Raw genomic sequence first — 115693 nt, forward strand, 5'->3', positions numbered from 1 at the left:
TGGAAAAGGAAAGGAAACTAAGCCAATCATGTGAGATCGATATTAGAAAAATATAATAATTGAAGAAGCGAACGAAGGAAAATAATTAATAGCACAATTTTTTTTTGAAGTAATCCGCTTAATTGATGGAGAATAAGAGATGCTTAAATGGAAAATAAATAGAAGGCATGCATGATGGAAAATCATGTAAGTTTAAAAAATATTTAAACATTTATAAAATAATGAAGTTTCCACTTTTTTCCACGGAACCTTAGTTCATTTGTATCATTTATGCTAATATGTGCACCTAACTACATAGTTTGTGTTGTGGACCGCACCTTTAAAAGATTGTGCTATTGCACGCACCTTTATAATAGTCAGTGTTATTGCAGCCAATTTTTCCTAGATCTAATCGATGCTATAATTGGCAACTCAACCTGTAGTTTTATTAGCTTTTCAATATATCACAAATTCTTATACGTAAGCTGGTGGTGATCAGCGGTCACCTTTGGTTCTTGACTCAAGTTGGTGGAGACATTTCTGGGCTTCGCCTTTACTTCCGAAGTGGAAAATGTTTGCTTGGAAGATTATCCATAATGCGTTGCCTTCTGCTTTGTTACTTGCTCGGAAGGGTTTTCCTGTGGAATCCAAATGTGGATTATGTCATCAGGAGGTGGAGACTCTTTCTCATCTTTTCCGAGATTGTCCTTTTACTTGGAGTTTATGGGAGGGCCAACCTTGTGGATCGACCTTGAATATATCCCAAGATCAGTCCTTTGAAGAGTGGTTTCCCGAGGTTCTTTCTAAGTTTATTCATGATAATAAGGACTGGTTGATGCTAGATCGTTTTTTTAGTTTGTTATGGGCCCTACTCGAAACTCCTTAAGATTTTGATCTACGGTTTATTCTCCTGAATCGATTTTAGAGCTAGCTTCTAGTTGGGTGGATAGGTGTTCCGAGGCTAGGTCGTTTAGATATGATATTACTCTTGAGTTTCCTCCTGGATTTTCTGGTACTATGTCTTCTGCAGTTCTTCGAGGGAATGCTTCGGATGCTTGTACTGTCAGTCTTACGTTTGATGGGGCCTGGAGTTCTGATAGTCATAATGCGGGTACTGGATGGGTATTTTTGGATCTGGTTTCTGATGGTCATCTTGGGGGTGGGGCACAGGCTTGTAGCTCTAATTCTGCGTTCCAATCGGAACTGATGGCTTGTCTCTTTGCTTTACGCCATGCTAGGCAGCGTGGGTATTCTTCTTTACAGATTCTTACCGACTGTTCTTTGGTGGTGGATCTGCAGCGTTCTCAGGTTCCCAAGGATATTTCTGTGCGTTGGATTCAACAGGAGCTTCTGGAACTTATTGGGGCTTTGGTCGTGTGTCATGTTCAGAAGGTTCCAAGGTCTACGGTTGCTCAAGCTCACTGTTTAGCAGGGATGGCGCGTCGGCGTGATTTACTTTGTTTCCGTTTTTAGGTTGTTTGTTTTAAGTTCTTTTGTAAAAAATATAAAAAAAAAAAAAGGTTATCGTGTGGACATCCATTTTAGAGGTTATTTCTTAATATTATGAGGGTTAATTCGTCAATATTATATGGTTACTCGGTCAGTTTTATAAGAGTTATTCAGTCAGTATTATAGCCTCATAAGGGTTATTTGTTCAATATTATAGAAATTACTTTGTTATTTTATAAGTGGGCACAGAACATACAAGATGGACTTTCGATAAATATGTTTGATTCCCCTTTTCTATTTTAGATGTTCATTCAAAAACAACTTTTATAGATTCTTTCCTATCTTCTTGTACAATCAAACCCAGCCCTTTCGCTATCATTTGTGTTTTTGTACTCGAAGAATCCAGAAGAATACTTAACTACCTTGTTTAAAATTAAAATTAAAATGAAAATACGTAATAGAAAGAAAGTACTCAAGGCCGGTTGGAAATACAGTTAGAATTTTGATATTACTCAAAATAGCAGATTGCAAATTCATTTCCACGTAGCATGGGCCCAGGCCACAAGTAGCTATCGGGGGCCCAATTACCCGAAACGTATTTAAACAAGCTAGGACGATGGCTTCTTTCAAAGTCGGTTGTCCTGTTGTTAAGGTTACACGTATGCATGACAAGAACAAGTTAATTTCACTTTAGGATGTCAATTTTTCCTAATTTTATAATTTAATTAACACCAAGTTTAATTTCCTAAGTGATGATATCTACTACGTATTTCCTATATATGAAATTTTATTAAACATGATTGTGTTTTTATAAAAGAGTAGGCATCTAATCTAACTTCCTTTTTAGGGGGTTTACACATGGATAGAAATGCTCAAGATCTTGTAACCAAACAAAAATTACATTATACTCCCTCCGTCCCCGAAAGAACGACCCATTTGGCCTAATTTTAGTCCCAAAAAGAATGACCCATTAGCATTAAAATATCCACCAATTTGCAACAATATTTGTGCAAAATTAGCTTCCCCATATAAAATTTTATTTTTCCATATACTTTTATTACTATCTCTCTCTACTTTTTTGTAAACCCTATGTAAATTTATCTTTCCAATATACTTTTACTTTTTTTTATTTAACTTTATTAATACCCGCGAAATCAACCCAAAAGGGTCGTTCTTTCGGGGACGGAGGGAGTACTACGTAGTAATAATCGTAAGGAAAAAAGTGCCATGTTTCTAAATTCTTGCAATAATCCGATTTAACCAATGTACAAATTTAACCACAAATCTATGTGATTGTGATAAACATAGCCCTAAAAACTAAAAAAGGAAATAATGAGGATAGAATACATTAATTACACTAATATGCGCGTGATTTTGTGATGAATTTCCAACATTTTAAGAAGTATATTTAATGCTTATACATAACCCTAAGGCCAGGGCTACATATATCGTTACCCATTTAATATTTTTTTTGTTTGAAATAATTTAAATACATATTAAGATAAATCCAACATTTTATTACATAATAATGTTTAAATTTGCAAAAGATAATGATAAAGTGAATGTGAGTTTTAAGAAACGTAGGGAATAAATGAAACCTTTTACATCCTAATATCTCAAATCAAATGTGGAAAACATTTTAATTCACGATTTATTTGTAATTTACTTAATTTACAGTTCAAACCATCCTTCCACGGAATATAAAATTGCTCACAACCACGACTTATACCATTAAGAAAGCACACGATTACTAGACTTGTTACTCCATACATATTGGTGTATAGAATACAATCATGCATACTTAGAATTCCAGCCATGTACAAGCTTCATGAGTTGATCATATCCAACCAGTAATTGATATATATATAATATTAAAACATGATGTATGGAGTATGACATGTTCGTTAAAATATAGCTGTAAAGGTCGTAACTGTTAGTTGTGGTGGTAATTAGTTGTTAGCTATGTAGATAGCTGTTAGCTATCTACATTTAGGTATGGGTGTTCGGTCACGGTAAAGTAGTGGTTGGCCTATGGCTAGATATTACACATAAGAATCAATATTTTTCCCTAAAACTATACATTAAAATTTCAACAGATTTCTCTAATTTCAAAAGCTACTATTTTTAACCGTTGATAAAAGCTACCTCCACCACTAATAGCTATCCCAATCACTGCATTACCAAATTAACACTTATATTTTTTTTGTTAAATAGTCGTTTAACTTGGTCAAACCTCTAAAAACTACTTAAAAACTATCGTTGAACACCCCCCTAAGTATATTAATTACGGAGGCATCATAATTCATACTAACTAGCTAGTTATAAAATCATTGATAAGGCGCATCTATTATAGCTTCGGGTGTTATATACGAAGTATTCCGTCAACAATCATATATTTGGTTAACATTTACTCCGAAACTTTCATCAAGGCCATGACACACACCCATACTATATCAAGCGATCAGATACAAACCTTCTGTCGCCCTGTCGGTGTATTGTATGTCAAAGTTGCACATTCGTTTCAACGGAAAATTTGTGATTGTATGTCAAAGCTACCTCCGAATGTATGATAAAATTTGTGATTACAACGGAAAATTGTATGATAAAAAAGATCCATAATATGCTCTTCAAAGAAAATATAAGGTCTCTAATTGTTCCTCGGAGCAGGAAACACCAATGTCTCTTTCTATGTCTACATAAAATAAGACGATAAGTAGCATATATAGGCCAAGATTACTGGCATATAAGTTTTTCGGTTCAACTGTTAGGTATTCATTGGGTCCCAAACAAGGCAATACCTAAGGAAATTACTGGCAAATGGAAAACATTGTGTTACAATTATCTCACTACATATATGTAGTAATAATAATTGAATTGAAGCTCCACATGTAACTAAAAACTTATGCATGTATGATTTGACCTAAAGCTTATATTGTTTCCAACAAATCACATGGTTGTCATGACTAGACCTGGTTATTGGGCGGGTCGGGTCAGGGTCGGTGCGGGTCGGTTGCGGGTCAGGGTCAAAGAGGGTCACATTTTATAGGGTCAATATAGGGTTGGGCCAATGCGGGTCACGGGTCGATAATGGGCGGGCCTATAAAATATCAATTAAAATAAATATTGGACAAAGCCATTATTAAATACATATGAATACAAATTAATCTATATAATTATTTTTACATTATGTATTTTCTTTGTCAACTAAATTGGAAAAACATGTTGGCCCTATATTGACCCTACCCAATTAGGGCCCTGTCCATTAATAGCCCTGTCCATTAAAAGCCCTGGCCTATAAGCTTGGCCCTGACCCTATTATCATTGGGCTACCCTGTCCAATAACCACCTCTAGTCATGACTGATGACACAAATATACTTCATCCGTTATATGATAGTTGGTAGTTCGGTATGGTATATGGGAAAAAAAACATCCAAATTAAGATTATCATGTATATTATATAGAAAATATATAGATAAAATAATAATACGGAGTATATATATACGATGAAAATAGATAATAAAGTATGGATAAGTAACATATAAAATAAAACTTCTAAATTAAGAAAATTGTGCGTGTCTTCTTGCATCATGGAATCCACAACACCTCCACGTAGAAAAATTACTAGTTTTCGATAAATATTTGCATTTTTTACAATAAGAGGAATAATTGAGTGTTGCTATAAAACGATGCTAAATTTGTGGTAGTAATGCTTCTACTAAAAGTTGGCTTAGCTTGTCAAACTTCTTGGCCTATCATTTCATAATTAATTTGATACCAAAGTTACGGTGTATCTAACTTGACTAGGGTTGATTGCCAATGAAAACTACTCTATTTAACTTCATCTATCATCATCACCGCCAATCCAACTTTTGGTTTTAATACATTTTTTTTCTTTAGAAAAACGTGTTAGCAAATTTTTAGTAATTACTGAGGTTTGATAGTTTTGAATTATAAAAGCATTTTTACACTTTATTAAGAGATGAGGATTTACGATTTGCAATAACATAGGTAATGCATCGTGTGTTCTTATACACACTTCCTCAGTTTTTATTTACTTGCAACACACTATTTCTACGCATATTTTAGGGGATATACTTGGAATACGGACAAACAAATAAACAAAATTTACCACTAATAAGAAGAAAGTTATAAGTTGCAGTGTTTTAAATTTTACAACTTAATTCACCCGTTTACGTAGTCTAATCACCTCCTTAAATAACGTGTTAAAAGAGTGTGTTACAAGTATTAATTACATAGAAAGTATTTATTAATCAAATTTATATATTGACAAAAAGTAACTCATTAATTCCTTATATGGAAGCATTAATCTGAATTTATAAGTCCAATTTGCCGACCCAAATTGCCAAGGTCAAGTGCATTGGTCCTCATACTTTGGTATGGTAAACAGGTGGATCAAATGGCCCATTTTGACCAGATACTTGAATAAACTAAAATGACGGCCCAATATGATCTTCAATAAACTTGTACAGAAAGGTAAAGCATAAGTTACAATCGACAGACAAATACTCCATAAGTCCATATATAGTTATATACCAAGCTAAATACTAAGCTTAAACAAAGCTTAGTGTATGTAGTTGGTAGATGATTCACTTTGTAACTTTGAGATCATCACAAGGTTGAAACCTCCCCACTGCGGTACTTGTGGATAGGGCTGAGCAAAACTACCCGAAAAACCCGAAAACCCGTTCCGTTACCGTTCCGAAAATTAGGGTACCCGATCCGATAACCATAACGGTTCGGGTACCCGTTCCGATAATTTGTTATCGGGTATGGTTTTTGGGTATCATTTTAAAATTAACGGTTACCCGTTCTGTTCTGATAAGCAATTATTTTGTTTTTTTCCTACTTAAATCTATCTTTTCAATATTTAAACTCTTACGTTACTTCATAATCACTATATAATATCAATAATTAGTAATGTTATTAATAATTTGGTCAAGATCATGTGGTATTGTTGTTAATTAGTGTTAAAAAATATCATAATAACTAATTTTTTAAGTTTAATTATCACTATTGGATACTTTATTGGGTACCCGATAACCGTTCCGAAAATCCGGGTACCCAAAGTCCGGCTACCCGAACTTATCGGTTCGGGTTATGAATATCACTTTTAGTGATATTGGTTATTGGGTACCTGAACCGTTAGTACTAATGATACGGGTACCCGTCCCATAATGCTCACCCCTACTTGTGGGTGAGGATTTAAAACAGATGTATACTAAGAATATGTTTTCCTTACATGATGTGAAGTGAGGACTTTTAAATTTGTCAAAATGTGCAATTTTCAAATAAAAATTAGATAAAGTATATATTTTTGGTCTAATGTAATAAGTTTGCTATTAAAATGTTTTTTCTTTTCTTTCTTTTTTTTTTTTTTTTTATTTTTATTTATTTATTTATTTATTTTTTTTATAACAAATAAAGTGAACAAGTTGAATCCATACCTTATAAAAAGTATAAAACTACTCTTATGAATATTGTGATGCCAAATTTATCCCTAAAAAAGTGTATTTACATATGTACAAGTTTTATTAGTGAAAAGTATTTGGACAATTTTTCAAAAAAAAAAAATTGCTTTGGACAATTAAACCCCTAAACATAGTTGTTACATATCAAAAACTAAATTCATGATTTAAGGTCAAATCAAAATAACTTCCGAATATGGCTAGATATGACGCGTGCATCGTGCGCCTTAGCTGCCCTAGTTAATAGAAGTATAGAGCATCGTTGGAACTTGGAAATAATGAATTGTCTTTCAACAATTAAAGATAAAGGTGTTTTAGCGTAAATTTGCTGAATAAACTCTAATCATTATTACACTTATGTAATAAGACAAAACATTAATAAATATTATTAAATTTGTCTTAATGTATTATGTGTGTGTTCCGAATATTCAATTTTGATTAATATACATTTAATATTGCAAATATATCATCTTATTAGTATTAAGGAATAATACGAAAACGAAAATAAGAAATTTAGGTCTAATTCAATTTTTTAATCTTTCAAGCCAGTTTAAATTTGTTTGATTAAAATAGTTTCTAAAATAAAGTTAGGAGAATAAGACCCTATTCACTTCACCTAATTTTTGCTAAACTGAAATTATGTTTAATGAATTAAATTATTTTTACTGAAATTATTTTTACTAAATTGAAATTATTTTTATTGAACCAAAATTATTTTTGCTAAATTAAACTTATTTTTACTTAATTGAAATTATTTTTACTAAATCTTATTTTTGTAAAGTGAAATGAACCAGGCCTAAGCACAAGTGATTTTTTTTATAACCTCTACGGCTCTACCCAAATCCCAAAAAAATAAAAATCATTAGGTGAACTACACAATTCTAGATTACTTCATTTTTCAGACTCACAATTAAGGTATTCCATCAAATCACTACAGATGTTGGATCAAAATAAGGTACTTTGAAGTCAAACTGTCTTCATAAAATGATGAAAACATGTAAATACATATTCATCAATAGATAAGAGCTCTAATTTGTTAAGAATCTGATAATAGAGACCTTTTTTATTTTTTTTGACAGAAGAAAGGTTGTGTGGTTATGATATTGGAACTCTAAAGAAACACACATAAACACACACCACTCATTTCAAGCAAACACAACAAACATCCAAATTCATACTCACCATTATCCACCAAACATGACTTTAATTCCAATTTGCTTTGATGCCCACTTTCTCTCTCATCTCACAATCACCTTCAGATTCCATGGCTAAGAGCTTAACTGTATAGTATTGTTCATTTCTTCTAGATTCTCATTTCTTCTCATCCACTTCTTCCAACCATTTTCATTCCACTCGCGCTATCTCTCTCTTCGGGTTGATCAGCCATGACTTCCTCCTGCCTCTTATCTTCAACCCGAAACACGGCTGCTGCTACTGCTTCCTACCTTCCTAAGCATCACTATAATTACTTAAACAAAGACAATAGAGACTGTCTTCTTTTTAAGCTTCAATTACCACCACTCAAATCAGGTTCTCATCCTATATTGAGGTTAAGGACTTCAAGATTTAACTACCCTCTTGCTTCTCTGTCTTCCTTTGCTGATGCAGGGGACCAAGAACATGAAGAAGTTATTGGCAATCATCAACAGATTAAGGCTGATGATGAAGAGGCGGCGAAAACGGATGAGTTATCTGGAATGGCCAAGGCTTTTCACATATCATCCAGAACAGCAATTGCTATATCAGTATGCATTGCTTGTGCTGCTCTGATTTTCCCCTTGTTTATGCAGTCCCTTGGTCAAGGGATGCCGCTTAAGACTAAGGTGCTTTCATATGTTACCTTGCTTTTTGGGTTCTACATGGCCTGGAACATTGGCGCGAATGATGTTGCCAATGCAATGGGGACATCTGTTGGCTCAGGTGCTCTGACGATACGACAGGCTGTTGTAACTGCTGCTATTTTGGAGTTTTCCGGGGCGCTCTTGATGGGTACTCATGTTACAAGCACAATGCAGAAGGGGATTCTTGTTGCTAATGTGTTTCAGGGGAAGGACTCCTTGCTTTTTGCAGGACTTCTTTCTTGCCTTGCAGCTGCTGGAACTTGGTTACAGGTAAATTTCCGAGGTTCCTGCTCTGGTTTATCAGTATAGTTTATCATATAATAGGGCATATATGAATTCCAAATAGAAGCAAATAACAAGAATATAATTATGATTTTCTGCTCGAATTTGTAAAACATAGAAAAGGTACAAATCACAATACACAGGAATGAAGTATTGTATTAATGTGTCTTTAATTTCTGGTGAAATTCTGAATGTGGCCTCTTCTTTAAAGGTCTCAAGGTAAAAAATGCAAATTATTTGAACAAAACTAGCAAAAAGATAGAACCTGAAGAATGCATAGAACTTCAAATAATCAAATTTCAATTCCTGAGCTGTGCAAACTGTATTTTCATAAAGCTCTTTAAATTATAATAAGAATCAATCTGTAATATACAAGCTGAGAAACTGTTAAAAATTTAGATCACACGGAATAAATCAGACAGGACATGGCAAAGAGAGTAAACATGTTAGTGCCTCTACAGCCGACAAGCCTTGCACAGTTGTGCTTAAGGTTACCATAAACCATAGGATGCAACATGCAATCATCGTTTCCCCTTTCACTCAATTTGCAGGAATTAGCAATGTTTTGAACATAACCACTAGAACACAAAAGTAAGAAATGAACATCAGACTAACAGAATGCAGACATGCAGCATATGTGCTCAGCATTGACAATTTATATTGTGCTCCACAGGTGGCCTCCTATTATGGCTGGCCAGTTTCAACAACTCATTGCATAGTAGGATCCATGGTTGGGTTTGGACTTGTCTATGGAGGAGCTAATGCCGTCTTCTGGAGCTCACTGGCAAAGGTTGCTTCGTCATGGATTTTTTCACCCGTACTAGGTGCAGCCATGTCATTTCTCGTGTACAAATGTATCCGCAGAGTATGTATATGTTTCATGAAACTTCAGCTGATGATTTCTAGTCATAGGTTCCACTTAATTCATGATTATCTTCTTGGGAATTTTGCCTATAGCTTATGAGATCAATTTTTTTTTTTTTTTTTTTATATATATAAAAAAAATAGTCATAAAATTGTCACTTAATTTAGAAACTTCAATTGATACAGAATTCAGAAGATCTAACTGGCATACCTTTTCTAGTTCGTTTACAGTGCTGAGAATCCAGGACAGGCTGCTGCTGCATCTGCACCAATAGCAGTTTTCATGGGTGTAACTGGAATATCATTTGTAGCCTTCCCTCTAAGCAAGACCCTTCCCCTGGCTATAGTCCAGGCATTGGCTTGTGGAGCTGTTGGAGCAGTTATTGTTTATCGAGTGATCAACATACAGTTAGGCCATCTACTTGCCAAATCCAACTCATCAACGGAAACCCAACACAAAGATGACCATCATCCTGATCATCACGAACAGAAGAACATTGGGCTGCTTTCTGATATTGCCGGCCCTAAAGGAACCCAACTGGAGATAGTGTATGGTGTGTTTGGATATATGCAGGTCCTTTCAGCGTGCTTCATGTCATTTGCTCATGGTGGAAACGATGTCTCTAATGCTATTGGTCCCTTAGCAGCAGCTTTATCTCTGCTGCAAGGAGGGGCTGCTGCAGGAGCTGCGATTCATATCCCAACAGATGTTCTTGCATGGGGAGGGTTTGGGATTGTAGCAGGTCTTACAATGTGGGGATACAGAGTGATATCAACCATTGGAAAGAAGATCACTGAACTTACACCAACAAGAGGGTTTGCCGCAGAGTTTGCAGCTGCATCGGTGGTTCTCTTTGCATCAAAGCTAGGGTTACCTATATCAGCAACTCATACGTTAGTGGGTGCTGTAATGGGAGTAGGGTTTGCCCGAGGGCTAAATAGTGTCAGAGCAGAGACAGTAAGGGAGATTGTCACTTCTTGGGCAGTAACAATTCCTGTTGGCGGAATGCTAGCAGTTTTATACACAGCAATCTTGACCAAGGGTTTATCGTTTGTATTATGAACATGATTCAACTATAACTTAGAACATTGTTACATCAGATTAAAATTGAGAGAATTTTGATTTTGTATGTGAGAACAGAATGTTTCTCCGACCGGTTATTTCTTATTGGAGATCGGAAGTACATTACTTCAGCATTTCTTATATTTATGACCACAATTTCTTATATATATGCTCATCATATATGAGATGTAAAATTACAATAGTTCTAAATCTTCACCCCTGTAATTCTATAGAAAGAGAATGTAAAATGGTATGGGTTTGTTGAGAAGACAAAATTACACATTTATCTAGAGTAATACTGTCAGGGTCAGAACACTGAAACTGTAAGAAAGTTTGGGCAGGCATAAGGGTAAAGGCCAGCAATTATTGTGACATTTTCAGTCATAATGGTAAAGAAATTGCTATTTTCTTATTTTAACCAAGGTTTTGTTGATATAAATTAAAATCAAGGAAACTATATATGTAAACTAGATGGGAAGTTAAAAACAATGTTATCCACAAATCTAGCCTGAAGTTTCTAAGCGAATTAAGGGTCTTTGTCTTAGCACCAAGTACTGGATTCAGACTAAGTTTCCTAAGATCAGAAGTTATGAACTGGCTTCAATCAAGTCTTCAGACATGAAACCGTGACAATGGACACATGAACGGGTTTACACAGTAACTATGATGTATGTAAATCTTATATGTGTCGTATTTGCAGGGAACAACATAGATGATACTGTTTGAATATAAGACATAAGCTTATCACAGAGTTCTGCCAACTTAAAGCATATGTGCAAAGCCAATAATCTTATTTACACACATTGACTGCACAAGAATACGCACTTTAGATTTGTGAACAGGCATTGATTTCAAAGGTAGTAGAGGGATGACGTACCATAAAATCTTGGATGATCAATAGATGTCCCTCGAGTCAGACAGCCTAGGAAGCACCCTCTAGTCAGAGACATGAAAAAAGAATCATCTTCCTTTCCTTATTCTCCACACCGATCAAAATCTTACATTAAAACAAGATTCTTAATCAGAAACAAAAATTGTCTCGGAAAGAACCCCTTTTGATAGTATTTTCCTGGAAGAAGCTCCTGATAGGTTTTAGATCATGCAGACATCCAACATCTTAACTCCGCCAGTGGGTTTTCCCGCTGTCAGTCCCAAGCCTGGATAAAGGAGGAGGGTTTCGGTAGGCCAGTGACAGCCAGTGTAAAACTTAGTCACGTCCCATGACATTGTAGCAGACCCCACTAATGGGATTAAGGCTTTGATTGATTGATTGAGACATCCAACATCTTACTTCTTTTTTTTTTTTTATTTTTTTTTTTTTTTCATTTCCAGAGATGTATTATACTAGTCCCAGAAACTAAAGCAGCTCTTCAGCATGTCTGCAAAAAAGAGCAAAGCATCTTTTAGTAAATATGGTCAGCATGCATGGAATCAAGCAACTGCACTAACGTATCTCTTTTATATTTGTTTTTGGAGTGAGATTCTACTGACCTTGTGTTCTTTCTGCTAAAGCAAGGTCACACCAAGATCCAGTTTGGGAACAAACAGAACTGTATACTGTTTATTAGCTGTTCAGCTTATTTGATATCAAAGGTAAAGAGGTTTGAATTCCTACAGCTATTTTAGCACCTTCCTTCTTTGCCAGCTATGCAAACACATCCTTGAGCTAATGTCATAGTCCCATAGACCTGAATGTACCTGACGTTCTAGCTTCTTTGTCCTACCACTAATCCAATTATTATGGAGAATGTAGCATCCCTTTTCTACACAAGCTGCTCGAACATTTCTTTCCTCCCACAAGCCCTGGTAAGCACCATTAGGGAAGAGATTCCTGTCCAGAAATTGAACAGTAAGATTTGTTGTGGGTTCCCAGCATCTATCATCTCCAACACGATTTACGCCATCTAGACCACATAGAGTGTCATAAAAACTTGGCTGCTCGGATAGGTCTGAAGTCATAGCGTGCATCACCACTTTCTCCATGGCAGCAATGGTAGGATCATCAGACCGAACAAAATAGAATCCAGAGTTCAGGCGTCTTGGTAAGTTAATAGGCACTAGAAGATGAAATGAGATCAGAATAAGATTGAGTTGTTGACATATATCATGTCAGACATGCATTTTGCAAGAATTTGTTAAGTCTTATTTTCTACAAGTATTATTTGTTCGACACAGATAATGGGGGTATTTGATAAAAAGTATATTGGGCCAAATTCAATCCTGATTAGTCACTTAACTATAAGGTGGTGTTCAGTAAGTAGATTCAAGTGAATCTACACTTTCCCAATAAGCGAATAACAGGAGCATATTGAAGAGGGTATCTGATTTAAAATTTTAAATACCCATAAGTATTTTTTGGCACCCCTTAGAATATTATATATTTACCTTATGCTACAATGTTAAGCAAATTGTAACCATATCATTATGTGTCATACTACACAAGTATATATCCAAAAGGCAAATACTACAGAATATATGATCTACAGTCTACTAGTAATATTTGGTATCTATTATTAAATCTAATCCGCTATCTGCTAATGTAAATGGTTCTTGCTTTTTTGAAGAGAGCTTTTTCAGCACTTGTATACAGCTGTGTACACCAAAAGTTAGATATACAAAAAAATTTATCATGCATTGGGACTAAAAGATTACCTGATACATTGTATTCATCAGATTGTGCAACAAATACAGCAGGACCAAAAGTCTGTAGCAATGGAATTGGATTTTTGAACCAGTAAACATCAACATCACTTAAAATTACATTGTATCCCAGCTTCAAAATCTGCAAAACTAATCTGGATTTTGTCTTGGTGACCTTCTGGAAGCACTTAGTCCCAAAGTGACAGTCATTGAAACTGATATTTCTTGGTGCTAATGAGTCCCTGAAAACAGGGATGCCCTGTCAAAAGGAAATGACAAAATCATTTTAAGACAATAGGAAAGCACCATAATATGGGACTCTTAGGTTTTTAATGTAGAACTAAGGAACACAAACACTAAAGCTGAGTGTCAAAAGGGGAATATCTGTTACCTGTTGGATAGAGAACTCGTATGTTTCATCATCAAGAGCGCAGACAAGAAGATTATTAATCATTAGATGCCTTAATCTGCAAACCCAATTCATTAACATGTCCTTGTAGCTGTATCCAGCAACAGCAAGCACCACACTCTTGTTTTCATCAGCTAAATTAGGCAGGAGCATTTCTAAGCCATATGGAAGATGTAGAGGTACAGGATCACTCATCTTGCTCTCAACAGAGCAATTCATAATCCTAGCAAAGATGCTAAATCCAGTAAGACAAGCAATTAGTTTCTTTTGCATCCTAGACTGCTCGACTTGCCCCTTCCACAAGCTATTTGAGCCTTGATGTTTAGGTGAATAAACAATATTCTGGTCTTTGTTGGTAAACATAAATTTTCCATCACACTTTACAAGCTTTGCAAAATCAGAGAAATTAGCTTGATTAGAAGATAACAGGCCATACAGTTCCGCTAGTTGAAGATTACCGTTGTACTCCCAGTTTGTCTTTGTATGATCAGCAAAAGTGGACGCTCTATTAGATTGAATAGGTTCATGATCATCATCTGAATTCTGCACATGAAAATTCGAGATAGTCCAACTTGCATCAAACACAAACCTATAGTTGGAATGATATATTTCATTGACGAACCAATGATTATGTACTCCTTTCCCATATAAGAAGGGAGGGAGAACACCCATATGTAAAGGCAGATCCTTGTTATTCCAAGCCATAAGCATCCTCCCTCCGCAATAATCCCATTGCCATGTCTGAGCAAGAACCTCCTGCAACTGATGGAATAGAGCAAAATTTCAATCAAGTTATCTAATTGGCTCATCCACATTGAATTTGTACAAGGTTCTTTGATACCTTCTGCAATGAAATGGGTATACCATCCTCTCTTAGCCATTGCCTTCCAACATTATCCAAAGAGAACGGGAAGAAATAACTTCTTTTTGAAGAGGCGATAAGGAACCAATCATGATCAAGCTCATAAACATGATTTACTGTGGAAAGGAAGTCTTGAAGGAGAATGGTTTCAGGATGAATAAGAACAGAAATATCTGAAGAGGATGCCTCAGCTCTAGCAACCATGGAGTGGAAGAATGGAACATTTAGGAATCTACACAAGAGAACACACAACAAAAACTTTTCAGCCTCACAGATTCTTGCAACTTTTTTGAGCTTGTTTATGTTTAAGCTGCATTAGCATGGCCAAAGTTGTTTCTCAAATTATACAAGTCTCACTGGAGATTAATATTAAACCATCAAAATATCGTTTTGAACTCTAGCAGGAAACAAGAACTACATTCACACAGCCTATAAAATAAAGAATAATAGAAAATAAAAACCTACAAGAATACTGCTTATAAAACAAAGCATCACCGTCTGAAAAACGGCCTAAGATTTTGATACTCAAAACAATCAAAACAAGAAAGATCAATAGGAAATCATGAAAAAGAAAAGGGCATCAAGTAGCAGCATGAAGTACCAACATTTATGATTTGTTCACACAATAGTGTCATCTAAGCCATTCTACACACATCCCAAAAGGCCAAAACAACTAAGCCTAGGGAAAAGTTACAAATTATGAGAAGGATTCTAGCTATGTAACATTGTAACTCCTGAGTACAGCAATTCAACCCATTACAATTTACAAGACCAAGTATGAAAAAAATTGTGACATGATCACATAAATATCTCATGCTTCAAAGAATTCAATCACAAATTATAAGGTTTGACAAAGTAAAAAAACAAGAATCATGGGCACTTACGAAAAATCGATGTCGGATTCGACATAAACCCGAGAGCCAAAGGCAGAAGCAAAGGATTGAATAGATGGGTCATTTCCAAATAAAACAACATTGATGTTAGGAGATAATCCTAGCCATGATCGGACAGCAAGACTCTGCCTTTTTCCAACAGAACCATTAAAAGGGCTTGGAGCACTAAAAAGGGTTATACTGGGATCAGTCTTATCAACTGAATTTCTTGGGTACAAAAAACTGGATTTTCTGAATTCAACTTTGACAGTAGGTAAGAACTGAGTTGCATAAAATGAGCAGCAAATTAATGTAAACCCAGATAACCAAATTGACCATACCCCCAATTTCAGTGCCTACAAATGCAACCAAATACCCAGAATCAAAATAATATATTACTGCAGAAATTATATTTAAAAATACAGAATATGTAAATTCATTATCATTCCTAGGTACTTATTATGCTAAAAAAGCTTAATTTTTTACCTTGTTGAAGCTTAAAGATGGGAAGAAGAGCGAGAAATTCATAGTGGAGATGATTGAAGAAAGCATTGATGATTTGAAAAGGGGAAGTTTTGATTAATAGTTAGAAAATAATTAACGGAAAAGAAGGGAAGTGGAGAAGTAACAAACACGTAAATGGTGGACATGAGAAACACCCCACCACCAACAACGGCGACATTGAAAAATGGGAAGCTAAATTCCATGTGAGCGGAGAAAGAGTTTGAATCACTTCTTCATTGCGGAACTTTGTTGCTCAAGAAGTTGGCCAAAGTCCATCAACTTCATAACAATGTTGACCATTTGTCATAAAAAAATTCTACACGATGACCTCGTTTTTTTTTTTTTTTTTTTTTTTTTTTTTTTTTTTTTTTTGGTATTTGATGGATTTATATTTTTGGGAAATTCTCAATGATACTCATCAGTTTTATTTTTTTCCTCAATGGTAAACACTAAAATATTAAATTATCTTTGGTAACCATTAATTTGTAAAACTAATTGGTAACATTAGTCAAGCATTTAAAGAAATATTAACCATGGTTAATGTTTTAAAAGGGAGGGAAATAAGAAATGTCTAAAATACCCCTATGTTTAAAAAAAAAACCACTCACTTCTTCTCCCCTCCCCAACCTAGCCCAGCCCCTGCCTACCCACAACCCCGACGCCGCCGCCAACCCAACAGTCATCATCATCACGTCATCATCATTAACAGAACACCCACAATCATTCATCATTTTCACCATTTACAGCAGCCCTAGATTTCGATGAAGATTGTACCGAGCCGGTTCAACAAATGTGACGGCCTGAAATCGGTGTTAAATCTTCGGAGAGTGTGGTCTTGCTTCTGTATGTTCGTCGGAGGCTTTGCCGCAAGTAACTTGAATCCGGAGCCATTGTTGGTTGGGGATTATAGTTGGGGTTTTTCGAGGGTTGGGGTTGCGCTCTAAGGGTTTAGAGTTTCGTGAGGGGATTATAGTTGGGAGGGGGCTGGTGGTTCGTGAGGCGCCGGCGCCGGAGAGTCTGGGCGCGACCGGCGCCGGGGGAAAGGATATCGAGGCTGGGCGTGGGTGGTGTTTGGTGGCGGTTTGTTGGCTATGGTGGCTGGGGAAACAGGAAAGTGTGTTTGGTTTTTTTTTTAATATTTGTAAAAATAATTTAATTTTTAAAAAAATATTAGAAAATCTTATTTTCAAGGATATATTAGTCATTACTCCTTTAGTTAACTATGGTTAGCCTTATAATTGTAGATTAATCTCAATAATGTCACCACTTAATTAATAACACAAATAGCTGATTACCAAAGATAATTTGATTTTTTGGTGTTTACTATTGAGAAAAATAAAAAGGTCAAGAGTACCATTGAGAATTTCCCTATATTTTTTCTAAAATGGGTTATAACAATTTTTTTGTGTTCATAATTTTTTATTTTTATTTTTTTTAGGAAATTTTAGATTTTAACACCTCACAAAAACGCAAAAATTGATTTTAACACCCCCATAAAAAAAATGGATTTTAACACCAGATAAATTTCTACAAATTTGGTATTACCACCACTTAACTGATTCTGTTTAGGAATCCATTAAGTGGGTCCATAAGCCACGTGTCGTGTTATTATTGGCCAAAAAAGGAAAAAAAAAAAGAAAAACCTAAAACTACCCACCCAGCCACCACCACAGCACCACCCCCGCGCCACCGCCGCCTTCCCCCCAACTCACCAAAGCCCTCCCCGAAACCAACACCCGTGTCGCACCACCACCCCCAACCCACCTGAACCCTCCCCTTCCCTTTCCCGCAACCGTATCGCCCCCAAAAACCACCAAACCCAAAACCCTTGTTCCCCAAAACGGCCACAAATGGCCGAAATTGGCCGGTTTTGGGGATTAGTGGCCTTAACCGGCCGATTTCGGCCTTTAAAGGCCGGATTCGTGGCCGTTTAGGGGGGACAAGGGTTTTGGGTTTGGTGGTTTTGGGGGCGTTACGGCTGCGGGAAAGGGAGGGGGAGGGTTCAGGTGGGTTGGGGGTAGTGGTGCGACACGGGTGGTGGTTTCGGGGAGGGCTGTGGTGAGTTGGGGGGAAGGCGGGGGTGGTGCTGTGGTGGTGGCTGGGTAGTTTTAGGTTTTTATTTATTATTTTTTTTTTTAAATTTCTCTTTTTTTGAAACAAATAAAATGTTGACACGTGTTACTGTGGGCCACACTTAACGGAATTTTTGAATGGAAACCGTTAAGTGGTGGTAATACCAATTTTTTGGAAATTTATCTGGTGTTAAAATCCATTTTTTTATGGGGGTGTTAAAATCAATTTTCGCGTTTTTGTGAGGTGTTAAAATCTAAAATAACCTTTTTTTTTTTTTTTTTTTTTTTTTTTTTTTTTTTTTACAAAAAGAGAAAGGATTTCATTGATAAAATATAGGTAAACGACACTTACAAAAATTCTAGAAAATCTAATATTCCAACACAAGTACAAATTACTTTCGAACTAGTTATAAACAAATTCTAGAAAATCTAAAATTCCAACCCAAGTACAAATCACTTTCAAACTAATTACATCGCAAATTCGATCAACGATCGCCTTAATTAAAAAATTCATCGAAAGCAATACAATCTATGAATTATCACGAATTCGGCTTGCGATCCACGGATGTATAGTTGTTTGGGTGATAAACTTGGCCTTATAGATATTTCCGGAGATTATGAAATCCTAAATCTTCAATCTTTGACAGACGAACAAACTAAGAAATTGAGCCTAATAGGATAAACATCATCATAAATATAAAATCCATTTATCAAAAGCAATTAAAAAGTTTTTTGGGGCTTACCATCGATAAAAACACCAGTGGAATCCCACACAAAAATTTACAATTGAGACCAAATGAAAAGAGATGAAAGAGAAAGAGAGAAAAGGAGAAAGTGAAGGAAAACCTTCAAAAAAGCAGAAAAAAATATAATAATGGAGGTTAGAAAAACCTCCTAAGGGAGAAACCTTGGAGGGAAAAAAAACCTTCCCAAGGAAAAAACCTAGTTGGAACATTAATCATTATTCCATAATTCTTAATTCTGAACTACAAATATAAATTAGATTTGCACATTTTTCGAAATACAACTTTGACCATCAGTATCTATAATTAGAGGTTATTAGTAAAAATTATGAAAAAAAAAATTAATTTATAAATTTAGACTTTATGACAAATCAAATTACATACTACCTCCATTTCATATTATTTGCAACGATTTGACATAAAGTAGAGAGAAAAAATGTATAATTGTTACAAATAATATGAAATGGAGGTAGTATTATATGATCATATTTATATACTGTATATTGGTAAGAAAAATTAAGTCAATAATGACATATGAATAGTGGAAACTCTCAACTCTAGGTTATAAAAAAACGGGGGGAGTATTATGTTATAAATATCACAAATTTCCACATGTAGCTAGTCACACAGTGTGGTTGGGGTTACTCGATCGATCGATCAGGGTTTATGTGGCCGGGATAACTTAGTCAGTCATGGATTACTCAATTGGTCACGGGTTACTCAGTCAGTGTATTAGTGTGTGTCATCTTGCCACACGATATGGCTGACCACACTAAAAAGCATTGTACAACAAGTAGTAATTTGTATTCTAGTTCGTAGTCAAAATTAAAGGAAAACCATATAATGAATAGGCGTGTCAATGGGGCAGGTCAAGTAGTACGGTCTCGATTTGGCCGATGGTGGGATGGAGATGAGGATAAAAACCATACATGTCATGGATGATGGGAAGAGGTGAATTTTAGGTTTGTACTCGTTATACAATGCTTTTTTCTTTAATTTGAACTAACACTGATAACCAATTTCAGACTTTAATCCGAATAATAAAAAAGAAAGATAGAAAAATCCGAAGGAAACACAAAACAATTAATTTTAACATGTGTGCATAGAGCCATAGTGTTAGGCCATATGTATAGCTATTGGGCCATTGTTATGTTACGAGCCCTAATCTCTCTAGGTTGTATATATACTTGTGCATATGCTAATACAAACTACACTACTCTATTCGCTCTAAACTCTCTATTATTGACATGGTATCAGAGCTAAAATCAATCTAAGCCCTAAAAACCCTAATTCTCTAATTCTCTACTTGGTTGATCGTAAAGGGTGAAGAAGGAAAACTTGATTCATCTTCCCCCTTTTACCTTGGCGCCGGTGACCAACCGAGAAACCTAATCACACATGTGGTTTTGAAGGTCGACAACTACCTCGCTTGGTCTCGAGAAATTACCCTCTCCTTGAAATCTCGCAGGAAGTACAGATTTATCGATGGAACTATCTCTAAGCTGCTAGAGAAAAAGAAGTTACTTGACTGGGATACTGTGAACTCCATGTTAGTTTCATGGATTTTGCGTTCTATTGACCCAAAGCTAGCATCGTCCATTCCCTATTTCAAGGAGGCGAAGAAACTCTGGGATTATTTGGAGAAGAGGTTTTGCGAGGCTAGTGGACCTCGTCTCCAGCAATTATCACTAATTGCAAGCAATCTAAAACTATGTCTGTCGAGGAGTACTATACTACTTTGATGGGGTATTTCGATGATCTTCTCCGTCTCAAACCCCCTCATGGTTGTGAATGTGGCAATTGTTCGTGTAACGTGGATGAGAAGTATGAAGTTGATATGGAAGAGGAGAAATTGCATCAATTTTTGATCGGAATTGATGATGATAAATGTTCTGTTGTGCGCACTTACCTCCTGTCTCAACAACCTCCTCCAACCCTTGATCGTTCTTATCAAGCTTTCCTTCAGGAGGAACATTCCCGTAGCATTGCTCAAGGGAATTCGCATATGGAGAAAGCTAAGGCCCATGTCTTTGCTCTCTCCTCTGATCGGCGTTCTTTTCAATCCACTCCCCGGGTTGATAAATCAAAATTGTTTTGCTCTCATTGTAAGCGATCGGGACATGATAATTCTGGTTGCTTCATGCTCCACAGATACCCTGATTGGTGGCTGGAAAAATACGGAAAAAAGGGGGGGCGCAACCTCTGTCAGCAGCCTACGGGCCATGGCAACAGGCCACCTACTACGGTTGCTGCCCCTGCCCTTGCTTCTCTTGTTGTTGCTGCTGACTCCACCAAACCACGAGCTCGGGAAAATATTGTTGGCAGTCCGCTTGGGGCTTCTTCCAGGCCCTCCCAAGATACTCTTGCCGCTTTATCAGACCTCCAACCCAAACATGTTCGTATGCTTTTTAATATGGTTAATAGTCACCAACAAGATAAGATGACTGGTGAGCCTATTTCTTTGCCTTGGATAGTCGATACCGGCGCTTCTCATCATGTTACCGGGAATGACTCTTGTTTGATGAATGTGCAATATATTTCTCCTTGTCCCGTCGGCCTCCCGGATGGTGCTCACGCTATGGCTACTAAGGAGGGCCGAGTGTGTTTAGCAGATGGCATTATACTTGAGAATGTTTAATTTTATTTGTTCCCAAATTACATTGAAATTTAATATCGGCGTCTAAAATGATTGATGACTCTAAATGTTTTGTCCAATTCACTGACTCTTTATATGCTATACTGGACCAACATTCGGGGAGCCTGATTGGAGCCGGTGAACGGATAGATGGACTATACTACTTCCGGCGAATTCCTAAAGCATGTGCGGTGACCAATCCAGAATTCTCTACCTTTGAGTTGTGGCATCGTCGTATGGGGCATCCGTCGGACAACATTGTCAAGTTAGTGCCTGCTATTAGTGGTAATTCTAGTAGTAAATCATTGAATAAAGCTTGTACTGTTTGCCCACAAGCTAAACAATCACGGGAAAGTTTTCCTATTAGTGATAGAGCTAGTCGCATTTTTTAAATGATACATTGTGACCTGTGGGGGTCTTATAAGATGCCTTCTACTTATGGTGCTCACTATTTTTTTACTATTGTTACTGACTATTTGAGAGGTGTATGGGTTTATTTATTGTATGACAAAACTGAAGTTTATTCTTCCTTTTGCTCTTTCTTTGCTATGATAAAATGTCAATTTGATGTCACTGTCAAATGTGTGCGGAGTGATAATGGAACGGAATTTAAACCCATGCTCGCTTACTTTGATGAACATGACATTCTCTTTCAAACTTCTTGTGTCGGTACACCACAACAAAATGGGAGGGTTGAGAGTAAACACCAACATATTTTAAATGTTCGTCGTGCTTTGATGTTTCAAGGAAATTTTCCGATATCTTTTTGGGGAGAGTGTGTTCTTGGGGCGGTTTATTTAATTAACCGCACTCCATCCCATTTGTTAGCCAATAAAACCCCATATGAACTTCTTTTTGGCAAAGCCCCTTCTTTTGATGAATTACAGGTGTTTAGGTGTCTTTGTTTTGCTCATAACCAACAAGCTAAGGGTGACAAATTTGCTCCTAGGAGTCGTAAGTGTGTTTTTGTGGGATACCCTCATGGCAAGAAGGGTTGGAAGGTCTATGACTTAGAGACGGGTGATATCTTTGTCTCACATGATGTTAAGTTTCATGAAGATGAATTCCCATTTATGCATAGTAAAGAACCGAATGATCCTCTTGTTAGTGCCGAAATGGTTGGGGGGGGGGGGTTGATGTTGATTTTTTAGATGATCTTGAGAAAGTGCTCAAAATTGGCAAAGTCTCTACTGTGCACGGTTCTAATGACAGCAACCCGCAGCCCCCTTCACTATCTGCTACTGCTGCTGTACCTGCATCTGCTGCTAGCTTTGGGACAGTAGCTGCCTCAGGGTTGGATGTTGCTGGCAGCATGGTCCGCGGCTCGCTTGCGGCTGCCAGCACAGACCGCAGCCACCCTGCGGCTTCTTCTGCCTTTGCCACTGAAGGCAGTCCGCAAGGTAGCACAATGGCTGCCATAGACTCTCCTCCTCATGCCTTAGGTCATGGCCAACGTCCTAAGCATCCACCGAATTGGCACAAAGATTAGGTCGCACATGCTATCTCTAGTCCATCTATCTCCTCCCGTTCATCGTCTACTCCATGCTCCTCAGGTACTCCCTATCCTTTAGCACATTTTGTGAATTGAGATAAATTTTCTTTGCGACACCGTATTTTTATTGCAGCTGTGGATACTGTGGTAGAGCCACGTTGTAATACCCCATATTTTTATTGTATTTTATAAATTATTTACTTATTTATAAAGTATATTTTGGGGTCACCTTGTTTTAGTTATGGGATTTAAATAAATTGAGTTTTTAATTTGATTAATACTCACTCTACCAAATTACAATTATATATATATATAACAAGCCCAATCATTCTTTTATTTATTTGGGCCAATTGTTTCTCCCTCCTATCATCTTTTATGAAGCCCAAATATCTTAAATCTACCCTACTCTATATATATCTACTAGATCCCCAAAATTCCCCACACAAAAAGTCAAATAGTCAAAATGGACTATTTTTCCTTTTCTTTTCTTTTCTTTTCTTTTCTTTTCCTTTTCTTTTCTTTTCTTTTCCTTTTCTTTTCTTTTTTTTCTTCTTTTTTTCTTTTCTTTCCCCTTTCCTCCTTCCCGTGAGAACAGAGCAGCCACGCACCCCGTGCTACTGTCGCCGTCGGAAACGGCCAGCCAGCCGTCGGCCACCTGCCGGCGACCCCAGCAGCCACGCCTTTCCCCTCTCCTCTTTTCCTTCTTTTCTTTTTCTTTTTATTCTTTATTTTCCTTTAATTCCCTCTTTGTCTTCACGTAGGAACACCGCTGCCACCACCTCGCTGCTGCCGCGGCTCCACCGCAGCTGTCCGCCGGCGCCGCTGCCACCTCCGGCCAGCAGCAGGCCGCCAGCCACCACCCCTTTTTGGCTTGGTTCCTCTCTTCCTCTTCCTTTTCTTATTTTTATTTATTAGTTTAGTTTTGATTTTATTAGTTTCAAAATGGTTAATTTAGTATCAAATCCTGTTTTAATTGATTTAAAGATATAATTTCAGATTATTATTATAAGTATTATTTTCAGATTTGGATATAATTAAAGTAAGGGTTTCTAATTTATTAAAGATGTAATTTTTAGGGTTCTTATACTATTTGATTTGGGGCTTTTGTTTATCTATTGATTTTATTGATTAATTGGGCATAATAGTATGTTTTAACCAAGTTTTTAAGGGAGTTTTGATGAAATATGTTGCTGGAATTTTATTTAAAGTAGTAGATTTGCGATTTTATAAAAGGGTTTAATTACCCAATAAAGAAGAGTTTAATTAGGGGTTTTTAAATAAATTTTCAGATTATTTTAAGTAGTCTAAAGTGAGTTTAAGTTGCTGGAAATTGTGTATACAAGGGTAATTAATTTAGTATTATTGTCCCTTTATGTAGGAGACTTGATTCGGGAATTGTTGTAGTGTTTTCGGCCACTTTAAGGGCTTTATTGAGGTACGTTCACGTACTTAGCATAGTTATGTTGATGAAGTAGCATGCTAAATGTGTTTGATTAATTAAAAATAGTATCATGCTAGGTTTGGAATGGAAATTTATAGTTTGGAATATTATTTATGAACCACATGTTTATTTATGGCTTGATAGAGAGCATGTTTAATCAAACTAATTGTTTAATTATGTTTGGAATATTGAAAAGGAATTTTATTATGGTTCATATAATTTTTATTGATGCTTTAAGCATGAGGAAGGAGCTATATAAGTGTCTATGTACACGAGGAATAAATTGTATGTTGGTGCCTTTGTGCACTTAAGGTGTTTTTAACACCGAGGGATAGGATTTTTGGCGCTTTATGCGTTTAAGGTGTCTTTGACACTGAGGTAGAATTAAAAAGGGCTCAACATTAAATATTATGTGGTCACTAAATATTCAAGAATAATTAAATTGGTATATTTGTTGATTGAATAATTATTGATGATTGAATAGTTATGCTTTGAGAGTCATCACCAAGTCTAATAATATGTAAATAACGTAAAGTGAAAGAGATTAAGACCAAAACTCTTGGAACGTATATACCTTGAGTATGAACATATGGGGGGAGTTATGTGACTTTATATTTGATCATAACTTCTAACGGAGTACAGGACGCTGTATATTCCTTTTTATTATTATTATGCGCTGGAATTCCGCCACCTATGTGTGGCACAGGTTTGTCGCTGGCACGGTTAGCTCCCATGCCAGTTAACCTCAAATTTATTTGGGGGAGGTTAATAGGTGGAAACCCATTCGATGCGTAATCAATGCAAAATGAATTAGTTAGTGTCTAGTCATTGTGTCTTGTTGATTGGTGGGTATGCTTGTGAACATGTGCAATGAGGTAAGTGTGTGTTGATAGGTGAAAGCATGTTAATATGTTTAATTACGCTTATGTACTCAGCCTTGCTGATTGTGTGTGTTTGTGTGTTTTGGCCTTGTCTTTACTTTGGCCCTACGACGACCCATTTTCTAATGGCGAGTAGTGGGGACAAGTAGGGAGGAGGTTTTCAGGTGATGAAGCATATTCATGATGGGCATGAGTGAAGAGAGAATCATGCTTAGTTTCCATAGGACTATGATGTGATTTATTGCTTTATTGATTATATTATTATTGTGCTTGTGAGACTAATGCAGAGGTTTTCACGTTTCACTTGGTTTTGTTAAGGGCCTATAATGGTTCCAAGTTGTAGGTTGTTTTTGTTTGACTTTACTTTCGTTTGGTTTGGTTTGGTTTGGATGGTTTTAAAGATAGTCTTCCGCTGTGTATCTTTGATAATTGCCTGAGCCGTTTTCACGGTGGCGGTAATATCTTAGATATTCCTATTTAGATTTTTAAACAGGGCAAAACAGGTATTTTAAAAGAAAGGAATTTCTAGGGTGTTACACACGTAATTTCAAAGAGACTATGAAAGATGAAGGGTGGAGAGAGGCGATGCAAAAAGAAATTTCTGCTTTAGAAAATAATCACACTTGGGTAATGGAGAAATTACCTCCGGGCAAGAAGGCTCTTGGGTGCGATGGGTTTACAAGGTCAAGCTCAATTCTGATGGCTCTATTGAGAGGTTAAAAGCTCGTCTCGTTATTTTTGGTAACCATCAGGTCGAGGGTATTGATTATAACGAGACGTTTGCTCCCGTTGCTAAAATGTTTATTGTTCGTGCTTTTCTTGCTGTCGCTGCTGCGAAAAATTGGGAATTGCACCAAATGGATGTTCACAACGCCTTTCTCCATGGTGATCTTGATGAGGAGGTTTATATACACCCCCGCCTAATTTTCTTGGTTCTAAGCCGGGTTTGGTGTGCCGTCTTCGAAAATCTTTGTATGGTCTCCGAAAAGCACCCCGTTGTTGGTTCTCTAAGTTGGCCTCTTCTCTGAAAAGGTACGGTTTCATACAATCGTACTCTGATTACTCTCTTTTTACTCTGCAATTTGGGGCTATTCAACTTAGTGTTCTGGTGTATGTTGATGATTTAATAGTATCTGGTAATGATTCTGCTGCAATTACATCATTCAAATCATACCAGAGATTAGTATTGAGGTTGCAATTTGGGTGTGTTGATTTCAGAGATCTGGTAATGATTCTGTTGCAATTTGGGTGTGTTGAAATACTTTCTTGGTATTGAGGTTGCACGTAGTCCGGAGGGCATATTTTTATGTCAACGGAAATATACTCTTGATATTATTGTGGAATTATGGTTTGCTAGGGGCACGTCCTGCAGGTACTCCTATTGAGCGGAATCATATTCTAGCTAAATCAGAGTCTCCTCTTATTTCTGATCTTGAAATGTATCACCGTCTTGTGGGTCGTTTGATCTATTTATCTTTCACGAGACCTGATTTGGCTTATGCGGTTCATATCTTGTCTCAATTTATGCAACAACCACGTCAGGATCATTGGGAGGCCGCTCTTCGTATGGTGCGTTACTTGAAAGGATGTCTGGGTCAAGGGAATCCTTTTAAGCTCTGATTGTGATCTACATATTACAGGTTGGTGTGACTCGGATTGGGCTAGTTGTCCTTTGACAAGACGATCTATTTCTGGTTGGTTGGTGTTTCTTGGTGCTTCTCCTATATCTTGGAAGACTAAGAAGCTAGATACTGTAGCTAAGTCTTTTGCAGAGGCCGAATTTCGTTTCAATGTCTAAAACCACTGATGAGTTGAAGTGGTTGAAGGCTCTACTTCAGAGTTTGGGAGTCTCTCATCCCCGCGCAATGAGTTTGTTTTGTGATAGTCAATCTACATTGTATATTGCGCGGAATCCGGTCTTTCATGAGCGTACTAAACACATTGAGGTTGATTGTTATTATGTCCGCGATACGATTCAAGATGGTATTATTAGTCCGTCGTATGTGAAAACGACGGATTAACTTGCGGATATTTTCACTAAGACATTGAACAAACAACAATTTCTTGTATTTACTTGGCAAGTTGGGCATTTGTATAGCTATTGGGCCATTGTTATGTTACGAGTCCTAATCTCTCTAGGTTGTATATATACTTGTGCATATGCTAATACAAACTACACTACTCTATTCTCTCTAAACTCTCTATTATTGACACATAGACAGATTAGACACTCATTAGAAAAATTAACAATTTTTGTTGAGCTAACAAGTGTGCAAATAAAATTAAAAAAAAAAAAAAAAAAAAAAAAAAAAAAAAAAAAAAAAAAAACAAGTGTGCAAATAAGATTCAAGACTTAGTCCTATGTGCAAATTAACCCCCTTACTATTAGCTGTTTCAAATTTAACCCGTAATATCTTTTGTAATATGTGCAAACAACACAGATGTAGTATATGACATTTTTCAGCCACATCTATCCTAAAAATTTTAATTTAATCATAATACAATTATATTTTTTCAATTTTATCGAAATACAACCATATTTTACCACTACATAGTACAACCTTTACACATTTAAATATGAAGAATTTATAAACAAAACATCGAAGTATATAAAACATGTAAAACGTCATTATTTATTTTAACTTTTTTTTTTTTGGTGATTAGAGAGCCACAAAGGCGGGGTGAGAATCGATCTCAGGATTTTCTGAAACCGGGAGGGAAGCTCTAACCACTTGAGCTATCCCTCACTACGGAGTAAACAAAACATCATTGAATACAAAACACTTTTATGACATAAGATAAATCCAAAAAAAACAAGATCAGTCTAAGATTTACTCTGATTTTGTGTAAGATCAGTGACACAAGTGGTTGTTTTCCGGTAGAATTTGTGCATTAAGATTAGCTAAATTTTACTAGTAATTAAATTGCTTAATTTTCAAAATAGTGGGTTTAATTTGCTGCAATTAATAGTAAGAGGGCAGAGGGCTAATTTGTACATAGTACTCAGGTATTGGGGCTCATTTGCCACATATTCCTAAATGTTACTTACAACCCTTTGAAAAACAGATTAATACAGGGAGAGGTAAGAATTCCCTTACGTAGTTTAGTAAGCGACTCGCAAAACTCTTAATTCTAACACTTAGCTAGATTTGGTGAATATTAGTTGGCCACGCAACACCCTTAATTCAAACACTAAGCTAGGTTTGGTGTATTTTAGTTGGCCTTAGGTGTAATAGGACTTTTATGTAAAGGCAAACAAAACAACTCATGCAACACATGAGCTTTAACAGTTCATTTGAGCTTCTGAGCAGAGTAGATCTCAACAAAGCAAATCAGGTGTTAAAAGAGCAATTATTAATACTCAACAGAGCAAAGCAGGGCTGAATAAATTTCAGCAGAGTAGACCACAGTAGCTCAAAAGAACAAGCACTAAGAGTATTTATGGTCAAAGTCACATGTTACCAGAAGTATACATCGAACTGTTGGATTTTTAGAATTTTAGGAAGACAAGTGAGATGAATTATTACTCAAGTGTAACCGTGTAAGTCATATACTCCACAGCACATTGCTTTAGATTGATAAATTAACATGTAGAAAACTATATTGAGTGTGGGGAAACATGATACAACCTTATATCAGTTTTACAAAATTTGTAGGTACAATGAAGAGACAAGAACGCCTAAAATCACACAAGGAATACACACCAAAAGGCAGAAAAACCCTCTGAATATCTACTTTAGCAACCCAAGAACGCATCCTGAACTTCACTGCTTCGCACATATCTTTCAGCAGTAACCTTGAACTCGAGTATTCAAGGGTCTGCAAGCACCATCATACAATGAGTTTATCCTCACATCCTACATGAAGGGGCTTTAAACTCATTGGAATCTGCCAAAGCTCAAAACTTTTGACGAAAGAAGCACTTCATCCATCTCTGATAACATCATTCAGCGCCGTGTACATTTGATCATCTCCGACGACGGACCGGTGATCTTGATCTTGACTTTGACCTTGACCTAGATCTTGACCTTCTCCCCCTGCGTAGAAATTATAAAATTATGACAATTTGTGCAGCTTTATAATAATTGGCAGACTTCACCTTCACCTACACTAATCAGTGTTAGTAATACACAGTTTTCTCCTATTACATACGTATTATACTGCTGTCACCCCAAAATAAATACAATATAATGATAACTATAAAGCTGATCTTTTACAGTTGTTCCCCTTTCTTCTGGTTTCTGCTTTTTATTCGGTTTTGCAACAGATAACTATAAAGGACTAAAGAAGTTTAAACATCACACCAAAGCATACCTGCTATCGTCAAGAGAAGGGTAAGGAGAATGCCTGCGCTGTGAATGCTTGCTATGAGGAGACCGTGAAACTTGTCTAAAAATGAAAACATCCATTATACAGATCCCAAGAGCAATGACTTTATATATAAGACATGACGCTAAGCCTTAATCACTACAGGACTAATAAAGAACAAGCACCCTTGAAATGAACATTGGCTTATCGACAGGAAACTGAACCGTCTACACTCTACAGGTAAAAGGAGAAGGGTGTTTACTGTATATGTCACTTGGAAGACTCTAAAAGCATGAAGTTAAGTGCCATACTAAATAAACATAAGACAAGCCAAGACGTTACTTTCCAATGCACCCTGGATAGCGTGCAAAGGCTACATAATCACTTTCATATAGCATTATGTCCTAACCCCAGCAAACATACATGAGAGAGAAGATTATAGGAGAGACCCATAAGAAAATCTAATCCCAAATGAAAAGCAAAAATTGCAAGTACAAGCCAAAGCTACTGGTCAAGCAAAACATATCAATGCGACAATACTAGTTGACATTTAATAAATTGAATATTAAAAGAATATGGTGGTTAGCAATGTTAAAATAAAAACTGTAGTCATGATGTAACATTAGCAACAGTAGCAGCAACCACAGGAGTACAGTACAACCTACAACCACAGGTAGTGAGGTAGATAGGGTAAAAAAAAAAGGTACACAAACGTACAAATAACAATATAAGTCCTGATAAGTAAACAAAAATATACAGGCACAAGGTATCAGTGAGAGGAAAGTGGCCAACCACTTTAGGAATTTCAAAATAAAAATTGAAATTTATGTTATACTTGTGAGTTTTATCATGATTACAGCAATATCTTGCAGAAACACTGTAGCCAGATACAGAGTACTAATCAATTAATTGACATACATATCAGTATATCACAACATTTTACACACTTTCATTTTTGCTATTAGCCAAGAAAAAGCATTTGAAGAACAAAGATTCAACAAAAACTACAATGCAACACAATGCTAAACTTAAGGCAGTTTAGCAAGAGTTACATTAGTCGTCAATGCACTAGGATTTTATTTTGATTTATCAAGCTTAAATTGAGCCAACTAAGATAGCATAAAAAATGAACAACACCAACCGCACAAGCTTGTGCAAAATCTAATAAGCATACATCACATTTTTGTATTAAACCAAATCTCTTGTATGTAACAGACATGTGGACAGTATATGACAAAGCATATTAGACAAACTCCAATTATCTATTTCTACAACCACATAGCAACCCAGGTATAGACAGTTACACAAGAGTTCGAATCAAAGTTGCACTTCAGCTACAATAGTTAAACAGGAAACTGTATCAAAATTGTATCCAGAAATAATTCCCTTTCAGATGCCAAGCAAATCTTGAATTATGCTAAAAAGAGGAAAACCAAGAAAAGAAAATGGCAGTTCCATGGTAAGATTGTTGTGAGGTACTGTATAACAGAGGTGACTTATTTAAGGAAAAATAGTACACTTAAGTTTCTAATTCATCTTGGGTACTACATATGGGATTCATCATTCAAGAGGAGGGACAAAAGTTGCTGCTTAAGTTCTCAGATCCATCAAGATACATAAGCTCTATCAAATACAAATCGGTTATCAAATTAAATCAGCAGAAAATACTTCAGAGAAAAAGCAGCCAATAATTCCAAGAAAATTACCACATCCAAATGCACTCTCCTTTATATAGGAAATCAGTAACCCAAGGAAAATCTTATACACGTTCAACATTCAAAATGATAATAAATATAAAAAGATACACTTAGGGATATGTAAGACGTAGAAACCATTTGGTACATACCTTCGCTTAGACCTGACAGGAGAAGGAGACAAATTACGCCTTTTTGAATGAACCTTCCTGTAATATAAAACAAAATAATGTTATAAAATACCAATGAGCATTGGCAAGTACCAGAGACACAGGAGGGGGATAATAGAAGGGTACTTAATCAACCTTTTAGAGTCGTTAGAGGCATCATCATCAGAACCATCTGAAGCTACTGCGCTTTCCTCATTTTTCCTACCTCTACCAACTGATGAGGAACGCCTTCGTTTGTGCCTACTTGCATCACTTGAGGACTTGTGTCTTGATTTATCACCTTTATCATCCTTTGTTCTCTCTTTTTTCTTGTCAGCGTCATCTTTACCGCTTCTCTTTCTGTCTCTCTCCCTTTCTTTTTTGCCATCCTTGTCTTCATGGTGAGGAGACCTTCTAGAATCTGATTCCCTTATTTTCTCCGTGTGTTTATCATCTTTCTCTTTCGACCTCTCTCTTGAAATATTACAATCCTCTGTTTTATCCTTCTTTTGACGCTTTGGATCTCGTCTACCACGAGTCTCCTCCTTCCCAGCTTCCCTTTCCTTACCAACCTCTTTCTCCTTATAACTTTCTTTTCCAGATGAGCTCCTCTTACTTTCATGTCTATCACGTCTTTTGGCATCTCTTTCCTGGGTATCATCTTTGGCTGAATTTCTCACATATTCTTTCTCAGTGAGAACATCTGGCCCACTTAAAGTTGCTTTGCGACCACTATCTATTAAATTAGCAGATTCAGACTTAACTATAGATTGTTCATCAGCAACAACACCATCACCTTTCCTACCCACAGACACGGAACTTCTAGAAGAGGATTGCTGAACCTCTTTATTCAACTTAGAAGCAGGAGAATCATGGTTGCCATTACTACGGTCACCTTCAGAAGCAGCCACATGTTTTCTGTAGTCTTCAAGTTCTGGCTGTCGGTGACCATTCTCTCCAGCTACTTTGTCAGACTTGGACATGCTTGAAGTCTGGTATTCGTCTTCATCATCAGAGGAATAATTTGCCAGGCCTAAAACATTCCCATCCCCAGGAGTACCAGAACTAGAGTCTCCACTAACAAGTCCCTCGGATGCTTTTGCTTTTACAGGAATAAGGACCTTAGCAGAAGCCTTAAGAGCTGGAACAGTTGGACGTGGTGGTGATGTTTTGAGAATTGGAACATGGTTCTCAGGTCTAGCCAAAGCTGTTAGAAACAGCACCAAATCAAAGGGCCAAGATGTCAGGTAAATATCATAATAGATGGGAAAAAAAACACATGTGCATGCAAGCATCATAACAATTACCATCAGCAGCAAGATCATCTTCACTAAGTACTTTTGTGGCAATTTCATCAAAAAGCTCATCAGTTACCTATGTGCACAATGAAAAAGTCAATAAACCCAGAAACATGAAAATGAAGACAACTTTCAACTCCCATAGCAACCTTCAAGAGAACTTCAGTCAAAACACGTTTTATTTCCTGGTTGATGGCAGCAGTTTTCTGTACTTCTTCATAGTCCTAAGAGAAAGAAATCATTTTAAAATCAATAACATCAGGTCAAGACTAGTTAACATGATGCTGAACACTTTTAACCTGCTTAAAACAAACACAGGATATACCTCATCCTCCTCTTCAGCTGACTTAGCTGAATCCATGCTTTTACTGTCTGCCTGATCACCCTTCGCTGTCGACTTATCAATAATTTCATCTTCGTTTGATTGACTTTCCTCTTTAAAGGGCTCTGGTGCCGAACTTGTAATTGTTGCTTTATTCTTAATTATTTCCTCTCTTAGCCAGTTAGGCACTGCAGCCTAACAAGAACAAAAAAAGAGAAAATATGACTATAAAATTTCTCAAACAAATAACAAAATTGACCCTTGTCAGAACAAAAGAAAATGCCTTTTTAGGACGATCAGAACTCAACGAAGCCCCATACGCATCAATGGGAAAAGCTGCAGTAGAATGAAGAGAACCTCCTGCACCCAAACCAACAGGTGAAGTAATGGATGGAACCGTTGGCTGAAAGCTTGGGCCTCGTCCAAACATAGGTGCAGGATGTCCAGGAAGTGGAGGTATACCTATAGACGGATCATGCTGCAATAATTTTAAAAAATAAGCTTATATTTAAGCAGATACTTAAAAGAATACATATAAAAATGTCATAAGCTTATATCTAAGCAGATATTTAAAAGTATACATATAAAAATGTCAAATCAAAGACCTGTGATGCTGACGGAAATGCAGGTGTAATAGGTGGATAGGATACGCCTGGTGTAACAGGAGCAGACCAGGCATGCAAAGAAGGCACAGCAGTAAAAGAATCTGTTCCTCTTACAGGACCTGATGAATCAGGATAGCCGGATTGCATCTTTGAATCACTTTCATGATTGTATCTTGGAGCAAAGCTAAGAGGTTGATCCATTGGATCCATTGCATGATTTCCATACACAAACCGAGTATGATCCATCGGTACTGACCTACCATCAGCAGGAAGCAATGGATGTCCATGTTGCTGTCCCTGAGAGCCATCTTCCTTACCTGCCACATGTTTTGTAATCAACCAGCAGACAATATGACTTCAAATTCACACTAATATGCACTCATACTCTGCTTAAACCATCTTTTATGAGATGGGATAGAGATTTTACATTATAGCCAGAAATTTAGATATTGTTTTAAACTTGTAATGCATCTTTTAAACTACAGGCATAGCTTATTCTAGGTCATACCACTCTAAACACTAAAAAGGTTAAAACACCTCAATAGTCGCATCAGTAATACAGGCAAGCATCTGACAGTTGTATGCATTATGAAATAGCTAAAATAAGACCTGCAGGAGTATGTAAGTGTAAGTGTAACTGTATCCTACATAACTGAATAAATTTGGAAAGCTTATAAACAATCAGAAGAATGAACTACACTGAATAATATATTTTTAACAAAAAAAAAAGTTAAAAGGCAGCGTTGCATTGTTCTGTAATCCCAGAGAAGTGGCATTGCATCATTAATATACGAAGAACGCCAAAACATCAAGACATAATTTAAAGGTGGTCTTCTTGAACAATGTGATTCATAAACTCTGCACAAAGACCTTCAATTCATAAAATGGTTCTTAAATGTCCTCTTCTGAGCCATTAGCTAAAAATCCAACATGTGGTTAAAGCAGTAGTAGCTAGGATTTGAGTAGCCAGTCTTGTCATAGCTTTAGGCATAATCGTTCATGTGAGCTACTTCACATGAAAACACAAAACTCCAAGTTAATAATTACCTGGAACAGAAGAATAACTAGAAGGTACCTCCTGCTGATGAACAAAAGAACTTGTTGATCCTTGATGGCGAGGAAATGCAGCACTCATATCTCCACCAAGAGCTCCATCTTTAGTAGCGTATGAGAGATGCACATCTGGGGCATATGAACTGAAGGATGCAGGCTCCTGCTGATGAACCGTCGGTGGTCTATTTATAGGTGCAGCTGATCCTTGATAATTCTGATAGCCAGATGAGGGATAGGAAGCTTGCTGAGCATCTTGATAATGAGATTCAACAGGTTGGGCATACTGGTTTGCATAGTGTGATGGCTCTTCTTGCCGTACCACTGACGTGAACTGTGCCTGTTGAGGCTGACTTTCCATTGCAGACCTGGCAGATGCCCAAGCCCTTGCCTTGGCTTCCCAGTCTTCTTCATTTGCATGGGCTGTTTCATAGAAATAAGATCATTAAAGAGATGTCACCTAAAGCTTATTTTGTCTGAACTTATTTACACAATAGAAAACTTTATATGTGAGAGTGTCATAACTTGATTTTCACTGTTGCTTATTGCTGAACTTATCTGGAATTATTTAATTTAAACTTATCTGAAATCATCAAAACTTATATTGTCTTCATAAGTCAGAAGAAGTTGGACAGAACGAGACCAACATACAAATAAACACTGCTAAAAAAGGTAAGAGCTGATATTAAGTTCATGAAAAGAAAAAAAAAGGAAAACATTAGAGCCTAGAGGTTGAAGGTATAGTATGTCTATCTACAATCCTAAACATGAATCCTGATAAGATAAAGTTCCCAATGAAAAGACAATGAATATGGCCAATATAAATGCAATAGTGCAATACAATTAAGAATTGGACTATAGAAAAACATAAACAACTAATTATGCCCCTTTAGTAGTAGCCAAATTCACATAAGCATATTGCTGAAGGCATTGCAGAAGAAACATCTGACCATGCAGTAACTATCATAACCAAAGGAGACCAAAACTCAAGTAAAAAAAAAAAAAAAAGTAATTAGGCATCAGTAACAAGATCGTTTACCTGGATATTCCCAACCTGCATGATGGTTCCAATTTGCATTTGTCCAATCCTGTAAATGTATGAAAATAAAAAATAAAAAAAAAAAACAATTAACAACTACTGGCAGTAAAAGAGTTATAATCATCACTCCAAGTCTAAATGAAACAGCTACATCTTCCAGTGAGAGTAAAACATGTTGGCCAGATGAAGAGGTATGCAAAACATCACTCTGTCCAATGCATAGCTGAGGTGTCATCAGGCCAAATTATCAATATAGCACTAAGTTACCTTCTCGATTTTTCCTTGCTTCCAGACTAAAAAAAGCAAGAGGCTAACAGGTGCTCATGGTATAGAACCACTAAACTGATAGTCTTGTAAATAAATTCAAACCAGTTCATTATTATTACATGTCTACATGATACGGCTAAATCTTAGGTGAAAGTAAAACATATTGACCGGATGAAGAAGCATGCAAAACATTACTCTTTCCATTGCATAACTGAGGTGTCATCAGGCCAAATTATCAATATAGCACCAAGTTACCTTCTCGCTTTTTCCTTGCTTCTAGACTTAAAGAAGCAAGGGGCTAACAGGTGCGCGTGGTTCACCCTACAGTTTAACACCCTAAAATTTGACTCAATCACCATGTCCAACTATGGTAACAAGAAATCAAGCAAAATGTCCCTTACAAAAACTTAACATCTCGATAATATATGCAGCTACAATCGTCAATTCATTGAGCTTAATAACTCCAACCGCTTTTAACAAAAACTTCCATGCCGGTAAGACATGGAAAAAACTTATCTCTAATCACTATCATCATATATTTCAGAGCTAAAATAAAAAATTACAGGATATCATATATTCTTCACAAGTCCTCGAACAAAGGCAACAACATTCTAGATTCAAAAATGTCGATTTATAACATTAACCCACAAAAACCATAGTAGTATACTAGTATACATAAACAATCAACCATAAAAGGAAGATAATTTAACAAAATGTCTATTAGAAATCCACACAGTTCAATAAAATTACAATATTCTCATATTCCTAAAAACGATTCCAATCAAAACAAAACAGCTTAGCTTAAACAATTCCAAGAAACCCTTAACAAAAAGAAAACCTACACTAAAATCAACTACACCCTAATTTAAATCAACCCCAAAAAACCCTAAAAATCAAAAACCCTAGAAAAAGAAAAACATACCTGATGCTGGTAAGGAGGAGGAAGAGGGGGTGCTTGAGAAGGACGAGGGGGAGGCGGCGGCGGAGGAGGGTAAGCTTGCGCAGGAAAAGGCTGGTGAGAGTGCCCGGAATACGGCGGCGGCGGAGGTGGTGGGCCCCACTGATTCTGCTGCTGCGGCGGCGGAGGAGGGGAAGGAGAGTGAGAAGGGTGGTATTGAAATTGGCCGGAATACCAGGAGTTTGCGGGCGGAGGAGGAGGCGGTGCTTGATTGTGGTGAGGAAAATGGGGATCCGCCGCCATTGACGGCGGCGCTTGAGGTTGTGGCGGCGGTGGAGGAGGTGGTCTCATGTAATGGTGGTGCGGATGTTGGTAGGACTCCATTTTTATTTTCTCTCTCCTCTATTCTTTCGTTTCTCTCTGATATATGAATATGATGCAATTCTATTTGATTTGGGGGAAGAAGTGTCGCGCTTTTTTGAGGAGAGGAAGATTATTTTTTTCTCAAATTATTTTTTTGGCTTTTGGTCTGTTGCTTTATATTTCCGTCGCTTTCTAGTGATGACGCAACATAAGGGATTTAAACCGAGTTTTGGATATCACCACCCTAATTTTAACGAGGGAGCCCCAGTTTATTACCATGATAAATGAAATTTGTTGATATAATGACAATTCATTAAATATTTTGCTTTGTTTTCCGTGAAATGACTTAAAAAAATATATTTCTACTCAGTTGGTAGGTGGCATTTATGGACCACAATTAACGCCAAGTTAACGAGGGCGTTAACTCTAGAAGACCAAGTATACATCGTCTTTCAAACTCTCCTTATTTTCTCTCTCCTCTGTCATTGAAGTCAATGATGAAGCTTCCACCGCCATTGATCGATCTCTTGATTGGACGACTTCTTCTTCAACTATTTGATTTCCGACAATATTTAAGCTAATTAATCTTGTTACAAATTCAGCTAAAAAAACAAATGAATCTGGAACAATAAAATTGAATTTGTCAGATAATATAAACTCCTTAATCAGAGTGATTTCCATTGATCAATATTTATAGGGTTACAATGAGAAACCTAATCATATTAGGTAACTATAAGATATGTACAGATATCAAAGATAATCTTATACAAAATATATCCTAAACCTAAGATGAGAATATTCTATGGATATTCTCTATCATACCCCCGCAGTCAGAGCAGGAGAAAATCGGATGCTCAGACTGGATCTGAATCACGCATCGAGCGGTAAGGATAGTATGGTAACCCATGATCAAAAGAGAAGTAGTAGACATGTGCCGGTATTGACGATGAGAAGCAACAGCCACGACCTACATAGAGTAGAGATAAGCACTGCTAGGCCGGAGGAGAAGGAGAAGGAGAAGAGCCGCACACAGACTTGGGCTAAGTTGCAGATCCAGAGAAGAAGAAGCTAAGGGATCAAACCATCATCGGGGAGAAGACACTACACTACTACGTGAAATCACAATTGAATAAAAACAAATAAAATAGCGCAAGATAAGATTAAATTCCACCGCTTGAAAATAATCCAAAAGAGAAACCCAGGTAGCAAGAATCAATACTCCACAAAGATTCCAAGTGCTGCAATAATAAGAGGAGCCAACTTGATAGCAAAAGAGATGTGCAAAAGTAGTTGACCTTATTTTGATATACGACCACCAAAACAAAATATATGTGATTATGTGTAGAAAAACCAATGGAACAATGTAAGAATCATTGTTGGTCATGAGGAGGTGGAAATAGAGTGCGACACATGGAGAAGGTTGGCAGATTTGGTTACTGCCAGTAGTGGGAGGCGGTAGTGTATGCGATTGCCACCAATGATGGAGGCGGCTTTCGCGGTTGCTACTATCGGTGGGAGGCGCAAGGTTACATAAAGATTCTAAAAAAAAACTTTGAGAAAAGGAAAAAAAAAATCTATATGTGTGTGTTTGCGGAAGCATAAAAAATTTGTGTATATCCCGCCGGTGGGTTTAATTTTCCAACCCACCGGCAAGGTGAGAATTTTTATATATGATCCCAAGATCTCACCTAAGCTGTGATACCATGTCAGATAATATAAACTCCTCGATTAGAGTGATTTCCATTGATCAATATTTATAGGGTTACAATGAGAAACCTAATCATATTAGGTAACTATAAGATATGTACAGATATCAAAGATAATCTTATACAAAATATATCCTAAACCTAAGATGAGAATATTCTATGGATATTCTCTATCAGAATTGAATTCAGATTGGTAGTTTTTTCATTATTTTTTGTCCTTTGCTTCTTCCTACTCCATCTTCTTCATCCTTCATTCCTCCACCTTCTTCTTGCTTTCTTGTTCGTGAACACCATGTCACCACCACAATTTTGGCGAAAACGAAAACCCCAGTTGAAAAAGGTGAAAAGAGGAAAGGGTTACATCCTCCTACCCAAATTTAGTGAATTTTAATTGCCCAACTTCAATGGTGAGTGCTCCGATCTTAATTTTGTGATAGAGGAGAGCAATGTTCAGCTTTAAATTTACAAGAGAGAGAATTTTTTTTCTTTCTGAAAGAACAGAAGAGAGAAAACTAAAGAAGGAAAGAGAAAATGTTCAGAATAACCAGAAGAGAGAGAAAATGTTCAATTACGTGTTCACGTCGTCAAATTCAAGTTTACAGAAAATGTCATTTTTGCCTTGAAATTTTCAGATGAAAGTACATCAAAACCCCTTGATAAACAAAACTTGTTTCTCATTCTGATAAACTTGAATTTGCTCAATTTTTACTCGTTCCAGTTAAGGTGGTCGATATATACTTTGTCTATCCATTATTTTGAATCAGCAGGAATTCAAATTAGTTAAATCAATTTGACTAGCTAAAATCAATGCAAACCAAATGGGTTTGGTACTTTGGTTCAAGTATGATTTGAATAGTTTAACCACTAGGTTAAGCTTTAGTTTATTAAACCCTTTTATTTTACCCACAATTGAGCTAGGTTGAAGTGTTGAACCATGGGCTAATGGTAATGGTCATAGTTCATCAAATTGCAAAATCATTCTGTCTATTCTGATATGGTAAGTTATTAGACCACAAATTATGAGTTAATCTTAAAGTTCTGATAAATTTGATAAAAGTTAAATTCCATATTCAATATCCAACACATAATGTTACAAGGAGAATTCAAAGGCACAAGCAGGTGCAAATGCTCTAATTGAAGTAATATTGTATAATGTACACTTGCAAGTTAGTCAAATTCCAGATTGAACTAACTAGTTTTTATATATAGGATTATTAGTACACGAGGATATAAGAATTGGAAGGAAAAACAATATATGTCGCAGCTACATCAAAAAATTGAGCTGCGCCTTTTAAGCCATGTTGACAATTATGGTCGCCGCCATCATCAACCCACCAAAGCACCAATGCACAATTTCTTCATTGGATCTGTTACATGAAAATATTGACTTTTGCCAAATTCACTGATCAGCAGCAGAACAGTTTGCTTCAACCTCTCGTGGGTTGTGACTGCAGTAGAAGACTACTGTTAAGAAAGGTAAAACAGTGCACCAATGTGTTCTGTACTTCATAGCAAGTAACTTTCATGGAATTGCTCAATGCTTCAAGCGACAGCATCTGCTTGTTTACGGGTTAATCTTGCATACAAGCCATCCTTTAGAAGAAGCTCCTTGTGACAACCCACCTACACAGATAAAAGTCGTAAATACAGCCACAGAAGAATAAAATTGATATCACTTTTGGACACCAAAAAGATAATTTTTTCCACATAAAAGTTCACCTACAGCTACAGTTTCCTATAGGTCAATCTGCATTTGCAATTAAAGATTTTCATCTCATCAACTTTCTACCATTACTTGGTGGGAAATTTGGAACATTGTGCCAAATAAGACATATTATACATTAGAAAGCTTCAAATCAGAGGCTTGAGAATCAAGATCATCAATCATTTATGACATGACCTACCTCGACAATATGACCACCACTCATCACTACTATCTTGTCAGCAGCTTGTATTGTGGAAAGCCTGCATAAATGGAGCATCATATTCAACACAGTGAGAAGCCATGAAACTGTGTGCGATCACTTTTCATTAAAGGCTTATAGGTGAAAGACAGACCTATGTGCAATTACTATGACTGTTCTCTTCGATCGCGAGTCATTTTTTACTGCACGAAGAACGCCCTGCATACAAAATGATATATTAATAGCCATGTCAAAATACCCTCCTTTCATATTCTTTTTCCCTTTTTTTTTTTTAAGTAAGCAGAGTATAATCAGCCTACGAGGTCTAGGGAATGAAAGTCTTATAGAGGACTGAAGCGAATTGAAAAAGAAAAAGAAAGATTGAGGAGACAAAGAGGAAATCTAATATAGCTACTCAGAGCCTACCAAGGATTTATCAATTTTTTTTGTTTCAAGGAACTCATGATAAATCCCACGGTTGAGTTACACACAAACCTTGATATTGTGTTCGCTTTCTGCATCCAAGGCACTAGTAGCTTCATCGAGAATCAAAATGGCTGGATCTCTAACGATAGCTCGAGCAATAGCAATCCGTTGTTTTTGTCCACCGCTGAGCAGATCATCATCAACAATGGTATTATAACCATTGGGCAAGGATGAGATAAAGTCATGAGCAAAAGCTTGCTTAGCAGCCCACTCAACATCTTCTTGTGTGACCTCTCTGGGACACCCGTATCTAATGTTTGAGCTTATGTCCATTCGGAAAAGCCGAGGTTCCTGTTCAAAGAATGTGTGAGCATGGTGAATTTTGAAAACTATATCTCTATTACCACACAGGCAGGTTACTGGTTGCCTGGCTGATCCATCAAGCTTTAACTCAAAAGTGCAAGACAAAAACCTGGCCCACATATCCCATCCTTGCTCTCAACCATTGAGCGTCTAACTTCTTAAGAGGAAAGCCATCAATTAATATCTGCAGAAAAGGAAAAGACAAGAGAAAAAGATATTCTTTTGAGAGAGTGTAAAACTTTGGTATGAGAGAGAGGAAGCATACGGAATCTAAGATACACATACCTCACCACCAGTTGGCTCATAAAGACGTAGAAGCAGATTCACAATTGTGCTTTTACCACTGCCACTAAGACCAACCTGACAAAATAACTTGATTTAAAATGGGTCCTTAATGTCATTATGCAGCCAGGAAATCAAAGCTTTGTTAGTAGTCCCTTTCAAATGCTGATGAGCTATTGGTTCATTGTTCAAGTGTTTGCACAAGCCCCTGGCTCCTCCACTCCTAATGTCAGGTTATCAGGACTATGTTGGGTGGGGGAGTGGGGACAAACTGCCTACTAGGGCCCAACTATGTCCAGGGAAATTGAAAACTTCTGTGTTCAAGCCTGGAAAACATGAAAAGCAAGACTACAAGTCTGTGATTGATTGGACTAAGTGGAAGAACCAATGGGTGGCAGGGACCCTAGCCCCTCCAGAATGGGCTCCACGCTCGACGCTCCAGTAGTTTTTCTCCCCCCTAGAAGGGATTATTGGTAATAGCTTATAAATTTTAACGTCACAAGCAGATCATTGATTATGTGGTTTTTACTTTCCCCTTTTTACTCCAAAAAAGGTAGTTGTATTTAGAAAGGAAAAAAAATAACAACAACAACAACAACAACAATAACAAAGAATTTAAACACGTTGTTAACACCAAAGTACCAAAAAAATATTAATAAGAAAAATGAAAAAGAAGAATTGAGTAGTCCCTTACTATAGCAATAACTTCATTCGGGTGCATGGACACATTTATGCCTTCTACTACATGTACCTGTTTAAACTTAGCATGTTAGTCACATAGAATAGTGCAAGCAGCTAAATAAGAGCTGGAAACATTCAGGTTGCAATTGACAAGTCATTACAAGGAGCTAAACTATGGAATTTTGTAATCTATATTACAGTTCTGAGATACTTGAAACCTACTTTTCTGATCTTTAAACTAGATTATTTTGTATTATACCAAATGGTTCAAGCAATTTAGTGATAGAGAATATAATTTGGAAGAGATGGCAACAAAAAAGAAGAATAGACCACAGCTAATTTCTCAAAATATGAAAGACAATTTACCCAAAAACAGCATCTACAAATTTTCACAAGTCATCTAAGCTACAATAGAGAGATCCTGCATATTTGCTTATTTCCATGATCTCAAGACTCACAACTCTCAAAGTTCCACACATTATCCAAGCAACACCAGCATATAATAGCATATGCACAGTGTTAGACAATTCAGGACACTACCAGTGTTAGTGATTATGTGCTAACCGAGCAGTAGAATCTCTGAAGATTGAACATACCTCAGGCCTTGTCGGATAGGAAAAGGATACATCCACAAAATCAATATGCCCAGTCAGTTTTTGCAGTTTCAATCCTGCATCATGTTTCCAAAAATAGAAATAGTAAATAACTACTAATAATAAGTGATCACATATTTACATATAAGAGCAGAAAGGGTTTAAGCATAGAAGAAACACGAGTTGCATGCTTTATTTTCTTATGAAAAGTGAGATGGATAGCCAAGCAACTAATACATGTCAAGCAAAAAGGATCACAAAATCCACAATAGTGAATGTTGATATGAGAGGTCCGGATTTAGAATGCGTAAAGCCATTATATCATAAGAGCACAATTATTTAAGTGGTCTCAGTTTTAAAGTGCAACCAAGGATTCAATGGGGCAAGGAGAGCATGTCAGGACCAAGTTCAGAAAGCAAAATATTGAATGTATCGATCTGAGAGTCCAGAATCCAGATACTTAAGATCCTGGTAAATCTTGTGCTCCTTTATTCTATACATATCTAATTTTCTGACCAAGAAAAACCTTAAATATGATAAACTACCTTCCGAGACGAACTGTTCACTAGGCACAAGATCCATCAGCTGAAATACTTTTTCACTTGCTCCCACAGACTGCATTAATGATGATACATTATCCCCTATCCACCAAGTGGAATAGATTAGCCATTCACTATATAAAAGAAACTTAGTTAGTTGTTCAGCTGATAGACGACCGGCCAGAATAGACATTCCCCCAACCAGCACAGCGATGACCTAAAAAGTGAAAAGATATATGTCAGTTTTCACAATACTAAGAATTAAGGCTTATAATGTTAAGAAAAAAGATAATCTGACACTGTTGTGAGCCATTACCACAAACAGCAGTTTTTACTCAAAGGACATGACTTCAAGTTTTTACTCCAAGGGCATGGCTTCAAGACTAGGGCTACGTTCTGTTCAACTTGATTAAGTAAATATTTTCTTTTTATCCGAAATGATCAGATTAGATCAAACCAGATCATTTTAATTGTGTTTGTTCAGCACAAAAATTAATTCCGTGGTCAAAAAATATAAGAAAATCATTTTTGGAAAGTACACATAAATACATCCCATTAACTAACATTTAATTAGGATTTATATACATATAGTGGATGATCAACTAGGTCAAAGTCTTGAGGGGTGGTACCCAAGACCTGGGATCAAATCCCGTCTACATCATTTGCCCTTTTGGCTCTCTCTACACCCAAAAAAAAATGTACATATAAACTCGAAGCTTGGTCAAATCAGGAAATCACATCAGATCAAGTAAGGTTAACTGCACATAGCCTTGAAGTAGAATTGTGGTATGAGAGCAAAATGTGATAGACACCAATAGACAAAAGCAACCAGCAAAGTGTACCAGAATTTTTAAATCAACTCAGCCCAAAGTTAAGAACAAGCATTCAAACAATAAATAGCCAAAAGGTATGCACTATGCAGTGTTATCCAATGTTACAATCTGAGATCAGCATCTTGTTAGACAATGCTTGTGTTTTCCCTTCATTATTTTATCCAATCATATCAATAATCAGAAAAGTAATGCTGCGCAGCTAGGTCCAAAATGGTTTTTGTTGTATACAAAATGCCAACGATTTTCCAAATCACACAAACATAAAAGTGGTCAAGCATAAGTTGAATAGTTTCTACATAAAAAATAAATAAAAAATAAAAATTGTGCCAAACCTGCGTTGAGTGATAAAGAGTATTGAAGCTGACATTCCAAAGTCCATATGCAGCACTTTGTCGTAAGCTGATACCTGCTAATCTTTCCAGCCACACCTCATACCTATCCACAATTAAATGTAGCTCATTTGTTTAGCACACACACAGCCTGGTTTAATTTTTTATACAAGAATACCCACCTTCCTAATTCTCGCTCTTCTGTGCCATAAACTCTAACAGTTCGCATCAAAGAAAGTGTCTCTTGAGCGACCTATGTCCCAAAAAAACTGTGTAAGAAGATGTTAACAGGAAAAAAACAAGAAGAATTATGACCATTAGTCGCATTACATCGTTGGCAGAGGCAGTGTACTCCTGGGTCAGCTTTGCTGCCTTCTTCTGATACCTGTAAGACAGATTTCAGATCCTTTCTCACAAAAAAGTGACAAAGCTGTTTAAATCTGAATGAAAACATGCATAACCCAAGTCCAAATCATGGCCCACTAATCATGATTAACATACCACCTCTTCTGAGTCACTTAGGTTGGTAGGTGTGATATTAAAATTAAATTTCCAATCACATGGTGAGGAATATAAGAGGAGAGGGGTGTGTTGAGACTCAAATTTTTTAGTGGTCACAAAAGACCATGAAAGGACAAGTCAGATCCTCATTCCAACAAATAAATGAATAGATCAGCATAAGGTCATCTGTCAGACTAGAAATGCACTCCAGAAATATGTTGAAGTTTTTTATCTCAGGATCTCTAGACTCTCTAGTCTCTACTTCTCTGGTGAAATTTAAATTTAGGTAAGCAAGGAAAGTATCCTAAAAGGGAATATTTTCAAGAGAAATCAATTCTCTTTTCTTTTCACTATGTATTCTCTAGAAGCAAGATTCAACATTTGATTTCGACCAGCACGAAATTGTTCAGAGCATAATTTTGGAATGCTATATTATCCATGGATCACACATAATAAAATTTAAGTGAATAGATTACAGTTTTTCGGTCAGTATAAAAGAGCAAAGGAATTCTATGTTCCAAGTTTATGAAGCAAGCATGGCATGAAAACTTACTGGCCATATACAATCATAATTGACGAAAGAGTGATGCATATTGCTAACGTGCACAAACCAAGCGGCCAGGATAAAATTAGCAGATAGATCAAGGCACCAGTGCCCTGAGATAGCAAACAAAGAGTGAACATTAATAAAGATCTTAAAATAAGCATACAAAAAATAAATAATAAAAAAAAAAATAAAAAAAAAACGAAAACATTCCTGAAAAGCATAAGGCAAAGGAAAACCTGCAGAATATTGCGTGATATCAAATTAAGATCATTTCCAATCACACGAGACACCTGCTGACAATCTGCCCCAAGCCTGCTAGTGAGATCACCGACTGTTGAAGCATCAAAAAAGGATATGTCCTACAGAGAGAATGACTCATATCAAAACATGAAAATGTCTATACCCCAAGGAGGGTCTTGGAACCAATATGAAGGCTCAGAACCTGAAGCATGAGAGAGGAATACAACGTTTCTCTCATTCTCTTGACCTGCATATGAGCAAGAACTATGATCAAGATGGGCAATACAAGATGCCAAACAATAATTAAAAGGCAGAAGGTTTTATGAATTTGAGCTGGTCCCTTTCCCTAAGTAAATGCTTGTTTGTAAAGGAAGAAACAAAATTTCAATATAGTTTGATTTGCAGATATTTGCTCTGGTTGCCCACAGTCAGCTGAAACCAGGAGTTCATAAATTTTGAAAGGATACAGCCAACGGATATTTACAAATCAGAACAAGAGAAGAAGAAAAGTATGTACAAAAAACCTCCACTCACTAGAATCATATTTGCAACGCTGAAACAGCCTCCTCTTATGCCACTGTAGCTCAAATAAACATGTTACAAGTCAGTTGCTCTATCACGTAATTGTACATATATTTTATACTAAAATTATTAACACAAACAGCAGTTTGTACATCAACAAATTATGCTTTCAAATTCACACTATCTCAGTATTCAAATTTCCCAAGACTTAATCCCTGAAAATTCACGTGGTTTTATGAGAACAGTGTAATATAACCCACAAAAATTTTCACCCAACAACATCAATAGTAGATAATAAATACATTTATACATGACAAAGTTAAACAACTTTCTCACTAAACATTTAACATGGACTTTCTTATGACTTGTTCTAATTAATCCCCATCAGATAGAACATCTTTTGTATACTTGATAGTTTCGCTAAACATGTCAACAGTTCAATGAAAAGTTGTACTGTGAATAAATCACACTAAATTGAGCCACTGAGTAATCTCTAATTCTCTAGCATTCCTAGCTCTTGTCAACCTAATATAAGGAATAATACTTGGTAAAAAGCAGGCCAGTCAAGGATTTCATAAGGTAGATAACAAGTATAATAACTTGGCACATTGACTGACAAGATTCAGACCATAAAATCAATTGCAAGAGCCTTTGTAATGCCTTCAATATTTAACACAATATTCCAATATTTTTGACAACTATGGTTTGAGACTTTGAGCTATGGGATAAAACCTAACCATTACCTATCAGTTGACTAACATGAAATATATCAAGCAGCAATTCATCGCTGTCTACATATTTCAATTTCTTCCAATAAGTCATTCCCAAAATACAATCCATGCCAACATAATATGATATCAAATTGCTGCAAAAAAAACATGGCCAAGCAACATTGTTGGAATTCATTACAATTGAAGTGTGGACATGTATGCTTAGACCAGCATCTAAACTCACAAAGAATGATTCAAGGGACAGGAAATCAGCAACAATTGAGGCATAAGCACTAGGAAAACTACTAAGTGTCATCTCCTATATTATAGTTCAGAGAAAAAGGAGGTATTGACCATACAAGATTTTGACCTGCAAATTCCGGCAATGATGCAAAAAATAGACAAAAGAACCACATTTCGACGGAAAATCATGGCATTGCCACTCTGTGCTGAAAAGATTGATGCTGTCAAGAAGTGTGGTATAGAGATCTCTGCAAGCTGAAAGGAAAAAACAAAGCACCATATTTCCATCAAACACATGAACAGAACATCTCTAATCAATTAGACTTGTTAAACAAACAAAGTCATACAAACTGCATAAGTATCAGACATAGATCCCTTTATCCATTCATAAAAAACTAAAAGTATCAGACATAGATCCCTTTATCCATTCATAAAAAACTAAAAGTATCAGACATAGATCCCTTTATCCATTTCAGTATTTATACGAACAATGGACACCCGAGTAGTTGCTATCTTAATTTCCAAAAAGACGAAAATTTTAATAGCAAAGCATTTTGCTTCACCTTACCATGAACCAGTAACAACACTGAGTCACTGAATGCACTATTTAGCGACCACTTTCAATTAGGTGATAAACCTAATAATGACAATTATAACTAGTCAAGATTAACTAAAATAAGCATGTCTTAGATATGATTTAAATACTTTTTTTTATCCAATTCTTCAAATGTGTAATTGCTTTAAAACAATGAGTATAAACTTCTAAAAATGATCTATATTAAGGTATCATAAAGTGGCCCGTTCACTTTGGCTTAATTTCAGTACAATTCAGTTCAACTCCTAATTTCCTTCTCTCATAAAATATTCATTTCAGCTCTATTCAATTCAGTTCAGCTCAACTCCAATCAGTTCAGTCAGTTCAATAAATGTAAACAGGCTCTAACTCATGTTAAATAATACTCACATATTTTGGTAAGCAAAGCTAGCTTCTGTAAAAAAAAAAAGTAGGGGTGAGCATGGGATGGGTACCCGTACCTAGAGGCGGATTATAGTTAGGGCGTATTGGGGCCTGGCCAGGTACTTTTGGGGGAAAATTGTAGTACATGCAGAGCAATAAAAGACTAAAGCAAGCTTAATTAATCCATTAAGTAAAAAAACATGAAAAAGCCCAATAAATTACAAATATCTAAATTCTTATTTATTTACTCACTAAGAAACTCAATTCCAATTCCCAATAAAAGCCTGACACTCTTCACTATGCTCACAAGTCACAGAATATTTTTGTCCACTTATCCCAAATTTCCATTCAAGTGATTTAATTATCAATTATCATCAGTAAATCAATTCTGTATAGTTTAATCAATTTGGTTTAAAGGATTTTTTTTCAACATTGTTTCAATTTATGTTATTTTTATTATTGTATGAAATTGCAACGAGATTGGTATACTAGTTTAGTAATTTGCACACATAAAAAGTTAAAAAGAAATTCGATAATTGTACGTTATTAGTCAATATCTAACATAAAGGCATATAGTTTTGTGTTGTTTGTATGTCTTTTTTTTTTTTTTTTTTGGTAATATATAACAATTGTTGATTTCTTTTAACTTTTTCATTACTTATGAATCTTGACACATTGATGTTTAATAAATTAAGTTACTAATGATTAATGAATGTATGAACCTTCGACAAATTCATTGGATTGTTTTTTATATGATATTATGTTGATAATTACTGGCCCCCGAAAGAAAAACTTTCAAGATCCGCCACTGCCCGTACCGTTAGTACTAACGGTTCGGGCACCCGATAACCAAAATCACTAAAAGTGATACCCATAACCGGAACCGATAAGTTCGGATACCCGAATTTTCGGATCGGTTATCGGGTACCCAATAAGATATCCAATAATGATAATTAAACTAAATTATGTAGTTATAATGATATAATTTACAACTATTTAAAAACAATACCATATGATCTTTGACCAAATTATTAATAATATTACTAATCATTGATATTATAAAGTGATTATGAAGTAAAGTAAAAGTTTAGATTTATATTAATAGATTTAAGTAGGGAAAAAAAGCAAAAAAAAAATGCTTCTCGGATCGAATAACCATTAATTTTAAAATGATAACCATACCCGATAACAAATTATCGGAATGGGTACCCGAACCGTTATGGTTATCAGATCGGGTACCCTAATTTTCGGAACGGTTACGGATCGGTTTTTCGGATTTTCGGTTTTTCGGAACGGTTACGGATCGGGTTTTCGGTTTTTCAGGTAGTTTTGCTCAGCTCTTAAAAAAAAGCTAGATAATGTAGTTTCTAAACTATTTCCACCTTCAACTCCAATTATCATCTAAGTTTTCAACTTCCAACCGCCTTCTAAATCAACTTTTCGACTTTCAATTAACCTTTAGAATTATAATTTCGCAACGCTCCAACTTTAAACAAATCACCTTTTCAGTTTTCGCCATATCCTTGGCAAATTACGCAGCAATTACATGTATAACTAGTATACTAAATCAATCCATATACGAAGTATCAAAAACTATGGAAAAGCATAAACACCTAATGCGCATGAATTACAACCATTTTACTTGTATAAAACATATGAGAGAAAATATACCGCAGTGATAATAAGAGCAGAAAAGGCAGCAAAAATGACCCAACGATCACTCCGAACCAACGTCCACATCCGATGAAGCGCATTCCAAACAGTCACCGGCTTCGCTTTAAGATCAACCTCAATTTCTTCATCAGACAACTTCCACCATTTTCCTCCGGGCAAAATCGCCGGCAAAAATTCAAAAAACTTGCGAATTCTCTCTCCTAACTCAACCTTTTCCGAAAATTCCTGATTCTCTGGATTAGCAGAAATTGGAATTCCGTTCACCGACGCCGCCGCATTGACGGAGAGAATTCGCCGGCGGCGGAGGAAGCTTCTGGAAGGAGGAGGAAGACGGGGAGTTGGACATGGTGAGGGGAGGAGAGAGAAAATTCGAGGGTTTGGAAGTGGTTGAGAATGGCGGAGAGGAAGAGGAAGTGGAGGGGTGAGTTTGAAGGTGAAGGTAGAGAGCGCCATTGATGATGAGGTATGAGTTTGTGTAGTTTATTACTTCCACCGTGTTGAAATGCTAAGTCTACCGTTGGTATTACGCAAGGACATACACCAGAAATTCCTTGTTTTTTTTCCATTTATCCGTTCTTTTTTTTTTTTTTTTTAAAAAAATAAAAATAAAAATAAATTTAGGACTATGGAGTCTTGGCTTTGCCGTTCCTTCAAAAAAAAAAAAAAAAGGCCTTGGCTTTGCCGAAGTCTTTGGCCTGTAACGGACCATCTTTTATTGTCAAATGTTCGCCTGGCAAAGTCGCAATCACCATTAGGTGAATTAATAAAGGGTATATGTTGATTCACTGAAATGGGTATTGCGTTGATTCACTTAAATAACTAAACTGAACAGATTAGGGTTAAGCTAAACAGATTAGGGTTAAGCTGAACTGCTTAGGGTTGAATTGAACTGAATTGAATAGTTTATTAGAAAAGGAAATTAGAATGTTGGAAATAAACTGAAATGAAATTAAGTTGAATAGAACAGACCTAAAGTCTAAATCTATTTTTACTGTAGAAGATTGTACTTGATATAACATCATCTTTATTGGTGAGACTCGACTCTGAATATTACAATAATGAGGTTTTTTTTTTTTTTTTTTTTTACCTTCAATGGGGATACCAAACTCAATTCTCAATTTAGCAACTAATGTGAATTCTAATTTATAAATAGCAAAAGTGTCTAAAGTATACTAATGTCACTCCACCAAATCCATATTGTAAGTTTCTTGAAAAAAAATTTATTTTAACTTAAATAAATTACAAAATATATTACTCCCTCTGTCCCATAATATAATTCTTTTTGTGTTTTTCACAGTATTGAAGAAATAGGAAGAGAAAGTGGATAAAGTACATTAATAAAAGTGAAAGTACAATCATGTACAAAGTTAGAGATACAAAGTAAAAAAAGCACAAGACATGTGTCAAGTTCAAAGATAAATTAGGAGTACAATGAATAAAGTTAAAGAAAGTGAGGATATAATTGTCTTTACATACTATCCAAAAATAGAAACATGAACAATATTTTGGTTCTCCAAAATAGAAAAACAGGAACTATATTATAAGACGGAGGAAATATAATATTGATAAAGAGCCCACACTTTTTATCAAATGAGACTCGAAGTTGGGTATCTAAACTTAACAACTTTCTTTTGTAGTGTTAAGTTTAGATACTAACTTATTTGTATCATTTGTAAAAAAAAAAACTCCCTCAAATCTCACAATTGGAGATGGTCTGAGGGTAAGTTAATTTATTACATAGTCTCAAAGATAAATGTAATCTTGCATGAGTCTTGTAGGGGCATTAACGAACTGAGTCTACTCGTAAGCTACTCGATACTTGGCTAAATCAAAACTCGGTCAAAACTTAACTCATGTTCAGGTTTGGCTTGAAATAACAAGAAGTTAGGTCTAAACAATCCTTGACTTGGTTCTTTTTTTTTTATTATTATTATTAATTATCATTTTAATAAAATAGTTATAGCTTAAAATTATCTATTGACAATGGGGCATTGGGGGGTTATTGTCATATTGGGGGCTTTATATGAGAGAATTCATCCATTATAATAATACTTAAACATGTAAATTTAAGAGTTAAGACTAGATCAAATAATTAATGATCAAGCCCCAAGCTCAAGTTAAGTCATGGTTGTCAAGCTCATGTCTAATTATCGTTATCTAATTGGCTCACCCTCCACCACTGAGCAATCCCACCAGAGATCACCTTACTAGCAACGACCACCATCTAGTCCATCTACATAGTGAAAACACTTGTTGAGTTGAGAAGAAAGGGCATTCAAAACAATAGCTTGGCAGAACTTATAATCGAAGTGTCACTAAATCTCAATGAGTATAACGTGCCCTCATAATCTAATGGATTTTTTTTCTATACATGTCATTTTAATAATCTCAATGGCAAGAATTTTTTTAACTTTTACATTACTCACATATCTCACTTTGAGTAGTTTTGGTGAATTATAGGTTAGGTAAAATATAGAAATGTGGGATCAAGTTAAACTTGTCTCGATTTACACCTTTATAATATCAATTTTTTTAACTACATATACCTTTTACACATTAGTACTTAAATATACAGTCCATATAACTATTAATAATTGAAATAGTGTACATAGCGTGAAAAGAGAAGTGTTGTAAACACAAATTATTAAAATACAAAGAAAGCATATGAATACCAAGTGAAGAGCAGATTGGTAAAAAGTGTTGTCCTTATTTTTCCACCGCCAAAACTGATGTTCGCACCGCCAACCCACCAGCCCCACCAGTCCTTCGCTCGCCGGCGACTGGCTTTACTGCATGTTTTCTCAACCATCACCAGCGAGCCCTATTTCCTTACAACCTAGGCTTGACGCTTTCTTCCTTCTTCCGGCTTAGTTTTGGTAGGACACAAGTTTAAAGCTTGGTAAATCAACGTTGATACGGGTCTGTCGTTATAATGGAAGTTCTAAATCTGTGTTCAGTAAGCTTTTAAGTGGGTTGGCTCGTGGCTTATTTTTACCTTCTTAAGTGTTGATTTTTCCTTTTTGGGTTTTCAATCGTTGAGCTCTGTTTTGCTGTTTGTTTGTTTGTTCATCTTGGGTCTCTTGCCCTTACGTCGTTTTGTGGCCAAGTTTTGTGATTATTGTTGTGTGTTGTTTATTCTTTAGGTGTAGAGTGTGTTCACCTTGTTAAAGCCTTTGTTGAGATGAATTTTAGCTTAGTTCAATCAAAATTATTGTTGTTGCACTTAAATGATGACGACGATTACGGGTCAATTACCAATATTCTTATGGGAATTGGGAGTCCTAATGGAGTTCTTGCATACTGTCGACATGAATTTGGAGATGCTTATTTGCAATATAACATGCCTATTAAAGTCCTCTATTTTGTTGTTCCCCTTTCTTCTGATGGGATTCCCTCATTTGTGGACCTTGTCGTTTCCTTAAATTTGAATTTGGCTGCATGTGCTTTTCAAAATAATCAGTTTTCTCAAGCTTTACAACTTTGTTCTACAGTGCTTGAGTTTGATGGCAATAATGTTAAAGGTTTGTATCGACGAGCTATTGCTGCGTCAAAATTGGGATGCTTACCACAGGCCTATGATGACCTGTCACTTGCTTCTCGGTTAGATCCTAAAAACCGAGAATTTTTGCGGGACCCGGATCATGTTGGGAACTTAGTTCAGTTGAAGAATTCAGGGGATTGTTGTCCAGGAAATGATGTTGTTAGTGTGATTTCACTCCCGGGTACAAAGCCCAAGTATGGTGAAGAGGCTTCTCTTTTTTGTCTCATTGACTGTCTCCAACCAAAGCAAATTAAAACCAATCAACTTCACTCGGAGGTTACAAGGAAAAGGAGTTTGGATACTGCTGATGTTGCTTCCTCGAAGAAGAATAAGGAAAATTCTTCTTGTGTTATAGTGGATGGCTCTTTTTCAATTCCCACGAATACGAAGATTGATTCGTCACAGGGCATGGTGCAACTGACACAAAATGTGGGGTGTTTGGTGAATCCCCAACTCGCACATCTACTAGGTCCTTCCATTGGCATCTCAGAGTAATGATTTAGACGACTCGGTTACGGATGAGAAATGATATCATAAGTTTGTTAACTCTCGAAATCGCAAGTCTTGTATGTTGGTGTTGACGAAAACTTTGGGAAAATAGTTTCAGCAAAGAGCTCTAATATTATAATTCTGCCATTTTTTCGTTTGTCACTATCCGAGTTGTTCGGGTGTCAAAATATATCTTGGCCGAGGCCCTCCAAGGTCATGAACCTTGGGAAGCAGAGGCCCCCTTTCCGTGCAAGGAATCTTCTTCCTTAAGCCATCAAAATGTTTCCCCGCATACCAAGATGACAATAGTTCCAACTCCTCTCGAGCAGGTTCCTACCCTGGATGCTAGGTTCCCCTCTTCGTCTGCCCACAATGTTCCTCCAGTTGTCTTGCCGCATTTAGGCGTTAACACCCCTAGTGGCATTCATTTTTTAGCACGGTCCCTATCAACCAATCATTCGGCCACTATATGTTGTCGTCCATCTCTAGGCTTTCGAAAATCAGGTAGCAGAATGCTTGTTTCTAATCGTTTATTATTTTGTAAGGTTAACATAGGTTACAAACGTAAGCGAGCTTCGTTCGCCACAGACGACTCGTATGACCTCATGCAAAAGAAGATGTTCTTTGATGTAGCGTTATGTTCATTTGGTTCTCATGTTACTCAGTGTGTGTTTGTTTAGTTGTTTTGTGTTCTTGTATTAGTTTGTCTTTAGGTTTTAATATTGTTTTTCGTTAATAGGATCTCTCATTCTTTTGTCAATTGAAAAAAAAATAAATTTAAATAAAAAAAAAGTATCGGAATTTTATACAGTCCTAGCTAGTAGCTACACACTAACACGACGTCGTAACAATGCCGTGATCCTAATCGTTAAGACTATCCATTTCTTGAACGCATTACCAAACTCCCAAATAAAACACCCGCCACAAGGCAGCCGCCTCAACAACGCGCCACGTAATTTCAAACCTGTTAATACCATAATACCCTCAACAAATCCCTTTATTCCACCTTTACCACCATTTAATCACTGTCTATAAAGTATAAACCCTGTAATAGAGGACAAAACCGTCTTTTCATCCACCACTACTCAAAATATCTCTCAACCTCTCACGCATCATCACTGATCTCTCCTTCACGGCTCCTTTTTGTTTCTCTTTGCTTAAAAATTTCTCTCTCCTCAAACTTCTCCGGCAACAATGGCGACTGTTCTCGGAAACCTAGTTTTACCTGTCGACCTAAATTTGCCGGCGAAGGTAATCTCCGATCACCGGAAAAAGCTCCGATTACTCCCGTACGACGTCGTGTTGAGCTTAGGGTTGCCGAAGAGAGAGAAGGAGTTTCAGATATGGGGAGAGTTTTCGACACTCGGAAGGGTGAGTTTCTCGAGGAAGTCGAACGCTGTAGAATATTCTAGCGACGAAGAGAACGGAAATGGCGGCGGAGAAGGTGGAAATGGCGGCGGTAATGGTGGTGATGATGAGGAACTGATTAATTGGGAGATGCAGATGAGGAGGAGAGTGAAGGAGCTTGAGGAGATGAGAGAATTGGAGAAGAAGGCGGAGGAATTGCAAGGGAAGATTGATGCTGAAGCTAGTGAAGGTGATGGTGTTGATGAGACTGAGGAGGAGAAGAAGATGAGAGTTCGGAAAGAGCTCGAAAAGGTTCGTGATCTGTTGTTCTCCTTTTGATTTTGATTGGATGATTTATTTGTTATTTGAGTGATTTTATAATTTATGTTGTTTTGAATTATGATGATGTTTGATGATTTTGTGGATTTTTAGTATTATTTAAATGCCTAGTCGTGTTTATTATTTAATTACTTGTATTTCTTTTTTAATGTTTTGTTTTGTTTTTGTTTGGAGATCAATTGATTGAGGTATTTAGATTCATAAGCAATTTTGTTTTATGAGTGAGGGTTGCAAACTTTGCGTAGTTATAGATTTAGAGGTACTGAAGAACTGAAGATGGTGCCCAATTCAAATTATCGGGTGCAGGTAAGAATGTAGGATAGAAGAGGGGCGGGCATTTGGTTATTCTAGTATTGATAAAATGAATTTGACTCAACAAGAAGTATAGATTTTGTTGGTGGTTAGATCAAGGGCCTCAAGGCAGTAGTAGAAGTTTTGGAAGTAGAAATGGAGAATAACCGACAAAGATGGAGGGAGTAGAGCCTGCAATTTAGGAGAAGACGAGAAGTATTGGGTAAAGCTAAGGGTAGCAAAGGCACCCAACGGTTTTGAGTTTCGTAAAGATGGTGGTGTGTTGAAGCATATGTGTAAGGTGATTTGTTTTGGAGAGTGGGCATAAGAGGCGGTTAATAAGGCAGACAATGGTAGGCCGATGAGTAGTTGGCAGTTTAGCATGAAACACATAGTCATTGTGTATAAGTTGGTGATGTTAGATGTGAAGTGCCATTGAAGAGACAATAGAGGGTTAGTTAAAGATATTGCCTCCATTGCTGGAATAAAAATTGGAGAAGAGGAGAATTGAAGAATAGTTTATGAAGGGTGTGGAAATGGTGATATGTTTTTGATATGTTGGATTATATTAAGAGCCTAAACCAGATGAACTTATTTTTTTATGGCCTTGTTTTGTTCAACTTGGCCCTGTTTGCAGTGGCGGATCCAGGATTTCTAAATAGGGGTAGCACTACGCATTAAATAACTTATTAGCAAACCGTAAATAGCTAGAACTCATAAAGTCATAATAAACTATTTAGATTGTCGTATTATACAACAATCAACCGAACGAATTGGGTTAACCTTATACATTACAATGTGTTGTCTTAACTTATACCCTACCCTATTTTTGTAAGTGTATGCACAATTTAGACCTTTTTAATATACATGTACCACTTTGTCCATAATATTTTTACTAATATTAGTGCTTTTTAATTTGTCCATAATATATACTCCGAATATAGATGTCAATAATATACTGCTATCAAATAAAAAAGTACCCCCTTAAATGCTCCATGAATTATACACTACATACAAAGTATGTATTGGTATTATCTATCAATCGGTTAAAGTTTTATACAGCTAATTGCATTGAATATAAGAAAAAAAAAAACTATAACATGCGATTTTTTTATATACATTTCTATGTAAATTTTCATAAATATTGTTACTTATATAAAGCTATGAGCTTTGGAAAAAAATATATATACATGAAAATGGGAAGAGTTACTATGAATAAAGAGTATATTGTAAATTAGAAAGCTATTTCTACATGGTTATTCACTCATTCGTACGAAATGGGAAAAAAAATGTGTAGCCTATAGGTGTCGAACTCTTGAGTGTCGCATAAAACAACTTTACCTTTATTGAACTCACCACCAGAGCAATGCACATTGTACTTTATATATAAGCAATGAAAAGTATATATACATAATCACTGCTGTAGCATTTTTAACATTTTGCAGTTTTCTTTTTTTTTTTTTTAGGGGTAGCACGTGCTACCCCTTGCTCCAACGTAGGTCCGCCGGTGCCTGTTTGGGAGAAAGCTGAAAGCTGATTGAGTTAGCTGATTTTGACTAGCTGATTTTATTAACTGATTTGACTAACTTATTGTATTATCCGATTATATAAAAGTGTTTGGTAAATAGTCGATAGCTTAAAGGTGATTGAGTATGTGAAATGACCAATAAGCTAATTGTGGGGTAGGTAGTTTAGATAGGATTTTAAATTAAATGAGGTTATAAGTGTCATTTCATAATAATTAATGAATAAGCTAATTGAAAAAGCTCCTAAAATGAGCTTTTTCAAAAAGAGCTTATTTAGTGGAATAAGCTCTTTCAATAAGCTTACTACCAAATACTTGTATTAGCTTGTTTGACTAGTCAATCAGCTAAAGTTAGTCAAATAAGCTAATATACCCCCAATAAGCTTACTACCAAACAGGGCCCTTATATTTGCTTTACATTAATTTTACATGAAATTATTTTTTATGAGCTTAAATTATTTTTCCAAAACTTGAATTATTTTTTACGATTAAAACTAATCTAACTAAATTTCTCTATTATTTGAAATCAATGATTTTTACAAATTACAACTTAATTTTACTTAATTGAACTTTTTTTTTTGCTAAACTTAAATTATTTTTACCGCAGTGAAATTATGTTATGGAACTTAAGTTATGTTTAATGAATATTATTTGAATAAGGTGAAGAGATCAGATCCTTAGTAAAATGATCCACATAAATCTTGTAGAATTTATAGGTTAACATAGGAGAGAACCAATGAATTCTACCATCTTGAGGATATTAAGCCCAAAGGAGCACTGAATTTAAGCAAAGATGAAGGGGAGTATTGGTAGTTTATTACTTGTGCAAGAATTAAAATGAGTGATGATATAGATTTGTAGCATGACAGTCATAGAATATATGGCACATCACCTTTTTAAGTGATAAAATCTGCCACTGTGCCACCTTATATAATCTCACCATCTAAAATGAACACTTCCACTTAGCTGATAATATAAGAAGCTCGATTAAAATTCCCAACATCACATTGATGATCTCATTGTAAATGGAAGAAATTGATATATATGATTTACACAATTCTAGGAACATGATTTGCATAAAATCAATCAATCAATCAATCAATCAAAGCCTTGATCCCATAAGTGGGGTCGGCTACATGAACCAAATTTGATTATTCCGTGTGGTCATCTACAAAAATCTTCCTCCTTCATCCCTTACGATCCAATGCTTCATCCTCATGCAAAAGATATGACTTGCATAATCAAATATAATATTCTCCTAGGAAGATATTCACATAGTCAAAGTTATGATCTGTGCCAAATATGATTTGAGAAGATAGTATCAAGAAATATTCTTGACATTTATATTCATACTTGTTTCTTGATGCTGTTCTTGGGTTATTTTGATTTTTATTATTTTGGTTCCCCTTACCTGCAGACAAGTAGGATAGTGGAAAGCCATACAAAGTTGAAGTAATTTAGGCCATGATTGCTATTGCTTCTTTTGAGTGTTGCATAATGTCATGGATTTAATGCCTTGTAGTGTTGTAGAGATGATGGTTGAATGCTAAATAAGCTCGCTGTTCCGTTTTGAATACTTAAGTCCTAAGAGCATAGGCAGTGGCATATGTTCTGTTATGCACTGTCCAGTTATTACTCGAGCCTTCTGACTTTCTGAGTTACCAGAATAGTAAAAGAACAGGATTTAGCTGTTGCATCCATAGTTATGCTTAGGGAAATTACTTGTAGAGTTATACCCATCATAATCCCTGTTTTGCCCACTACTAATTATTGACAAGTGACTGTTTATATTATTATTATCGCCTTTCTTATTTAGCTTTAAGTTAGCTGTTACTTGCTTGAAAATGTTTAGCCACTGCTTCCAATAGTATCATCCTTTCCTCTGTGCTGTATACTTTCAGAGAGTCTTCAGGATATCTTTTTTGGGAACGCCTTTTCCGTATCTTAAACTGGTTAGGTTGAGGGTTAGGACTTGTGCTGCTGGTCTGCCGCCTATGGACATCCTCAAGCCTTTAGTGGATATGTAATTGTTTCAGAATTCAGATAAGTGATTTGAGCAGTTAGGTGAAGTACCGAAGCACAAAATTGTCAACTACAACTTGCTTATCTAGCTAGAGGCAATGATGAAGAGTTGATAACTAGATTTCCAACTAAAACTGTTTCTTAATGCATAGAATATTTGTAATTTGTTGGGTCTATGTAAGGCATGAAGATTGATGGATTTTGTTTGGTTTATTGTTCCCTCTGTGTGCTGTTGAATTTGCGCAATTTTTTTTAATTATTTTTAAATTTTTTTTTTTAAATGAAGCCAATTAATCAATTCTTCTCTCCATGATACTGTAGGTGGCAAAGGAACAAGCTGAACAAAGAGCAACTGCTAAATTGATGTTTGAGCTGGGTCAAAAGGCTTATGGTAGGGGCATGTATAAACGAGCTATTGAGTTTTTAGAAGCTGCATTGACAATCATTCCCAGACCTACGCTTTTTGGTGGCGAGGTCGGTTTGGCTGCTAGCACATGATGAATTATGGCTGTTCTCTTTTGTTATAGTGGGTTAATATACTAGTGGTTGACCTAATATCATTCTCTTTTTATGGTCTGCAGATACAAATATGGCTTGCTATGGCGTATGAGGCCAACAACCGGCATGCAGATTGCATTGATCTATATCAGCAATTAGAAAAAAAGCATCCTAGTGTCAGCATTCGCCGACAAGCTGCAGAGCTTCGTTACATCTTGCAAGCACCAAAAATAAAGATAACCCAAGAAGAGATGGTAACAATCCCGCTAATTGGTAATAGTTATGACAGGTGATTTTCAGGACTTACATCTCAACCTCATTGATCTTAAGAGTTCATGTTATGGGTTAAGGGCACTTTCACCACTTGCTATGACTTTAAGTGTATCCAGCATCACAGAAGGAAAAGAGAGATTAACACAGTTTAACACAAGAGAATTTTAGGTATAAACCACTAATTTTTTTAGGTATAAACCACGAATTTTTTTATCAATGGCAAAGAAAATTACTTCAGTGTATTATCTTCTAGTTGATGAAGACAACCTCCAAATAACTCATCTTTGATTACCAGCTAATATCATTCATGTGCACCACATTACATATCCAAGAGTAGACACCAGGTTTAACTCTTGGTTTCACATTGATTATAATGAAGCTTTTGGTTTAGCCATTAAACCCATTGGGGCTTAGACAGACCATGAATCTGGTATACTCTACATGAATTACTATATGAACCTGCTGTGTGGACCACAACTACTCTTAAGACTATGGAAAAATCACTAGACTCTCACAAGAATGAAGTCACCAAAATAGCATATCAGAAGACTTCTTGGATCATGTAGAGTGTCACCAAGAGCGAATTCTCTTCTTGGATCAAAGACATCGCTTAGGGACTTTGCCAAATTATTTAATGCTTCCTAAGTTCTTTTATTTATAAAAATTTATAAAAGCCTATCTTAACTATGTATTGATTAAAGTATTGTTTACAAAATCTGATCCAATGTATCTACAAAAGCTGTAATTAAGTTTACACATTTACACTTACTCTGTTGATAGTCTTTTAGGTGAATCTCCGCAAACTATAAACATAACAAAATATGGTATTCAGTCACCCTCTTGTTGTAGGCTTTCATGGATTTTTGGAATGTAAAACGTGTTACGTATCTAAGTTGTACCATTTTTTTTATCACTGCTGCAATTTTGCTCGCTTAGTCTATGAGTGGTATTTCTTTCCGCAGATTGGCGCTTAACCCTTGCTAACACCTGGATACTTCTATTGTCTCTTGCAGCTATGCATCGACTTGGACCGACAAAAGCAAGGACAAGGAACAATTCATTGGTTCTTCAACTACAAGTGCATTCCCCTCATCCAGAGATTATATTGGGGACTTCCTAAAGTGGAAACCCCCTGTGTTGCAGGATAATCGCATTTTCTGGGCTGCAGTAACTTTATGGTTTGGTTTGGTTGGAGCTGCCCTTTTACTTCAGAGATGATCAATAATATATATACACAATTACACATACACACCCTCCCTTATTCCTATATATAAGTAGAATCCATCCAATTCTTGATTCCTAAGGTTTTCATCGTGTTGAATATGTATATATATATGTGGCAATGTGCATGTTTATTGTGAGTAATGTTAGAGCAGAATCAGCATTGCATTCTTTCTGCAATTGGGGCTAACGTGCGGTCGGCCTTCTGCATCTACTAGTTCTTTTGTTTCATCATATGATCCCCCCTTTGTTTCTGCTCTCTAAATTATCCTGGACTTGGCTCATTCTCCAAGAATGGAGATGCACTGGGAGATCCATATGCTACAGTCTCGGTCTTTTGAATATGCTCTGGCTATCCTTCTAGCTCCATCTTCCCCTTCGCATTTATGTATTTATTTATCAAAATTAATATTCATATATGGGTTGCAATGATTATTTTAGATTTTTGCCTTTTTGGCAGGCTATATAAGAAAATAAAGTGGGATAAATAGATAAGTAATACCTCTTCCATCCTTAAAAATCTTGAAGTAGGTTAAATATTCACATCTTCTCTTTAGCCGTCCTAGAATAATACGAGTATGTCAAATTTGCCATTTCAGTTCTATTCCATAAAATTGGCTTTAAGACCGTCTTACCATTATAAGACTATCTTGTAGGTGGGTTAGGCTGAATAAAGAGTATACCTCAAATAGGGTCATGTAGTTAACTGGTTATAACGACTCACAAAAGTGGTCCTATGATGATAAGTGATTTTGTACAAATAGTTGTCATTTTTAATTGTACACAAAGGTACTATGGACCCTAACCATTCTATAACACTTCATCTTAAATCTCCTTTTTTTTTTTCCTCGCTCAATGGGAATGCCAAAGTTTCTTAAAACTAGCTATATCATAGGTGCAACATTGTTTATGTGCTCATCTTTCAATACATATTACAGAGGTGTAAATGAAGTGAATCAAGTTAGGGTATTTGTGTGTTCGAGTTCGAGTTGAATTAGTTATAAACAGATTTAAATTTTCTTGTTCGAGCTTGATTTGTTTAGTAAATTACCGTACTTTCAACCAACATAATTTAAGTATGAATGAATTTTACTTTTTACTTCACAACAAATATATTTAAAAACATGTATTTTCAACCAACATAATTTGAGTATGAATGAATTTTACTTTCTACTCCATAACAAAGATGTTAAAAAAACTTGGTCCCTCAACCCCTTTAATCTTATGTCTTAAAAATTCATGCTCTTCTAGTGTGAGATGTGACAAATACTATATAATCCATAATGATTATTTAATTTAAATAATAAAAATTCTTCAAAAAAAAAAAAAAATCATTTTGTTCAAAAACAAAAATTCAATTAGAGGTGTCAATTCGGATGATCGAATTTGGTTTGAGAATATCGGATCAGATTAATTTTTTAAAAGTTGACTCATGCTAAATTATTATGTTCACGTGAGTCCAAATCTGAAAGAATATTTTTCGGATCGGGTCAGATTTTGACACCTCTAAATTCAATTTCCATATCTTAAAAAAAAAAAAACAATTTCCATATACCGGACAGGACTAAACTACACTCAACTGGGCTTCGAAACATTTTCACAAAAAAGCCCAACCACATCCCAAAACCCCATCTCCTCATTCCTCTAATCACTCCCATAAAAGCAGAAACCCTAATCACTCTTCTCTGGCCTCCACAATTCCTCCTCCCTCCAAAACCCTACTCACTCACAGAGAGAGAGAAACAATCAAAATCCGCCATGACAACCCGGTTGAAGAAGAACAGGAAGAAGAGAGGCCACGTCTCCGCCGGTCACGGTCGTATCGGAAAACACCGCAAACATCCCGGAGGTCGCGGTAACGCCGGAGGTATGCACCACCACCGTATCCTCTTCGACAAATACCATCCTGGGTATTTCGGTAAAGTTGGTATGCGTTACTTTCACAAGCTTCGCAACAGGTTTCATTGCCCCATTGTTAACCTCGACAAGCTCTGGTCTATGGTGCCTGAAGATGTCAAGGAGAAGGCCTCTAAAGAAGGGAAAGCGCCTGTTATTGATGTCACTCAATTTGGGTATTTTAAGGTTCTGGGTAAGGGTGTTTTGCCTGCTAATCAAGCTGTTGTTGTTAAATCTAAGTTGATTTCTAAGATTGCTGAGAAGAAGATTAAGGAGAATGGTGGTGCTGTTCTTCTTACTGCTTAGGTGAAAGTGGGGGTTTGAGAAACATTTAGTAAGGTGTTTTTTGTTTTTGTTTCTTGGGAAACTTTTTGAGTATTTGAGATAATTATTATTAATCTTGTTTTTGGATTTTGTTATGATCAGATTTTGGGTCTTGTTAAATGATTGTTATTATCGTATTACTGCTGTTGTTCTGTGTTTTCTGATTTTGTTTTGAGCGTTGATTTTCTGTGTGTTTTTCCTAAGATGTATGCTTTTCTGTGTTTTACTGCTTTTTTTACGATTCATTTCCTGTTTTTGTGATTGGTTGTTGAGGAGATGTATTGTTTGATAATGTTTTGGTGTTACGAATTCAGTGGAATTTATGTTTTTGTGGTCCATGAATGCATTTAAATGAGATTATGGAACTTGTGAAAGTTTGTGTCTTGGTTTTCATTATAAGTTTGGCAAAAGAAGTTGTGTTATGCTTGCATTTTACGGTAGATTGTGGGCTTATTAGTGACTTGGGAAGTGTTGGATGATGAAGAATATTGGAGGGTTTAGTATGACTGGTTGAGATAGCAATTTGATGCTATGAATTAGGCACTTTCTGCTATTCTGTGACCGTGAATGCTTTTATATATGTACCAAGATTCTGGTATTTGTGGTAGTTTGTGTGCGGATTTTTCTTGATAATGAACAAAGGGACTGTGTACTGCTTGCATTTTGAGGAGTGTTTGGTGACAAATATCTTTGGGTTTGGTATGATTCTCTGAGCTTGCATTTGGCTGTGATATAATTTGGCGAGCTTTCATTAAGTTTGATGTGGTTTAGCAAGCTTGCTTTCTGGTTTGGTATGATTTAGCAAGCTTGCATTTGGGTTTGGTATGATTTGTTGAACTTGCATTTTGGTTTGATTGAGTTTGGCAAGCTTTCTTTCTAGTTAAATGTGGGGTTAAGGTTGCATTCAGGTTTGGTATGATTTAGCAAGCTTGCATTTGGGTTTGGTATGATTTGTCAAATTTGGGTTTGATTCAATTTGGCAAGCTTTCATTCAAGTTAAATGTGGGGTTAGCAAGGTTGCATTCAGTTTTGGTATGGTTTAGCAAGTTTGCATTTGTGTTTGGTACGATTTAGCAGGCTTCATTCAGGCTTGGTATGATTTAGCAAGCTTGCATATTGATTTTTTTTTTTCCTTTTCCAACTATGCCAGTCTAGGACCCCTAGGTTATAATTGTTCATATTTGCCTATTTTATTGTAGGAAAGTAGGGTACTGACCACACAGAATAATCATATTTGGTTCATTTAGCCGACCCCAGTTATGGGATTTAGGCTTTGATTGATTGATTGATAGTAGGGTACTAAGGTTTTAAGGAGCATTCTGGTGATATACTGTGATTGAGTTCAATAAGGACTGTTTAATTTTTATGGAGCATTTTTGCTGGTCGTTATTGTGGTAATGAAATATATATGGTTCAATTGGCCATGTCGCTGATGATTGGTGTGATAGGTAGTAAGTTTTCAAATTGACCTTTTTGAGGTATGGTGATTAGCTTATGGTTTATAATGTGTTTGGTTATGGGTCCTGGTTGAGCGGTTGAGGAATATTATGTGGCTTGATGTTTGTTGATTAAGTAACGGCTGGTCTTTGGGAAATGGAGAACATAGGGGAAAGTTATTGTCTTGGGATACAAAGGTTTATCTCTATATAGTTGAAGTTAGTTATTAACCTTGAGTTGTTGAGAATGTGAAATTATGTTCTGAGGTGCAAGGCTTATTCATCTTGATGTGTTGCGAAATGTGATACTTGAGTCTAAGGGTGATGAGAAGCATTGATACAGGACAAAGGTACTTGTTTAAAAGTATAGTATAAGTTTTCTGCTAAGGAAAAGAGATTTTATTTGTCTTGAGGATTTGCTGTGATCACATGGTTTATATCTGTAGTCTACTTGCCTCCATCCTGGATTGATTTTGTTTTTGAGAGCAGCTATTGTTGATTTTCTTTGGATTTGTAAACTTGGCAGAATTCTTTTCAGTTTTCTGTTGAATACATTCTGTTATGAGAGAAGGTTTATGGTCCATGTTTGGGTTATGTGTTATGCTAGCAGTTTGAGAGAGTGAATTGTGGCTAATTAATGGGTGCTTAAGAGTAGATTTTTATGTGGATCTATGTACTGTGCTTGCATTGTTAGTAGCCCTGGCTGCTTCTAGTCTCATTGTGTTGTTTCTATTGAAATTAATATTTGCTGTTTGCTTGACATGTTTTGTATTGGATTGTGTCCTAGTTCTTATTTACTAGAAGAATCTTGAACAGCTTCGATCATTAGGATTCTTTATTTTATTTCGGTAGAGGTTGGGATTTGTTTTTAGTAATACAAGGAGCATAATCAAGCCCATTAAACACTACACTGATTTTTATATTGAACTGGGCTTAGGCTTAGTAGTATTGGGAGTATATACAGCCTAGCTTGTGATGTGATTGTTTGGGTGTGTTTTTTCATCCATACAAAGGCTTTTTTCTGGTCTTGAAGGTATGGTTGGTATCATTGAGTGTGACTCAAGAAGGAATTCCATTGTACTCTTCATTAATAGTACGTATATAAATGTGCTTAGTTTTAATCTCTGCATTTACTTGGAGTTTCTCTTTGTGCAGTGGTAGTGGCTGCTGAGTAAAGATGTCAAAAACTAACCTGACCCGTTTTTTTTTTTTTTTTTTCGACACATTACCTGACCCGATCCATCTCACCGTACCCAGAGTTAGTTACCAGAATTGACCCCTTTTGGTGGGCCATGATTTAGGTCTAACAGCACACTTGATGAGCACTATTTGATAAATTATGGTCTTTGTTTTGCATCACTGATTCACTAATCTTTATGATATGTAAAATTGTGTGAGTTGTGTCTATCAGATATTCAGATGGTTCAAGTCTCTGTTTTCTGCCAAACATGTTGAGGCTAGTTTCAGCCATTTCACCTATGTATCTGTCTGAGATTGTCAAATCTTTTACAATCGATTTAACTATATACAAGTATATAACTTGGAACACGTAATATCATTGCCAATTGGGATTACTAATAGGAGTGTGCTTTGTGCACAAAAATGATAATCGGTGGATAGGATGGGTGTTATTACCCGAGTTTCATATCCCATCCTACCTTTATCCACCTATACTAGTCCATCTATTGCCTAAAACATCCATTACGGTGCCATTCAAAACTCTTAAATGTGCGTTGTTTAGTCAATAATAGGTTAAGTGTAATGTGTATTTTGTCAATAATAGGTTGATGTAAATTGTGGATATGAGAAACTTTCATATACCCATACCCATTGCGGATGCTCATATACGGTTTCATCAAAGTTGTATTTATACCGGCTCTAATTTAGTGTGGATGTGTAGTAAAGCACTTATTATACCTTTCAGTGCTCAAGAGAAGCGTTTAGGTTTAATAAACATGTAGGTTGATAAATTTAGTTTCCTTTATTACCATCCATCAATCAAATGATCGTCTTCTCTTACATGCTTTTCAAGCAAAAGCCTCACAAAATTGACAAGTTAGGTCTTGAGAAGACGCTATCTTCTCCTCCCACAATGCCCTAACTTTTTCTATGCAACGAATTCTTCAAGTCTTGAATGGTCATCTCTCAGCATCTTGCGTTTTTCTTCTTTGATTGAATCTCCCCACTTCTTTATTCTCTCTCCAGCAATGGAGGCCTGCATATAATTACATAAATATGATAGAAGTTTTGAATACATTGTTTTGAACTGAAGTGAGAAAACTATACTAAACTTGTATAGCAACACAACGAGCTAACTTAGAGCATCCTTATCGAGAATGAATTAGTGAGGTCTATAGTTTGTTTACCTCTTTATCCCAGTTGGTTTTGTAGACTATCAAAAATAGGATGATCGTCTGTGCACATGTACCAGCAAGCATCCCAAACCATATCCCCTACAACGTAACATTTGTAAAGATAAAAAAAATCATCAAAATGAGAAACAAAAAATAAAAATCTTCGGTACATCTATCTCTAGGTGTACATATTCGATTACATGTAAGAATGTTCAAAAATATAGTGTGAATGAAGTTGCATACCTTGACACCTAAACCAACCACATATCCCAATGTGAGGCCCAAGGGGATTCCTAATATGTAGTAACATGCAATGTTAATGTATGCAACCAAAGCTTGCCATCCTGCTCCAATTGCCACACCTAGGAAGCCCCATAAAGAGATCAAAATTAAATCATCTCTAATCAACAATAACCTCAACTCAGGTTGATAAGTTTAGATAAGTATAATTTTGTAAATTGGGTGAAAATAAGGCCTCGACTCGGGTTGATAAGTTTATATAAGTATAATGTGGAGTGAATAGTTACAAGTGAAAGTAGCTAAATCATAGAGCATGCTTGATTTACCTGAGAGAACAGGCTGAAAATTGTTGATAATGATGCTAATTGCGAGAATTGGAGTTAGCTCAGTCACAAGCTCTTGTACCTCATTACTGCTGGAAAATACTGCTGGATAATCTTTCCGAAATATAAGTAGCACTGTCGCCATGATCAAACCGAACAAGAATGATGTTAATACCGAAACCAAAACTGAGAACTTTGCCATTCTGGGACGTGCTGCTCCGAGTTCATTTGATACCCTCACACTTCACAATTCAGAAACACTTACGAATTAATCACTTAAATTCATCCCCATTACCACTATATATAACTAGCTACCAAATAAGTTACTAGTTCTTAGCATTTGCAAGATGAACATATGTACTTTATATGTAATTATGTATTAATGGTTTTTAAACACAAACCTTACGGCTGCATTGAATCCCAAAGCCACCATCATTGTCCACCCTAGTATGTTCATGCTGAGATTAAGCTCACAAGATTGGTGTTAGTTAATGCAATTATTGATGAGTTCGGAAATAGATTAGCATCAGCAATTTGTCTTACCATACAGATAAAGCACCCACTGAAATCTCTGCATTCTCTAAATACCCGGCAAACAGAATCAGAGCCATAAAATACCACGTTTCTAAGCTGCACAGTTTACCAATAAGATTAAAACATAATAAGCAAAATAATAATGATATTTAGTTCAAACTGTATGATTAACCAACTAAACTAGTTGACATCCATAAAAAATATTTAAATAAGATTTGTTTGCAAGTAAATAAAACTTGGATAGCATTGCGGAGTTGAAGTTGGAAGTATAGGGCCTTAGCCTTACCATAACATCACTGCAGAGGCAACAGACAACCTAACAAAGCCCCATAAATCATTAAAAGCCTTCCATGAAAAACCACTCCAAGCCTCTCCACACCTCCCACTGAAAATGTACGCAAGCTCGGCCAAGACTATGAACCACCACGAAGTGTCTAACACCGCGGTCCCACCAGGGAGGCCCCATCCGAGCTTTATTACAAGCAGCCAGGAGAAAAAGGAATGTAGGAGCAAGGCTACACCTGTGATCGCCGCCATGGTCATCACCTTACGTTGTGCTTGTAGGAACTTTATGATTGGGAATACTGTCGCATATGCAAATAGCTGTGGGATCATCCATGTTGCTACCTTACCTGCCCAAATGACGGATCTAGAAATTTTTATTACCACATCTCAACACTTTAGTATGTAGTCCTGTAATTTTGGAAAATTTGTGAATAAATACCTTTTAAATTACCATTTTTGCAAACACTTTTATTTTAAAGTTTGCGAACACCTATCTTATATTGAGTTTCTATTTTGATATCACTACCATTAGACGGATTTTGTCCAAATTTCCATTAGTGGGACCCACAATCAACAATTTCAAACAAAAGAAACTCTAATTACATATAAAAGACCCTATTAAAACCTATTTTAAGCACCTTAATGCTACATCTAGTTAATTTAAACCCCATATTAATGCTTTTCACTTTTGATTTGCTAATTAACACCCAAGTTAGATTAGGGTTTTCAATTTGGGGTATATTTTGACGATGGTAGTGGTACCAAACTAAAAAATCAATATAAGGTAGTTATTCACAAATTATAAAGTAAAAGCTAGTTGTTCACAATAGTGGTAACTTAAAGGCAATTGTTGACAAAAATCCCTGTAATTTTAAACAATGTTGTTAAGGAATTTTAAATATGTTATTGTCAATCCAAAGTATCTTTTACGTTGCATGAAAACGAATATAGAAAGGTACAAGCACTAGGACACAGTTATATGGATGTCAAAACAGAATAAAGAACAAGACATGATTCCAACACTATACCCCATCTACGAAAAAATTGAGCAAAACTTACCTGCAGCCCTTGAAATAGCAGGAGTTTCTCCGATGAGGAGCAAAAGCGGGGTGGCGAAGATGTAGAGGGGGCTGAGTATAAGAGCTGTAGTGAAGAGGATCACCCAAGACCTTTGCAAGTAAACTCCAAGCATGTTCAGCTGTTTTGCCCCATATGCTTGCCCACATAATGTCTCCAACGCACTTCCCATTCCAAACTATTTATACCAAGTATAATTAAAACAGTGACCCAAATAATAATAATTACGGATTATGATACAAAATTACAAATATGACGATGAAGAGTTGAAATGATGAATAAGGAAGCAATACAGAATCGAAAAACTTGGCAATTGGAAAGTATATGGGTAGCTAAGCAACATTTTACTATCTTATCTTTACGTTAAAAGTGTAACAAGTTTAGATAAGCTATGTTAGAACACGAATTTTCCTACTAGCCTTATATATGTTTGTACTTGTTGGGTTAGTGTAGTCCAACTCCTCAATAAGCATGTTGTGAAATTGGCGAAAAACAGTAAAAGATGCTAGAACTAGTAAATATTCATGAGACTTCTAGACACGTGAAAATTTAAACAACATGCATGTCAGCAATCAGCATGCATGTATGATGTGTGTACGTAGATGTGGACAAACAAAGTTTTATGAAGTAGGTAAATTTTAATGATATATCAGACTCATAGTGGCATTGAGACTCCAATAGGCAATGGTAATTTATATTTTTTTTTATAATGCATGATATGATACACAAAATATACCATTAAAATTTAAAGTTTCATAGAAAATAACCAACATACTTTGATCTGTATGATGCTCATATTTACGCCTGTCAATTCCTGATCCGACCTGACTCGATAACCCAACTTGACCCGATTCCAAACTCGTTTATTAAGAGAAAACCTGACTCGACCCAAAAAACTCAAAATTGACCCAATTTGACCCATTTATCATAATTTGTAATGATTCAATCCATTCAAATTAAACCACTTGAATAAAATGACCCAAACAATTCGAAATTTGACTCGAATTCGACCCGTTGACCTGAATAAACAAGTCTACTCATACAACATGGGTATGTACGGTTGTAATCCCCTATTACAAATCTCTCTCTATTCAATATATAGTACTAGTACTAGCGTTTTCAAAATTAATAATTTAAAACTCAAAACAATCTCATTTATGCAATTTATGTTGGTCAATTTATTTTTTATATTCGAACCCCTCCTAACCTAACACCTCAGGCCCATCGATTAAGTATCGTAACGTTGTGGTTCTTACAACTCATCGTAAGAGAAAGAGATAGAAGATGAGATTTTTTTTTATGTAATCAAGTCTCTGCTTTCCAACTTGATCTATGCATTTCATTTTCTTGTTTAGTAGGGGAGGAATTGTGTGAATCATAAAAAACGTGTTTGCTGTCATCATCACAACATTGATTAAAAAAAAAGTACTTCGTACTAATCAAGTATGTATATTTACACACAACTAGCTAATTTTTTTTACAACTATGATCAAATTTGTAATATGAAAATACAAGTTTTAATTGGTAATGGTTACGAGTATACAACCATCACTTAATTACGAAACAGATCTATTATGATGTACTTATACAATCAATATCATTAATTAGTCATAAATTTCAAGGATACAAACAATATCTACGCACCACATTAGCCTTAAATTTTAATAACACAACAAATTTCTACACACATAAATGTCTTATACTACTAAGTACTACTCCTCTGTTTTTAAATACTTGTTCTATTTATAAAAATATAGTCTTGTGGGTACTTGTTAGAATCATCTCAATGAATAGATTATTTATTTTCAATTGTTAAAATTTATACTTATTAATAATTAAAGATATTATTGATCAAAGATAAGCATCAGCATACGTTTCCAAGAAAAATGGAGCAAATATTTAAAAACGAAGGGAGTAAACGAGAGAGTTGAATATGATCATATTAGTTTTTATTATTATTTTTTTAATAACAAGCAAACAAGTTTATTAAAAGGACAATACTAACACACCTACTGAAGTATAATTCCAATTCGTGGGCATGGACACATCACACGACACTAGTAGACACACAATGCTGGCAAATATAATCAGACCACGCTCGACGACATGCGACTATGGATACACTTACAAGTTACAAACACCAACATCATAGGCAAACTTTTTTGGGTAGCGTTTGGGGGGAATAAGAAATTTCATCTTCTTGCCAGAAGAAAGTTGATCACCGAAAATTCTAAATTGCTTAATGAAATCAATATTACTAAAAAAAGTACTACCTCACTTTTTGAAAGTCTCACTCACTTTGATCATTCTATGAATTATTGACTTATAGAATATAAAAAATTAGCATATGAGATCTTATTAGATTTTCCACGTAGTATAAATTTTTTAAATATTAACTTTTTATAATTTTTACTTATACATAGCATAATGAGGATATTCATGGTCAAAGATGTTTATTGGATACTATACAAATGCAAAGTGAGTCGAACTTTTATTATATTGAATAATCATTAGTGTAACTGCTTTTAAAGTTTGTACCAGTTAGTCAAAAAAGGACACTAGCATAAAAAAATCTTTAAAAGACTACCTTTTGATTTAATTTGAATTATCGTGCATCAATTATTCCTTTTCTACAATCTGTCTATCTAACCACTGTTTTAGATCACGCTAATTATGTATTTGATGAGATTTTAATGATTTAAATAATCTACTTCCTCCGTTTCAATATAATAGTATCATATAGAATCAATCACATCTATTAACTATTACTAAAACAAAACATTGATGATGTCATCAATTTCTTAAAGTGCTTACGTGTCAAACTCTCATAAAAAAAATTTCCTCTAATTTTTACCTATGATGTCATTTTTTTTTTTTTTTTTTTTTTTTTTTTGGTCTTTTCTAGGTAGAAACTAGGACAAATTAGGTGTGAAATTTGAATTTGACATCAATATTGTTGTATATATACTCCACACTACTTTTGAATATTCATAATACAACAATATTATATAGACATAGATATTGGAAGCTAATTATACACTTTTTTTTTTTGAACAAATTAATACACATTTTATTTTTTTTTTAATAGTAAATACACATTTATTTAGCTTCCACTCTAAACGTATAAGCTTAATGAATTATACATTTATACAACATTAATATATTTAATCTAACCATCATTTTAGTATATTTTTTAATAACATAGTAAATATTACATTATGATGCAGCATTTTATAACTATTTTTTTTTATTTTTATTTTTATTTATATATATATATATTTATATAACAATTTTTAAAAAAAAATAAATAACGAGCCAAATCATATTAGAAAGTTATCAACAACAAAAGATAAAAAATTACTAATCAACCACCGTGCAACGCACGGGTACTAATCTAGTAAAATAATAAAAGAAGGATTTTGGAATATAACATTAAAGTAAAAAATAATTCATAAATAGTTTTGCCTTATTAAAATTATTGATTTTTCTAAGGAAAGTATTAGCCATAATTGCATAAATTAATGGAGTAATTTCTTTACTTTGAGTCATGTCATCAATTCACAATCAATTAATTTGACCAAAAAAGAATTTAATATGTATAAAATAAGAAATAAAAGCTAAGTTAAAACTTAAAAGTGAAATACATTCAATATGAGTAGATTTTTTTTAAACGCCCAAAATAGTATATGAGACTAATAAATTGAAACAAAGGGAGTATCATTTAAGAATAAAATTTTTAGTTACTAAGTCGCACCTAGTAACAAAGACTGAGAGTTTGTGTATAATAAGGTCGTGTGTTTATTTGCAATGCTCAAATAACTCATCCGATCTAGACAAAAAATTAATAAAAAATAGTAAAGTGTAGTATGTAGAGTTAGTTGTTAGAGATGCGATATCTTACGTATTACTCCATTTATTTTTAAATACTTATTTCATTTCTATTTTTTGCATTATTCATTTGTACTACTTTGACTAAAGTTTGTGATTTATAAATATATCGTTGTTTAAGATATCTAAGATACGATCAAATCGATCTCTAACAAGAGTTGTTACGTTAAATACGTACCAGTACACCAAAGGAGAAGCCAGCAATAACGGAGTTCTCGACCGAGAAGGCGGCGAGGTCAAGGGTGTTAAGTTGACCGGTGACGGTGATGGAGATGGCGCCAAGGGAGTACTGGCAAGTACGCATAAAAGTAGATGGTGCGGCAAGATACATGGTTTTCTTCAACTCCATACAAAACACATTGAAAAACATTTTTGGACTTGTAATTTGTGGAATATCCTCCTCTTCATAATGATCGCCTATAATTCTTGTTCTTAAATTTTGTGTTACTGTCTGATCATCATCGGTAGCGGCAGCGGCAGCGGCAGCGGCAGCGGCAGTGGCGGCGGAAGAAGATAATAGGGGCTGATTGCCACTGTTATTATCCATTATTGCTAAAGATGGCCGAGGAGGGTGATGGTTGGTAGATTGGTAGAAAAGAATATTAAAAAGGACTACTTATAATATTGTGTCGCGTTAATTTTTTTGAGGGAATATTTATTGTGTTGGATAGATATAGATGAAATGTCACTTTATTGTTTACACTATTGGGAATTTGGGATGGCACATTATTTAGCTAGATAATAAGTGTCCAAAACATTGCTGCCAAAATATAATAATTGTCCAATATGGCAATATAAGATCAATGCATTGATTGCGTCATTAATGGTGATAAATGAATCCTTTAATACGGAGTAATATTTGTCCACTTCACTATTTTAAATCGATAATATTTTTAAATTAACCCGATTTATATTAGTTTATTGTGCACTACTAATATTAAGGTCACTATGTTTGAATGTCATCTGTATTTTAATTAAGGTCGTTATATTGATAAAAAGATCACTATGTGAATATGAAAGTTATTGTGCTAGAATGAAGGTCATAAAAAATTAATATATTTTATTATGAAAATTTTAATACATTAGTTGATATAAATAATAGAGATCATTATGTTAAAATTAAAGTCAATATTTTCAACCTAACATGGGTTGGTACGTGTAGGCAGGGGCGGATCTAAGGGGGTTTATTGAACCCACAGATTTTTTGAAAAAAAATTATAATTTTTTTTTTTTTTTTTTGGTTCATAAAGCATGAAAAACGGATATATACAGTTGATGTGCGTACATGACAGTTGAAAATTAGTGGAGCTCAGTGGTTTTGGTCTGGATCATTAGATGCACTTTGGGCCTTTGGTTTGTTAGATTCAATTCGTCTATAAAAATGCTTTAATGATATCAACTTTCTTTAATTTTTACAAAAATATAATATATTTAAGTTCTAAAATTTTACAAGCGTAAAATCCTCAACGTTGCAATTTAAATGACTGGGGGGCTATATCTTATTTTGTAATTAACGATACCGAACCCCCACTTCTGAATTCCTGGATACGCCACTGCGTGTGGGCTTCAAGCCCGCAATATTATTGCGAACCAAGTCCACACATCTTTTAATAAATGTCATTGTATTAAAACTAGAGTCACTACGTTTAACATAGTGTTAGTTAGTACATGTCTAACATCTGGACCTAAGCTCCATAAATAATATTCCGTATTATGGTGAACTGGAACCATGGAAGTATTTTCCATTATCACTAGAGAAAAAAGCACAATTAAAACATAAATTTAATACACAAAGTATATATTAAAATTTCTATATTTATGTAATATGAGTAGTTAGATTGTTAGGGTCTGTTCACATTTACTGAAGTGAGCTGAATTGAAGTGAACTGAATATTTTATGAGAGAAGGAAATTACGAGTTGAACTGAACTGAACTGGACTGAAATTAATCTAAAGTGAACAGGCCCTTAGAGTACGGGGTATATGATAGTATTGTTCCCGAAATTCCTAAAAAAATATTTTATTTTCAACTTAGGTGTTCTGAGGAAATTTCCACACCCAAGATATATTAATATTTTCAAATTGATGGCCACTAGACTAACTCACTGAGAATTTACTAGTACTTAATTATTATTACGTAGTATTTTTTAGTAATTGATTTAATTTTGTCTAAAAATTAAGATTAAGATTAACAACCATTAAAAGACCTCAAACCAAAATTTTATCTATGTTAGAAACATTCATAAGCAATACATTTATACAAACCAAGAACCAGTAAAAATCGCCTGGTTCAAATATCAAACATTATGCAAAGTAATTAATTTTGTTACTTTATTTACGAGTAATTTCTAGAGTTCCTATGATTTCCCTGCATCTGTGATCAGAAATCACATTTTCCTTGATTATATCTATGACTATTTTAGAGCTTGACCAAATGAAGTTATTATGTGGGCCCAATTCGGTAAATACTGAAATTATCAAAATACCCTTAAAGCAAGAATATTCAAGAATTGTACACATCATGCATATTCTCCTACAAATATTGGTCTACATAAAACAATCAGGTAGTACCAAGCTAAGATTGGTGTAGTGGTAAGATTGCCACCTTCCAACCTTGAGGTTGAGCCGGGGTTCAATCTCTATTAGAGACACTTTCAGGGTAGGGATTTCTTACCCTTCTCCCTCACTCTTAAAGTGTCCGACCCGTTAAAGTACGGTCAGTATTGACTTGATTGTCGAGAGGGCCTTTCTCGAAAACACTCCCGGGTATGTAGTTGACTCTCTCTGCCAGACGAGTAGTCTAGGAATTCTGTTAACATCAGATTCCTCTTTGTTCTAAGAAAATAATCCTAATAACTTAAAATTTGATGAAAATCCTAAGAGATAGATTTGGTATATATTCATCTAATATCCTCAACACAATTTGATCCCATCATCTATCTCTAACCTATCTAAGTTATATCTTATAATGCGATTTATACGACTAGGGAGTTAGGAGGGTATATATATATATATATATATATACTTCCTCCGTTTTCTTTTAGATGCAACACATACTTTTTCACGATATTTAAGAAATGTGGGGTATATATATATATATATATATATATATATATATATATATATATATATATATATATATATATATATATATATATATATATATATATATATATATATATATATATACTTCCTCCGTTTTCTTTTAGATGCAACACATACTTTTTCACGGTATTTAAGAAATGTGGGGTTCACATGATATAATACACTTTAAAATGGGATGAGTGGTTGTTAGGAGTGTAATTTAGTGGGCCATGTGCTTTAAATAAGGGAAATAGTATAGTTTTTCCCTAAAGTAACTTTAGTGTTGCAAGTAAAAGAAAACGGAGGAAGTATATATTACAGAATCACTATTCAAGTCAAAAAGAAAAAAAATACAAAGTGATTTTTTTCAACGCTCAACAAAACAGTAACATGAAAGAAGGATGGCGTTTAGAATTGAGCATAGAATCAGGCAAAGCCCTAAAATATCCAGCTTGGATCCGAGCACAGAGGCTTGGTCGGCAAATATGTACCTACGCTGTAGTATCGTTAGAGGGCCCGACTCCTCCGGTTTATACTCAGATTGACAAATGTGGTGGTTCGAACCCAAATTGGAACTGCAAGTTTTCGTATTGTGTGAGCAAAGATTTGTTGTTTGATAACCCAACCAAAGATTACTTAATACCAATACAAATTTATTGTGCTGCTTTAGGGTTCATGACTAAAGATTGGCTCATGACAGCAGAGTTTTGGAGATGAAGGACATCCCTATTGATAAATGTGGCTTCTTCTGTGATCTAGACTTATATCTTTTGAGAAGGACCGCCTACAAATGCAGCACATGGGTGGATCAACATCAAAGCGAGCGGTTAGGGAACAAAGGGAAGTAGCTTCGAAAATAGCTAGGAATTGCACCGAATGCTCGATTTGCTTGGAGGGATGGGATAAAGATGTATCCGAATTGGAAGAGCAAAGTATCCGGGTTTTGAAGACATGTGGTCACATATTTCACAAGGATTGCTGGCTTTCTTGGTGTAAAGCGGCCATCTAGATCTCTTGTCCTAATTGTCGTGCCGAGGTGCATCAATTGATATAGGCATAGCCCCTCTTTAGGTTAAGGTTGCGCCAGAATTCGTTTTCAAAGTGTCACACCATCTTCCTTTGATTAAACAAACACATTATTCATTATATTTGTAGTTATTGAAACACTTATTTTACAATATAGAGTACACGATAATATTGTTTCCGAGCTAGAGTCAAATTCCTAATAATTATTTTTAATTTATTTTATTTTCAATGTAAGTGTTCCGAGGGAATCTTTACACCCAAGTTATATTTAGTGAGGATTGATGACCACTAGCCTGAGTAATTAATTTTGTTATTTATTGATTTGTTTTTATTCTAACAGCATAAATTCTTTTGTGATTTAAAAATAAAGCATGACGATCAAGCAGAAAAATTGCATGCAACATGCATGTTCTGCTATTGACTTTCTTTAATTTCTAGAGTTCCTATTATTTCCCCGCACCTGAAGTACTCTCTTTGCATTGTCCCTTATTTTTTTTCCCCATCGTAAATATATGTGTTAAACTTTGAAAACTTTGACCGTGGATACTCATTAATTTATACACCCTTCATCCCTTTATTAGATTTCTATTTCTAGTATTTATTCCTCACATAATAGAGAGAAGTAGAAATCCAATTAAGGGACGGATGGAGTAAGTGATAATATTTTCACATGAGATCTTGTTTAAAACGTTTCATTAAATATTTTATTAATATTATACTTGTACGGGATAGTGCCGACACTGTCAAGAGTTAGCTGCACATAAACATTTTTTTTACCGCTAATCAAGTCTTGATTAGCATACCGGCTTAACATCCATGTCGGCCTTTTTTTGGCCACGTAGGCACCTTCTGCCTACAAGGTCGGTCTGCCACCTATGTTAATAGGTGGCACCAGCTTGGTTACTTTTCTATAAATACCCAAGCATATTTTCATTATAAGGTAGGATCTCTATCTCTCTTTATATCTTTATTATCTCTTTCACTCTCTAGAAACACTTTCTTACCTTCTCATTTATTCTTCTCATCAAAATTGCTAATTTTAGCATCAGAGCAGTTATTCCCGGATAACCCCCGGGTTAGCTAAATTGTGTTGACTGTGTAGGAGCTGAATTGGGCGGTAAACCTTTACCAACCCTGAAGGATTAATGGAACCGAAGCTCACCCGGAACAATTGACGCTATAAGGAGGGGATAGTAATAACTTCTATCGTCCAAAAGACCTCCGACAGTCATGAAAGGAAATCATAACACCAGCACTTGAAGTCGAAAATCGCAATTATGACAGCGGCATTTTTAATGCCGGTACAAGCAAAACCGTGAACAATGCACCTGAAACCGTGGTCGAGGATGAAACTCATCTCATTCAAAAGGACCTGGAAAACATGCTGATAACGCCTGAGCCTAACCAAGCCCCAACCCTGGACCCTCTGGAGGGGTTCACCCCGGAGGAATTAGAAAAAACGGCCAAGGTCATGCGAGCGATGTCCACGAAGAGAAAGGAAATAGCTGACATGACCGTGGGTAGGGTAGCAGAAAAAGGGGGGCCGTCAGCGCCCGTGTTTGTTAACCTCGAAAGCTAGTTTGATTGGGTAGTAGCACAACCTCAACCCCGGCTGCAACCCCAACCTTGGCCGCAAACTCAAGAACTGGTTGCACCGACAACGCACCCAATCTCCCAGGGCATACAGATAGGGGATTAAGATTCTTATCAGCATGAGGACAGTAGTGGGCCGCCAAGGCACATAGCGAGGGCTGTAGTCAGGCCCAGAATATCCCCATTCACTCAGGAGTCCTTGATCAACAGATGGAAAAAATTAAAATGCCGTCATGCTCATATGACGGCAAAGGGGATCCCAAGAGATATGTGGCAGCCTTTGAAAGCCACATGTTGCTATATACCGGTACGGACGCTGTGTGGTGCAAAGTTTTTTCTACAATGCTAACTGGGGTTGCCTTAGATTGGTTTTCCAATTTAGAGCCCGGTTCTGTTGATTGCTTCGAAACTTTGGTAGAGTTGTTCACCGGCCAATACATAAGCAACAACGTGAGGCAGAGAACGTCGGGGGAGCTGATGGCTGTCAGGCAAACAAAGGAGGATTCACTCAGGGATATCAGTAGACGTTTCAATAACGAAGCTAATACCATACCAAAGCTACAACAAGAAATAGCGGTGATGGCTCTAATGAATGATTTTTGAGACAGTGACTTCAAAAGGTATATGGCACGGAAATCCTTCCCGAACCTAGGTACGACATTCGGCAAGGCACACGAGCACATAAAAAGTGAAGAACTCTTGAGATCTAGCAGCCATCTAGTACCCGCCGAACTGTCTCGGCGACAAAATGACAACGTAGCGTTCGATACTCGTGCCGAGGGAATGAGTAGGCCGCAGCAGCAAAGCTAGCAAAGGGCGAATAGACCTGGCAAAGGGTTGGGCAGGTACAACAGTTATACACAGTTGAATGTACCTAGGGCTGCGATATACTCGGTTAATCAGAATAGAGAAGACTGGAACCCTCCAGCGCTAATGAAAACTAAAGGTCGAGATGTGAAAAAATATTGTATGTTTCACAAGGACCTCGGCCATTATACTGAAGGGTGCATCCAACTGAAAGAAAATATCGAGGACCTCATCAAGAAGGGGCACTTATCACAATGTCGAGCCCAAGCAGGATCGAGTCGACAGCAACCCCAGCAGCCAAGGCAAACTTACCGAAAGCAAGGAGATTCATCCATGCAGGATGATACTTATTGACAAAGTCACACAGAAATGTACCGACAGGGCAATGCACCATCTGACCATACAATAGATGTCATTACCGGTGGAACGGTGCACGGAGGTTCTGTGAGCGGGGCAAAAAAGAGTCTGTCGGAGTATAAGCATATAGTGAACGCACTGGGAATCGAAGAGCGACCCAGACCTTCTAAAATCCCTTCTGTGTCTTTCTCGGAAGCTAACGTCAAGGGTGTAGTTTTCCACCATGATGATCCATTGGTATTGATATTTACGGTCAACGGAGCCGATATCAAGCGGGCATTAGTAGACGGAGGAAGCTCCGCTAACATCCTGTTTGCAAGGGCATTTGATGCAATGAGGATAAGCCAGGAATACTTGACGCTAGTGTCCTATCCTATTATTGGCTTTAATGGATCTACAGTTAGGCCAGAGGGTAGCATCGCTTTACAAGTCAGAATTGGTGAGGGTGCAGCAGCTAGGGATGTTATGACGAAATTTCTGTTAATTGATGTACCATCAGCATACAACGCCCTTGTCGGCATAACTCTGATCCACGACGTGCAGGCTGTAGTTTCGACGTACCATTAGACAATGATGTATGTATCTAATGTCGGCAGGACAAAGCACGTTAGAGGAAGTTAGACCATGGCCAGGGAGTGTTATGTGTCGGCGCTGAAACAACTGAGCTAACAATCCATCATTGAACATGCAACTCAGAAAATAGAGCGAACTCCATTCACACATGACTTGGCAATGGAGAATTTTGATACTTGGCAGGTGAATATTCCTCGCCCCTCACCGCAAAGAGAAACTTCCAAAATCGAACTGCAGCCTGGTGTGCCGGGAAGAGTAGTGCAAGTTGGATCTGATATGGATGTCGACAAGAGATTCCATTTGGTGGAACTCCTATGGGAAAATGCAGATGTGTTTTCCTTCTCCGTAGATGAGATGTCGAGGACTCACCTTGAAGTTATGGTGCATATATTAAATGTTGATAGAATGGCAAGGCTGGTTAGGAAGAATAAACGAAACTTCTCGACAGAAAAGATTTAAGCTATACAAGCAGAGGTCAACAAGCTGCTAGCGGCAGGGTTTATTGAACCTTGTACATATCCTAAATGGTTAGCAAACGAAGTTATGGTGAAAAAACCGTCAGGAAAGTGGAGAATGTGCGTGGACTTTACAGATTTGAATAAAGCTTGTCCGAAATATTGCTACCCACTACCCAGGATAGATAAGCTGGTAGACTTAACTTCCGGCAATGCTTTGTTGACCTTTATGGATGCCTTTTCAGGATACCATCAAGTCATTAGTTTGTATGAGCCCGATAGAACCAAAGCGGCCTTCATCACTGATGCTGGCGGTACTGTTATAAGGCAATGCCATTCAGGCTGCGAAACGCGGGAGCAACATACCAGAAGCTGGTAGACAAAGTCTTTGCGAACCAGCAGAAGGGAAGAAATGTAGAAGTATATGTTGATGACTTAATTGTAAAAAGCCAATTGCCGCAGATCATGTTGCAGATCTAAGGGAAACCTTTGAAACCCTTCGGCATTACCAGATGAAGTTAAATCCAGAGAAGTGCGTCTTTCAAGTTCGGTTAGGGAAGTTCTTGGGGTTCATGGTCAGTGAAAGAGGAATAGACGCAAACCCAGATAAAATTGAGGCTATCCTTAGTTTACCACAATCGAAATCGATAAAAGATGTACAAAAGCTTACCGGTCGTATGGCAGCGCTAACAAGGTTTATCAGTAAATCAGCTGATAAAGCCTTGTCGTTCTTTGTGGTATTACGCCAGAACAAGACGTTTGTTTGGGGTTAAGAACAAGCAAACTCATTGGAGGTGGTGAAGAACCATCTAAGGTCCTTACCAACAATAGCAAGGCCATAACAAGAAGAGACACTACTAAAATTCGGCGATTTTACGACTGTCTTATTGCGACTGTCATAAAAACGGTCGCAATTAATATTAGTTACGACCGTTACATAGCCTGTCGTAATTTTCATTAATTGCGACTGTTTTTCATATTATTGCGGCCGTTATAACGGTTGTGACAATTAGGTGTGTTTTTTTAAAAAAAAAATAATTACGACCGATCTGATTGTCGTAGAATTTTTTAATACAAATTAAAACAAAGTCGTTCTTGCTTTTTGAAAGAAAGGGAAAGGGGAAAGAAGAAACAGAGAAGAAGGGGGAAGAGGGAGAACAACGAAGAATGAAACAAGCAGTTGCTAACTCCGCCGTTGTTCCCACCAACGAGCTAACTCCGGCCGGCGACGCTACACACAAGTATGTCATTTTATTTTTTTTATTTTATTAATTTCGTTACTTTGTGCGAAAACCCTAACTTTGGGTCGCAAATCAACCCCCCACGCAGACCACCGCCGCCGGATTCCCCTCCTGCCTGTCCCTCCTTTGTTTTCAGACGGCGGTACTCAGGTAAGTTGCTGTTTTATTTTTTTGAAATTTAGTTAATTTGGGCGAATACCCTAAATTTGGATCACAAATAAACCCCTTCGTAGGCCTACCATCGCCGGTTTCCTCTTCTATCTTAGCCTCCTACGTTTTCCGTCGACTGTTGATGAATCACATTTATATATGATTTATAAACATGTTTATGTTAAGTTTATAGTGGATTTTTAGGACTTTTAGTCGCTTTTTAGGTTTCATATGCATAAGTTGTCTGTTTTGTACTCTATTATGCCTCGTTTGTGTTTTCTTAATGTTTTAGATAGTTTATCATAGATTTTGATTATTGATTTCTCTAATTTATAGTGTTTTTATTGTTAATCTTGCAACCTGATCAATTGTTTGATTAATTATTATTGTTAATAAAAGTTTGAATCGAATTGAAATATCATACTTTTATTAGAGGCTTACCTACAATAATTAGCAATTCTGATTATGTTAGCGTGTAATACCCCGTATTTTTATTGTATTTTATAAATTATTTACTTATTTATAAAGTATATTTTTGGGTCACCTTGTTTTAATTATGGGAATTAAATAAATTGAGTTTTTAATTTGATTAATACTCACTCTACCAAATTACAATTATATATATATATATATATATATATATATATATATAACAAGCCCAATCATTCTTTTATTTATTTGGGCCAATTGTTTCTCCCTCCTATCATCTTTTATGAAGCCCAAATATCTTAAATCTACCCTACTCTATATATACTCCTTCAATCCCAAAAAATTTTCCCACACAAGAGGTTAGTCTTACTTTTCTTTTCTCTTTATTTTCTTTATCTTATTTTCCTTTAATTTTCTTTTCTTTTATTTCTTTTTCTTTTTCTTCTTTCTTTTCTTTCCCCTTCATCCTTCCCGTAAAAACAAGCAGCCCCACCCCCTGCTGTCCGGCCAGCCTCGTCGCCGGCCTGCCACCTGCTGTCGCCGGCGACCTGCCGGTGGTCGCCCAAACTGCACCGCCGCACCACCTTTCTTCCTCCCTTCTCTCTCCTCTTGTTTTAATTATTGTTCTAATAATTTATAATTTGGGTTTTTGATTTTAATTGTTTAAATATGATTAGTATGTTTTATAATTATGTTTTGATAATTAAAGATTGTAAATTTTAGAGTGTGAAGTGTTTTAATTTCAGATTTTATAAAGCATTGAAAGTTAGGGTTTTTATTATTAAAGTATTGATTTTTAGGGCTCTAACTTGAAATTAATTTGGGGGTTTTATATACCCATTGATTGGAAGTATTAATCAAGCTTAAAGATTGAATCTTTATGGAGTTTTGATGAGTTTTTAATTAAACTATAATGCTGGAATTTTTGCCCAAAGTACTACTTTTGATGGTTTTATGAAAAGGGTTTAATTACCCAATAAAGAAGAGTTTAATTAGGGGTTTTGAAATAAATTTTCAGATTATTTTAAGTAGTCTAAAGTGAGTTTAAGTTGCTGGAAATTGTGTATACAAGGGTAATTAATTTAGTATTATTGTGTATACAAGGGAATTGTTGTAGTGTTTTCGGCCACTTTAAGGGCTTTATTGAGGTACGTTTGCGTACTTAGCATAGTTATGTTGATGAAGTAGCATGCTAAATGTGTTTGATTAATTAAAAATAGTATCATGCTAGGTTTGGAATGAAAATTTGTGATTTGGATGTTATTAGTGATTCAATTGAGAAGCATGATTTACTTGTGATGAGTTATTGAATGGAAATTTATAGTTTGGAATATTATTTATGAACCACATGTTTATTTATGGCTTGATAGAGAGCATGTTTAATCAAACTAATTGCTTAATTATGTTTGGAATATTGAAAAGGAATTTTATTATGGTTCATATAATTTTTATTGATGCTTTAAGCATGAGGAAGGAGCTATATAAGTGTCTATGTACACGAGGAATAAATTGTATGTTGGTGCCTTTGTGCACTTAAGGTGTTTTTAACACCGAGGGATAGGATTTTTGGCGCTTTATGCGTTTAAGGTGTCTTTGACACTGAGGTAGAATTAAAAAGGGCTCAACATTAAATATTATGTGGTCACTAAATATTCAAGAATAATTAAATTGGTATATTTGTTGATTGAATAATTATTGATGATTGAATAGTTATGCTTTGAGAGTCATCACCAAGTCTAATAATATGTAAATAACGTAAAGTGAAAGAGATTAAGACCAAAACTCTTGGAACGTATATACCTTGAGTATGAACATATGGGGGGAGTTATGTGACTTTATATTTGATCATAAATTCTAACGGAGTACAGGACGTTGTATATTCCTTTTTATTATTATTATGCGCTGGAATTCCGCCACCTATGTGTGGCACAGGTTTGTCGCTGGCACAGTTAGCTCCCGTGTCAGTTAACCTCAATTTATTGGGGGAGGTATAGTTGGAAACCCGTTCGATGCGTAATCAACGCTAAATGAATTATTTAGTGTCTAGTTAAAGTGTCTTGTCGATTGTTGTGTGTGCTTGTAAACAGGTGCATTGAGGTAAGTGTGTGTTGATAGGTGAAAGCATGTTAGTGTGTTTAATTACGCTTATGTACTCAGCTTTGCTGATTGTGTGTGTTTGTGTGTTTGGCCATGTCTTTATCTTGGCCCTATGATGACCCATTTTTAATGGAGAGTAGTGGGGACAAGTGGAGATAATATTTTCAGGTGTTGAAGCATATTCATGACGGGGTGAGTGAAGAGCGAATCATGCTAGTTTCTATTAGTTGTGATGCGGTTTATTGCTTTCAAATATTATATTATGTTACGCTTATGAGACTAACACAAAGGTTTTCGCAATTTAATTGGTTTTGATAAGGGCCTTCAATGGTTCCAAGTTGTAGGTTGATTTTATTTGACTTCGTTTGACTTTGGTTTTAACTTTACTTTCGTTTGGTTGACTTTTAAGTTGACTCGTTTTGAATGGTTTTGATTTAAGTCTTCCGCTGTGTGTCTTTGATAATTGCCTTAGTCGTTCTCACGGTGGCGGTAATGTCTTAGATATTCCTAAATCGTATTTTAAAGAGTAAAATAGGTATTTTTAAAGGAAAGGAATTTCTAGGGTGTTACATAGCGACCGAACTACATTGTGATAATTAGGAGAACGATACATTATTTCACATATATCCTTAGATATTCTTCTAGTCTTATTTGTGGAAAAAGAATAATATATGAGGTGTTTTATTTCCTTTATGCAAGTTATGCATTAACACAAGGATCTTTACCTAAGATATGATATTTTATGTCACGAAATGATTTATTTCCCAAGGACTATAAACACACCCACATTTTTCAGGATTGAATAAATAGTTTTTCACTATATTTTTGAGACATTTATTGAAAAGCTCAAAACACTCTTGGAAAACATCTCGTCAGTTTAGTAATTGTTTATGCACATATCTTGCTACGAATAAATTGTGTGTTACCTTTGCTTTGTGAGAAAGGGTTATTAATTGTTTATGCACATATCTTGTTATTTAAGGGGATGTTCGGTGTAGTATTTGAATCAGTAAGGGGTTAGTAATTAGACAACAATTGTAAATTTAAGTGCGAGTAATTATGAGTTCAAGTACAAGTGACACTATGAGTTAGGCCGTGTGGATATTGTTTAAAAACATTTAATATTATTGTGAATCTCAAGTACGGCTTATATATGTTGAAAATAGTAAATCTAATAATTTTAACATAGTAACCTATAATATTAATTAAAATCAATATATTAAAATTTTCATTTTAATAAATTAACCTCTTACAACATGTAGAATAGCACATGACTTTGATTTTAACACAATAATCTTTATTTTAACATAGTGACAATTTTTTTTTGTTAATAAAACGATCATAATGTCTCTAATATTTGTGGTCTACTAATGTGAACCAAGTCTATTTAGATGTTTACCATAAATAATGTACGAATTTTGTCTTTTTATTTCATATTATTTTTTTTTACCATAATTGATCAAGACAAAAGAAAATTGGCAATCTATCATTTCAATCTGGTTCTTGGCTTCTTATCCTTCTAAATGCTAAAAATAAAAAAAAAAAAAAAAAAAAAATTGAATTTATTGTTTTTTTTAGCTAGAGGACCATATTTTGGATTTATTGAATTGTTCTAATGTGTTGGATTTGTGACACATATACACAACAATATACTGAATATAAATAGGCAAAGTAAAAGTGAAAAAAAAAAGATGAGACAAGGATATAGATTGGCTAATACACACCTTCCCTTACATAAACCTCATGTACTCTCTTATGAATGAAATTACTTGATGATTTTGCATACGCCTTATTGTATGTACATCCCAAAAAAAAAACCGGTGGTAATTTCAAAAGTTGGGATATTTGTAGGTGAATACCAAATTTCCTAATTTTTATAAGGAACTCTTTATTGAATTCAATATGTTAAGTATTTATTATATTCGATTTCTTTTATAAATGACGAATGATTTTTTATTAATGAATTACTTTTACAATTAATAAAAATTTTACAATTTTACTAAATATAATTGAAAAATATAAATTAATAATCAAAATAGGGCAAAATAGCAATTGTTTATAAAATACAAAAGTGAGAAACATTATAAAACAGAGGGATATCCATTCAACATTGGTGTGTTAGCCTCAATGGACTTGTTATAAATAGGAAAATTTGTTAAAAACAATCTTATAAAAACCAAATTTTGTTGAAAATCATCTTATAATTTTTTTTTTTGTCAAAACACACCTGTTTTAAAATTTTTTTTGTCAAGGCACACCTGTTAAAATTTTTTTTTTTGTTAAGTCCCACCATTTCTTCGGGTTCCGACTAATTACGTACATTTCCGACATTTTGACTAACATGTGCACCTCACGTGACCAACTTAACTCTACTTTTCTTTTGATTTTCCCCCATATCATTTCCCTTCCCCCTCTTCGTCAATCCTCTTCATCATACTTTGGTTTTTATAGCCTTTTATATATATAATTGCACGGAAATGTAAGTGACCAAGGGAGAATGAATGAAGGGGGGGGGGATAATAGAAAAGTGGGGTTAATTAGATCACGTGAGGTGCACATGCTAATCAACGCCGAAGATGTCAATTGATAGGCGAAATCTGAAAAGTGGTGGGATTCAACAAAAAAAGAATTTAAAACAGGTGTGCTTTGAAAAAAAAATAATAATTATAAGATGGTTTTCAACAAAATTTGGTTTTTATAAGATGATTTTCAACAATTTGTGTCAAAAAAAAAAAAAAAAAAAAAAAAGAAGATGATTTTCAACAAATTTTCCTAAATATATAGTAGTATGATTAAGCACAAAAATGTAATAACAGCCATATTATTGTTTTATTATTAATCCAAGGAGGAATTTGTTCACATTAATTACATAGCATGGAACAAACACTGGCAAAATTATAAAAAATTAAACATCACATAACTTGTGAAGTGTGGGTAAAAGCTTTTCTGAAACGATAGGCAAGATTAACATCATCATTCATGCCCAAAAGTCCGTTCTCATAGGGTCCAGCAAGTTTGCATAAGACATTGTCACAATAGAATATCTGATATTCAAATGGTTGGACATAAAAAAATGGTCCTGTAATACTGAATGCAGTCGGCCCGAGCGACTGAGTAGTACCTGCAGCCACATAGATATGTCCGGTTGCATTATCCGTGATTAATCGCCACGCTAGTGGTTTCGTGCAGGTGGTAGTGACGTTGGTTAAGTAGAATTCAGTTGGACCAAATGGAAGGTACTTTGAGCTTATTGGAGAAGTGATTTTGAAAGCGTGGCCATTGGATGAACCATCTTTCTCTTGGGCTATAAAGAGAGGGCATGGTGTGGTCTGTGGTTTTTGGGCAACGGTGAGACCTCCACCATTGGTTCTCTGTGGGATGATGTAATAGGTTCCGCCGTTTAGCAACGGTTCACCATCCTCGTCCCTAATATAAGCAGTCGAGGGCATCGAGGCCGCCAAAGTAGGGAGAGGTACGAGTTGGAGCAAAAGAAGAGTGGTTATTGCAATTGCTGGTGGGAGAAAGGGAGTCATTTTCTTTAGAATTTTTGAGCTTTAGTTTATAGGTTGTTTGAGTGGTATGGGAGAGTAGGAGCTAGTAAGAGTTGGTATTTATAAGAGAAAAAATGTTACCCCCACTGTCACAATGTAGTCGTTACACCAAGATTTTTCTTTATTATATCACTTTGTGTTTATAATTTGACAAATAACTGAGTTTAAAAGAGAAATATATGAAAAGGGACCTTGAAAGTAATCGACTTTTTGTAAAATGACCTTTTAAGTGAAAAGTTGTGAAAAAAAAATATTTAAGTTGTATTATTGTTTTAGGGGGTACTTGGGTGAGTTTTCTTGATGGTCAATGTCGGAGCTCCGACTTTGACTTTCACGTGTTAGTCACGTAACTCAAAAAATTAAAAAAAAAATACAAAGGACATTTGTTTCTCTCTCCTCCTCTCTAATTTGTTAGAGAAAGAGTTAACATATCAGATATAGAGTTCAAACCCTAGAACCAGTTTATCTGCAATTGCTCTCAAATTCCCTTCAATTCACTGTTTAGTGTTCACCAACAATGGCAGAATGTGTAAAAGTTTGGCCCTCCATTTGCAGAGTACATAAGTGATGAATTAGAGAGGAGGAGAGACAAAGAAAGCAAAAGGGAGAAAATGAAAGGGGTAGTTCGAGAATGGAGGGAAATTTGGGGAAGTTTTTTATTATTATTTTTTATTTTTCTTAACTCATTCACGTGACTAACATGTGAAAATCAATGTTGGAGTTTCGGTGTTGACCACTAAAAAACTCAGCCATATACCCCCTTAAAAAAACAATACAACTTAAAAGGTAATTTTTTCACAACTTTTCACTGAAAATGTCCATTTACAATACATAGACCACTAAAAAGGTCCCTTTTCACAAATTTCTCTAGTTTAAATATGCCAAAAAAACCAGTGCATTATATTGCACGGGTTGAAAACTAGTTAATTTATGCTACTTAGGGTATTTTCTAGGGTTTTTCCTAGCCTCCATTATTAGATTTTTTGTTTTTTAGAAGAATCTTTTTACTTTTTTCTCTTTTTTTTCCATCTCATTTATTCTTCTTGATCTCGGTTGTGAATATTTGTAGGGACTTTCACTGGTGTACTAACCGCTGGTAAGCCCCAGAATCTTTTCATTGCATTCAATAAACAGATCTCGATTGCCGATTTTGTGTTTAATTCATATTCTTGGTAAGAATTTAAACAATCATATCAGCATTTACTCCCAAACCACTATGCATTTGGGTATTTTAAGCCGAATTAGAGCTAAATCTCGATCAAATTGCATAAATAGTTACAAATGAAGGTTTTTTTTTTTTTATTCTTTGTTTATATTAGAATTTTTTGTTAAAAACTAACTAATAAAACCCATATTTTGAGAGAAACTACCTCTTAAAAAAATGTTATAATAAACTAAATAAAAAGACAGCCTAACTTTAGGTAAAATGCTATAAAATACTACCCATATCGGATTTCCACTGTTGTTCGGCCTCAAAACACTCTCAAACCACTGCTTTCATTCCCAAAACTAACACAACTTGCTTAAAATTGCCTTACCACCACCTATAACCCAAAAGCTACCACCCCGAAGCATTAATCTACTCTCAACAACTCAAAATATCCTCCAACCACCTCGAAAATAACCTTACCACCTTGAGAAGCAATCATCGTAAAATTAAGTCTAGAAATTCGGTCAAAGGTAGTATCTTACAACATTTTACCTTTTATTAGGTAGTTTCTTACAAAAAAAAAAAGGTAATTTTTCACAAAATTTAGGTTTACTAGGTAGTTTCTCACAAAATTCATCAGAAAATCGGGACTTCCAACATTTTTTCATGTTCGTCAAAATCGAGCTATTTTTTGTAGTGAATTGGAAGGGGACTAGAACCTAACAACCCAGAATTGATCCTTGAATCCGAATTAGTCCTAAGGGTGAACTAGATGGAACAAAAAAGAAAAGAAATTTTTTTGTTAAAAACTACCTTATATACTTCAAATTTTGTGAAAAACTATCTTATAAAAAATTTGTTGTAAGAAACTACCTTATATAAACACTAAATGCGGTAAGTTACTACCATGTGCTTGATTAACAATGAAAGGAAAGCGAAATTAGGGGTTATAAGGGGGCAATGGGGAAATTGGGTGGGAAAAGGATAAAAATATGATTGAAAACGGGTCATTAAGCGTCTCTTATTCAATGCAATAATTCAGCTAAAGGTAACTTCTTATAACATTTAGTATTTTATAAGGTAGTTTCTTATAACATTTAGTGTTTTATAAGGAAGTTACTTACAATAATATATATATATATATATATATATATATATATATATATATATAAAGGGGAGTTTTTTCCCGAGTTTTTAGAGAGCCACGTAGGATCTAATTTTTTCAGCGCGCCATGTAGGATTATAAATCTTAGTAGTAGCCAATTAAATAAGAGATTATTAATTTATTTTAGAATTAAATAATTTAAATGTCATGTAAGCAAAATTGGCGAATGAGATTTTTAAGTTTAAATTAATTAAATATTATATATTATCTTTTAATATTAGAAATTTTATATAAATATAAAACAAATTTTAGGCTCATAAATACAAAAAAAAACATTATTTAAAAAAATCAAACAAACCGTGCATCGCACGGGCTTCATCTAGTATTTTTTATAAAAGATAGTTTTTCACAAAATTTGAAACGTATATGGTAGCTTTTCGTATAATATCCAAAAAAAAAAAAAAAAGTATTTATTCTTTATATAGAAAAAATTGGACTTATATCTGTTTCAAAAAAAAAAAAAGAAAATTGGACTTATATCCTTCACTTATTATCTATATATTTCTTGGTTACATTATCCTTAGCTTCAAATTTGCAAGGTCACCCAAGCAGATAAGAATGTTGTTGGCTTGTTACTAATGCTAGATAGAGACCATAGAGTCCAAGTAGCGACATGTACTGATGTCTGATAGTTTTCAATGTACTACACTTGCAGTTAAAAAAAAAAAAAAAAACGTGGATATATTTACCTATGTACTGTGAAGGATTTTTAGACCACAATTTGTGGAGATAGATAGATATAGGACAATAATTTAATTGGAGATACAAACTTGACAGATTTCCAATTCCATTTGAATCAAGCATAAACCACAAGATCCACGCAGAGTCTACCAATCTGAACAAACACGGCAGTAGAAAGACCTTCAAAATTAAAGTGATTTTACCGATATGTCCCTAACTAAATGAATGAAAAATCCAATTGGAAGTACCCTTTCCTCAAGTTTGTATACTTAGTTACGTGAGATTGAATTGCATTCTAAAGTTGTGATATTAAGCTAACTCGCCAAATTTTTTAATTAATTATTCTCCCCCTTTTAATGAGAAGACATTATGTGAGTCTGTAAAACCAAATATAAGTTATTTGAAATTTTATATAAATTTTTGTAATATAATTTTTAAAATTTAGATATAAGCTATTGAACATTTCATATAAACTCTCGAAAATTCCACACAAATTACTCATGATCAAACAATTTTTACTTTGTGCTACTTACAATGGGATATATAAACGACTTAACTACAGATCAGCTAATTCTATTAGACAATATTGATCATTTTTTTTTACTTCCTCCGTTTCTTTTTTGTTGACATGTTTCTATAGTCACGTTTTCCAATGCACTTATTCAATCATTAATATCTTTAATTATCGATAAGTAAATATGTTGAAAAGTTGATATTTTGAAAGTATATAACTTGGCGAATCTAACAAGATTTCACATGACTATATTTTTCATTATGTATAAAGCACAAAATACGGTCAAATGGAGGTGGATGAATAGTGCTAAAATCAAAACGTGTCATTTAAAAAGAAACGAAGGTAGTATTATATATGCAAAGTACAATTTGGAGGCCATGTTTACAAGGAAATAGATGCGTTTAATATCTTCCACCTATTGGACTATCAATTTATCATTTTATCATTCATCTACCCTAATTATTGCTGGTGATATTTTGGAGAACTTGTGGACATCCAATTCCCCATATGTTAAAATGAAATTACTCCTGCTTTATTTATTTATTTATTTATTTATTTTTAATTTTTTTAATGTATTATTTTTTCTTTTATGGGTGATTTTTTTTAAACACATCACTTCTATACTTGGCAACTTTATACTATATCTAATTAATTCTCTCTTCTACTTTAAATTCCACTTAAATTATTTTATTATTTCTCTCTCTTCCATGATCCGCAATTAAATAATAGAAATATCTATTCTCTCACACATATTTTCTCTTTTATGGTTCCATCTTACTTAAACTATAATAAATTATTCACTCACTCACAATATTATACTATTCCATTCTGAAATTAGATCCACTTACTAATCATGGGGTCAAAATAATTATAGGTTTGTTTGAGAAATAGGATTTCATTTGAAATTCTGAATTTGTCCCGATCAACTTGTTTGGAAACATTTAAAATTTGGAATTGGATTTCACACAAATCCAACCCTTTAAACAAATATGTCCATTTTAATGAATTTGAAATCCAATAACAAAAGTTGTCATTTCAAATTCCTTGAAAGTTCATATGTTTATTGTGGAAGCTCGATTTTTTTTTTTTTTTTTTTTTTTTGCCTCATGTACATATCATTCGACTGCCATTATTCTACTCTTGAATGATAATACTTATTATAGTTTTTCTATCCTCCATTAAAGCTTTAAGCTAATTGTTTAAACTCTATCAAGTATAATACACACATCTTTTACTTACATTGAAACAATATCGAGATTAACGATGTTGGCTCCGACGAACATGATGAAGAAGACGAAGCAAAGCAATTTAAGAAAAAAGAAATCAAATTGGGGTAAAAAAAATTAAGAAACCAGGGATCGAAGAAATTGATAAGGAGTATGATTTCATATTTAGCCTAACTTATGGAGTACTAAAATTTATTGAATGTTTTTAATTCTTGAATTTTAATTGCAGATTTTTCCCAAACACTTGGTGAAATTTAAATGTTAGAATATAAATTCTGGAATTTCCCAAACTTGATTTTTGGAATTGAATTTCGAGAATTTAAATTCAAGAATTGAATTCTTTCATTTCAAATGAAATCAAGGTTTTCAAACACTACCTAAAATAATTTTGACCACATTTTATGAGATAAACAATATCAATAAATTAGCATGTGATATCTTATTAGATTCCCCGGCCTTATTGTAAATAATCTATATATATCAAGTTTTTATAATTTTCACTTAGGGCCTGTTTAGATTTACTGAACTGAGCTGAACTGAACTGAACTGATTAGAGATGAACTGAACTCAACTGATTGGAGATGAACTGAACTAAACTGAACTGAACTGAAATAAATATTTTATGAGAGAGAGAAATTAGGAACTAAACTGAACTGAACTGAACATATTGGAGCTGAACTGAACTGATTAGAACTGAACTGAACTGAAATTAAGTAAATGTGAACATGCCCTTATACACAACCGAAGTTATTAATTGGAGCTGAACTGAACTGATTAGAACTGAACTGAACTGAAATTAAGTAAATGTGAACAGGCCCTTATACACAACCGAAGTTATTATTAATCAAAATTATTAATTCTAGAACGTAAAATTGTAAAGTGAGTCGAACTTTCAGGGACGGAGGGAGTATTAATTTTCTAAAACTTCGCACATCACTTAATGATGCATTTTTAAAAAAAACAAAGGGAGTTTTCATAGTGTTTAAAATAGCGGTGTGAAAATCTCATTTGTACGATCGATCTAATCTAACTCGAAAATTACCCAATTTTACCAACACAAAAAATAAATAAATAAAAAAAAAAAAATTCATACTGTAATTAAGTAATCAGATGAAGAGAAATTTCCAAGATGAAATTGTTTTATTGATAAGATCGACAACATACATTATACTTCATACAACCTTGTTTATTATTTATATGCTTAAGACAATGCAACACTTAAGCTTTAATGAAACTTAGAATGTGGAAAAAATCTGGCCTTTTTGGAACTGGACCTAACCACATTATACGGTCGTCATCTGTGGCGACAGAAGCGTCAATAACGCCGCATACGATATCTTCCTTAGCTGTAAACCCATTGATTGTACTACTAGACGGACAATATTCGAGCTGGTAAAACTCCGAACCAGTAATACTTTTCTCTATCTTGAACCAATTAGCTGCGGTCTGAGGGCTCGGGTTTCCAATACCACCTCCAGTAGACAGGAGGAGATTACCGGAGTTGGCGTCGGGGGTAAGTTGCCATGCCCCTTGTGAGCAGACGCTAGACGAGGTGTTGAAGATTATGTTAAGGTCTGAGGAAAGGTGGATGTGTTTTTGTGATGGGTCTGATGGTAGGAATGTTATTGGGGCTTCACCGTACCAGCCTTCGGCTAATTGGGCTACGTATTGAGGGCATTCAGGTTGGTTTGGTTTGGATAACTCGACTAGGCCACCCCCTATTCTGAGTTTTGAAAGTTCAGTGCGGACGTAGTAAGATGAGCCTGCTTCGAGTGGGTTCCCTTCGACATCTAAGACAAGGGAGTCTACGTCGTTGGCGGTTGTGGTTGATGTTACGATTGTAAGAGAGAACATAAGGAGGATTATTGTGGTTGAAAGTTGGGGATATATATCAGCCATTTTTTGGGTTCTGTTCGTTTTTTACTTCTGAAGTTTGAGAAGAAAAAACTAGTGCTCTAGAGCTTATTTATAGAAAATGCTAAGTAAACCAACTCACACGATTTTAATCAAAATTACTTGCCCTTTCCAAAGAAAAAAAAAAAAAAAGTATCACGCAACATATTTAGTGTCTCTTTGTTTGACATATAAATTACTAATAGCTAGGGGTGTTCAAATCAGGATATCCGAAAAGACGGGTACCCAAATCTTCGGATAATTTGAAAGTCGGCCCATGATCTGACCCAAAAAACTCGGGTATCCGGGTTTCGGATACCCGATTTACTCGGGTCGGGTCATCGGGTACCCAAATTTGGTATGATAGTAATTTGATACCCAAAATGTGAAAAATATTTAACAATTTATTAACCAAACTTCACACAATTAGAACAATTTAAGTACAACTAAGATACAAATAAATAATCAATAATACAAACCAATTGAAATTTACAAAGAATTGGAAGAAATGAAATATTTTTATGGAAATTTTGTGAAAAACTACCTATTATAATCCAGAATTTGCGAGAAACTACCTATTAAAAAAAAATGTTGTAATTGACTACCTAAATTTTTAAAAATGTTGTAATTGACTACCTAAATTTTTAAAAATGTTGTAATTTACTACCTTTACGCCGGATTATGAAGGAGTTTGACCAAAATTCTCCGGCATTGACTTGGTCACGTGACACTTGGTGAAAGAAAAGGGTCATTAAGTGTCACGTGATGGTCACGTGACCAAGTCAACACCGAGAACTTTGATCAAACTCCTTCATAATCCGGCGTAAGGTAGTAAATTACAACATTTTTCGAAAATTAGGTAGTCAATTACAACATTTTTTTAATAGGTAGTTTCTCACAAATTCTGGACTATAATAGGTAGTTTTCACAAAATTTCCTATTTTTATTTACATTTTTTTCATAAAATCCTTGAAAACACTCAAATCTCACATTCACTCCTATTTAACTTACACTCCCTAAATTTCTTATCTTCTCTTTCTATTAACCGCCGTGAAAGAAGACGATGATGGGGAGTGAAACGAAGTCTGATTTGTGAGGGACGAAGAGGCGAAACCAGAGATTGTTGGGACTTAGAAGGGTCGTCAAAAACTATGTCGTGGGTTGAGACGAAATTGTGAGGGGTGGGATTGGGTGTGACGTGACGATCTAGAAGGTTCATGAGGGTGCGATTGATTATGCCGATGCTAGTGACAAAGTTGCGGACGATGTCGGGGACAAAGTTGATCTGACAGATGTGATTTTGACACAAGTTTTGAAGGGTAATGAGAAAGAGAGAGGGAGTTGATGAAGAATACTGGAAGGCTCAAGGTCAAGGCTATGTTTTGTTTGTTTGAGGAAGTGAAAAAAAACCCTAAGAGGCTAAGTTAGTGGGCTGGGCTAAGTTAAGGGAGGGATTTTTTTTTTGTTTATTATCGGGTATCCGAGAAACTTAATTCGCGGCCCATGATGACCCACTACAAAAATATGTCCATATAGAAACGAAATTCTAGCGACGAAATTTTATCCGTTTCTAAATTAGAGACGGAATAAAAAAAATCTGTCTCTAAATTAATTTAGAGACGGAATTTAAAAATCCGTTTTTAAATTAGGGACAGAATTAAAAATTCCGTCGCTAAATTAGCAACGGAATTGAAAATCCGTCTCTAAATTAGAAACAAATTTTTTCTCCGTTGCTAAATTAGCAACAGGTTTTTTTTTCCGTTGCTGAATCTAGCAATGGATTTATTTTCCGTTGCTGAATTTAGCAACGGATTTATTTTCCGTTGCTAAATTTAGAGACGGATTTTTTTTCCCGTTTCTATGTTAGCAACAGATTTTTTTTTTTTTTTTTTTCCGTTGCTAAGTTAGAGACGGAATTTTTTTTTCCGTTGCTAATATGAGCGAAGGATTTTTGATTCCGTCTCTAGATAATTTTTTAAACTAATTATTTGAAATATTACATTAGATACGAATTATGTAAGTTAAATTCAACTCTAAACTTGAAACGGATTTTTAATCCGTCTCTAAACTAGAAACAGATTTTTAAATCCGTCTCTAAATTAGAGACGGATTTGAAAATCCATTTCTACATTAGAGACGGATTTTAAATTCCGTCTCTAAACTAGAGACGGATTTTAAATTCCGTCTCTAATATTTCTTTCATTTATTATCAATTATGTGAGTAAAAGTAAACAAATAATATTTGGTATAGTTGGTACGAGTTTCACTATTTGACATTGAGGTCACGGGTTCGACTCCTACTAACGGCAATATTGCGATTGGAGATTCAAGGAAAGTCGAATCAGGTTGACCGAAGTGAGGTCGACCCAAATAGCAGCTCTTTTTTAGATTCAAAATATTTTTTTCCGTTGCTGAATCTACTGAATCTAGCAACGGATTTTTTTAATCCGTTGCTAAAGCTAGCGACAGATTTATTTTTCCGTTGCTAAATCCAGCGACGGATTTATTTTTTCCGTTGCTAAATCCAGCGACAATTTTTTTTTTTTCCGTTGCTAAGTTCAGCGACGGATTTTTTTTTTTCCGTCTCTAAATTCATTTAGCGACAAGGTTTTTACCAACGGAGTGATTCCGTTGATATATCCGTAGGTAGCTATGTCCAGCGACGGATTTTTAGCAATTAGCAACAGATTTCACCTGTTGCTGAAAGGCCAAATTTTTGTAGTGACCTGACCCGAAAAAAAAGAAAAAAAAGAGAGAAATCACCCATCAGGTATTTTGTAGGTCATCGCGTAGTCGGATCGGTTCAATCGGGTCAGGTTTTTTTTAACACCCCTACTAGTAGCTAAGTACAAAATCATGGGGATTTCGATATAAAACATGAGAATTAAATTATAAAGCTATTCCCTTGTTTGTTAAAATTAATGGAAATTCAAATTCTTGTTATACTAATAAGCAATAAAACAGAAATTACTTATCTCTGATGCGTGAATCAAAACTGACAATAGCTGTGTTGTGGCAAACCACTGACCTAAAAGACGATTCTGTGCTACCTCCTGGTGCAGTAGAAAAGAAGCGGTCTCCCTCCAGGATAAGCACGACACCGAAATTTATGTGCACTCACAAACCCGACTGGAATTCAAATACTTGCCCAGATGCTGAAGAACAGTGCTAAGCATTTTAGGGAAGAGAGAGAGGTACGAATTGCTATGTATTTTGGCTGAAGGAAAACCGCGTATTTAAGGAGAGCAATGGCCAGCACAGAAGAAGGTAATGACCAACATAAATTAAGGAAAACGACTAACAATTATCAAGGGAAACAGTTGTAACAGTTAGCCCTTAATCTCCACGATTAATGGAGAATCCCAACAGTCAAACTGAGTGAATATTGTAACTGATTACAATATTCCAAAACAAGGTGAGCAAAAAAAAGGAAATAAAATTTCTCCAATTTGGGTTGAGGTGATTTTGGGTGAGAGGCGATGGGTTGAGGTGGTTTCGGGTGAGAGGCGGTTGGTTGAGGTGGTTTTGGGTGAACGGTGGTGGGTTAAGGTGTATGGTGGGAACTGGGAAGTGCGTGAGTAAAGGGTGGAGAATTAGAGATGGTTTTAGGTGCACTTTTTTCATTTTTTTTAAAAAATTTTAGCGACCGCCAAAAATGGTCGCTAATCTAAAAATTGCAACCGTCATTAAATCGGTCGCAATTATTTATATTTGCGACCGTTTTCACACACTGTTGTTGAAAATAAGAAAACGGTCGCAATTAAATTTGTGACCGCCAATCAGTCGTAATAATGAAATTTTGTGACCAAGTAAATCACGACCACCTTGTTACGACCGTTGACGGTCGCAATTATTTTCAGCAACTGGTTTTACTCTTTTCAGCGACCGAACGGTCGCAAAAACCTTAATTTTTAATTGTGAAAAAAATAAGAGAGACCCACGCTCGCGCATTGCATTCCCCAAGACCCCAAGTCTCGAGGCCTGAGCCTTACCCGGCTCGGCGCGCGTGTCTGTAGTACAACACCCACCTCCAAGTCACTCAACAAGGTAGTGCTAAGACACTCCAATATATAAACAAGGCAAAACCTCTCCTCCCAACCAATGTGGGACTTTTCCCTTTCATTTGTTTTTCTCTTTCTCTCTCGTTGTTTTTTCCAACTCTCTTGTTTTATATCAAGAACTTCCAACGATTCTAACTGTTAGTCAAGCACGTTAATTATAATGAAAATTACGTGAGGGAAGTTCTTATTCACATAAAAGTCAACTATAATGGATAATATTTGAATCCAAATTCTTGAGCTTAGATTTGAGCACAAATTTTCTTGTGTTAATTTTTTTTGATACAATTAATATCATAAATATTAAATTATACTATAATTTAAGATTATGTGAAAAAAATTATAGATATAAACTTACAAAAATATTAATGATAATGGTGATGTTAATTTTAAAAAATTAACATCGCCATTTATCAAATAGTGGAATATAGAATAAAAATGTTTATTTTGGTTTTGGGCGTGTTCGGTGCTAGCTTTTGAGTAGCTTTTAGGTAGCTTTTAGTGGTTTGACCAAGTCAAATCACTACTTGAAAAAAATGTGAGTGTTTGGCAAAGTAATGGTTAGAGTAGCTTTTAGTGGTGGAGGTAGCTTTTATGAAAAGTTAGAAATATTAGCTTTTGAAATTAGAGGTAGCGAGCTTTTGAGGTAGCTGTTGAAAATTTAATCTATAGTTTTAAAAATAAAATGTTGATTTTTATATGTAACAGCTAGGCAACCGCTACTTTACCGAACCCTCATATCTAAATTATTTATCTTCACAGTACAGCTAACAGCTTGTTGACAGCTAACAGCTACATACACAACTCATAGCTATCTCCACAGTTACAACTACCTTCACAACTATATTTTGCTGAACATACCCTTTATGTTTTAAGTAAGGCAATTTTGATTTTTAACACCTCTAAAAAACGACTTATTTGCTCTTACCACCTACATAAAAAAAATAAAAAAAAATAAAAATTATTTTACCACCACATAAAAAAATAAAAGTTGGCTTTTACCACCTATTACTTCCAACTAACTGATTCTGTCCATAAATTCGTTAGTGGGACCTACCATATACACGTGTCACCATATTATTGGGTAGATTTTTTTAAAAAATTTTTTTAAAAAAACCCAGCTACCACTGGATCGACTACCAGCCCCACCACCGGACCGATTACCATCCCCACCACCGGACCGGCTACCAACCCCATCACCAACTCGCCACACAGCAGCTACCGCCCACCGCACAGCCACAACCATTGCGCAACACACACAATCACCGCACAGCCACCGCACCTACAACGCACTAACCACCGCACCACACAACGAACCACCCATAAAGCCGCCTCCTGCCGAATTTCGATCACTTCTAAAACCCTAGCCACCACCAAATTCCCCACTCTTCTAAACCCTAACCACCACCTAACTTTGACCTCTTCCTTAGCCAACACCAAATTTCGGCCGTCCCTAGCCCCACTCGAAATTCCGACCAGCCAAGGTGAGGTGATTCCGCTGCCGGCTAGTTGACATGGAAGATCGGGGGAGATGAAGAAGAAACATCAAAAAGGTGGGCCCTAGTAACGGATTCATGGACGGAATCTGTTAGCTGGTGGTGAAATCCAATTTTTGGAAATTTTGTTGGTGGTAAAATAAAACCTTTTTTTATGTAGGTGGTAAAAGCAAATAAGTCGTTTTTTTAGAGGTGGTAAAAATTAAAATTTTCCTAAAGTAATATACTTAAGAAAATTCTACGTGGAACATGTATATAATCAGATTTTTGTTTTAAAATTGGAACACTTGATAATTTGAACACTTGAGTTTTGTTTATACTAAATTTCGTTAGATTTGATGTGGGATACAGGCTACGGACCAACTAAATTAAAATAAGGAACATTGAATGTGGAATATAATTGACGGAAAATAAAGAGAGAGGGGTGACACGATATGGTGACGCGAAAAATCCAATGAATATGGGTAAAAACCGCGAATGACAATGAGTCTACTAATAATCCAGTATAATACGGGCATAAAGCCAATGTTACAAGTACAATATGTGATTATGTGTATAATAATTGATAACAATAAAGCATGTATAGAAATAAAGGTAATTAGCTTGTACGTGGTCTTTATGGTATAATGATAACAATAAAGTATGTACAAAAATAAAGGTAATTAGCTTGTATGTGGTCTTTGTAGTATAATCAGGAGGCTCAATTAGGGAAGTAGTATGTCATTTGGGCGGAATACATCTGTGTTACTCTTTGAAGTGAACACCTACTTTTAGTTGGGAATTTTCATTTTCCATAAATACCCTTCATAAAAAGGAGGAGCTATACAAGATAATACTATAAAGATATTCTACAAGGGTAATATAGTAAATTAATAAAAAGGATACAAGATAATTTAATTGAATGATCCTTGCTAGTATTTGGGTAATTCTGGTGTCTGATTCACTCATCATTTGTTAGATGTCATAAGGAATTTAACTTGATTGTCAATCTTGAAGCTTATGCTCTGTTTATTTAGTTTCCTTTAGATTAGGTTTATGCTTATTCTTAGTGATGTTGTGGAGGGGGTTTTATTAATCTAGTGCACTTGACAATTTACTAATCATATCTTGACTGAGAAATGGTTGTGTAGATATGAAAGGTGTAGGTTTCAATTGGTATTAACTTTGCAACTTATGAATTATAAAATAAAGAGAAGGTGTGAACAATTTAGTTAAATTAGTAGATTCATTTGGCTCAACTTTGCAACATCAAGGTATGCTTAAGATGTTAATTATGAAGTATGTTATTGGGGGCTCTTACATGCAATGCCTTTTCTTTTATTTGTGAACAGATTAAACTTTGTAACGGTCTTGATTGTCCAAGCTTGAAGATTGTTGATACTAGTGTGAACTGAAACAACTGTATATTTTGAATAGAGGTGGCCTGGTGATAATGTATAGTCCATTTTTTGTAAAGAGATGTGAAGTGCACGCACTTATTTGTATTACAAGCATTCATACATCATATTTTTGTACTATTAATTACTTCCTCCGTTTCTATTTAGTTGACTCGTTTGATTTAGGCACATATATTAAGGAGAGAGAGTGAGAGAGAATGAAAAAGCAAGTGGGGTAGCTTAAATGCAAGGTAAAAAATTTACCCCAAAAGGAAACGTATCAACTAAAAAAAAACTTTCTAAAAAGGAATGCGTGTCAACTAAAGAGAAACAGAGGTAGTATATTATGAGACAGTGTGAATAAATATTAAATATAAATTCTTTTGTATAAGTATTTTAATTATGTATTTAATTTTGAATCATATATGAATTAGTTGGACAGGGTTCTTTAGTTAATATATAACAATATTAAAGACATTGATACTAAAGAGTCTCTATATAATTTCGTAAACAGATTTTTCAAAACTTATATTTTTTAGAAAAACTATTGGGTTAGCACATGCCCCTCGGGTTGTTGCTTGTTGTGAGATCAATGAAAATTGGAGTTTTTTTTTTTTTTTTTTCAAATTTTGAGCTTCGGAATCTTTGGCAGCAGAGAGGCTGGGCTAACTGCCCGCAAATACCGCTCTTATCGCTATAGCGCATACGCTATTAAGACTTGCCGAGCAGTCATCCGATACGACGGATGACCGACCCCTACAAGAAGAGGAGGCGGGCGCTTAACCCAAAAGGTTAAGGGGTTGCTAGAAACCTCAGTAGTGTTGGTGCTCCCAAGGGTTTGCATTTTTAACCAAACCATTCAACTAGGTTAAAGCGAATGCCAGGAGCGGTATCCATTACCTCGGCAAAGCGATAGATCTCGATAGAGAACCTGGGGAGGAATCTGCTTCGCGAGGGTAGATAGATTCTCACGACTAGGAGGAAGATTGCTACCATGGAGTTAGAAGAAAGGAGCGCCTTAATGTTTCGCGGGAGTAGTTTCCCCATCCTTGTGCTGTAAGCCTACACCCCCCCCCCCCCAAGCATTCCTTTCCCTAAATTAGCAGGTGACCTTCCGCTTTAAAAAAACAACAAAAAGGAACGCGACCCCCTAACCCCACGGGGGAGAGTTTTCCCAAGAAGAAAGTTCGCAAAAACAATAGCTCAGTCAGGTTGAAGAAACCGTAATTAGGGATTCTTGGGGCATGCGAGGTTTGTGGGGATTAGAAGTGGAGTAGACATTGTTAGAAAAATGCAAATTCTAGGTCTCTAATTTGTTCAACAAAATGCTTGGCAAAGCTGCAAAAACAACAATAAGATTCAAGGCTCAGTTGAAAAGCTTAGGGGGAAACCCAGTTATGGCATAAGAAGGCGAAGATTGATCAGAAAAAGGCCAAGTAGCTGCCGGTACTTCCCGGTCGAGGAGCTTTGAGTTCAACTTCCTGTCCCAGTTAAAGAGTTAAAGGAGTCGAAAGGGGCAACGCCAATGAACCGGCATCTAATTGAATGGATTCTTTATAACCTGCTTCGCCTTAACCAACCCATCCTACATGAATCAAGCAAGACAGTGGCTGCCTTTGCTCAATAATTGGGTCAGACCTTGATGCTGCGACTCAGGCATTACTCAATAGAGGGGCAAGGTTTACAAAAATACTGAAACAACCACAATATGCACCACTTCCGATTGAAAAACAAATTCTAGTCATTTACGCAGTTGTCAATGGATTACGTGATCGAATGCCACTAGATAAAATTTTTCAATATGAGAGAACCATTCCAAATAGTACAAAACCAGAATTATTACAATCCCTAAAGGTAAAGGGGGGTTAAACAACGAGAAAAAGAGGGAAATAGATACTCCCACAGATGGTCGATCATTGGTCCCTTCCTAGGAGGGGATTCCCAAGCTACCGACGAAAGTTAGGAAAAGAAGCGGAAAATCAATGAAAATTATTGGCCGCCAGTGGTCACCCAAGCAGATAAGAATGTTGGCTTGTTGCTTATGCTAGGTAGTGGGCATCTACAGTGATAGGATGAAACTTAGTTTTAATTATTGTACTACATTAGTAATAGCTAAAACGTGGATTACCTATCACTCGGAAAGATTTTTGGACCACAATTGTTTAATGTTAAAACATAACTTTTAATTTTTATAAAAAATAAAATTTATGTGGGTATCACGTGCCCTTCGGGTTACAACGGGTCCGCCAGTGGTCACCCAAACAGATAAGAATGTTGCCTTGTTGCTTATGCTAGCTAGTTGCCATGTACAGTGATAGGATGAAACTTAGTTTTCATTATTGTACTACATTAGCAATAGCTAAAACGTGGATTACCTATATATGACTCGGAAAGATTTTTGGACCACAATTATTTAATGTTAAAACCATATTCACAAGAGATTTTTTGTAAATAGACTTTTAATTTTATAAAAATAAAATTTATGGGGGTATATCAGGTGCCCTTCGAGTTACAACGTAAGTTCGCCAGTGGTCACACCCAAGTGTTTGGGAAAATCTCAATTAGGGCATCTAAGAATTTTCTAGGGATTTAGGGGTAATAATAATCAAACTACAAATATCGAATATAATGACCATGAGAAATAATAAAGCAACAAGTAATCAATAAGTAAGGAATAAGACTAGAAAGATAAGTTTAGAGATACAATACTGAGTAAGGACAAGCTTCCTTGTTCAGCGGGGACATAAATCCGTAATTATAAACAAAATAATTAGTTTATATTGAGGTATGTGCGACCGTACATTAATGTTAAAATGTCTGGTTTTGCTATTTATACCTAGGAGCCACTAGGGTTACAAAGATATCGAATATATTTGAACACGGAAGATCTTTCTTGACTTTATCTTGTTTCCCTGTGCAGTAGGTGTATTCTTGGCAAGTAAATAAGAATACTCAGTAGGTGTATCAATATATTTGCCTGATTTGGTGCGTCTCTTGATCATGGATTGCTGCCCTAAATGTATTAGGTTGTTTATTGATACGGCCCAACACCAAGTAAATAAGAATGTTGGCTTATTGCTAATGCTAAGCCATGTAGTGACTTGTACAGTGATAGGATGAAACTTAGTTTTCATTGTACTATATTTGCAATAACAAAAAAGCATATATTTACCTATGTAATCAAAGAATTTTTGGACCACAACTGTGTGATGCTTAAATCATATACAGTACTGAGTATTTCACGTACAAGAGATTTTTTGTAAACAAATTTTATTTTTTTAGGAAATTTTGTGAAAAACTGCCTATTATATATAGTCCAGAATTTGCGAAAAACTATCTATTAAAAAATATGCTGTAATTGATGATATGTCTATTTTATATAGTATTTTACCCCGTTCCTTGGTCATAATTAGTACTCCCTCGCTCCGTCCCTAAATTACATTTCTCTTTGGAAATTTACACGGGAATTAAGGAGGAAAGAATAAGACAAATAACAATAATTAGATAATGCAATGGGAAGTACAAAGATAGATTAGTTATTACTCATGACATGTCATCGATCCTTTGCAAAAAAAAAGGATCAATCACATGCTCCTAATTGAAAATTTTTAACCAATCATATTCATTGTAATTTGGCACAAGGATTATGAGTGAGATTAGGTAAGGATGAGTGAGAAAGCATTAAATATAAAACAGAAAAAGAGAGTTGATTTACAAAAAAACTTACCAAAAATAGAAAGGAGGAATGTAATTTTGGAATACCAAAAATAGAAAGAAGGAATGTAATTTAGGGACGGAGGGAGTAGTGTTTTTGGCTCTTTAGAGCCACTTTTATTACTAATCGGTGTTTTCTAGTGTTTTCTTAGATTTGGTTGACTTTTGTAGGGATTTGCACTTTTGGAGCATTTTCCCGAGATATTATGGAGCAACTACGAGCATTGGAGAAGCACGACCAATGTCTATAGCCCAGGGCCGGTTAGAGCCATCAAACCGGTGATTAAGGGCTCGGTATATGTGATACCGGGGCATTTGGAACGAGTATTCAAGACCCGAAGAGGAAATCCGGATTGGCCCGAAGAATTGAAGCCCAATCTAAGTCCAAAGAGTGGCCCAAGAGTGCCGCCCGCCCAAAGGAGCTCCCGCCCGAAGGCGCGCTCGGCTGGGCGGGGGAAGCAAGGTCGGCGCCCGAACTTGCGCCCGGCCGGGCGCGAGAAACGTACCTGATGAGCAAAAAGGCGCGCCCGATCGGACAGTGCCTCGCCGATCGGGCGCGTGTTATTTTTAGGAGTTAATTATCGTCGTTTAAGTTTACTTTACTTTAGGATTCTTGCTTAATATAAATACTTTTCCGTTAAGCGAGTTTAGTATCTTCTTTTACTCTTTCTTAATTCTTCTCTTAGATTTTCTCTCTCTACTTAGCTTTTAGATTAGTTTCTCTCTCTCATATACTTTGTTCTTAACTCTACTCTTAATTCCAGATTACTTTGGTAACAATTTCTTCTATTTTAATCTCAGTTATTTATTTTAATTCTTTCATCATGTCTTATTTTATTGTTTTGATTTGTTTAGATTTAATTATGTGTTAGTAGTTTTATTTCTAGGGTTTATGGGGATCCATAAATAATATGAAGGGGTAATTTATTGTTGTTGATTATCAATGCTAGATTAATTTCCTATTGATTAATTTAATGCTCTATGACTAGATTAGGCCTGATCTTTTATGCATGAGTTTGACAATATTGATTCGAGATTCGAGAGATGAGAATTGATATTTAGCTCTATTTTCAATAGGAAGGTCAATTTATAAATGGTTAAGTCGAGATTCGAGAGATGAGATTTAATACCTGTAAATTAATTGTGTGATTGTAATACGTAACGAAAGCCCTTTATGATCTGATTAATTTATGCATTGATGATTGATTATTATGTTTTTCCCTGGAATATTATTTATTGGTGAACTTATGCCCTAGATCTTTTATTCATTGTTTTCTCTTTACTCTTAATCTCTGTAGTTTAGTTTCCTTTGATTATAATATATTGGTTACTTTAAAATTTAGATTGCTTTAATTAATTAGGAATAGAAAGACCAGTTTCCCTGTGGATTCGAACCTACTTCCCTATCTTTTATTAGTTAGTGGTTTTAGGAATTACTTTTGATTAGGTGATACGACTTGAGCCTGTCAATTGACTACCTAATTTTTTAAAAATGTTGTACTTTAAGTCGGAATATGAAGTTTAACCAAAATTCTCCGGCATTGACTTGGTCACTTGACCATCACGTGAGACTTAATTAATGACCCCTTTCTTTCCCAAAATTTTCCCCAAAATCCCAATTTAACCAGAACCCTCAATTTCCCCACAAGTACTCATTCGACAAAACCAATGTTCATCTCCTCTCTCTCCTCATTACCACTATTTCAACCACACTTATTTGACAAAAATTGCAGAAGCTATGAACATCAATGGTGAATTGCATGCACAGGGCATTAAAACTTTATCATCAAATAACATGATTTGGTAAGTTTGGACTTTCAACAATCAATTTTCCAAAAATTATCAAAGTTTTCAATCGAAACTATTACAGAAACATAGATTAAAAGAAAAAAAACCTATCTAAATAAGAATATAGAAAAGGAAATTGCCTTAAAGATTGGAGAATGGAGATACGAAGTACAATTAGGGATTCTGGGGGTTAAAAGGGCTGAATTCGACAATGGGTTTCTTGATTTGCTCTGTTTTTTGGCCTGTTGTTGGGCGGCAATGGTGGTTTTATGGCCGTTGGGGTGGTCGGTGTTGATAGTTGTGGTGCGGGTGATGACTGGTGAGTAGTAGCGTTTGGTGGCGATAAGTAGTGATGGGACTGGTGCAATGGATCGGAGGTGCGATTATTGCGGGTAGGGGTGTCCATAATTCGGATAAAAACCGAAATCCAATCCAATCCAAACCGAATTATCAATTCGGATCGGATCCGAACTTTAAATCGGATCGGATCGGATTGAGATTTTTTGAAAATTCGGATTTTCGGATCGGATCGGATTGACCCTATTCGGATCCAATTAAAACCGAACACCGAAATTTAGTTACCAACATTTATATAATGGTCTGCTGTAGTTTATAATTGGGCCTTTAAAATTTAGCCCAAATACAGACTATATAACTAAAAACCCTAAATTTGCCTCTTTCAGTCTTCATTACTCCTCAAGACCTCAACGCCTCCTGACTCCCTCATTCCCTCAACTTATCAAGCGCTCTTTCTTCATCATCTATTCATCTCATGAAAATTTAAATCAAATCATTCCTTATTCTGATCTCACAATCCTAAACCACTTAAGGTAATTTGCTACCCTTCTTCTATTGTTTTTTTATTATTATTATTTTTTTTGTTGAATTTCAACTAAATTTTTTTAATTTATTCGTAATTATACTTGCAGAGTTGCAGTATGTCACGAGTCTCACGCAAAGGGGGGGTTGAACCTAATAATGTTGAAGCTAATAATGCTGAAAGTAATGTTGATGTTTGGAGGAAGTTGAGCAACTTGAAGAAGGTGATTGCTAAATCTTTTTATTTTCTTGTTTTAATTATGTATTAATATTGTTATTGATTTTAATTCTAATTATTATTTGTTCTTTATTTTTTCTCTCAATATCAAGATTTGTGCAAGATATCCATTGCTGAGCCTGAAACAGTTGAGGTTTTAGACGACTAAGCTTCTGCCTTGATTAAAGAATGCTGGTGGGCTGTTTTTCCTGCTGTTTGCTGCTGTTCGTTGCTGATTTTGCTGCTGTTTGCTGCTGATTTTGTTGTTGTTTGCTGCTGTTTTTGCTGCTGTTTGCTGCTACTTTTCTTCTTAAGTTGTTCCTGCTAGCTTTTTTGTTGTAGTGAACTCTTAGTGTTGCTTTTAAGTTGTACTATTTATTTTGAACAATTTAATTAGTCTTGATGTTAAATAATTTATGTTAATCTTGACTACCGTTTTATGTTATCGTATTAGTTTATTAGACGTTATAAATCAACTTAATTTAATTCGGATTTCGGATCGGATCCAAAATAACCGAATTTTAATTCGGATTGGATCGGATTGGATTGGAAGAGTAATTCGGATCGGATCGGATTGAAAAAATGAAAACCGAATTATAATTCGGATCGGATTGGATTTGGCCTAAATCCAAACCGAAAACCGAATGGACACCCCTAATTGCGGGTGTGATGGACTTGACCTTGGCTTTGGAAGAAGACGACATTCGCGCACCTGCAATTCCCAATTTTCGTTATAAACAATTAAACAAACCCTAATTTCATGGGAACGAATTTGGGGGTTCTGGGAAAAAATGGAGAAATTAGGGGTTAGTGGGAAAAATTGTGGGAAAATTTGGGAAAGAAAGAGTCATTAACGATGTGTTTGGATTGAAGAAAATGAAGGGAAAGGAAGGGAAAGGAAGGGAAGAGAAATGGAGAGATGAAGTATCTTTCATTTGGATAGCAAATGAGGAAGGGGGGGAATTGGAGGGGAGAGAAATGAAATGATTAAATTATAGGAAATTGATCCCTCCAACAATGGAGAGATTTGGAAGGAAAACTCACCATTCTTCCCTCCCCTTATTTTCTATCCCCTTTCTTTATCCAAACAAACTGTAATAAGTGTCATGTGAGCATCACGTCACTAAGTCAACGACGGAGAATTTTGGTAAACTTCAAAATCTGGCAATGGGTAGTAAATTACAACCTTTTCCAAAAATTACGTAGTTAATTACAACATTTTTTTTTAATAAATAGTTTCTCACAAATTTTGGAATATAATAGGTAGTTTTTAACAATTTTTTTTTTTTACTAGTAATTTCTTTTTATAAAAAAATTACAGGGGTAGCACTTCACCCCAGGTTACAACATAGGTCCGCTAGTGTTCACCCAACTACCCAAGTAGATAAGAAATTAAGAATGTTTGCTTGTTGCTAATGCTAGCTGAAGGCTAGGTAGCGACATGTACAGTGATAGGATGAAACTTAGTTTTCTTTTTACTACATTTGCAATCACAAAAATGTGCGTGGATATGTATATCCTTTCAAGTCGTTATAATAATTGCAGTAAATTCGATCTGGTTGACCATATGCATAAACGTTGCTGTTTTGTTTTTTTTTTTTTTTTTTTTTTTTTTTGGTTTTGTTTTTTTGGTTTTGTTTTGTTTTTTTGAAAACCTATTTTAAGAACACGAACTACTAACATAATGCAATGCTAGTCAAGGAAAAGGGATGAAAAAATAAATTAAACATCAATCACATATTGCAATAATGGAAGATTGAGGCAATTAATTAATCGTCGCAAATTAAATAGCTCTACTTAGCTCAGCTTTACTAATAATTAGAGGTGTCAAAATTGACCCGTCTCGAAAAATAATCATCCGCTCGAATTACAACCGGCTTGATTTGATCAAAGAAATTCAAAATTTAAACTTGATCTATAAACGATCTGAACTTAATTTAAATATAAATTTGACCTGATCTAGACTTAACCAACAACGATTTGACATGACCTAAAATAAACTCGAAACCGATTTAACCCGACAAGAACTCAAACTCACACTAATTTGACTAACTTCAACTTAACTCGATCCAAATTGCTCCGACAAATACTATATCTAATTCAAACCTGATTTGTACTGTTTTGACCTGACTTGATTTTAAACCAACGTATTTTACAGCAATCTTATATTGACTCGATTCATGTAATTGATTATTTAATTAATCGTTAAGTTTTTTTTTATTATTATTATTATTATTATTTACTACTGAAGTATGACCCGACAACATGTGGCTATCATCTGATCTATATATCTATCATTAGTTCATTAATTATCGGCTAATTTATATAGATATGGTAATGTGTCGACAAATTGTGACTTAAAGATAAAAGCTATACATGACCTACTCTAATAACAAAACTTAGAAATGTTAATGACACGACATGAAAGATAATACATAAAAGACCTAATAGTAACCCAATAATAATGTATTAACTCATTAGTTACTCTAGTTTTAAAATGCCCTTATTTAAATATTTAATTTGATCATCTTGGCCAAAATTTAGACAAACCCATTAAGGTTTTATTAGAATTGACATTCTTATTAATTAAAGTACATTGGGTATGCAAAAAAGTAGAGAGATAAAGTAATTAAAGTACATGGGAAAGTTAAATTTGCAAAGAAAAGTTAAGTTTGCACAAATATTTTTGCAAATGTTAGAGAATTTTGGTAAAAAAATAATATTAATTGTATTTGAAAAAAGCAAATGTGACTAACATTTTGAGTTACTAAAAATGGCAAATTAAAGTGACTATTATTCGGGGACGGAGGGATTAGTTGTTAGGATTATTATGAGAATATTTTGTGATATATCTTGGTTGATTATCACCTTGTTAGTAGTAGTTTATGCCATAATAATAAGCTGTAAGGTAATATAACCTTCTCCACTTCTGCAAAAGATGATGATGATTGCCCTCAAAAAAAAAAAAAAAAAAATGATGATTAAGTGCTCAAATGAAGAGAAATTTCCAAGATAAATTCTTGTTATTAATAAGACATCAATCATACGTTATGTCGTTATTGTTCATCATACAACATTCTTATTATTTATATGATTGATTACATTCGTAGCAATGTAGTTTGGAGCAAGAAAGACGACGCGACACTTGAACTTTAATGAAACTTAGAACGTGGAAGAAATTTTTGGATCTCTTGAAACTATACCTAACCACACCATGCTGTTGTCATCTGTGACGTCAGTAGCATCAATAGCGCCGCATACGATATCTTTCTTAGCTGCAAACACATCGATCGTACTACTAGACGGACAATGAAGATTACGTTAAGGTCAGAGGAAATGTGGATGTGTTTTTGTGATGGGTCGGATGGTAGGAACGTTACTGGGGTTTCGCCGTAAACGCCTTCGGCTAGTTGGGCTACGTATTGAGGGCATTCGGGTTGGTTTGGTTTGGATGCCGCGATTAGGCCACCCACAATACGGAGTTCTGAAAGGGCAGTGCGGATGTAGTAGGATGAGCCTACTTCGAGTGGGTTCCCTTCGATGTCTAGGACGAGGTCGTTGGCGGCTGTCTTTTGCAGCTCCGATGGAAAGGAAAGAGATAAGGAAGATTGTTGCTGAAAATTGGATGATAAGATTAGCCATTTGTATGTTATTTTTTAAGTTTGATGAGAAAAGTTAAAGATTTAGAGGGTAAGGATGCGTTCGTTATTTTAAGCCAGGACATTTTCTATAAGTGCCTCTTTGTTTGGAGCTAAACTTTAGACAGAACTAACAACTAAGTGGCAGTTTTGGACACGTGATTGAAAGGATAAAAGGGTAAATTTTAATGTAAAATATATTATTTATTTATTTATTTATTTATTTTTTACTGCACCAATAAAACTATCGTTATACATACCCTATTAGATTGAATGGAACTAAATTGAATTGGATTGAACTAACTTAATAACAATCTAATATCATATAACTAATATATAAAGCTAAACTTTTAGCCAGGTCACGAGGCTGCGACACTTGGCGTTCTAACTTTTCGCCAAGTGTCGCGTCACGTTAGATAGATTTAAATAAACCTCATAAGATAAAAAAAAAATAATAATTTAGAATTCTATTTGGATAGAATTTTAGGATAAAATTAGTTTTATTTTCGATAAAATACCAATATTTCAAATGTACAAATTCAATTATAATTTTATTAAAAAAATTATTAGATTATAATTCTTAAAAATTAATAAATTATTTTTTGTATCATAATATTTTTTGGGCAAAGGAAATAGTTCAAAGCGTAAAACATACATTTATAATATATACTAATTGGTTAAAATAATATACTTCACAATCTAGCAAATCGTATAAAGATTAAAAATTTATTTTATAATTAAATAAACAACCCGGGCATCGCACAGGGCACAAAACTAGTATATATATAAAGGGGAGTTTTTCCTCGAGTTTTTAGAGAGCCACGTAGGATTTAATTTTCTTAGCGCCACGTAGGATTGTAAATTTAAGTTGTAATCAATTAAATAAGAGATTATTAATTTCTTTTACAATTAAATAATTCAAATGCCACGTAAGCAAAATTGAAGAATGAGATTTTAAAGTTTAAATTAATTAAATACAAAATATTATCTTTTGAGATTAGGAATTTTATTCTAATATTTTAAAACTAATATAATAACAATTTTAATAACATAAATATGAAAAATATTTTTTTTAAAAAAAAAAATACTAACAAACCGTGCATCGCACGGGTTTCATCTAGTTAAATAGAAATTCCATAAAAAAAGAGTCTTGGAGAATTTTTATTCAATTTAGGAATATGGTGTACGGTGTTAAAAAAAAAAAAAATGCTTGTATGTTTAGGTTCGTTACCCCAAAACATTGTTGCTTTGGCCGATATGGATTCTCCTTGATTAATTAATAATATGGCTGCTATCGTTTGGTTCAAAAAAAAAAAAAAAAATAAGTTCTAATTTTTGCTCTATTTCAAGCATAAAGGTATTGTTAGATGACCAAATTTATAATTTCAAAATATATAAACAAAAACATAAAATGAATATTACTAGGAAAAATTATCAGAAACTACATGCTTAATAGGGGTATTTGTAAACAACTACTCGGTAAAATTTTTTTTTAAAAAAAACTACCCATAAATTTAAAAACTTAGAGTAGCACTATACATTTCAACTTTCGGCAACAAACTCCGGTGTGTCGGCCCCAGTTGTTAAATTAGTAACCCCTAACCAATTAACCCCTCCAACCTGGTAACCATTGACCACCTAGTAACCCATGACCCACCTAGTAACTCTTGACCAAGTAATCTATGACCAAACCAAGTAACCCTTGACCGAGTAACCTCTGACCGGACCTAATGTAATAACCTCTGATCGAACCTATTAACCTGACCTAATCACCAATTCCACCTCTAAAGTAGCCACCTAACCATCAATTCCAACAATCAACCATCTTCGAAATTTGTAACAATGGCGACCACAACACGACCATCATCTAACCTTCAATTGTTGTACTGACCGAACCCACAACACCACCAACTCCCGCATTCACACTACCAACCCCCAGCCCCAAACGCGTGCCACTAGCCCCTAACCCACAAACAAACCCCAATCCAACCATACCATTAAAAAGAAAAAAAATTAATCGAACAAATACCTTAAAAAGTTAACAATTGCTTCGAATTTCACTTCAAGTATGGCTATAAAGGCCAAAATTCGACCATGAAAACTCTGGATCTAGAGTTTTCATGGCTGAATTTG

At 35.4% G+C, this 115693-nt stretch overlaps 11 protein-coding genes, 1 long non-coding RNA gene and 1 pseudogene across 13 annotated transcripts; 7 read left to right on the forward strand and 6 right to left on the reverse strand.

The window, feature by feature from the left end:
* Positions 1–550: 550 nt before the first annotated feature.
* LOC145627279 (uncharacterized) lies at positions 551–1452 on the forward strand. Its single transcript, XM_081679680.1, has 2 exons — positions 551–824; positions 905–1452. The coding sequence occupies exons 1-2, from the start codon at positions 551–553 to the stop codon at positions 1450–1452; spliced, it is 822 nt and encodes a 273-aa protein (XP_081535806.1).
* A 6603-nt stretch (positions 1453–8055) lies between these two features.
* On the forward strand, positions 8056–11106 carry LOC145641044 (inorganic phosphate transporter 2-1, chloroplastic-like). Its single transcript, XM_081692242.1, has 3 exons — positions 8056–9026; positions 9712–9903; positions 10123–11106. The coding sequence occupies exons 1-3, from the start codon at positions 8301–8303 to the stop codon at positions 10963–10965; spliced, it is 1761 nt and encodes a 586-aa protein (XP_081548368.1). The 5' UTR covers positions 8056–8300; the 3' UTR covers positions 10966–11106.
* Positions 11107–11792: 686 nt separating this feature from the next.
* Positions 11793–16411, reverse strand: LOC145639354 (beta-arabinofuranosyltransferase RAY1-like). Its single transcript, XM_081690613.1, has 7 exons — positions 16235–16411; positions 15761–16104; positions 14856–15108; positions 13997–14776; positions 13618–13864; positions 12457–13022; positions 11793–12344 (listed from the first exon to the last, which is right to left on the reverse strand). The coding sequence occupies exons 1-6, from the start codon at positions 16298–16300 to the stop codon at positions 12583–12585; spliced, it is 2130 nt and encodes a 709-aa protein (XP_081546739.1). The 5' UTR covers positions 16301–16411; the 3' UTR covers positions 11793–12344; positions 12457–12582.
* A 2787-nt stretch (positions 16412–19198) lies between these two features.
* On the forward strand, positions 19199–20809 carry LOC145627290 (uncharacterized). The gene is made up of 2 exons (XM_081679687.1): positions 19199–19204; positions 20390–20809. Exons 1-2 carry the CDS (start codon positions 19199–19201, stop codon positions 20807–20809), a joined length of 426 nt encoding a protein of 141 aa, XP_081535813.1.
* Positions 20810–29091: 8282 nt separating this feature from the next.
* LOC145641055 (uncharacterized) lies at positions 29092–37837 on the reverse strand. 2 transcript variants are annotated; one of them, XM_081692246.1, is made up of 12 exons: positions 37171–37837; positions 35982–36030; positions 34940–35365; positions 33893–34209; positions 33571–33765; positions 33291–33482; positions 33115–33189; positions 32975–33041; positions 31824–32874; positions 31671–31727; positions 29831–29905; positions 29092–29553 (listed from the first exon to the last, which is right to left on the reverse strand). In XM_081692246.1, the coding sequence occupies exons 1-12, from the start codon at positions 37528–37530 to the stop codon at positions 29484–29486; spliced, it is 2934 nt and encodes a 977-aa protein (XP_081548372.1). In that variant the 5' UTR covers positions 37531–37837; the 3' UTR covers positions 29092–29483. The 2 variants fall into 2 exon arrangements, with proteins under 2 accessions (XP_081548372.1, XP_081548378.1); XM_081692252.1 differs by lacking the exon at positions 29831–29905.
* Positions 37838–40317: 2480 nt separating this feature from the next.
* On the reverse strand, positions 40318–51051 carry LOC145641073 (ABC transporter B family member 26, chloroplastic-like). Its single transcript, XM_081692253.1, has 18 exons — positions 50558–51051; positions 48056–48183; positions 46988–47030; positions 46656–46700; positions 46450–46572; positions 46220–46323; positions 45496–45550; positions 45348–45418; positions 45169–45271; positions 44010–44220; positions 43468–43541; positions 42885–42941; positions 42194–42268; positions 42018–42092; positions 41615–41896; positions 41274–41338; positions 41120–41180; positions 40318–40838 (listed from the first exon to the last, which is right to left on the reverse strand). Exons 1-18 carry the CDS (start codon positions 51011–51013, stop codon positions 40758–40760), a joined length of 2109 nt encoding a protein of 702 aa, XP_081548379.1. The 5' UTR covers positions 51014–51051; the 3' UTR covers positions 40318–40757.
* Positions 51052–55655: 4604 nt separating this feature from the next.
* On the forward strand, positions 55656–62316 carry LOC145641090 (uncharacterized). The gene is made up of 4 exons (XM_081692254.1): positions 55656–56249; positions 60436–60588; positions 60696–60901; positions 61899–62316. The coding sequence occupies exons 1-4, from the start codon at positions 55785–55787 to the stop codon at positions 62101–62103; spliced, it is 1029 nt and encodes a 342-aa protein (XP_081548380.1). The 5' UTR covers positions 55656–55784; the 3' UTR covers positions 62104–62316.
* Positions 62317–63790: 1474 nt separating this feature from the next.
* On the forward strand, positions 63791–64427 carry LOC145641106 (large ribosomal subunit protein uL15x pseudogene; annotated as a pseudogene).
* A 3297-nt stretch (positions 64428–67724) lies between these two features.
* On the reverse strand, positions 67725–75153 carry LOC145639445 (protein DETOXIFICATION 29-like). The gene is made up of 9 exons (XM_081690721.1): positions 74642–75153; positions 70558–70753; positions 69500–69845; positions 69223–69309; positions 69081–69137; positions 68683–68921; positions 68360–68478; positions 68129–68215; positions 67725–67977 (listed from the first exon to the last, which is right to left on the reverse strand). Exons 1-9 carry the CDS (start codon positions 75008–75010, stop codon positions 67870–67872), a joined length of 1608 nt encoding a protein of 535 aa, XP_081546847.1. The 5' UTR covers positions 75011–75153; the 3' UTR covers positions 67725–67869.
* A 6188-nt stretch (positions 75154–81341) lies between these two features.
* LOC145627310 (uncharacterized) lies at positions 81342–81896 on the forward strand. Its single transcript, XM_081679707.1, has one exon. The coding sequence runs from the start codon at positions 81342–81344 to the stop codon at positions 81894–81896; it is 555 nt and encodes a 184-aa protein (XP_081535833.1).
* Positions 81897–89079: 7183 nt separating this feature from the next.
* Positions 89080–89848, reverse strand: LOC145639532 (trypsin inhibitor 2-like). The gene has a single exon (XM_081690828.1). It carries the CDS (start codon positions 89805–89807, stop codon positions 89187–89189), a length of 621 nt encoding a protein of 206 aa, XP_081546954.1. The 5' UTR covers positions 89808–89848; the 3' UTR covers positions 89080–89186.
* A 5824-nt stretch (positions 89849–95672) lies between these two features.
* Positions 95673–96517, reverse strand: LOC145639618 (miraculin-like). Its single transcript, XM_081690938.1, has one exon. The coding sequence runs from the start codon at positions 96458–96460 to the stop codon at positions 95780–95782; it is 681 nt and encodes a 226-aa protein (XP_081547064.1). The 5' UTR covers positions 96461–96517; the 3' UTR covers positions 95673–95779.
* Positions 96518–109538: 13021 nt separating this feature from the next.
* LOC145639700 (uncharacterized) lies at positions 109539–110367 on the forward strand. The gene is made up of 3 exons (XR_014114930.1): positions 109539–109716; positions 109816–109929; positions 110036–110367. It is a non-coding gene; the product is annotated as an uncharacterized LOC145639700 (long non-coding RNA).
* The last annotated feature ends 5326 nt before the right edge of the window (positions 110368–115693 follow it).

The sequence above is a fragment of the Chenopodium album genome, chromosome 1, assembly GCF_948465745.1.
Source record: "Chenopodium album chromosome 1, dcCheAlbu1.1, whole genome shotgun sequence".
NCBI lineage: Eukaryota > Viridiplantae > Streptophyta > Magnoliopsida > Caryophyllales > Amaranthaceae > Chenopodium > Chenopodium album.

Bases quoted from the DNA above. Each gene is read 5' to 3' on its own strand.
- LOC145627279 (XM_081679680.1), top strand. From the start codon at position 551: ATGTTTGCTTGGAAGATTATCCATAATGCGTTGCCTTCTGCTTTGTTA. The intron at 825-904 runs GTTTTTTTAGTT...AATCGATTTTAG, and splicing joins GGACTGGTTGATGCTAGATC to AGCTAGCTTCTAGTTGGGTG.
- LOC145641044 (XM_081692242.1), top strand. From the start codon at position 8,301: ATGACTTCCTCCTGCCTCTTATCTTCAACCCGAAACACGGCTGCTGCT. The intron at 9,027-9,711 runs GTAAATTTCCGA...TGTGCTCCACAG, and splicing joins CTGCTGGAACTTGGTTACAG to GTGGCCTCCTATTATGGCTG. The intron at 9,904-10,122 runs GTATGTATATGT...TACCTTTTCTAG, and splicing joins TGTACAAATGTATCCGCAGA to TTCGTTTACAGTGCTGAGAA.
- LOC145639354 (XM_081690613.1), bottom strand. From the start codon at position 16,300: ATGCTTTCTTCAATCATCTCCACTATGAATTTCTCGCTCTTCTTCCCA. The intron at 14,777-14,855 runs GTATCAAAGAAC...CTATTCCATCAG, and splicing joins TACCCATTTCATTGCAGAAG to TTGCAGGAGGTTCTTGCTCA. The intron at 13,865-13,996 runs GTAACAGATATT...TCCTTTTGACAG, and splicing joins ACGAGTTCTCTATCCAACAG to GGCATCCCTGTTTTCAGGGA.
- LOC145641055 (XM_081692246.1), bottom strand. From the start codon at position 37,530: ATGGAGTCCTACCAACATCCGCACCACCATTACATGAGACCACCTCCT. The intron at 33,766-33,892 runs GTCTTTGATTTG...AAATTATTGCAG, and splicing joins CATTTCCGTCAGCATCACAG to CATGATCCGTCTATAGGTAT. The intron at 31,728-31,823 runs GTTGATTAAGTA...TTTATATTACAG, and splicing joins GCCTCTAACGACTCTAAAAG to GAAGGTTCATTCAAAAAGGC.
- LOC145641073 (XM_081692253.1), bottom strand. From the start codon at position 51,013: ATGGCGCTCTCTACCTTCACCTTCAAACTCACCCCTCCACTTCCTCTT. The intron at 46,573-46,655 runs GTTCTGAGCCTT...TTCTCTCTGTAG, and splicing joins ATTCCTCTCTCATGCTTCAG to GACATATCCTTTTTTGATGC. The intron at 44,221-45,168 runs GTTTGGCACAAT...TTCACTTTTTAG, and splicing joins CTCTTTATCACTCAACGCAG to GTCATCGCTGTGCTGGTTGG.
- LOC145641090 (XM_081692254.1), top strand. From the start codon at position 55,785: ATGGCGACTGTTCTCGGAAACCTAGTTTTACCTGTCGACCTAAATTTG. The intron at 56,250-60,435 runs GTTCGTGATCTG...ATGATACTGTAG, and splicing joins TTCGGAAAGAGCTCGAAAAG to GTGGCAAAGGAACAAGCTGA. The intron at 60,902-61,898 runs GTGATTTTCAGG...TGTCTCTTGCAG, and splicing joins ATTGGTAATAGTTATGACAG to CTATGCATCGACTTGGACCG.
- LOC145639445 (XM_081690721.1), bottom strand. From the start codon at position 75,010: ATGGATAATAACAGTGGCAATCAGCCCCTATTATCTTCTTCCGCCGCC. The intron at 69,310-69,499 runs GTAAGGCTAAGG...TAAACTGTGCAG, and splicing joins GCCTCTGCAGTGATGTTATG to CTTAGAAACGTGGTATTTTA. The intron at 67,978-68,128 runs GTAAACAAACTA...AATTATATGCAG, and splicing joins AAACCAACTGGGATAAAGAG to GCCTCCATTGCTGGAGAGAG.
- LOC145627310 (XM_081679707.1), top strand. From the start codon at position 81,342: ATGTACCGACAGGGCAATGCACCATCTGACCATACAATAGATGTCATT.
- LOC145639532 (XM_081690828.1), bottom strand. From the start codon at position 89,807: ATGACTCCCTTTCTCCCACCAGCAATTGCAATAACCACTCTTCTTTTG.
- LOC145639618 (XM_081690938.1), bottom strand. From the start codon at position 96,460: ATGGCTGATATATATCCCCAACTTTCAACCACAATAATCCTCCTTATG.